General features: G+C 41.9%; 5 protein-coding genes and 1 long non-coding RNA gene across 7 annotated transcripts; 1 reads left to right on the top strand and 5 right to left on the bottom strand.

The window, feature by feature from the left end:
* Positions 1-13,383: 13,383 nt before the first annotated feature.
* On the bottom strand, positions 13,384-56,358 carry LOC135519513 (obg-like ATPase 1). Its single transcript, XM_064944743.1, has 11 exons — positions 55,642-56,358; positions 55,437-55,528; positions 53,915-54,058; positions 52,871-52,998; positions 34,361-34,536; positions 31,211-31,291; positions 30,645-30,742; positions 19,567-19,707; positions 18,900-18,996; positions 16,659-16,781; positions 13,384-13,879 (listed from the first exon to the last, which is right to left on the bottom strand). The coding sequence occupies exons 1-11, from the start codon at positions 55,654-55,656 to the stop codon at positions 13,775-13,777; spliced, it is 1,200 nt and encodes a 399-aa protein (XP_064800815.1). The 5' UTR covers positions 55,657-56,358; the 3' UTR covers positions 13,384-13,774.
* Positions 56,359-59,690: 3,332 nt separating this feature from the next.
* LOC135519511 (transcription factor Sp9-like) lies at positions 59,691-63,446 on the top strand. Its single transcript, XM_064944742.1, has 2 exons — positions 59,691-59,864; positions 60,425-63,446. Exons 1-2 carry the CDS (start codon positions 59,844-59,846, stop codon positions 61,709-61,711), a joined length of 1,308 nt encoding a protein of 435 aa, XP_064800814.1. The 5' UTR covers positions 59,691-59,843; the 3' UTR covers positions 61,712-63,446.
* Positions 63,447-63,983: 537 nt separating this feature from the next.
* On the bottom strand, positions 63,984-69,882 carry LOC135519514 (uncharacterized). The gene is made up of 6 exons (XR_010452302.1): positions 69,715-69,882; positions 68,942-69,015; positions 68,659-68,711; positions 67,315-67,421; positions 66,839-66,924; positions 63,984-66,703 (listed from the first exon to the last, which is right to left on the bottom strand). It is a non-coding gene; the product is annotated as an uncharacterized LOC135519514 (long non-coding RNA).
* Positions 69,883-75,919: 6,037 nt separating this feature from the next.
* LOC135519510 (lysosomal cholesterol signaling protein-like) lies at positions 75,920-92,320 on the bottom strand. Of its 2 annotated transcripts, none has more exons than XM_064944740.1 (15): positions 92,262-92,320; positions 90,959-91,484; positions 90,372-90,771; positions 89,418-89,589; positions 89,168-89,323; positions 88,392-88,475; positions 88,070-88,190; positions 87,815-87,899; positions 87,631-87,721; positions 87,342-87,546; positions 85,558-85,682; positions 83,412-83,507; positions 83,249-83,313; positions 83,021-83,158; positions 75,920-80,292 (listed from the first exon to the last, which is right to left on the bottom strand). In XM_064944740.1, exons 2-15 carry the CDS (start codon positions 91,383-91,385, stop codon positions 80,097-80,099), a joined length of 2,361 nt encoding a protein of 786 aa, XP_064800812.1. In that variant the 5' UTR covers positions 91,386-91,484; positions 92,262-92,320; the 3' UTR covers positions 75,920-80,096. The 2 variants fall into 2 exon arrangements, with proteins under 2 accessions (XP_064800812.1, XP_064800813.1); XM_064944741.1 differs by having other exon boundaries at positions 80,251-80,344.
* A 963-nt stretch (positions 92,321-93,283) lies between these two features.
* On the bottom strand, positions 93,284-98,654 carry LOC135521173 (acetylcholine receptor subunit alpha-like). Its single transcript, XM_064947105.1, has 9 exons — positions 98,609-98,654; positions 97,682-97,824; positions 97,532-97,576; positions 97,072-97,181; positions 96,490-96,685; positions 96,024-96,261; positions 94,324-94,547; positions 93,508-93,747; positions 93,284-93,415 (listed from the first exon to the last, which is right to left on the bottom strand). The coding sequence occupies exons 1-9, from the start codon at positions 98,652-98,654 to the stop codon at positions 93,284-93,286; spliced, it is 1,374 nt and encodes a 457-aa protein (XP_064803177.1).
* A 4,037-nt stretch (positions 98,655-102,691) lies between these two features.
* Positions 102,692-117,860, bottom strand: LOC135519509 (N-chimaerin-like). The gene is made up of 7 exons (XM_064944739.1): positions 117,166-117,860; positions 115,271-115,355; positions 107,314-107,487; positions 106,589-106,666; positions 105,602-105,739; positions 103,750-103,855; positions 102,692-103,603 (listed from the first exon to the last, which is right to left on the bottom strand). The coding sequence occupies exons 1-7, from the start codon at positions 117,418-117,420 to the stop codon at positions 103,432-103,434; spliced, it is 1,008 nt and encodes a 335-aa protein (XP_064800811.1). The 5' UTR covers positions 117,421-117,860; the 3' UTR covers positions 102,692-103,431.
* Positions 117,861-123,185: the final 5,325 nt, after the last annotated feature.

Here is a 123,185-nt window from a genome sequence, read left to right as displayed (position 1 = left end):
AATCTGTTAATTAAGATTTCAGTGCAGGTCGACCCTTGGTTTTTCAAAATAAGATGTGATGGCTGCATTTGTAGCTAGATGCTTTCCTTGTGTTGGCAGCTGAATAAAATAGATTGGCCCAATTTAGATTTCAATTTTCACTAAACATAGTATCGATTGTCAACTGTTCATCACAGTGATTTTGACAGTCTGTCAATAGTTGAGATTATGGGTGCATTCGTAAATTCGCGCAGAATAGCTGATTAATTTACGAACGCTCAACACCTATTGAATATGGCCGGTGTCAGTAAACGCCGGCAAAGCAGTGTAAATAAATTGTCCGCAGCACAGTTACCAACGCTCTGGATAACAGCTCTGCTAGAGCGAGTACAATGGTCAGAGTGATGTGTTCTCTCATTTGTGTCTGGAAGTAGCTAGCAAGTTAGCCAATATTAGCCAGTTAGCTTGGGTGCTTGACTAACGTTGTGAGGTCAGAACGCTCGGATAAACCCTATCCCTCTGCCAGAGCGTTCAGTGAACCCTCCGAGAGCGAAACTCTAAATTTACGACCTCCTAGAGCGCACTCTGGCACAGAGCAGACCCTATGCTCAAAAGCTAGGAACACCAAAAGTAGTCAAACATCATTGTACACTGTTATACTCTATGTACATTTAATATTTGTCTTTCTCTAATAAGTAAACTGTTCATTTATATAATGAAGTATGGCTGTGGTATTTTATGTTCATATTGAATGTTGATTTTGGAATTCTCACTAGGGTTAGCTCAAGCACTAAAGGTGACCTTTCTTACAGTAAGAATAATACATTCTACCATACTTGTCATCATTCCTAAGGAAATGTCATTTCCACCTTGTTTATATCATGGAAGGTAGCACAGAGGTCCTTCAAAAATACTGGTAGTGCATTAGGCAAGGGTACAATAAATAAACAGCTGCTATCCAGTTCACTACTAGTGCTTTCCTGTAAAGTGAGTTATAGCATGTATCTATTTTCTTAATTAACTATCTTGTACATATAATGCAATATTGGCAAGATTGCATTGAAATTTAATATAATTGTGTTGTATTGCCTTTCCTCTGTCTGTGATGCAAGGCCCTCACTTCTTCTCCAGAACATTATTTGCGGTATGTCAGTTCCTCACAGAGTGCGACCAGAGTGGGGCCATTTCTCTCAACCTTCAATTCAAACTTGGCCCATTACAAGCAGACTACAAAAGCACTTTTCTGGCACTCAGGAGCTCACGCCAGTGAATGGTGGATATTTCCAATCACTCTGCTGTCAATCCAAGTGTCAGGTAAACATAGGCCTACGGAAACAGCCTTTAGAAATTCTTGGAGCTATGTCTGTCTGTCTTACTCCAGTCCAAGGAAAGTTATCAGCAATTTCAACAAAGAAATCCAAGTTAAAAGGGAAAGTCAAATATAGATCCTAATAAGAGCAGACATCTAATCCAATATCGTAGAAGACATGAGAATGCCATGAGCAGACTAACTTTTCATAGCAATTACCCAGTGGGAGTTTTGATGCAACAAGGAGCAAGCTGTTCAATACAATGGTCTGTATAGCTCTGTACAGTTCCATCAATATTCAGTTTATCTTGTAAATATATTACAGTATATTTACACCAAATGTAACTTGAATTAAATGGCATCACATCTTTCACTACTACTGTATTTTAGCACTGCAATTGATTGCATATTCAGTAACAACAATAGCTTACAGTGGGTTAAAGAGGAAAATGAGATAAGCACAAGGTTAAATGATGCTGGATAAGATTAATCATATTAACTAAAGCAGACAACCCCTGTAATATCTGTCATTGTCCAGAATTAAGCATTGAGGCAGAGCGTGTTCTTGGTCAGCCAGAATGAAAAGAACAGGATCAAAACTCATATTAGCATATTGACAGTTGTGTCATGAGGGCCAGACCAAGAGAGAAGTGACCCCATGGGGAGAAACTGCTCTGCTGGAGACACCTTGTGGGACACTGTAAATGGCGCCTCAGAGGGAAAATGTAAAATGGTGAAAGGAGGGGGAATTGTGGGTGGAATACCAAATGGATCTCGATTACAACTTTGAGAAAGGCATGAATACGGACACAGAACCATTATTCTGCTTTTCTAGGAGTCACTCACTCGGGTTCAGCTGTGGAGCAGGAGGTCCAAAGTCTAGGTACCCACTGATCTCCTGTATTGTAGCAGGTTGGACGTATTCAGTGAAAGTCACTCACTGATAGTCATTTACGCCCAATGTCATTTATTCATTTACGCCCAGTTTACTATATCAAGGGCAAATAACACAGGCCTGCAATGTACACAACAGCCTCCTCTCAGAACTTTATAAAATGTTCCTTCATACTTTCTGGGGGAGAATCATATTCAAATGAATTCCAATCCATCTGTCAGATCAGCCTGTGACCTTTGGGGTCTATCAATAAACAAACTGATTTGGTAAATGTAAAGGAATGCTAGATCGGTCACCATCTTGCAGCAAGCCATAGACACTCCCCCACATGATTTCTTAAAATGAGTTTAAAAAATGGCATTAACTTTATTGTAGGTTTGTTCAGCCTGAAGGTGACAGTAATAAATCAACTTTAAGTTATGCTCTTCCTGTTGTAACAACTTCCAAATGGAAAGCTACTGTGCACCGGCTTTGACAACAGCATCATCCCGGATAACCTAGAGCCACTCCAATTCACATACCGCCCCAATAGATCCATAGATGACGCAATCTCAATCGCACTCCACACTGTCCTTTCCCACCGTGACAAAAGAAAAACCTATGTGTGAATGCTGTTCATTGGCTACAGCTCAGCGTTCAACACCATAGCACCCACAAAGCTCATCACTAAGCTAAGGATTCTGAGACTAAACATCTCCCTCTGCAGCTGGATCCTGGACTTCCTGATGGAACAGGTGGTAAGGGTAGTCAAGAACACATCTGCCACACTGATCCTCAACACTGGGGCCCCTGGTTAGTCCACTCCTGTACTCCCTGTTCACCCACGACTGCGTGGCCAAACACGACTCCAACACCATCATTAAGTTTGCAGATGACACAACAGTGGTAGGCCTGATTACCGACAATGATGAAACGGCCTATAGGGAGGAGGTCAGAGACGTGGCAGTGTGGTGCCAGGACAACAACCTGTCCCTCATTGTGAGCAAGACAAAGGAGCTGATTGTGGACTACAGGAAAAGGGGACAAACAGGCTCCCATTAACATCGACGAGGCTGTAGTGGAGCGGGTCGAGAGTTTCAAGTTCCTCTGTGTCCACATCACCAACGAACTATCATGGTCCAAACACACCAAGACACTTTTTTCCCCTCAGGAGACTGATAAGATTTGGCATGGGTCCCCAGATCCTAAAAAATTGCTACAGCTGCACCATCGAGAGCATCTTGACCAGTTGCATCACTGCCTGGTATGACAACTGCTCAGCATCTGACTGTAAGGTGCTACAGAGGGTAGTGCATATGGCCCAGTACATCACTGGGGCCAAGCTTCCTGCAATCCAGGACCTATATACTAGACGGTGTCAGAGGAAAGCCCAAAATATTGTCAAAGACTCCAGTAACCCAAGTCATAGACTGTTCTCTTTGCTACCGCACGGCAAGCGGTATCGGAGCGCCAAGTCTAGGACCAAAAGGCTCCTTAACAGCTTCTACCCCCAAGCCAAAAAGAGTGCTGAATCAAATGGCCACCCGGACTATTTACATTTACAGTCTCCATGGAATTTCCAAACACATATCCCTTGTGTGTGCATTGTTTGTACTCAACATGTCAAGGTTATTTATGTTTATTTATCATCCCATAAATTCTTTGTAAATTCTCATTCTTTTGGGGTTAAAGCTGAACTATTATAACTATTGTGGCTGCAACCTGGACTCAGGGGTAGATGTAACATAGTAGATACAAATCTGGACACCCAAATTAGCATGATATATTATGTTTGGTATGGTTTGTATGAATTTGTGAATGTCCATCATCCATGTCATATGATATGTTACAAATTACAATTAATAATATGTTATTGCAATTCCAATTAGTTGTTACTAACATTAGCTAAGTGGCTAATGCTAACATTAGCTAGGCTAGGGGTTAAACACCCACATCAGTAGAAATCCACTTTTTTGAGCTGAATGACGGTAGCCAGAGCTTACCCATGATGTTGCACTACGATTTAAGTCAATAAGTCATTGTTTTAATCAAAGTAGAATATATTTGGGCTTGAATGCCAAATCCAAACTGCCCACTTCGTGTAAATCCTTGTGAATGCCGTATCTTTCCCTATGATATGACATACAAATAGTTTTCAGCCTACATTTAGTTTCAGGTCTGGGTTTTATTTGAATGTTACCACCCACCAGCATGGCGTTGTTTATTAATCAGAAACAGCTGCAAAGTTCTTCCTCTTTGTGACTGAGATGAGCAAAACAGCCTTGTGTCCAATTAGCTGCATGAGCCAGGGAGCAAATATAAAATAAGGTGTGGTTTTGACCCTCCTGTTTTTAACCAGAAAATTACAATAATTAATTGGATAATTTGTTGAGGTAGTCTGTAAACAGAACATATATATATATATATATATACGCAATATCAGTCAAAAGTTTGGACACACCTACTCATTAAAGTTATTTTTTAAATGTTTCAAATGTATTTATTTTACCTTTATTTAACTAGGCAAGTCAGTTAAGAAACAAATCTTATTTACAATGACGGCCTACCCAGGCCAAACCCGGACAATGCTAGGCCAATTGTGCGCCGCCCTATAGGACTCCCAATCACGGCTGGATGTGATTCAGCCTGGATTCAAACCAGGGACTGTAGTGACGCCTCTTGCACTGAGATGTAGTGCCTTAGACCGCTGTGCTACTCTGGAGCCAGCTAGACAGACATACATTGTAGAATAATGGTGAATCTAGAGGGGAAAGAAACACACACCTATTTAGGCGAGGTGCTGGCTAGCGGAGTAGAACACTTTAAAAAATATTATAATAGTGAAGACATCAAAACTATGAAATAACACATGGAATCATGTAGTAACCAAAAAAGTGTTAAACAAATCCAAATATATTTTGTATTTGAGATTCTTCAAAGTAGCCACCCTTTGCCTTGATGACAGCTTTGCACACTCATAGCTTTCTCTCAACCAGCTTCACCTGGAATGCTTTTCCAACAGTCTTGAAGGAGTTCCCACATATGCTGAGCACTTTTTGGCTGCTTTTCCTTCACTCTGCGGGCCAACTCATCCCAAACCATCTCAATTGGGTTGAGGTTGGGTGATTCTGGAGGCCAGGTCATCTGATGCAGCACTCCATCACTCTCCTCCTTGGTCAAATAGCCCTTACACAGACTGGAGGTGTGTTGCGTCATTGTCCTTTTGAAAAACAAATGGTAGTCCCACTAAGCGCAAACCAGATGAGATGGTGTATCGCTGCAGAATGCTCAAGTGTGCCTTGAATTCTATAAAGATCACACAGTGTCACCAGGAAAGCACCCCCACACCATCACACCTCCTCCTTCATGCTTCACAGTGGGAACCACACATAAGGAGATCATCCGTTCACCTCCTCAGGGTCTCACAAAGACACGGCGGTTGTAACCAAAAATCTCAAATTTGGACTCATCAGACCAAAGGACAGACTTCCCACCGGTCTAATGTCCATTACTCATGTTTCTTGGCCCAAGCAAGTCTCTTCTTAATATTGGTGTCCTTTTGTAGTGGTTTCTTTGTAGCAATTCGAACATGAAGGCCTGATTTACGCGGTCTCCTCTGAACAGTTGATGTGTCTTTTACTTGAACTCTGTTAAGCATTTATTTAGGCTGCAATTTCTGAGGCTGGTAATTCTACTGAACTCATGCTCTGCAGCAAAGGTAACTCTGGTTCTTCCTTTTCTGTGGCAGTCCTCATGAGAGCCAGATTCATCATGGCGCTTGATGATTTTTGCAACTGCACTTGATTCTTGAAAATTTTACGGATTGATTGACCTTTATGTCTTAAAGTCATGATGGACTGTCATTTATCTTTGCTTATTTGAGCTATTCTTGCCATAATATAGACTTGGTCTTTTACCAAATAGGGCTATCTTCTCTATACCAACATTAAGAAGGAAAGAAATTGCACAAATTAACTTTTAACAATCCACACCTGTTAATTGAAATGCATTCCACGTGACTACCTCATGAAGCTGGTTGGGAGAATGCCGAGAGTGTGCAAAACTGTCATCAAAGCAAAGGGTGGCTACTTTGAAGAATATAAAATATATTTAGATTTGTTTCACTTTCTTGGTTACTAAATGATTCCATGTGTGTTATTTCATAGTTTTGATGTCTTCACTATTATTCTACAATGTAGAAAATAGCAAAGATTTAAAAAAAACTTGAATGAGTAGGTGTGTCCAAACTTTTGACTGGTTCTATATCTATATATATATATATATATATATATATATATCACACACACACACCCACTACCATTCAAAAGTTTGGGGTCACTTAGAAATGTCCTGGTTATTGAAAGAAAATTATTCTTTTTGTCAATTAAAATAACATGAAATTGATCAGAAATACAATGTAGATGTTGTTAGTGTTGTAAATGACTTGTAGCTGGAAACAGCAGATTTTTTAATGGAATATCTACATAGGAGTACAGAGGCTCATTATCAGCAACCATCACTCCTGTGTTCCAATTGCATGTTGTTAGCTTATCTAAGTTTATCATTTTAAATGGATAATTGATCATTAGAAAACCCTTTTGCAATTATGTTAGCACATCTGAAAATTGTCGTGGTGATTAAATAAGCATTAAAACTTCTTTAGACTAGTTGACTATCTGGAGCATCAGCATTTGTGGGTTCGATTACAGGTTCAAAATGGCTAGAAACAAATAACTTTCTTCTGAAACTCGTCAGTCTATTCTTGTTCTGAGAAATGAAGGTTATTTAATGCAAGAAATTGCCAAGAAACTGAAGATCTCGTACAACGCTGTGTACTACTCCCTTCACAGAACAGCACAAACTGGCCCTAACCAGAATAGAAAGAGGAGTGGGAGGTCCCGGTGCACAACTGAGCAAGAGGACAAGTACATTAGAGTGTCTAGTTTGAGAAACAGACGCCTCACAAGTCCTCAACTGGCAGCTTTATTAAATAGTACCTGCAAAACACCAGTCTCAACGTCAACAGTGAAGAGACGACTCCAGGATGCTGGCCTTCTAGGCAGAGCTGCAAAGAAAAAGCCACATCTCAGACTGGCCAATAAAAATAAAATATTAAGATGGCAAAAGAACGCAGACACTGGACAGAGGAACTCTGCCTAGAAGGCCAGCATCCTGGAGTCGCCTCTCCACTGTTGACGTTGAGACTGGTGTTTTGCGGGTAAAATGGTATAATTGCATGATATGATAGCATTGCAAAACCACTCCCCCCGTCACCCCAAGATGAATGGTTTTGGCCACTAAAGTATTTCTTCGTTACGTGCTTCACTGCTTTGTTTGGTGTAACGTTAGCTAGAAACCACAAGTGTCTATCTAGATAATGAAAAGGCACCCACAAAAGAAAATTCAAGGAACTTATCAAGTCATTTGCGGCGTGCTTGATCGTGAGCAAAGTCATTGTAGACTATCATTTTACTTCCCATGTGAAAACCATGAGCACAGGCTGGCTTGGCTTTGATGTACCAAAGCCTGCCAGCAGCCTAGCTACCAAAGATTACACTGTGTCCATTACAGTGTAGAAAACGCATATCAGCTATCTTTCAATAGTTATCCATATTAACGGAGCATCATCTCATAGAAATAGATCGTCATCATCTATTTTTATGGCAGATTTGTGGCCGCAATTAATGGAAGATATCAAAACTTTGGAGATAATAGATGTTGACATCTAAAATAGGCCAGTGGCTTCCGTCTGTTTAAGTCCAGCTCCAGAACCAGCCATAGAGCCAGCTGTCTAATCTTTGAATACGGTGTAGTTAAAAAAAAAAAGATAGGTTAGCAAGATAGCTAGCTAGATAAGGTTAGCATGCTAGCTAGCTACACTGACAGCTGTCAGTGGCCTATTTGTTGATGTTAATCAATTCCACGTGGAAATTCTCACACCCGATTTGTGAATATGTATAAGTAGCCTTCGTCAGTCTTTGGAGGGGGAACCTAAACGTGCGTTTCCTCACTATGACAGGAAATTACATCAAAATAGAGGTGGCAACTTCCTCTGCGGGGAGTCCTTTAAGGTTAGGGTTAGGAGTAGGTTAAATGGTTAGGGCTAGGGGAAGGGTTAGCTAACATGCTAAATTAGTTGCAAAGTAGCTCAAAAGTAGTTTCAAAGTTTCAAACTAATTAGCTCAAATGCCAAAGTTGTCCTTGATGAGATTCAAACACGCAACCTTTGGTTTGCTAGACATTCACGTTATTTGTCATAAGTAACCTTCTGTCTTATGTAACCGTACCAAACGTAACATATCATACTAATTTGAGTGTCCCAGATTTTCATTTACTATGTTATGTCTAGTCTATGAGACCAGGCTGGTGATTTACAATAGCAGGCTTTGGTCTTTCATGAGTGCACTTTTTAGAACTGGCTTTTTACTCTCTGCCATTCTTGATTTGGTGCCATTGTGGTTAGCCTCTGGGCGGAGTGGCACCACTTGATTGATGATGCTGACAGAACGTTTGTACCAATAGACAGAGAGGGCCCAAACAGCTACTAATCGTTGTTGATGTCCCTACATCCAACTACTGTCCTTCATTCTGCAAATTCATTGTAATTTATCTAGACTTAAAAATATAACTACTTTCAACACATTAAATCATTTCAATGTCAGATATGATACCACAAACTGTTATTAAACCAAGTGTGAAATGTGAGAATCATTTTACAGTAAAGCAAGCAGAGAGATCACTGTAACATCAAAGCTGTTCTCCAATAAAGTCTAAAAACATTTATTTACTTTTTTTTAAATTAAAAATAATAATTATTGAACCTTTATTTTATTTAACTAGGCAAGTCAGTTAAGAACAAATTCTTATTTACAATGACGGCCTACATCGGCCAAACCCGGACAACGCTGGGCCAATTGTGCGCCACCCTATGGGACTCCCAATCACGGCTGGTTGTGATACAGCCTGTATTAGACAGCTAAATTAGACAGCTTGAATGATTTGCCTTCTACTAATGGAAACTATTTAACAAGACATGATATACAGGCAGATGTGGAGTTCCCTTACAGAAAAGAGACCAAATTAGCCCTGCGATAGCAAGCTTGTTGGTATTAAACACCAAAATGGCCTACTTATGACTTGATTAAAGACCAGAATCCTTTTATGGTGTTTTTTCTTAAGGGGTACATCTGTACGATTCTAAATAACATTATTACCTTTCCTAAGAAATGTACTGTCACTCCATTATATGAAAAACAAAACACTGATGGCAGACCACAGAGAACAATTTGTCAATCCTAGGCCCTTAAAACTACACTAGATGAATGGGCCTCAAAGTAGACAACACCACTCAACAACAACACCACTCTTGCCTAAAAAGAATGTGAAGGAATGTCTTTAGCCCCCGCTGTAGTCCCTGGAGTAACTTCATGGTTTCACTCACACAATAATTAACCTAAAATACCCCCAGTAGTTTAATTTACACAAGATTATAGAACATACAGTGGGGCAAAAAAAGTATTTAGTCAGCCATCAATTGTGCAAGTTCTCCCACTTAAAAAGATGAGAGGCCTGTAATTTTCATCATAGGTACACTTCAACTATGACAGACAAAATGAGGAAAAAAATCCAGAAAATCACATTGTAGGATTTTAATGAATTTATTTGCAAATTATGGTGGAAAATAAGTATTTGGTCACCTACAAACAAGCAAGATTTCTGGCTCTCACAGACCTGTAACTTCTTCTTTAAGAGGCTCCTTTGTCCTCCACTCATTACCTGTATTAATGGCACCTGTTTGAACTTGTTATCAGTATAAAAGACACCTGTCCACAACCTCAAACAGTCACACTCCAAACTCCACTATGGCCAAGACCAAAGAGCTGTCAAAGGACACCAGAAACAAAATTGTAGACCTGCACCAGGCTGGGAAGACTGAATCTGCAATAGGTAAGCAGCTTGGTTTGAAGAAATCAACTGTGGGAGCAATTGTTAGGAAATGGAAGACATACAAGACCACTGATAATCTCCCTCGATCTGGGGCTCCACGCAAGATCTTACCTCGTGGGGTCAAAATGATCACAACAACGGTGAGCAAAAATCCCAGAACCACACGGGGGGACCTAGTGAATAGCCTGCAGAGAACTGGGACCAAAGTAACAAAGCCTACCATCAGTAACACACTACGCCGCCAGGGACTCAAATCCTGCAGTGCCAGACGTGTCCCCCAGCTTAAGCCAGTACATGTCCAGGCCCGTCTGAAGTTTGCTAGAGAGCATTTGGATGATCCAGAAGAAGATTGGGAGAATGTCATATGGTCAGATGAAACCAAAATAGAACTTTTTGGTAAAAACTCAACTCGTCGTGTTTGGAGGACAAAGAATGCTGAGTTGCATCTAAAGAACACCATACCTGCTGTGAAGCATGGGGGTGGAAACATCATGCTTTGGGGCTGTTTTTCTGCAAAGGGACCAGGACGACTGATCCGTGTAAAGGAAAGAATGAATGGGGCCATGTATCGTCAGATTTGGTGTGAAAACCTCCTTCCATCAGCAAGGGCATTGAAGATGAAACGTGGCTGGGTCTTTCAGCATGACAATGATCCCAAACACACCGCCCGGGCAACGAAGGAGTGGCTTCGTAAGAAGCATTTCAAGGTCCTGGATTGGCCTAGTCAGTCTCCAGATCTCAACCACATAGAAAATCTTTGGAGGGAGTTGAAAGTCGGTGTTGCCCAGCAACAGCCCCAAAACATCACTGCTTTAGAGGAGATCTGCATGGAGGAATGGGCCAAAATACCTGCAAGTGTGTGAAAACCTTGTGAAGACTTACAGAAAACATTTGACATCTGTCATTGCCAACAAAAGGTATATAACAAAGTATTGAGATAAACTTTTGTTAATGACCAAATACTTATTTTCCACCATAATTTGCAAATAAATTCATTAAAAATCCTACAATGTGATTTTCTGGGGTTTTTTTCTTCATTTTGTCTGTCATAGTTGAAGTGTACCTATGATCAAAATTACAGGACTCTCTCATCTTTTTCAGTGGGAGAACTTGCACAACTGCTGGCTGACTAAATACTTTTTTGCCCCACTGTACATGGCAACTATGATGGCCAGTGAAAGTTGTTGAGTGTTCTTAAATGGGGCTACTGTAGGAGGAAGATTTGTAAAGCCGCAAGACCTACAATGCCGTGATAAAATATTTGTCCCCTTTCTGATTTTCTCTATTTTTGATACTGAATGTTATCAGATCTTCAACCAAAACCTAATATTAGATAAAGGGAACCTGAGTTTACAAAGAACAAAAACAAAGTATCCTTATTTGATTTATTTTATTAACAAAGTTATGCAACACCCAATTCCCCTGTGTGAAAAAGTAATTGCCCCCTTACACTCAATAAGTGGTTGTTATTCCTGTAGTTGTTGATCAGTCTCTCACATCGCTGTGGGGGGGGTTCAGCCCACTCTAGCATGCAGAACTGCTTTAACTCAGTGACATTTATGGATTTTCAAGCATGAACTTCTCGTGTCATGTCCTGCCAAAACATCCTGGGATTAGGTCTGGACTTTGACTAGGCCATTCCAAAAATTCTAAATTGTTTTTTTGTTTTTTTGCCATTTTCATGTAGACTTGATTGTGTGTTTTGGATCATTGTCTTGCTGATGACCCAGCTCCGCTTCAGCTCACAGATGAATAGCCTGACATTCTCCTGTAGAATTATCTGATTCAGAGCAGAATTCATGGTTCCTTCTTATTAAGGCAAGTTGTCCAGGTCCTGAGGCAGCAAAGCATCCCCAAACCATCACACTACCACCACCATGCTTGACCGTTGGTATAAGGTTCTTACTGTGGAAATGAAGTGATTGGTTTTCCACGGGAAAAATGGGACCCATGTCATCCAAAAAGTTAGACTTTTGACTCATCTGTCCACAGCACATTCTTCCAAGAGTATTGGTGATCTTCCAGGTGCTTTTTTTAGATATATTTAGTCAACTTTTTGGACGAGATGGGTCCCATTATGCCTGGTGATAACCAAACACTGCATTCCACGGTATAAACCTCATACCAACAGTCACGCATGGTGGAGGTAGTGTGATGGTTTGGGGATGCTTTGCTGCCTCAGGACCTGGACGACTTGCCTTAATAGAAGGAACCATGAATTATGCACTATATGAGAGAATTCTACAGGAGTATGTCAGGCCATCCATTTTCTTCCACCCTCAACATCCCCTATCAAACATGATCCTAGTTTTTGGTCATGATTCTATTTTTGATTATATCTTGAAGACAGTAATACAACTTTATTTCAATGCCAAACACTATGCTTTGCAGGGTTTGTGCAGTCTTTGTTTGGTCAACACACAATTTCTTTAAGCTAGTGCATGCAATGCACTTCCAGAGAAATGACAATTTTTATTCAATCTTTGTGCCTCTACGAGAAGGCCATTTTGTTCTCTGCAGAGAGGGGTATTTATAGAGGCAAGATATTCAGCGAAGGAGCTTGATCCGCTCTGTGTTCTCACTCCTGTGGAGCAGACAATTTCACTTTGCAACAGCGTCCGCAGCTCCAGCCATACCATTCCATCAGCATAAATGCCTCAAAAACACTTACACACAAAGTATACAGGTGAGAAAAACACTACTTCAGTTGGACTAGGAATGTTTTTTTTGTGTTTTTCTTTTTTAGTTGTGCTCCCGAATTGTGACTTCTATTTTCTTTTCAGAATTTAATATAAAGACTTCTGTGAAGACTATTCGAATGGAAATTGTTTTGGTTGAGTTGTTGCGTTTTCCCGGTCATTCAGTAGAATGGCGACACAGAGGAATTATTACAAAAACTGCCTTCAGGCATACCTAAGTCTAATGATAATGGCACTCTCAATAATAATGGGGTGCACATTTATAAGCAGTCTCTTTAAATACAGAACATCTCAGAATATCAGAACTAACCATGGAGAGGAAAGGTTCATTCAAACACAATTTCACCTGACCAATTCTCTTGTATGAAATAATCAATATCCCACACTTAGGCCTCTACAATAAGAATCGCTTTACAGATACAATTATGGTTGTCCTCTCTCTGCCAGAGCCACTGTCAACTGTGTCTTTTAATTCTGTAATCAGTTGCCAGCAGGACCCACTATCGCCGTCTGCAACCCGCGCGCCAGTCAATACAGACATCCCCAAACACACACAGGCTGGTTTTGTCAAATGTTTTATTGAGTATAGACATCTGGGCTACTGTAAAACATGCATTATCTCCGGGAGGAGGAGAGGAGCAGGTCGCATTGTCCCTGCTGTCAGCTGTGTCAGGCCTGGCACCAGTGATGGAGATTAATGAAGTATCAAGAGAGTAATACGCTTCTTCAAATGCTCCTACCAAAAGCTGTCAACGTTTAGTGGACCTGTTCTTTGGCAAGGCGGACTGTATGGAATTCTCCTGAACCAAAAACAAACAGGGATAATGTGGCAGAGTGGGCAGTAGGTAGGACTGAGCCGACCTGGCAGGTATCAATCACAATCTCCAGCTTCATTCTGTCTAAAACAAAGAAGACGAATTATCTAACGACACAGTCCATTCTGGTAGCCAACAGACTGTGACGGAGTCACTTCTTAGTCTTGGGCTGGTTCGGCGTGTTGAATTTAAAAAAGATGACGTCTCCGTCCTCCACAATATAGGTTTTCCCCTGTTGTCTGTATTTCCCCGCTGCCTGTAAAACAGAGAAACACAACACCTAATTAATGACAGTAATGAAAAACAAGAAATGGCTATAAATAGTAAATTAGCAATGAACACACGTGATCATCTCACTCTTTCCTGAAAACAGCATATACACACAGTCATGTTTTATTCATGGGGTGACTAGATTCCCACTGAGTGAATAACCCTCTTCTCTGTCAATTTCCATTCATATGTACAAGTAAAATGTTAATAACGCTCTTCATTATAGCAACCTCATACTTCTCAAGGAAACAAAATAAGTTCTAACATTTCTTTTGTATACATTAGATGTGTTTGTTCCCCTTCCCGGGCAAACTCAAAATAATTGACTTGAAGTGCTAATACGGATGGGTTTATGCATTCTGGTTCTGCACAGAGCACAATTAATTAGAAGAATCAATGTCCCTTTAAAGGCTCAGGAGACCATTTAATCCAGACTCTATAGCACCAGAAACACTGCTTGGGGGGGGGAATCAATGGCTATTTGTGATTCCAGAGTATGTATTAAACCAGACACGTCTAACTGGTTCATTTGCACTTGAAAGCAGCCATCTGGAGGAGCAAGCTTGGCTTAAGCAGATATGATTACTAATAATGTGATATCCCTGTACACTGGCCTATTCAAACAGCCCATTCCCACAACTGACATGAACTAGCATTGGCCTTAATGCTGCAGTCAAAAATGCTCCATGTCCACATATACACGAGGGAACGGGGATTGGAAGGAGAGCATGCAACAGGACCTGAGGCTCTGACGTCAGGCTTCTATAACAATCATGTTCAAACCCCTAGAGCCCTGCACATTTCACCCTCTCCTGACACTTTAGGAACTAGTAACCAGCAATACATTAGAGGATTTATACACATTTGAGGTGAAATATTATTGAATTATTCAAATGTTTTGGTAATTTCCAGATCCCTACGGGGCTAGTAATGTAGTGCATGGATATCTGCCAGACAGAGGATTTGGAGATCTACTGGGTGACATTAGGAGTCAGTATGCCAAGCTTGCACTCCTTGCCAGTGCTAATCACACATCTCCTGCACAGGATTTAGGAGGGATTACTGTCTGATACTCATCTAGAAACTCTGTGATCTCCACTTTGTCCACATCCCTAATTGTTTAATCCATATATTCCATTGGTGAAACAACTACTCACTGTTACTTTTAGACCTGCTTCATTTTAAAACAGAAGCCACAGGCCAATTTCAGGTTAAAAAGTATCCAATTACCACATGGTTTGATGTCATCAACAGCTATTGGCTGGTGGTCAAGTTGAATCGTGTTTGAAGCTTAAGTACCACGACTATCTACATAATAGGACTGTGAAGGGCTTTGTACCCACTAATAACAGATGCCAGTCAAGGTTCTGGAGGTAAACCAATAGAGGCACTTCCTCCAGACACGTGCGAACCACTGACACGGACAGATTCATGTCCTGCTGTGTCAAGGGCAGGACCATACAAGACAAACCAACAGCATCAGACACACTAGTCACGGTGGGTGTCGGGAAATTGCTACAGTCCATTGTGTGACATGGAACACTTTGGAATGTTGTTCCTTGCCCCGAGCTTTCTTCTGAAAAAAGAAAACGCAAGACCCAATAGCATTAACTCGACCAGGCCGGCGAGAGGTGTTGTAGTTGAAGCCAATGTCTTACAGTTACCCTGAGCATTTCCATGCACTCATAGACTGAGAATAAAAATGTTTAATGATCCAATGCAGCCGTTTTTATCTCAATATCAAATCATTTCTGGGTAAAAATTAAGTACCTTACTGTGATTGTTTTAAATTATAATGGACAAAAAGAAACAAAACTGGCTGGGACTGTTGGGGAGTGGTCTGAGTGGGGAGGGGCAAACTCAAAACTAGCTGTTATTGGCAGAGAGATTTGGAACTATTTCTTATTGGTCTATTAACCAATTTACCACCTGGTGATGTTACCAGGCAGGCCAAAACTCAATCCTAACAAAACTGGCTGAGATTTCAGGCAGTCTTTTCAAACAGCTCTTACACTAAAAGGGCATTATCATAATTTTCACAGTATTATTCCAACCTCATAGTGTGGAAGTATGTACAACCACAGGCAAATCACGTTTTTGACTGCACTGGGCCTTTAAGCGCTCAGCGACATAACCTGCTGTATTTATCGTAGAGCTATTGTCTTCACAAATTCACCATGAAGTACAGTGATTATATTTGACAGAGCAGAGCCCATTTAAAAGCCACATCCCAGTAAAAAGGTCAAAACAAACATTGGCAGTTACATTGGCAGTTGTAAAAGAAGATATGCAGGCCACACTTATGTGCTGTTCATCTGTGAAACAGTCCATATGTAAAAAAAAAAAAAAAAAAAGTCACACTTTATTTAACTTGCCCCTTTATATATCGCTGTAACAGTGCTGCTACAGTTGCTTGGGGATTTGGCGGCAGAGAGTGTAAAGCTAACGGTCTGCTCTATAGATGTGGCTGGTTAACGCCTGGTGGGGTACCGAGAGTTCCTCTGAGCGGCTGGTCTGAGGTATAAGAAAGGCCTACCATGAGCCTGTTAGAGCAGATTGGGATAAAGATATGTGCAGCAGGAGTAGAATTGCAGTGTTTAGAGACGGAATCAGTTGGCTTGTCAGGTGCGCTGGCGGAGTGTGTGCAGTAATTTCTTCCCCTGAGTAAAGGTGAAGAGCATTTGCAGTGCGAGCAGTGTGGTGACTGTCAGCTCCACTGATCACAGGAGACTTCCCTCATCTCCTGGCGCACCCCGACGGCTCACCTTGACAGCGTTCTCACTGCCTCCCTCTTTAAAATCCTCAAATTTCATTACTTCAGCCATAATGAAGCCCTTCTCAAAGTCCGTGTGGATCTTGCCGGCTGCCTGTGGAGCCTTGGTTCCTTTCTGTCAGGAGGAGGAAAGAGAAAGGACACACAAGGTAAATTAATTGTTTTGGAGAAGATGGATTACAGCACAGGACTGACATGCTGTTTGATAGGGGGATGGTGAAGTGAGCATGGCTAGGGGGTGTGTTGGGGGTTATTCTTACCTCGCTCCTGATTTCTGGATAGCACTACACACCGTTGTGCATTGGTAGAGCAGCCTTGAGGCCGATAAGGAGTCAGAGCTGCTATCAATGCCCACCAGCAATTTCTGATTCCCATTCCAGGGTGCTATTGATTTCTGTCCAAGCAATCTTGCCTCATTGTGGGTTGTGACTCTGGCCTCAGGTCGTCAGAGAGCGAGAGGGGCAGTGTTGCAGTGGGAGAGACACTATATTGACCTGGCTGTATCATACCTGACCATTTTGAAATAGAAACGTTCACTATATTTTATATACAGTGTATACTGTCTGCATATGTATTTGCAGAATATTATACCGTCCTCCCCTTTGTTGTGTTTGAACTTCCTCAAAAGGATTTCATAGCACAGCAGATGATTGAAAGGAAATGGAAAAGTTCCCTTTATGGAATATACATTTGAATTTAAACGGAACATACATTATAATGGAATAACCATCAAACTGATTGTTTTAGATGTCCATTCCGAGTACCAAAAACAACTGTTTTCCCTAACTGTTTTATAAATTCTTTCTACATTAAATCCCATTTAGCACTAGAAGTCACAACTGTCTAAAATAAAATACGCAATTTATATGCATTGAAATAATGCTGGGGGAAATTGACAAATGACCCAAATAAGTGACATTCCTGCTCTGCATCATTATGACTTGTGCCTGTCGACCTGCTCTCCCTCTCTCCCTCTCCCTGCTCTGTAGCACTGTGCCTCGAAACTGTTGAGCACCTTTAATTATGTATATAATCAGGTTGGGGTCAACATATTTCATGCCAAAAGAATGATGTGTATTTAATGACTCCAATACATTACCATCCCTATGCAATCTCATTGACGGAGTGCTTGTAAGTTTAACTACCATTAATCAGCATCAAGGTTTGTCTAGGTGGAGAAAAATAGATTAGGGGATGATTTTGTCCTATGCCACACTACAAGAGGTACACATCATAGTAGTTAACAGCTATGCAGAGCAGCCTGATAGATAATGGTCACCTCGAGGCTGCCTAATAAAGCATGCTAAAGGGCTTAGCAGCACCACGTTACAGAGTGCAGTTTTTACAATGTAAGATGTATTGGGTTAATATAGTTACTCACTGATGCTTACCAGACTAAATGCCTCTCACGCACAATCAAGGCTAGCCGTAATCAGTTATGTCAAAGGAGACAAGCCCACAGGAGAGAAAGGCTTGGAGGACTTCTGTTACTTTCCTAAACACACCGAGGACATCACTCATGGCTGGGAGGAGGTGGCTGATATATTATTGTCAATCAAAAACTTTAAGCTCAAAGTCGTCTTTTTTCTTAAGAACGTACTGTACATACTTTCAGTTTAGCTAGTTGTCTTAAACACTGCTCACGTTACTTACATGTGTTAGGATGAACCAATGCATCGGTATGCTACTCCTGACAGGTAGAACACATTATTAGGACGGCCCTTAATCCCTTTATTCCCTCTAAAACATTTGCACAATACCAGTGTGCCGAGCCAACATCTGTATCGATGTCAATCCTCCTGTGATTCAGTGTCACCCAGGCTCTCGGCGGGCTCAGTAAACTGAGACACAGGGAGGAGGAGCCCCCAGCAGGGCCCACAAATGGTCAAATGAAAAGCCACATCAATTTCAGCACAGACAACCCCCGTCACACAGATTAGGCAGGCACAATGCTAGGGCCCCTTATCTCCCGCGGCAGGAGGAGGGCAGGCAGATCTGCGCTGGATGGAAACATTCTCAGGACGTAATGGGCAAAATCAATTGTTGCCCTCCTCAATCAATGTAGCCCCCCACTTTCACTGTTCAGCAGCTCACCAGTAATTGAAGTTATCCTTGGCCTGTAATGACTAGCTAAAGCAGGACCATGACAAAGTTGAAAGTGGCTGATATCAGGCTGGATGCCAGCAGGGTGGAACGGCTCGCGGCGCGGACAGCCGCTGGGACAGGGTCTTACCCGGATGGTCCACGCACGGACCTCGTCTGGTCCAGCTGTGAAGAAGTACTCCAACTGTAGGGCTCCATAGCCAGCCTTGATGATCCTTGTCAGAACGCTGTCAGAATAAGCAGGGTGAAAGCAATATCAATTTTCATGTTGTTCACGGTGCTGTAAATGCTAGGTCATTTAGGGTATTTTAGTATTGCTTTGATTCGTAGCCACCTCTCTGGCAAGACCACATCAATCCCGGCATATAAACTCATTAAATAAATAAAATAGGATCACTTCGTTTAACATAGAGCATTTAATTCTCCAGTGATTTTTTTTGATTAATTGGCATGCTTGCCGTCTCATTTAGCACCTTTAAGAATTCATCCCAACGTCTCTCAGAGCTCGGGAAAAAAAAATCTGCTGTCACAATTTCTCTTCCTCCATAGAGGTTTTCACATACGAACAATACACCCAAAATGCCCAAGTTATAATTATACCTGTAGATGACAGATGACAGTTAAAAACTTAATTTAGAAGAAAACCCTTTGACTGAGTTGTTCCCGTTAAGAGAGGGATCCTTGCTTTATAATGGTAATTACTCTCCCATTTATTATTCTATCAGCGCATGTAATTAAAGGAGTGCGTGGAGGGCACAGTTGATAATAAAGTGTGGGGAGACTGAATGCTAATTAACCTCTGAGCCTTGTGCTCGGTGCAGTACTTCTGAATCTCCTCTTCACTCATGTCCTGCAGGACACTCTCCACTCCTCCGCTGAAGGGGATGACCAGTGCCCCGGGGTCGTGACTGTCCACCCACTCCTTGATTTTCACCAACCTGGACAGTAGACACAACAACACAGGCAGGATGGAGCTTCGTGGTTTTGGTGTTGACTGACAGAACAGAACAGAGTAGCGTTTGTTATCCGTCGGCTGGCCTATGCATATTCATGAGAGAACAGCCCGGCCTGTTTACCATGCCGTTTCGGAACATTGCCCTGCCAAGGTCGCCCTGCGATTGCACAGTTTCACTTTGTTGCTAAGTTTTGGTTATTAACAAGTTCCCAGTTCAGGACTACGGTTATGTGACATGTCATGTGTAGGTATGAAAGAATACATGCAATAACATCCTATTAAGAAAAAGCAGATTGTTAACAATTATATAGTTAAAATTGCAATGTTTTACCCCAAATCCATCCTTACTGTTGGTTGAATCTTTACTGTAAAGGACAAGTAGATTTATTTCAAACCGTTAGCACCCAGTCCAATAATTGCTCTAAGGCCTGCAGGATGGATGTAAGTATAGTGTTCCCACTTATGAACGTCTTAGTTATTCACTTCCCTTAAAGCCGTTTTAAGAGGTTTTTCTGCCCTGTGACTCAGCGGGACACCTGACATTGCAGGACAAAGATATCCTCACAGTTAATGGTAACTCTCTGCCAGAACAATGTGTGAGGGGGTGGGTGGGGGGGGTCAGATAATTATGAGATTAGCCCCACACGCTTTCAGCCTGGCCTGGGATTGGACGAAACCCAACGAGTAGCATCACACAGACCCATTTTAACACTTTGGGCCCGACAGAGAGAGCTCCCAGACTTCTAGATTGATTCTAAAGGCCCCTGTCATTATCTGTAATCCTACTTTCCTGTTTAAAAACCTATAAATCAAAAGGCAGGGAGTGACCGCACAACCTCAATGCCACAGCTATTCCAATAACAATGTCAACCGTTTATCATCTCGCTATTGGATCACTGGTGCAGTCAATCAACTCTAGTGTATTTCTACCGCTTACAGCTTACAACAATACAATCAATGCTAAATATGGGAAAAGAATGACAACTTCAGGGAAATGTCATAGCAGCGGTTTGCTTGGATGCTTTTTTTGATCATTTAAATTTATCTTATTGAGTGATGCCAAAATCGCTTCTTACACCATCAATGGATTCCCTCTGCAGTAAACATAACTATCTATCTAGAACCATCGCCTAATATTTCCCTTCCTGCTAAGAGTGAGGCTGTGATGCGCTTAAACGAGAGTTGAGGATTTGACAGCCGCCACTATGAGCTGGCCACCACTTCCCATGAAGGGAAAGAAACAACATTTAGTGGAAACCTCCAGCTTGAAAGCCAAGGAGATGACTGCCTCTCCAAGAGGGGAAAAGAATCTAATCTGGGATAATAACAGCTGTAGCCTGTCACTTTCCGGAGCCCAGCCATCTATTGGCTGGCAGATTATTTGCATTCCTCAGGTATCGCATTCTCTACAGGCAGCCGAATAATGATTCACAAATCACTCTCCCCACACCAGTCAAGGGCTGTGATCCTGTGAATAGACCATTGTACCTGCGACTGTAATTGGTGAAGACTTGACAGAAGCGAGCTTCGCCAGCCAAGTAACAAAGAGGCTCTTGGTGGAGCGCTGAGGGATGATTTTAATAATGCGGACGCCGAGATGGAGAATGTGAGCGCCAAATGAGCACGAGGGTCCCTGGGTCCTCGCATCGAGTGACACAGGAGCAGACAAACACCTTGCCACGGGAACAAGGTACACCCCCTTCTCCCAACAGAGGCAACGCAGCACTGTCAATTAAGAGATTTGATGTTCTGTCAACATGACTCTTCTCCGACCAATTTCAGGAACTTCACCACTGTCTAGTCACGCCACTTTACAGTAGTTACATCCTCTCCAATTATTTGTGTGAGAACGCGTCTTGACAAATGAATAGGGTAAATGTTCATGCCAAAACATCAAAAATATTGCTCCTCTCCAAGAGGCTATTCCATCACGCATACATTGGTGAATAATGGCGTACAAAGTGTCATGTGATGTCAGTCCGTCATGTCAAAGTCAGACCGTGCAGTTAATAAGTGAAAAGTTGTCTGCACTCAGATGGGTCTATGTCCTGTATCTTTAATGCACTGACAACTTGGTACCGAGTCTGGGCCATCTGTCTCAACTATGAACTCTACAATCTAAGCAATGCCGAGCTTAATTCATCAGAAACTGGCAAATAAAATGTATATTCTATTGTCGAAATGTTTCACTTTCAGTATACAGTTTACACAGTGTTGACTCAATCCAAGAATGCTTCAAAGTACCCGTACTATTTGAGAAAAAAACACGTTCCTTAACATGCTGTGCAATTGAGTTCAGATATGTTGTTTGTAAAAGCAGGGTGACCACTGTCAAAGATGCCAAAATATCAAAGTAGATACAATACATTACTGGGGGAAGAGAGCAAAAGACTGTGAAAGAAAAGACACTGTGTGTGTGTGTGTGTGTGTGTGTGTGTGTCTTGTCACTGTCCCATTATGCCTCAGTATAGAGTGCCATCTCTCACAGCTCTGCTAATAGAAAGATTCAGCACTTTCAAATCTAGATCTCCTTCTCTGAACAAATGACGCCTGAAATTTTTATTATTTTTATAATGGAATTTCAATGGCCCTCGCTGCAAATCTAGTGGAAATTTTTGCATATCAAGTAGGAAAAATTAAATGTTAACCACGTTTTAATGTGATTAAGGGTGACAGGGACATTATTTCTGCTAATCACTCACCGGCCTAAAAGCCTCAAACAAGACTGGGGAACGAGCCAGGTTTCTGCTGCTTTTCCTGCTCGTCTCCTAAAAAAAGTATGTATATATATTCCGTATATAATCATTTAAAAGCAAATATAATACATCAATATTTTCTTTAAAACCGGCCTCCAACGATTTCTATTTCTAAATGTATTTATTTTAATCTCTATTCAACCTAATATATATTCATCAAATTATGCATATTTCTGGTATGTCTTCATAATACTCTAACGGTATTTTCTTGCGGTCATGTTATTTAGATTATTCAAAACAGCCACATCCTAAACATGCTGTTATTCGATACCCTAATAGCCTACATATTTTATTCCACAATAAACTGACAATAACTACACCTAAATTAACACAGGTTATTAGCTCTACAATACACGCCTGCAGCAATTACAATACGTCTGTCTATTCAACGGAACAACCCTATGGTAAAGTAATGACAACCTACTAAACACAAAAGAGCTTCCAACACACAGTAGGCTGGAATGAACACTTCCCACAGGGGTGCCTTGTCTATTTGTCTTGTTCTGTGAGAGAATCCTGAAGAGGGAATCATTCCTGTGTTTCCGCCTGCCTGGGGCTGCCCTGGGCTTTGTCACAGCTTTGATCTGCTTAAACGACTCAGGAGGTAGGACACAATGGGAGCTCCTAAAGTACAGGTGCAGTTACCTGAGCCTGTGACCTGGGCCTGTGTCGGCCGTGCATTCATACGGACCGGCTTCATTATCACTGCTTAGTCAGGTAAGCCTGTAAAAAGGTGAGGACAAAGGGACCCAGCACCTAGGCCCAGAGTGGCCTCCTTTCAGATGCAATTGAATGCTGACAGGACTGAGAAGTAATCCTCTAACAATCTCTCCCTCTCCACTACTTCATTACTGACCCACCCACAGGTGGACAGACACACAGCCAAACAAAGCTCCTCAGCACTTGAACCTGGAAAGTACGCACGCACGCACACACACACACACACACACACACACACACACACACACACACACACACACACACACACACACACACACACACACACACACACACAGCTGAACGATTCCCCATCTGTCTGCTGTTGCTGCTGCTGGCTTGCATGCCATGCACCAACTAATACAATAACAACCCAGAGGCTTTACCCCCCCCCCCCCTCTCCTCTGTTTCTCAGTTCCCGCTGAATGCTCTGGAGCACGCAGCATCTCGACCAGCTCTCCACCCCTCCTCCCTCAGTGGAGGGAGGAAATGAGATGTATGAGCTCACGGTGCCGTTTGAGGCTGGGAAGTCAGGGGCTCTGTGGGACGCTTTTCATCCTCCCAGTGGTGCACTCCTGTGAGGACACGGGTGCAGAAGCTCTCTGCTCCTCGTGGCCACGGCTGGATGGAGAGGCGAAGAGAGGCAATACATACAGCCCTGAGAGGCAAGCAACCAGCACACAACCTCAGCCTCTCTCACATCACAACCAATATTGTGAACTTGTTTCCCTCTTCACGGCTGAGGGGAGCAGAGCGGTACCGGCACAATGGGAAGAGGCTTAATTAAGAGCATCCTCTTGCTCTCTTTTCTCAAGCTGCACAACAAGGCCATGCTAACAACAGGCTTTTTCAATTGTTTTTTTTCGCTAACAACTTTCTTTCATGAAGTACAAATACTTGAAAACAAACATAGATCAAATCCATAGTGAATTTGGCTTTATTGAATGAACAAACACTCCATAAAAAAAACAAAAACGAATATCACGATCAGAAATACAAACAGTAACTCCCAGGAGTACATACTACATCACCCTAAATAATTCTCTATACGGGGCAGCAGGGCTGTCATTCATTGCAATTGACTGCGAGCAAGAACACGAGGGGGGAGAAAGTCATCAAGATGTGACAATTGTGACAAGAGCAGGCAAAGTGTAGCGCAAGCAGCAGAATGTAAAGTGGTGGATTTCTCCATCTCTCCCTCTCTCTTCCTGGATGACAGCTTAATGTGTACCACATGCAATATTTATTCTCATCTTGTGTCAGACTGTCTACCCGTCCAAGGGAGTACAAAGAATGCCACTTATTAGAATAAAAGCAGGGGGAAGGTAATCAAGGACATATGGAACATCAGCCAATCATGCCCCCCCCATCCTTCCCCCCCCCCCCTCCGTTTCCTTTTTCCATTCATAACAGTTCAACAATCACTCTGATAACAAGCTTTCAGGAGCTGTATGTGGCAACACTAAATTCATTAATTTATCTCATTAAAGCTGCCAGGCTGCAGGACACTTGCTGTGACATGTGTGTTTTGTTTTAACCCTTATCACAAAAGATAATAAACAGCACAACTTGCCAAAGCTATCAAAATATATCATTAGCCTGACTTAAAACACACAGAGATTCTTATGCTCTCAATAGCACAAATAATGCTTCCGAGGGCTTCTCCCCCCCCCCCCCACCCCCAGAGCTGCTTCTGAATGCTTTGGAAGAGGTTAGCATACTGTGTTACAACAGAAATGGTTATTCTTATCAAAAGAACACGGACTGAACGGAATGAGGCTGTGATCATGTATTATATGCTGACACACGTGCTTTAAGCAGCGGATTCAAACCAAATCCAGTGTTGTCACGGCAGTTGACCTAGGTAGTAACACAGAAAGTATGGCCAAAAAAAGTAGTGACACAATAATCCTTGTGTGTCCTACGAGCGGGTCAAGAGCAAGAGGTAAGTGAGCTTTACTCAGTTAAAAATGGGACTTCTGATCAGTATCTAACCTGAAGCTATGCCCTCTGGTCAAGTATGTAGCCCGGGTTCACCCACTTGGCATTGTCCCAATCTTTATTACACAAGGGGACCGTTTCGGGGAACACGTCGCTGTCTTGTGAGGTCAACAGAGAACAAACGAGTGTCTGCTTTGTTCCTATGGCCAGGAAGGAAGGCTGTGACACTCACCGTTAGGATCTCATTAGTGATAACAACAACCGAACAGAGCCGTCCCTGCCTGCGTGTCTTCCCCAACAAACCCCATCAGACCTCACCAGACCAGACCACAACAAAAGGCAGCCAGGCTACCCAATGTCTTCTACTCATCCAACATGGTGAACAACAACAGTGTGATAGACCAGGCAGACAGACCAGGGACGGTCAATAACAAAGCCAAGTGAACTGATGCTCCGGGACTTTTATTAGAGACCATGTAGATATGGTTTACTCCTCTCCACTAGGAGTGTGTGTTTTCAGCAGGGTACATGTCTTCCATCCACGGGAACGTGTTTTTTCTCTCCAGGATTCCACAGTACATAAGGGGAGAGGGGACGGCTGTGGACAGAGTGAAAGGGGACCCACTGATCATATATGTCCCACATTGCTTTGAAAGGCAAACCGTGACTCCCTAGTCAGCAGTTCCTTAAAACTTGGATGGAGCCAGCGGTTTTGCACTCAATAAACGTTCAATTCTGTTTACGGGAATTATGGTTTGGAGTAGCAAAAGTGGGCTGCTGCCACCGCTTTCCTGTAACGGTTCTCAGCAGACCACAACAATGCCTTCCCTCGGTGACAGTCTGCCTCAATCTGTTGGGGACCAAGATGCGGGCGCTTGCCAGTTCGTTAACAAATCCTCTAACATTAAAGAAAATGTATAGTTATCATTACTCTGCACCAAAATAAAAGTTAAAAACATAAAGTCAATCCTGAAATCAAATGAATAGAAGACCTGAACAAAACATAGATGAGTAGGTTGTAGAGAGAAGCCGAGGGACAAACAGAGCACATCCTCTCAGACAGTGGGATCTTTTAAAACTAAACGTGGCTCGACCATCACCCTGCTGCGATTCACTGCAGAGGTACCTTTACTTTAGTTGTCAAAGCACCACCTACAGGGCAGCTGGGGTAGTTCAATAAGCAAACATACCTGCTGGTTCACTTTCCATATCAAGAGAGAAATGAAGAGACAGCCAGTAAGAACAAAGTAACATGTCTGGAGACACACAACATAAGCAGGAAGAAAGCAATAAACATACGACCAATCCGCAGACAGACACGTGCCAGACACACACACACGCAGACAGAGACAGACAGACAGATACAGCCCTTGCATGTAAAAGCCCCCTGTGAAGAGCCGTCCTACCCTGACATTCCTCTCCCCACTCACGGTACAAACTCTGCACACTCAGAGAGGTCACGCTTTCCGGTTTTCTTAAAGGTCAACACACCTACTTAAGAGGCTCCAATTTACTTTAAAGCACATTATGAGGAGAAAAAAAAACTCTTCAGCAAAACAGGCTGACTCTCAAGTGGAGCTTTGCGTTTACTAAATGCGATGACAGTTGTCTGTCTGCTAAGGACATTGGATTAAATATCGGATAATATCGAGGCTAATGAAAATATTAAAAAGGTTGAAAACTCCACCGACCAGAAGCTTTTAAATTACCAGCTTGTGCCTTGACAAGTGAAAACATACAAACAGCAGACAAACACCCACATTATAAACTGAGGAGTAATGACCCTCTCTAATACACAAACTATGTGACACAGACAAAAGTGTTCCAGGCAGCCTACTGACGCCGAGGGAAGAGAAAGCCTCTTGGTAGACTCTTGTAGATGCCATTCCCTATCACGCAATGCCTCTCAGTCATAAACACATGACAAATGCGGCCTTAATCATTTTTTACGAGCGGGGATGTGCAGGAGGCAACGCATGGCTGGAGGGGAGAGGGGAGCGGGCGCGAGCAGCAGGCAGCCCCCGCTCCATAGAGGAGAGGGCCGGAGTGGTAAAGGCTCCTCTGGAACATCACTCGGCCAGCCGGCCTTTGATCTCCACACCGCAATTACGCCAACATCCAAATGAGCATGGAGTCGCCTCGGCAACAGACTTCAAACATGCACATGGACACATTCTCATACACACGCACTGTACTGTACTGTATGGAATTATACCCACGTGCTCCTCTCTACAGTAAATGATGTACCGTCTCCAGCAGAGAACCTGGGGATGAAAGGAGGCCCTGTTCCCTCTCTGATCCCACCATTAATGATGGCTGCTTGCTAACGCTAATACAGTTTACTCTTGTTGAAATGAGGTCAGCTTGGTATGTAGTGGTTACAACACTGCACTCCAAACAGGGATATGATGGTCTAGCAAATGGATGCGTTTTCCTCTGGTAGAATTCTTTCCCTACGTTATATAACATGGAAGTATTTCGCTGATGTAAAGACACACCATCATAATAGTAGGCCTATATCTGTCAGGGCCGTGCACAGACCTTTCGGGGGGGGCAGGTCCAAAACGCTTACTTTCCTAATTCATTACTCGAAATTCATAAAATGCAAATGATCTCTGTATCAGAACATTTGTATTATGGCCTATTTATTTTCTGCAATATCACATTCGTCCCTCATTGTAAGCAAGCTAGAGCCAATGACTCCTAGTAGGCTACTAACTCCAGATGAGATGAGTGACATCAGAAAAGTGTCTACCAGCTGACCATAGCAGATGATGATGTAAATCTCCTAGTTAGCTAGTTTGCGATGCTGTCAAAACAAACCATTTTACTTAATGTCAGTTTGTTCTGCTGATGACATTTGCTTATTACCACCAAACACTTGAATTCGCCCCTTCTCTGTCCATAACAGTGAGAGACACACATAACAGGTCCAACTCAAAAACTAGCCTACCAGTAGGCCTATTCAAACTATCCACCTTGCTACGGGCAAGCACAAGCACAATGCAAATGTCAGGCAAGTACACGCTTGATGCGGGAGCGCGGGGGAGGATTTATGAGCTAGTTTGATTTGCAATTCGTTACATACATTTTTTTTTAAATATATAATTCAAATTAAAATAATTCCACTTAGCTGCGAAAGCACTTTCTCATAGGAGGGCAAAAGGGCAGGTGCTCGAGCACTGGTTGAGCCCTATCTGTGCACGTGCCTGTCTGTCACGCAACAAAAGGCCTTTCCATTTGCAACAAAAATATGAGAACACACCATCAACAATAACAACTGAAAAGTCTGTCTGAAAGTGAATATGTGATTAACAGACATTGCAAACACTGTACTATGTAAATGAACACAGTGCCGTGGGCCTGGAAAATGGCACCCCGAGTGTCCCGAACCAAGAAAAGACAAGACTGGCCTGTTTACCTTTTATGGTGCTCCTCTTTATTCTCTACTCACATTAAAAGCTGATATTACAATTTGTCTTGCTGTTTGCTTTGAATAGTCTTTAACCGTATCATCATCTCAACTGTTCTGGGGGAAAACACGGGAGCATGGCGACAGCCAAATGGCAGTCTGGCGTCGCCACAGCAGACTGCCTGCTATTAGGGCTGAGAGCAGCATTTAGTGTACATTTAGGGGCAGCTAAATCTACCTGTAATCATCTCCGTACAGGTGTGGGCTCCACTCTGGACAAGGGAAGTGGCCCATCACTTGTCAATCAGAAACACTTTGATGTCTGCATTGTTCCACGCTGAGCCCTCAGGTCACAACGGCACTACTGTTTGCCCATTTGAAAACGCCCCGAGATGTATTGCATTTCTCACAGTAAAAGAACAAAAAACACAGAGGTAACATAAGAAAAAACTCAATCCTGCCCATGACTGACGCTCCGCAACGTCATGATTCATCAGATTTATGTGTTTCTGTTGCAGCGTTCCCTCCTCCCGCTGTCAGACAGACAGACAGACAGACAGACAAGACTGTCATGTCAGGAACATTTTTGAACAGACAGTCATCAGTTGAACAACTTCCCTCCGAATCTAACGAATCTGCCAAGCGAAGCAGAGACAAACAAAAGCAGAAACAAACTGTTTGACACCGAAACCTAGAGGGCAATTGAAAAAGTGCGATACCAATCCACAGGTGAGTGGTTATGGACAGTATGTGACTGTTGCGTAGATAAGACAAGTATCCCTTTCACCTGTAATGGCCATCTCCCAGTCTGCTCTCCCTGTGGCCAGGGAAGCTCCACTCTCCTCAAGGTGCTCAAGTGAAAAAGCCCGCTCTCATCACCCCTATGGCCAGACTAGCACTCTGCAACAGGCCATGGCAAAACCATAGGGCCCATATATCAGGTACTGCATGAATGGGACATGGAGAACACTGTTTACCAGACCAGAACTAAACAGATAGATTTGTAAACATTCTGACACAATCTCATTTAGTCGGAGTTCACCTGTAGAGTTTATGAGACAGAGATAAGTCAGGCAGGGCTTGAGATGGCAAGTCAAATAGAACCGCTGATTACACTAAGAACCCCTCTGACCTGTTTACTAGGAAACACATACAGTAGTTGAAAGCACATGTTTGTGAGTCACTGTGAACATCTAAGTTGCAGATGTCATTCTGATCTCACTTGTATTCCATGCAAAATATGTATTTGGAGATGGCGAGTCAACCCAGTAAGACAAAGTATTCATATTTTCAAAGAAGAGCAAACAACACATGTAAACAGTGAACTCTTCAGACAAAACCAAACATTTTGGGGGAAAACAATTGTAGACATCATAATATTTAAAGAGAACCATCCTTATGATTTATTGGCCCTCTCCATACGACATTCATTCCTATTTTGGCTTTGAGTCACTGAATGTTAATTTTTGTTGTCATTTAAAGCATTTCCCCCTTTGATATCGTATGGAAATGTGCCATTTTTCATGGAAAATGGAAGCCAGATGGTCTTAATACTTAATGAAGTGCAGAGTTTGGGGGCTGCTTTGGTTTTGCAGGGTTGAGTGTGACTGGAGTGTCAGAGCGGGCTGAGTGCCACCCCCAGGCAAGTCCTGTCACAGAGAGACTATCTTATTGGTCTGGAGTCAGTAGAGCAGCGTGGGTACGGTAGTAGTAGACAAACCAACTCCACAGTGGCTGAGGGATCACTTTAGCATGGGGAGAATAAAGAAGCTTCACAATGGGACTTTACTCTGAGCACTGTAAGCCTATGGTATCGAAACATCACTCATAACTATCTGCAGTTACTGGTTAGAAGGGGGACACGCTTTAAAACCGTTATTGAACATTGGGAATTGACCATGGAAGTTATTTGGAAAACATTGGTTCAATGTCTCGCAGTTTGAGCTGATATAACATAAACTGATGGATGGGTGAGGTGTAAGGGAGTCGACAATTAATAAGAAAATACACATTTTGTAAAAGGGAAGGTCCGTGGTTGTCCATGCTGTATGTAAAGTCAATGGGGTTCCTCCCTATTTCTGAGCACTGACTTACCATTTGTTCTTTCTTCTGATGTAGTCTTTCTCTGAGAGGTTAATGAGGTAAATCATTGGCTTGGATGTCAAAAACAAGTATTTGTTCAACACTTCGATCTGTGTGAGAGAGAGAGAGAGAGAGAGAGAGAGAGAGAGAGAGAGAGAGAGAGAGAGAGAGAGAGAGAGAGAGAGAGAGAGAGAGAGAGAGAGAGAGAGAGAGAGAGAGACAGAGAGAGAGAGAGAGAGAGAGAGAGAGGACAAGAACTGAGGATCCAAACTTTCCAAAGTAGTCTTTGAGGAGGATGCAGAATAAAAAGTGAAGCCAAATCAAATTAGGATCTTGTCTGGACTCTGCAGGGAGCCTCTATAAAGCGTTTAGATCAATATCAGGCCGGACTGATGTCATTAGTTTGTTAACAAAAAGTCATATAGAAATACCCCCCAAAAAGACAGCATGCGCATTCAATTGTGATTTGCATATCAGACCCATTTGTCTCAAAAGCAGGAGTCTGACTTTCAGGCCAGATGAAACGATAAAGCTGATAAATGGCAGTAATACATTTGAGTGTGACATCAAAGTCTTACCTCCTTCTCAGTCCAGTCGCGACAGTAGCGGACATGTTTCTTTTCATCCGCGACCCAGTTCTTGATTTTGAGCATTACGTCCTGTTCGGGATTAAAAAAGAATGAACAAGAAGCCATTAAAGGAGATGAAAAAGAATACAAACCCAGCAGGGTACAGTGTAATTATTTCCTAAATGCACGGCATCCTGATGACCAAATGAACAATGCCTGCTCGTATTGAAACAGGAGAGGCCGGGCTTTGACAGGGATGGCACGCACAAGGCCCCCCCTCGCTCTCTTAAAACAGAATAAAATGCCTTTTAGTGAGTCGCACTAAGTTCACCTGTTTGGCACTCGCCATATTCAATAAGGACCATCCAATAATAAAAGTATGAAGAGAGAAAGAAAGGGGAAGAAAGAGAGAAAAGGTAAGGCTAGTTGGTTAGTAATGTGTGTGTTATTTTAAATCCCTCAGGCTCTCTGCAGTGAGCAGTCATTGAACATGCACTAGTCAGGTACTAATTACACACTGTTCCTCCTGGAGAAAATATTAGGCTTTTCCAGCCATGTTTGCCATATTCATTACTGAAGCAGTTGTGGGTTGAGAACCCACAGGCAAGACTGGGCCATGACAGGATCTGGGAGCGGGAATGGGTGGGAACATGGGAGGGAGGCAGTTATAAAAATTTGTAATAAAGAAATTGAGCCTATTATTGTTGATCCGACCCCCACAGAAATTAGCGGAACACATTCTTTTTGTTCCTTTCAACTTAACCTCCCCCTTCATATAAAAACTCCTCCACCCCCTGCAACACTCCCCCTACCTCCTCTTTCCTCCCCAAACCCTCACAGCACTTCACAATCACACAACCCTTTAAAGAACAGAGGAAAAGAGCCTGCCAGAGCCTCAATTACACAATGGCAGAAAAAGCTCCACACACTGACCCCCAGGCAGCTGCATTCCCTCTCTGCACATCTCTCTCTCCGCAGGAATTCTAAAGGCCTTTTAGTCAGGCAGCCAGAGTGCGGCCAGCAGGAGAGAGAGCAGGAAGAGCGCCGCACAGTCCGCCCGCGTCAGCCCAAGTCTTCACAGAGAGATTAATCATGTGTGAAATGGAAACAGCAAACGGCCAGTGACATAGGCTGAACCCGCTCCAGGTTTCCCTCATCAGCTCTGGGCCTCCGTGCAGCGCTCCTCTAACAGGCAGGTGTTAATAAAAGGCATAAGGTCCCACAGGGGTCAAACACATACGCCTGCCACCAGGAAACACTGCTGGGGGTCCTAGCTGCTGAATATTATTGTTTGTTACGGACAGGGAATTCTGGGATGAAACATTGTCCTTGTTCAATGTACATTATGATCTCAAAATGGATTTAAGTGATCGTAACAACAGTCTTTTAATAGGAGTTCGAATAGCACATTATGTTGCAACATTAGGCCTATACAGTGATTCACAATATGCAAAGACATATTTGCTTGTGAACCCACAATCAGCCAGTTGAATTCATGCTGAATAAATACATGCATGGTTCAATTGGCCGAGTATTCTCAGAAAAAGGCAGATGGCATGGTTTCAATCACTATTGAACAAGTGCAGATATCATGTCTATGTTATAACAGGAATAATCAGCTTCAGTTATAAAACACCCCATGTTTGTCTCAGTCCTATCAATACCCAACACATGTAGGTAGCTATAGAATATTGAGTAACATCATTATTTGTATAGAAATGTGTCAAATATGTCACACTACAGAAATGTAAATATCTGTACTTAAATGCGTGTTAATTCAGTATTCAGGCGTATTTTTGAAAGAGAGAGGACTAAGTGAGGAGCTCTGGGAAAACAAGCTGCAGCTACAGAAATCAGTGCTTCATTCTACGTTCTCGTTAATTACTCAGTAAGTGCTAATTATTACCGTTTAAATTCAAATACATGGTATTTACCTGGTTATTTTATGGTACTCAAGGCACTATAAAAGGACGTGCTGCTAAACCATTTATTTATTTACATTAAGGAGAATCATGGTATACGGTGGCAGAGGTACTGCCTACCCTAAACCTGGACATAAACAGAAGGACGAAGGATGCTCTCAGTAAAACAAAATAAAACTCAGCTGAACGTGTCAAAAACCAAATTCAGCCTGTAAGAAATGCAGCATTTGATAAGGACCATTCTCTCACTTCTAAAGGAACCGTCTATAGATTTCACTTGGCAAGGCATACACAACCTTTGACAAGTAATGTAAATTATTTTTATTCATTGCCTAAAATTGTCAGCAATTATGTGCGTCAGCGGCCACCTGCCTGGCCTGAATGGCTGCCCGTGTGCCGGGCTGCTAAGGGGGATTACTCTGAGGGGGACCGACCGGCCGGGGCCCCTGCAGCAGGTGAAATGGCCCCGCTCGTTAGTGTAATGAGCGGTCAGAGGCTCCATGTGCAGGGGTTCTGAAATTGAGCACGTTGCTCCCTCTGAAAGGCCAGATTACCTCGCTTACTCGCCCATTCTACATTGGGTCACACTCCCTCTGCCCTGCACAGAGCACATCATACAATCACGACAGAAGCAGAACTACCGCAGTGAATACGGCAAAGCTTCGTTATATATATATCAATATTATTACTTAGGTTTGGGCCCCGCATGCATTTCGACATGATATACAGTATATTTCGACGCCCTCTAATCTTACACAGTCTATTCTGTGTCTCACTGCGGAGAACCGAAGAATGTTCTGTCAAAGCACATTTATTGTATTCATATCTGGATGTGGGATTGTGGGTCACCCATTGTATGGCCTCACCCAATTTCCAGAAACTGCTGTGGGTGCGAGAGCGAGCTATAGCGAGAGCTGTGCTGTGATTTGAGTATTACTTCAGATGAAAAGAGGCTTGTGAAAACACTTTCATTAGCCCAGCACCGTGACCCAGGGTTAGCAGCTGAATACCTAACTCTCTATTCATGATTTCAACAGCAGAAAACCCCTGACCCCCGATCACTTTCAATCTCAGAAAAAGAGAGAGAATGGCGCAAAGAGAGGAAGGAGACCCTATGGGGGGTGGGGGTAGAAAGAAAAATAAATCCTCATTGACACTGTGTGTGGAACGCAGGGTTATTATTTGTGCTCAGGTGCTGTGTGGGAGCTGCATTGGACATGCTGAGACATTGACTCACGTATTCAGGTTTGAGTTTCTTGTCACTACCCCTCACGGCCACCTTCTCCAGCTTCTCCATTATGGGCCCGATCATCTCCTCATCCTTCAGCCTCAGCTCCTCATGGATGATCTCAATGTCCCTCACTGGGTCCACGTTCCCCTCCACATGGACAATGTCCTCATCCTCAAACGCACCTAGAATACAGCAAGAGGATCACATCACTATAACACACTACCACATGCACAAGTACTTGAACCTTCGCTGTAGCTACAGAAATACACACAAGCACACACCACAGGAGGTTGGTGACACCTTAATTGGGGAGGACTGGCTCGTGGTAATGACTGCAGAGGAATGGGTGGAATGTTATCAAATGCATCAAACATATGGTTTCCATGTGTTTGATGCCATTTGCTCCGTTCTGGACATTATTATGAGCCGTTCTTCCCTCAGCAGCCTCCACTGATACATGCGCGCGCGCGCACACACACACACACACACACACACACACACACACACACACACACACACACACACACACACACACACACACACACACACACACACACACACAGCATAATCAGGATCAATGGCATCGATCTTGTACTATGAGTACTGAGATCACCAACAATGATTATATTCTCAGGGGAAAATTGGGCGAATAAATACATCCACTTCAAAAAGCACAGTGGGAGAAAACCATGGTAAATGTAATAGCCAAATCACAATAAATTTGACTATTCTACAAAATACATACCATAAGCAAGCACACGTTTTGTAAGCACCACTATGAATCTTCAACTTGCAGTGTCATGGTAAATTCCTCTGACAGTTGTGGGCTCCCGCTTTTACTTACATGGAAAACTTTAACTCTTTGCCAACTTTAGTACCCCAATGTGTGAGTTTAGCCAAAGGCGTTTCTGTTTTTATTGTGCTGAGAAACAAGACAACTTTCTGTACCTGTGCCTGTGCCAGAATGTACATCTGTATGGTGTGGAGCTAGTTAATTTCTAAGAGGCTGTCTGGCACAGCCTCTTAAAATGGTGAGGTATAAACCAAACACAAACAGTTAAATAATGCCCACCTGGAAATAAAAATGTATTCATACCTAAAATGTTACTGTAAATATGAATACATAAAAACAGGGCCTTCCCTCTGCTAATCAATGGCCTAGTTGCAATGGTCTTGATGGTGATTAGATAATGAAGCACTTAACCACACAATTTAGCCAGCCACTGATGATGTTCTCCTCCTGATTCTGGAGAAGAGCTCAGGGTTCTGGCCACGGGGCAGAAATAGAAAGGTAGTGGGAGGCATCTGTCAAACTGGGACTGACATCCTTTAACACCAGTCATGGCCATCTCTCTGGCCCACTATCTACTATGTCATTAACTAGTGTCAGCACAGTGATCGTTACCATTCACCCAACTGGCAAGTGACAAGAATCATTTATGGCTTTAACTTGTTTTCTGAAACTTTTACTTGTATAAAGCCACGAGTAAAACACCATGTAACTAAACACAAATATGTTGTTTCTGTGTATGGTTGAGCTCATTAGCAGCATACCCTTACACATCTTCTTCTACCTGACAAGCATTAACAATGAGTTTTTTGAAAATCATTAAAACTGTTTTAGTAAAAACACTGATCTTCAGTTGCACTTAAACCTTACATGTTCACGATAAATTAGGCTTTATCATCCACCTGTGTAGCAGGGTTGTGCTAACTTCAAAATCGAATTGAGAGAGCCTCGGAAAGTCCAATTAAATTCTAGACGTTGAATTAAATTTGTCGTGAACAGGACATAGAATTGCAATTTGAATTTGAATTAAAAGGAAATAGAATTTAATTTAGTGAAATTAAATCAAATTCAAATGCCTCTCCTATTCTGTATTAGGTGTAATCTATAACAATATACATATTGTACATAAAACATGTCATTATATACATGCATCGCTCATCCATATATTTATATGTACATATTCTTATTCATTCCTTTACACTTGTATGTTTAAGGTCGTTGTTGCGAAATTGTTAGATTACTTGTTAGATATTACTGCATGGTCAGAACTAGAAGCACAAGCATTTAGCTACACTCACATTAACATCTGCTAACCATATGTATGTGACCAATAACATTTGATTTAATTTGTTGAAACAATAGATTTTCAGGGCAAAATCTTAAAATGAATGATTAATGAAAACAAAACCTATATGCGAATATTCAAAGTCATTATTTTTTATTAATCACAACAACAAACCATATGGGGGAAATACTACATTTCCCAGGATCCACTACTTTAATCCTCAAGTTGGCCCTAAAGCTTTAGAAAAAAAGCCAAACAAATGAAATGATTTGTTGCCATAAATTTGCTTATTCTAAGCACTAACATTAAAAGAGTACAGGAAATGAACATTGTTTCCAGAGAAAAGTGATATACTATTTGTTATCTAGTGACCTGTCAGATTCAATGAAACTCATGTTCTATGACTGAGTGGAATTTATTTGAATTGCACTGAATTAAATTCTACTTCCTGTCACTCAAATTCAAATTCAAAATCCTGTGGGGTTTGGCCAATTCAATTTCAGTTTTAAATCGTGAGTTGAATGGGAGTCAATTCCAAAATTCTGAATTGAGCACAACCCTGCTGTGTAGTGTCTGTCAGGACATTGAAGCTCAGGTTAAAGCATTGCTGTGTTAATGGAAGATGCATGATATGTTTGGCATCTGCGTGTTTTGGCGAAGAGTTACTTTATATTCGAACAGCACTCCCGCTTGAAGTGTTGACACCTCAGTGGAGAGGAGTGTTGACAGTTGAGGCCCAGTGAGGAAAGTACATCATTTGATTGATTCATGCCACTTATCATGGCTGTCATACTTCTGATTTAGAACAAGTTTCAACCATGATTCATGTTGGAAATGTTGATGATTCATGGCATGGATGGGTGTTTTAACAGGTATTACAACAACACTGCAATTTCCTGAGACTTCCTCTCCCCTGTTTAACTAATTGAGTTATGTGCTGTGTTATATTTCAGCAATAAGGCCCAAGGGTGGCCAATATATCACGGCTAAGGGCTGTTCTTAGGCACGATGCAACACGGAGTGCCTGGATACAGCCGTTAGCCGTGGTACTGTATATTGGCCATATAACACAAACCCCAGAGGTGCCTTATTGCTATTATAAACTGGCTACCAAAGTAATTACAAAAGTAAAAAGTTTTTTGGGTCATACCCGTGGTATACTGTCTGATATACACTACCGTTCAAAGAATTTGGGTTCACTTAGAAATGTCCTTGCTTTTGAAAGAAAAGTACGTCTTTTGTCCATTAAAATAACATCAAATTGATCAGAAATAGAATATAGACATTGTTAATGTTGTAAATGACTATTGTAGCTGGAAACGGCAGATTTTTTATGGAATATCTACATAAGAGTACAGATGCCCATTATCAGCAACCATCACTCCTGTGTTCCAATGGCACGTTGTGTTAGCTAATCCAAGTTTATCATTTTAAAAGGCTAATTGATCATTAGAAAACCATTTTGCAATTATGTTAGCACAGCTGAAAACTGTTGTGCTGATTAAAGAAGCAATACAACTGGCCTTCTTTAGACTAGTTGAGTATCTGGAGCATCAGCATTTGTGGGTTTGATTACAGGCTCGAAATGCCCAGAAACAAATAACTTTCTTTTGAAACTCCTCAGTCTATTCTTGTTCTGAGAAATGAAGGCTATTACAAGCAAGAAATTGCCAAGAAACTGAAGATCTTGTACAACGCTGTGTACTACTCCCTTCACAGAACAGAGCAAACTGACACTAACCAGAATAGAAAGAGGAGTGGGAGGCCCCGGTGCACAACTGAGCAAGAGGACAAGTACATTAGAGTGTCTAGTATGAGAAACAGACGCTTCACAAGTCCTCAACTGGCAGCTTCATTCAATAGTACCTGCAAAACACCAGTCTCAACGTCAACAGTGATGAGGCAACGCCGGGATGCTGGCCTTCTAGGCAGAGTTGCAAAGAAAAAGCCACATCTCAGACTGGCCAATAGAAATAAAATATTAAAGTGGGCAAAAGAACACAGACACTAGAGGAACACAGTCAGCAGGAAGGCCAGCATCCTAGAGTCGCCTCTTCACTTTTGACGTTGAGACTGGTGTTTTCCGGGTACTATTTAATGAAGCTACCATTTGAGAACTTGTGAGGCGTCTGTTTCTCAAACTAGACACGTGTTCCCTTTCTCAGCGGTGCACTGGGGCCTCCCACTCCTCTTTCTATTCTGGTTAGAGTCAGTTTGCATTGTTCTGTGAAGGGAGTAGTACACAGCGTTGTACGAGATCTTCAGTTTCTTGGCAATTTCTCACATGGAATAGCCTGCATTTCTCAGAACAAGAATAGACTGACTAGTTTCAGAAGAAAGTTTTTGTTTCTGGACATTTTATGCCTGTAATTGAACTCACAAATGCTGATGCTCCAGATACTCAACTAGTCTAAAGAAGACCAGTTGTATTGCTTTTTTGTTGTTGTATCGTTTTCTAATGATCAATTAGCCAACACAACGTCCCATTGGAACACAGGAGTGATGGTTGCTGATAATGGTCCTCTGTACACCTATGTAGATATTCCATAAAAAAATCTGCCGTTTCCAGCTACAATAGTCATTTACAACATTAACAATGTCTACACTGTATTTCTGATCAATTTGATGTTATTTTAATGGACAAAAAAATGTGCTTTCTTTTAAAAAACAAGGACATTTCTAAGTGACCCCAAACTTTTGAATGGTAGTACATATATACATGCTTTATGTGCATGCTACACTGGCTTCTTCTTCTTCTGACATTACACAAACAAGCAATCAATCTATGGAAATGCAACTGCTTACGTCACCATTCAATCATTTTGAACACTGATAGCGTGATGAGATCAACAACAAAATGACAGATTAACATGAAATCAAATTTGCCAGTCTCATTCGAGTCAACAGAAGCTCTACACCTTGGTGCAAGCTATCATGATCATGCGTGTCGTTGTCATACTCATGGTAAAATGAACTTATCCAATTACACTTTGCCTAATCAGGCTGTTTTGGTTCCTCTCCTCTTCCAGAGGTACTCCACAGTATAAACAGTTCACTTACGCCACACAGAAAGAGGCCAATCAGTGGAATTATTGTTTTGCTGCTCCAATTTGCCAGCTCCCAGTTCTACACTGATTGGAATGAAAATGTGCTATTGTGTGCACGGTCCCTTCATGAACTTAAAGTGAAAATAACGCAATGTGAATCATCTGTGAGAGGCATAAATGTATATACGGACAAAGGATTGTCATTCTTTTTTGGGATAGATCAAACAAGAATGTGTGTGAGGGATAATTGTTCTATGGGCTGTATCTCTAATATATATATTTGTTGGAAAGGCTGGACATAACAATAATAGTCATATGTTGACAAGGTTAATCTTCTAAATAACAGCCCTCCCAACAAACGGATAACTCACTATTACACACACGGAATTCACAAGTGGATTGTGAGGAAGAAGCTGTGCCGTCTAGGTTGAGGAGAAGATGATCAACCTACCCCTTCAGTGATCTACCAACAGCCTTTACTGAACACTACATTCCAAAGTCATTTACTTTCATTTCCTCTAATTTCACATTTACATCACACCAGGCCCATTCAGGCCTTAGTAACTGGGCTACTATCTATGCATGAGGAGAAAGAGGGAAGAAGAACAAAAAAAACGGAGGAGGTAAATCTCCACAATTAGGCCTTTAACGACTGGGTCTGGGTAGGCCTCTGTGAAGACGGCACTTATGAGACTGCGGCGCCACACAAAGCCACAAGGAAGACAGTTAAAAAAAAAAAAAATTAAAAAAAAGAGGGAAGGGGGGGAGAGAGAGCCTGGTTTCAGGAGTCAAGTCTATCTTCCAATTAACATTTTACTGCTTTGTTTCAAATACTGTATGTTTTGAAGAGACCATTAGCAGGTGTTCCTTTATTGACAGAACAAAGGGCTTTATCTTTTAAGGGCCCGAGCGGCACAACAATGCTCTGACCAGAGAATGGCCGTAAGGAGTGGAGTCTGGGGACGCCTTGCCTCAGCAAAGTCATGGGATAGGACTCTTACGTTAGAGCACCAGTGAGAGCACCAGTAGCAGCACCAGTGGGAGCACCAGCGGGAGCTAGGGACTAGGGAAACAGAGCAACAGTGCCTATCTCTCTAACATGCACTGCCTTCTCTTTTGTTAGCATGTCTCAATAGATTGACTTTGCCTTTTACAGCATCTGCGATGTAGAATTCCATTCCCATAGTGAAAATAATACAATTCACAGACATAAGAAATTACAAATAGGTATTGAACAAGGTCTGTTACGTCTCTAGTTCAAATCATTTGGCACAATCATGGGCTCATTGATTGTTTTTGGTTTTACAGCTTGTTACTCCTCTGGGTTGCTGACATGTGAGCTTTCAATGAACCAGGGTGACAACTGTTTCAAGAGGCCGTATATTTTCAGTTTGTAGAGGTGAAACACTTGAAAACATGCAGCTAGTTTAAGGGACTGATGTCATTACTTTTCCATCAAGTACAAAGACAAGGAGAGACAGGAGAAACATGTCACAAGTAAATACTGATCAAATTGACAAGTAGGCTGTCAATGTAAATAAAAATCTGACTTGCCTAGCTAAATAAAGGTTAAATAAAAAATGTATAAATCATGTTGCTACCTGGAGAGGCTATGTGGTCAACATAATTCAGTCAAATTACAGTCATCGCTGGGGCCGAGCTCCTGCCATCCAGGACCTGTACACCAGGCAGTGTCAGAGGAAGGTCCATAAAATTGTATGGCTGACGTTTTACGTGCTCTTAACCAAATGTGTTATTTTGTAATAAAAAAATTGCGTTGTTTGTAACTATTTTTTTTATCAGTCCCTCATTTTGTACTTAATGATGCTGCTACCATCTCTTATAACCGAAAATAACTTCTGGACATCAGAACAGCGATTACTTACCACGAACTGGTAGATGCTTTTCCTTTAACGAGTCCGACGTGAAGGATATACTGCATTCCCGGGAACAGGCCCAAATCCACGTCATTTGCGTGAAGAGAAGACAGAGAAAAAGGGAGTGGAGGTCGGGCTGCCTTCTGTGAAATCGTAGGCGAGCGAGTAAAACCCCACTGCCATCCGTTCTATTGACAAACATCCAGTCATTGGAAAATAAAATCGATGACCTAAAAGCAAGACTAAACTGCCAACGGGACATTAAAAACGAATATCTTATGTTTCACCTAGTCGTGGCTGAACGACGACATGAACATCATACAGCTGGCGGTTTCTACACTGTATCGGCAGGATAGAACAGCAGCCCCTGGTAAGACAAGGGGTGGCGGTCTGAGTTTATTTGTAAACAACAGCTGGTGCACGATATCTACGGAAATCTCAGGGTTTTGCTCACCTGAGGTAGAGTATCTCATGATAAGCTGTAGACCACACTATCTACCAAGAGAGTTTTCATCTGAATTTTTCGTAGCTGAATACATACCACCACAGACCGATGCTGGCACTAAAACTGCCCTCAATGAGCTGTATACCCCCACAGGAAAACAGGAAAATGTTTATCCAGAGGCGGCGCTCCTAGTGGCCGGGGACTTTAATGCAGGGAAACTTAAATCTGTTTTACCAAATTTCCACCAGCATGTTAAATGTGCAACCAGAGGGGAAAAGAACTCTAGACCACCTTTACCCCACACGCAACACATACAAAAGCTCTCCCTCGCTCTCCATTAGGCAAATCTGACCATAATTCTATCCTCCTCATCAAACAGGCAAAGCGTCAATACAGGACGAAGATCGTACTACACCGGCTCCGATGCTCGTCGGACGTGGCAGGGCTTGCAAACTATTACAGACTACAAAGGGAAGCACAGCCGAGAGCTGCCCAGTGACATGAGCCTACCAGACGAGCTAAATTACTTCTATGCAAGTAACACTGAAACATGTATGAGAGCATCAGCTGTTCTTGACGACAGTGTGATCACGCTCTCTGCAGCCGATGTGAGTAAGACCTTTAAACAGGTCAACATTCACAAGGTCGCAAGGCCAACGGATTACCAGGACGTGTACTCCGAGCATAAGCTGACAAGTGTCTTCACTGACATTTTCAACCTCTCCCTGTCTGAGTCTGTAATACCAACATGTTTCATAGTCCCTGTGCCCAAGAACACTAAAGTAACCTGCCTAAATGACTACTGACCCGTAGCACTCACGTCTGTAGTCATGAAGTGCTTTGAAAGGCTGGTCATGACTGACAACACCATTATCCCAGAAACCCTAGACCGACTCCAATTTGCATACCGCCCTAACAGATCCACAGATGATGCAATCTCTATTGCACTCCACACTGCCCTTTCCCACCTGGACTAAAGGAACACCTATGTGTGAATGTTATTCATTGACTAGAGCTCAGCGTTCAACACCATAGTACCCTCAAAGCTCATCACTAAGCTAAGGACCCTGGGACTAAACACCTCCCTCTGAAACTGCATCCTGGACTTTCTGACGGGCCACCCCCCAGATGGTAAGGGTAGGCCAGAGCACATCCGCCACGCTGACCCTCAACACGGGGGCCCCTCAGGGGTGCATGCTTAGACCCCTCCTGTACTCCCTGTTCACTCATGACTGCACGGCCAGACACGACTCCAATACCATCATTAAGTTTGCCGATGACACAACAGTGGTAGCTAAATAGCTAATCAAATAGCTACCGGCATTGACCCTTTATTGTGCTAACTGTCTTGCATTGACTCTATACACACACACACTGGACTCTACCCACAAACTCACACATACGTACACTGACATCCTAACACACACATAGGATGTGTAGGATCATAATTTGAGCCAGTTGGTACAGCAGGAGAATTACCCTGCAGCAACAGGAAATGTGAATTATTATGTGGATTATAATTAAATGGACATTTTTCATTTGGTCAAATCGAGTCTGATATTTTAAAACTGAAATACACTAAAAGTTTGCATTTCTCAGCAACAAAAGAGCGATCAAATTATCCTACATCTGTACACACACTACATATGCCCACACATACATAGCAGGTGCACACATGCATACTGACTCCACACACACTCATTTACACGTACCACATACGCTGCTGCTACTGTCAATTATCTATCCGGTTGCCTAATCACTTTACCCCTACCTACATGTATATAGCTACTTCAATTACCTCGTACCCCTGCACATCGACTTCGCTACTGGTACTTCCTGTATATAGCTACGTTACTTTAAGTCGTTATAGTTATTCACTACGTATTTGTTCCTCTTGACACTATTTCTACATATTTTTTTTTATCTTTATCGTTGACTCTGCATTGTTGGAAAGGGACCCGTAAGTAAGCATTTCACTATTAGTCTATCACGGTTGTTTAAGAAGCATGTGACAAATAACAGTTTATTGATTTTATTTGACTCACTGGCTGCTAACTTCCTGTGCATGTTTTCACATGCAAGAGGGGGAAAAGCAGATCTGAAGCGCTTGCATTCCTGGCCCCGCTTTTAAGATGTTCTATACAAATCTAATACCGCAATTCTCCTGGTATTCAAAGCAGTAAAACTACTTTATGAGTTTGTCAGGAAAAGCCCATTATAGCTGTCTTCCCTGCATCAAAACACTGGCAATGTAGACAGGGTTATTTATGTTGATTTCTTTTTATATATATATCATGGAAAAAAAATGTTGATAGCAGACTTAAATGTAGGACTCATCTCACTTGTTTTGGGTTATTTAGTTTCTTAACGGATTGCAAACATGGAAAATACATCTGTATCGAAAAAGAAATGTTTAAAGACATCAGAAATTGTATGTTTGTATATCTAAAAGGACATCCACATGTTTCCGGCAAGAAACCATATTTCCAAATTGATTGTAAAGAAATGACAGTGTTTCATCCTATGAATATCAGTCGGCTACCTCAAGGTATCTCCCATTCCAATATAATCTCAAGCCAATTGCAGTACTTCCAAACAAACCGATGTATCAAATGTGTATCCTTTCAGCAATATTTTTGTCACTGAAAATAGGTGCCAAAGTGAAGAGCTGACATCTGACTGGGAAGATAACCTCTCAGTCTAGTTGGATATTTATGCAGTTGAAGAATGAATGTACTGGGGAGGCTACCGTTTTCATTAACTCTGATAGGCAATAATGGTGTTCATTCGCTTTTCATTTAAGTCTCCTCTGTCATTTTTTTAAAAGCCAGTGGGTCCGAGAGCGCCTTGATTGAAAGGAACCATCATATGCACATCACTGTTGTCCCACATCATTCAGAGAACAAACCTTTTTAGATTCTTAACTACCATAGCGGTGCTGATTGCACAGGCACCAGCAATTTCCTAACCAACCGCAACCTGAACAATGATGTGTTCGGCTTTCAGACCCTCCAGCCTTTCAAAAGGTGAATCATTTTACAGTTTGGAAAGGGATCACCATAGCAACTCCTCTTTGAGGGGTTTAGAATCACCGTCCAATAATTCTATGATCATCGGGCCCAGCCATTCCCAATGGTTCTTTTCACAGCAGACAGGGAAGGGGGGGCAGGAGGAGGAAGCAGAAAAATTCTACAGTCTATTTCAGGCAATTCATCCGCCAAGCCCCATTAGAATTCAAAATATTTCGACCTTCAATCACCAAGTATGTTATCTGGAGCTGCTGTGATCTCCAGTCAAGATGGGTAGACGTTTTAGTCTAATCACCCACGATGAGTGGAGGCTGACAAAAACTCTTCATTCTGCCAGAATCCCAAATGCTCATTTAAACGGTGAGACAGTATATATCAACACAGGCCACAAACACGCTGGAGGAGGATTCATGGTTTCCACCGGTAAATAGAGCAAAATGCCGTGGATCCGCTCTGTGTCTCTAGGAAATCACATCACTCTGTAAGTCAGCAGATGATATAATTGCAGGAGCACACACACACACACACACAGAACAGCACATAGGCTGTGCATTTCTAAAAAAATAAATGATTGCGCTCTTACAGAACATAAATAGGAAGTAACTTATCCCATCGTTTCTTTGCTCTGGCGATTAAATTAAACTATGGAAATGCTGTAATAATTGAATATACATACATGGAATACTTGGAAATGGGTCTGGGGTCACTTCAGATACTATTTCTCTGAATACTGGAAATAGTTTGGAGTATGTTGTAATGACTACTGAGGACAAATTACACTGTGATCAAACTGCTCAACAAAGCAGTGACAAATGCTCCCACATACAAAATATGAGTTTAGACTAGTTAAACATGAAGTGTCTCTCTAGTAACGGAAACAAAGGTAAAACACAACCATTTGTGCATTGTGTGGATATCCAACTGAACACTAATTTCTGTGAATGCAGTGTGACTATAAGCATTTCACTACACCCGCAATAACATCTGCCAAATATGTCTTTGTGACCAACACATTTTGATTTGATTTACTAGGAAGCAACAGAGTGCTACATTATGCTTTCATCACAGTCATTTCCTTTCCATCACAAACAGTATTTTACAATGTTACCAGTGGATGATTCTGTCAGTCATGTTTTTACCCAGGGGACACAGACACTAGAAGTGCCTAAAGGTCAGAAGTGGGGAACAGGGTGAGTTGTCATCACCAGAGGTTCCTGTCTACAACTTCTCTGCGAGTCACATGATCATCCTCCACACCAACACCACACAGGAAGGCCAGCATTCAGTCTCATTCCCCAGACTCCCTTTGACATCATTTGGCAGATACATCAATGCAATAGATAAATACTACCAGTATCTGGGTTGTTGACTGGCAATTTCTTAAGTTCAGATGTTCAAGTTCAACATTTTTATTTATCAAATTACAGACAGCAAGCACTCCCTGAAACACTTGATATTACTGTTAAAGATTCAATACTCTGGCAATATGTCCACATGTAAGATATAGTATCGTAATGCTTTGCTCTGTCTTTGTCCGCTGGTTTAAGTAGAATCTTGGTTAAACGTAGTAGTATGCAGGTGCTCAAGGCATTAGAGTGAGAAGACAAGAACAACTGATGTTTTCCAATTGGTTAACCACATCCAGTCTTGGTGGATGAATGTACTACATTGTATGCTACTTCTTTGGCTTCGCACATTGAGCAATTAATACACATGGATGAGAGTGACTTACAACTATGTACAGTATCAGGCTATGGTGAACTGATTCATAAGCATAAGATTTCTGATACTGCCTTTGGCCTGCTCATACAGCTACTAGGGTGTAGTCTGTGAGCATCCTGTTCCGTCAATAAATAGTTGGAGATCAAACCAGTGTGAATTAGGCCATGTGGGGAAGCATATGGTTACTGGTGAGGGACACAGAACAGTCGAGCTAGAACGTGTCCGTGTCTGAGGAAGAGGATCCAACGGTGTTACAGTCACTGTAGAAGCACTGGGAGCACATACCCTTCAAACCATTCCCTTGTGAAATATGGGGAACTAAGGCATTCAAAAGAATCAGCTTTCAGGATGCCAAAATGCTTAATAGTTTTTGGAAGGTTACGTTAAAAGCAAATCCACTGTTTATACCATTTTGTTTTTTAAACCATAGGGGTTGAAAAATGTTCAGAACATGCACACTACTGGAAGAATTGAGCAACTTGGTCTGACTTGACTTCAAAGTTCCAACTCCAGGCTGAAAAGCCTGTTTGACAACTGTCTGGCTTCAATAAGGCTCCAGCTGAGGTACGTCAAGTCGGAGAACGCACTGTTTAGAACATAATCACGCACTTCATCAATATGCCAACCTGTTAATGATACAAATATACATAAACAGGAGAGTGTTGTTTTGACTATAGAACAAATCATAATAGGAACCTATCGCCCTTGACAATAATCGAATTGAAACGCGGAGGGGAAAGTAGTGTCTAGTGTCATTCAAGGGAAATGAAACGATAGCAGATAGGCCTACATTTACAAAGGGCTTCCATAATGGTCATTCTGAATAAAGTAAAAGGGTTCCGTTTTACTGCTGATCTAGTGTACAGTATGGCTGAGGTTTCACAAACCTCCACCTCATTGGATAAGAATCAGGTCAACCAGTCTTCCAGTTTGGCACAGGTACATGCACTAAAAAGCACTTCACTGACACTCGGCTAGTGCTCTGCTCTGTAAGATGTTTGGAGTAACCACGTTTCTAATTTTCAGACAAACATACTGTTCCAGACAAGAAAAAGTGTGCTCACCCCAACCGTATAATCAAGCAATATAAAAGAAGTGCCTGGAATATTGTAGCCTGTACTGTAATTGCAAAACAAAACCAGCAATGTTTAATGGGTAACTTGTGGAACATACCGCTTAGTCTCTAAGGAGTCCACAGAGGGACAACAATGGTGTGTCAAAACAGATAGTCGTTAAGTCCCAGTAAAAGCATCCACATAATTTCATCCCTATTTAGAAAGACTGTTTTCTACACACAGAAAAAAACAGAGCTGGTTTTGGTTTGAGGATCTGCTTCATTCTTTGTGTCAACAAAAAAAGCAAGCACATACAGTGTCTAGTGAAAGCCTACACAACACTGGCAAAGCTTTCGCATTTTCCTGCCATAAAATTAAATAAACATTTATTTGATAAATTGGGGAGTTTCCGAGGGATCTGCATAACCTACTCCACACTTTCAGAGTGAAAGAAAATTGATAAAAATGGGTCCAAATTAATACAAATTTAAAAAATGAAGAAGTCTTGATCGTGCGTGTCCTCACACCCCAGAGGTACTTCTTGTTGGTAGAAGCGCTTTTGGCAGACATTACAGTTGTGAATAATTTGGAATATGATTTTTCAATCTCCTCAACACCTCTTGGAAAGCCATTCTGGTATGTCTTTTTCATTCACATGTGTGTAATTGTCCTGCTAAAAAATATAACTCCATCCCAGGGTTAGGTATTCAGAAGACAGAGGCAGGGTTTCCTCTAACTTTTTACTAGGGCTTTCATTTTTATTTTGATCCTGACAAACTCCCCAGTCCCTTGTCGATGACAAGCATGCTCATAACATGATGCTGTCACCACAATAATTGAAAATACAGAGGATCAACATTGCATTCACTCCACATTACTGGCCTGTATGGCAAAGTGAAAAGAAGCCGGTGTTAAAAAATCCATTATGTTTGCAACAAGCCCGTTAAGTAATACTGCAAAACAACACAGCAAAGAAATGCACTTTTTGACCTTAATTAAAAACAAAAAGGTTTGGTTAAAATCCAATACAACACAACAGAGTGAAACCCTCTGTATTTCCAAGTATTGTGGTGGCAGCATCATGTTATGGATATGTTTGTCACTGGCAGGGACTGGGGAGTTTGTCAAGATCAAAGAAAATATAGAAGGAGCAAAGCCTAGGTAAAAAGTTAGAGGAAAACCTGCCTCAGTCTTCTGAAAACTCAACCCTGGAATAGTTATATTTTTTCTGCAGGACAATTACACACATTTTAATGGCAAAGACACACCCGAATGGCTTTCCAAGAGGTGTTGAGCGTTCCTGAGTGGTCCAGTCTCAGTCCTGGCTTACATTTGTTGAAATCTGAGAAAATGTTTGAATATTGCTGTCCATCAATGATTATCGACCAAATTGACTGAGCTTTGAAAAACTTTGACAAAAACAGTGGATGGACCTATATGTTGCTACGCAATGCTCCTCAGCTCGGCGGTCAGTGGCGCTGTTACCCCCTACTGCGGATTCCATCTCTGAGGCAGCAAAATGTGAAGACTGTTGAAAGTGTGGTGAGACTTTCACTAGCGGCTGTACGTAAGCACGTATCATTTGACGCAAAACCCGAATAACAACATCTTGGAAATACATTTCAATGCATCCATAAGTACAATGTCAAAACAAAGTCATTCAGGTAGATAGAAATATAAGCCTCTAAATGTAAGCCCCTGGGAAGCCTCTAAACGGTGTTTAGAAACAATATTAACATGGCTGCTTCTCCCTGAGGCCACTGCAGACAGAAGACAACACAGTATCACAGGAAACACACTGTACCTGTATCTTTAGTCAGAATACGAAAGGGAGAGGGGGATACCTAGTCAGTTGTACAACTGAATGCCTTCAACTGAAATGTGTCTTCCACATTTAAACCAAACCCCTCTGAATCAGAGAAGTGCGGTGGGCTGCCTTAATCGACATCCACGTCTTCGGTGCCCGGGGACACATTCATCTAGTGATGTAACGTCTATATAGTACATGTTATACCTGTTAAAAACAGTACAACCTCACTAGAACAGGGATTTCCCAGAGACAGTCGACAAAAGTAATGGTCACAACGTGTCCTCCGTAGGCAAATCTCACCTAACATGACTTTGTCCTAGTGAGTAAATCATTGCTATAGCTTAGTTACAGTGGGTGGTCCTCAATTGCATCAACAAAAGCAGACAACCTCCTCTCAGACCAGTTGTCTAAGAGAACTAAATCCTTCCATACACAACACACCCCTTCATGAAAGTCATTTAGTGTACACTGGTGCAACCTCCACTTGATATTGTACTATATTTCAATAGTTTGTTATAATAGCTCGGAAAGGAGGCTGCATTGTGATGCGTTTCTGTGTATTTGAAGAGAATATAACCGAATGCCTTCTTCATACCTTCTTAATCACAGGACAAATAGTAACCATGTAGAAAGCAAGCGGCAGCGGGACATCCGTTCCACGGCTGTGAAGAAATATGAAAAGGTCACAAGCTACACATTTGAGATATTCATCAAAGTCCTGAGGTAGTTCACGACGTACAGTCTGTCACACAAAGTCAGTTGAAAGGCTATTGGAAAATGGCCTCGGATCTGAAACGACACACTTATACTGTCCACCAAGTAATCCCTTGTAGAGATGACCTGGGAACAATATGAGAAAATGGTCTGTACTTTAACCCTGTCCATTTGACTGCTCTCTGCCTGCCACAGCCTAGTCACTAATCAGAGCTCTTTTCATATAATGGCAAAGTCAATAGCTGCATACAATCAGTAAACAAATTCAGCAATTTTTAAAATAGCCTCCATCCACATTTTTTGTAGCAGCAATTTAAATTATTCTAGCGTGTAACACGTTAATTATGTAAGACAAAGACGATGTCGAAGGCACAAAAGAACTTCAGGCGTTGACCTAGACAAGTGAGAAGTATTTTGTGGGGGTTGTTTTGCGAATGCACTCACATCTGTGTATTTACTGAGAATACAAAAGGCTGTTAGTGGGCATGATAAACCGAAAGCAACAATGCTGAATTGTACCTGTATTACAGAATGACCTTTCAGCTTTCACTGAACAGCGCCAACTAACCCTAAAAAGCCATTTATCTGCACAAAAATGAGGGAAAACTCAGCAATGTTTCAATATATTTAGTGTGATGCAGGCTGGTATTGCATTGATTTCATGTCATTTATAGGATATGTCATATAAAACACTGAAATAAAATATTAAAGGCCCAGTGCAATCAAAAATGTGATTTTACTGTGTTTTATATACACTGGAGTAAACAAAACATTAAGAACACCTCTTTCCCTTACATACTGTCTATTGACCAGGTGAATTCAGGTGAGCTATGATCCCTTATTGATGTCCCTTGTTAAATCCACTTCAATCAATGTAGAGGACGGGGAGGAGACAGGTTAAAGAAGGATTTTTAAGCCTTGAGACAATTGAGACATGGATTGGGTACGTGTGCCATTCAGAGGGTGAATGGGCAAGACAAAAGATTTAAATGCCTTTGAACAGGGTATGCCAGGCGCACCGGTTTGTGTCTAGAACTGCACCGCTGCTGGGTTTTTCAAGCTCAACAGTTGTTTCTAATGTTTGGTAAAGTCAGTGTATATTTCCACACTATGAAGTTAGAATAATACTGTGAAAATGTGAAAATGATGATAATGCCCTTTTAGTGTAAGAGCTGTTTGAAAAGACAGGCAGGCCAAAACAGACTGAAATGTCAGGCTAAGGGGTATCCTACATACCTGGTTCGAGGAGTTAGCGAGGTAACTTTGGTCAACTCTGAGTTCAACTCGGGATAACCAGTCATACGAAAGTGGCGCTCACCTTTTCGGCAGCTAAATTTCTATGGCAATGAATCCTTCAGAACTAACCTGCTCCGGGGGAGGCTAACTCACAGCTAACTCCCCTTACCCTAAATGAAATGACTGAGCCGCGAGTTGAGGACCAATGAATTCAGATTCCCTCCCTCTTGCAAAGATTGCGTCATCATCCCCTTCCTTTGAGGAAGACGGCTGATTCAATATTTTATTAATCAAATGTTTTTTTGTGTGTTAGAAAATAGTAAAATACCTATCACATTATTTAGTAATGACAAAAAGCATTTGAAATGTAAAACTTTTGTATGACTTAACATTATTTTATCAATAGGAGTGGGATGAAAGTAGCTCATGTATTGATAAGCACATCAAAGATGGCATTTACTATAAGTAATAAAATAAAGACGCCACCTCTAAAAGCCTATTTCACACCACAGCCTGCTGAATTTGCAAGATACATTTTCCTTCATTTTGATTTTGGCACAAGTGAAAATGTGGCACTGACATGCCCATGGGCTGACGGTTTCAACAATTTCTCAATGAAGAGTTCGGTGACATGCACCACAGCTACAAGCCTCCCAGAGTTAGCGGCAGGCGGACAAGCAATATCCACCATTGTAGTTTGGATGAATCCTGAGCTGGAATGTGATGCTAACTGAAGCTGGTTAGCATTAGAAAATGTTTGCTTCGCAGGATACCCCTCTGGTGACATCTCCAGGCGGTAAATTAGTTAATCGACCAATAAGAAATAGAGTTACAAACCTCTCTGCCAATAACAGCTAGTTTTTATTTTACAATCCTAGCAAAATTCTTGCTTGAGAAATTGCTCTTTGCTGAAAAGCTATTTTTGTTTCTTTTTGACCATTTTAGTTGAAAACAATCACAGTAAGTTAATTAATTGTTACCCAGAAATGATTTGATAAAGAGATGAAAACGGCTGCATTGTACCTTTAACCTTACTGTATTTTTGCCATATAGGCTACTTACAGTTCTTGTGCTCAACCATAATCAACTGTGACATTTCGGGATCAAGTTACAATAATCTGTGGTCACAGGAAGCCACTAAAGACATCCCTCTGAGTCAAGTTTTATTTCCCAACCTCAGAGCATGGTACCGATTGTGTGCAGTGAGTCTCCCAAACCAGACACGGCTCCTTTCATTCCCCTTCCTCCGGTTCCAATTCAGGGGAAAACTCTGGATAGGAATGTGAGTTTTGGGTCTGGCTTCACCTGCACTATCCCTGAATTTTGTGTTTATCTTGGAACCCAGCAGACAGAACAATATAGGCCTCGGTAGAAAAGCTCTGTCAACAACATACTACAGGGAGGTATGAAATACATTTTCAGTAATTCTTCTCTTTAACCAGATGAAAAGCGGGTCATTTTACAGAGTGATATGCAGTGTGCTATAGTCTGACAGGTGGGACTCACGTGTCATGTGGAAGATGCCATCGCAGGCACTGATGTGGGACAGGAAGGCGTTGCCCAGACCCTGGCCAGCGTGAGCTCCCTTCACCAGTCCTGCTATGTCTACCACGTTCAGGAAGGCCGGCACCTTGCTGCAGAACAGGCAGTGGGGTTAAGGCAGTGGAAAGGAAACAGGGGTTATATATGTCAGCTAATGTCTAAAGTCTAATATAATAAAATACAGAGACAAGCCCACAGCTTTCTTACGTTTTTGGATATGGATCAACACTACCAGGGTAGATTCTTGGTGGTCAAACAGTTTCTAAGATTTCTATGAAAAATACACAACATACATAAAAATAATGTTTTTTTCCCCTCTCTCTGGCTACTGGGTATTAGCTATCTGTCAGAGTAAGTGGTCGCCCTTAAGCCTCATGGCTATATGAGCCTTCCCACTCAATGTGAATAAATGAGAATAAAATCCAGCATAACCCTGTACACTAAGACTGGTTCTACACCTCGCAATTATACTTCTACTACAACAACAGAGGTAGTGGTGCCATACCTTGATTTCATCATCAGGCACCTATACTCTGGAATGTATGGTTTGAGACACAAGAGCTATGACTAAAGGGTGATGGTGTGTGTGTCATACTGCTTATGGAAATGTCGTAGCAGAGTCATAATGAAACGTTTCACATTGCTCAGTGCTGAACATGTTATATTGCACTACAGTCAACCCCGGAGACAGAGAGACATTGGTTCAGTGCTGTGATTTATGACTTTCTCACATTAAACCAATAGGCTGGTCTAACCTCGCTCATAATGACATATGATAGCCAGCTACTGACACATAAATGCTATGGCCTCTTACTTATAAAAAATATAAAAAAATAACATGAAAAACTGCAGTTATCATATGTATAGTAAAGGACTGGCAACTCAATGTCAACAACATTTCTGTATCTTCTCACGTCGTTGTAGTGTATACTTGCAGTGGCCTATACATATTTGGCAGAGATCCCAAGTCTGAAGTGTGAATAATACGTGAACAGTGAGACCCCATACCTGACAGGCTTGTGGAATTGGCACAGGAAATCGTAGCGTTCATCTGGAATGGGCACTCTGCTTTCATTTGGGTCAATGGTGCAGAAGGGGAAATTCTCAGCTGCAGCTTGACTCTTTGTCAGTACGTTGAAAAAGGTTGACTTCCTAGAAATAAAAACAGCACAGAGGTCAACGCATCCCAGAAACTGTTGGTGGATCCTGATGGGTTGAGAGTATGATGTTGGTTTATTCAAAGACCTCAGCAAAGCCTGCAAGGCAGAAAGACCATTTCATTCTCCACTATGACAAAGAAGTCAATCTAATATATTGAACATTTGATCTTCAGAATCATAAATGGCCTGATTGTGAAACACTAAGCCCAATTACAAGGTCAGATAATCCCATAATAGATCAATTGTGCTTGGAATCCAGGGGACAATTACGTTCCTGACAGATCTGAGCTGTTGAACGGGTACAGCCAAACATAGCCCCATGTCGTGCTCACTGAGCGATTTCTGTTCCACAGCACAAGCACCTCAAGAGTGCTTCAGGTTGCACTGACTACTCAATGAATGCAAGTGTAATAATGGCAAGGCAGTTAAATATAATCCTGGACGTTTCTATCTTTATCCCCTCACCTGGTGCGCTCCACATTTTAAGGATTGGTTGGTTTAGACTCCAAAACCGACAGGACAGGAATTGCCCGGATATTGCTGTGATACAGCATGGATTCATCTTATAATCGCAGGATTGTTCCATTATCATATATTCCAAGGATGTTTTAGATCACCCTCAGAAATACACAATCTGCTTTAGATTTACATTTGTTATTCTGCCTACAGTGGTGGACAAAAAAGATGTCACTTCAATCAGCTCTCATGTCGCTATTCATCAGCCCGTCACAGTGCATGAGGCCAGGTCAACAGCAGTGGGGGCTAGGCAGGGTGGGGAGCAGGGTGAGGACAGTGATCATGTTGAAGCCACATGCCTGCTATTATTTCATACGGGAGAAATGATCTCTAAAGAACACTCATGCTACCATCCTGATCCCTGTACAGTGTAAATGACAGGAAATAGCAGAAGACCATAGTGTGAGAGCTGTTGCTGCTTGGTAGGCTTTCGGATTATACACCATGGTATCGTTTGTTGTATGTCTTTATCGGAGTTGGATCTTATACTTCCCATGTATCAATCCAAAGCATTTTGTGTCTGTTTGTTCTAATCTTTTACATTTAAGAGTGAGTCAATATTCTGAATTATTGAATGACATTAGGCAAATGAAATTACTGGTGCAGGGTTTGCGACCTTTAGGTTCACGTGTACAGTGAAATGAATGCACTCCATGACCTGTGTCCACTAGTCTAGTGAAAGCCTAATGGCATGTGGCCTGTAATGAACTAGTCAATGAATGACCAGAATACCTTTACACTGGCTCATGGGAGCCATATGAATACATTTAATACTGTACTTAAAAATGCATAGGCCATGTTGTTAAGCAGTCAAATGTATATTTCCAGTTTACATGTAACGACTATAGACATACCCTACATTGGGCAATCCGACGATTCCTATTTTCAAAGAAGTCCCAAACCGTCCAATCAGTGGTGGTGGCTGCTGTCCATCACCTCCCTTCTGCTAATAAAAACAATGTGTCAATGTCCATAGCGAGTCAGACCTCGTGGCGTTATGTAAATCGAGGCTACACATTCAGCTTTGGCCTGAGCTACTATAGTATACACAAAACACACCTTCTTGGGAGCCATGTCCTTTTCTTCAGTTTTCACTGCCTACTAAATCTACTCACAACTTAGAGTGAAAAAAACCCATATATTGCTGGTAATGTAAGCTCTGGAGAAGAAGCTAATAGCGGTCTAGCTAACAGCAAGTTCAGTCGACCTCACTCACACTGGCTAACGCCTCACCCTTAAACTAGGACATGCGTCTGGCTGAAATGAAAGATGACACTGGTAGCTGACCCATGTTTCTAAATTTAGCAGACACTTGTTAATGTTAGGCCTACTGTACTTGTGAGCTGAGCCAAGCTTCACCACAGAACATAGACAACATATGTACAAACCAATATTGGTAACTGTAGGAGTTATTACAGGAGCCTATCCAAGTGTCAGGCATGTAACCAAAATGACAGTCCCTCACGTACAATATGACAGTGGCAGGGAGTGCTGGTTAGTCTGCACCTCTTATCAGGGAGGGTTAAATCAGTGCAAGTAAGCAGCTGTGGGACTATAGTGCCTTTAACAAGGCGAACAGGGGCAGAGCGGCCATCTGGCATTTCGGGCAAATACCAGATGTGCTAGTCCATTTTGTGGGGACCTCAAGGAAAAAAATGGGCTGGTGTGTTTGACATGTCAGGGCCGATTTCTGGTTCCATTCCGCCCCTGAAGGTGAATCTTCTAGGCTACTCCTTGCAACAGACTGGTTTGTCGCTCTGGTTTATCTCCCTCCCCAATAAAATGATATTTCATACTGAACAGGAATATGATTATATATCTTCATGTTATGCACCATTATATAGTTTGTTTTTTTACTCCCTTGACAACCAGAAAAATTACAAACATCGGATGCAAAATGTAAAAGGTGTCCAACAATACTTACTGTGCAAGAGCCGGGCAGACACGGCTGAGAAACAGGTTGAATACTGTACATTGACAATTAATGGAAAACAGCATGGCATGCAAGTCTTTGCACACGCAAAATAGACTCACGTCGATGATCTCGTGCGTTAGTCTACAAATCGTATAGAAAGAGATGTGTTATAGATTTTACAATATACAAAAAACGCGAGTTTATGATAAAATATTGCTTTCTATCTTAGAGGCTACCAATCACCATGACCCAAACAAGCATGTAGGCTAGGCCGAGTTGATTTAACATTTCTGTCGGATTTAGTAGACTATCATACACCTGTTTTCAGATAATGACATCAATTAACATATAAAACTACTTAGAATTGAAGCATGGCATCATTGCCCCTAAATTGTTTCCCCTCTTGGACAGAAACAGGTGTAGGCCTGTGGACCTCCGCCACTCTCGACCATGAGATTACACCGATTAGTTAATTGTCCACAAATAAACTTTCCTCAAAACCAAAGCAAATTAATCACTGCAGGGACCAACCAGAAAACGTGGTCTAATCCAGCACCCTGAGTCGTTTAACATGCAGGAAACGAGCCCCTAATAATCTAGATTTGAAGCAAGTCAAAAGCCTTTTGTATCAAGAGTTTAAATGAATAGGTTTGTATTAATCATTTATCTTTTGTCGTTGAACGCCTTGATGGATGCACCGTCACTTAGCCTCACCACAATAGATGCACAGCGTTTTGTTCTACCAAATAAATCATTCTCATTGTTTAAGGTACATTGATCAATCTAATGACTTGTAATAGGCTCCTAATTGCCACAGAAAAAGTGCTCTCGGGTGGAGTCCTGCATGCGAGATTCAACTCCAAATTCCCACTTGAATGACACTGTTCAAATATTTTTAATGACAAGATTTCGTCAAGGACGCTGGCATTGGGGAGGCCTACTACCAACTATTACGCAGGCTATCACATTGTTATTATGGTAGGCCTACATGATGAAATTCCAATTTACAATGGCATTCAAAAAGACTAAAAAGTCAACACAATTGAAAATGAGTATTGGCAATCATATGTGAACCAACACCTGTAATTTTAAAAGATAATCTAATCCTAATTGTTTTCGTGTTCTTTTGTTACTAAAGTTTTTGTTCGTTATACATTTCCTTACTTATTTTATTTTCAGAAGTGTTTCAATAATCAGTTAGATGTTGAATAATGTGGGATAAACACTCTAATTAAAAACGAGCACTCCACCTTGGGCCTTATCTTCGCCTTGTTCATTGATAAATCCTTTATCTTTATTTTCGAACCAATAAATATAAATAAAACACGAAGAGACAGATAATACCAGAATACCATTATACATAGCAAAATAAAAACAATAAAAACAATGAATGACACGGTCCTCATTTTAACCAAAGGTGCATTACACCACAAAACATTTAGAACTGTACTTAAAAAATATATATATATATATATAAAATAATAATTACACGCTCACACACTCACGCTGTTCGAGACACTTTGGCATTGCAATCAAATTTGTTAATGCATAATCGACATTTAATAGTGCTAATAGCACACCACTAAAATTGCAATGATTGCAAAAATGAAGCACTTTTCTCGGCTCCGTTCGTTGGATTTGATGAAATTGTTTTATATTCGCCGCTCAAAAGGTGGGGATTTAAAGCAGAGGAAGCCTTTGAACAAATTGCGCTTGGTTGACTGGCAGCATTCAAGCTCAATAATGGTGCATTATTCGCTCGTTTTGAATACTGTAATACACAGCTTTTGGCGAAGCCTTTCTATGGAAAATTGCTTTACCTTTTTAAGGGATGAAGAGTCACACCAAAGCAGGCCATTGTTACATTATGTCATTACCCCTAAATGTTTTAGCAAGCTGTGAAACACGTTGACATATATTGCATTGTGATCTTTATAAATTCCAGGGAAAGAAAAAAATATATAGTAATTTGGCGAAAGAAAAAGTTAATGTTGATGCACTCCACATGTTTTTTCAATGGTTCAATTGTATCTCCAAACGTTATAATTCAGTTGGCCTAAATCTTTAGTGTGGAATGTTCTATGGTTTCATTGTGCCATATTAAATCAGCCTGCGTCGTTGAATGAAATGCATTCGCCAGGCTGACATGAGGGAAACAACATCTCGTGATTATTATGACTGCAGTATTTTTCAAATATTTTTAGTTTCCAGGCTGTAGCACTTAGAACACCAACCACTCATCGAGTTAATTGTCACTTTTTAATTAACCGAAAAGCCCCCACTGTACAGCCTCAACACACGCGCGTAAATTGGCACAGGCAGGCAGGGCAGACGGACGCGAGCGCACTCCACGCACACACGCGCACACACACAGATTAAAAACAAGTCCCCAATAGCCTTTTAAACGCACACATGGCAACACCGCTTGAGCCTATGGAAACTTTTAAGATAATTCACCTGTTGTATGACATACCTTGTATTGTAAGCGTCTTCACTTTAGTCAGCCATTGTTTATTGATAATGGGTCCGTTTATTGCACTTCTGGCCCCCTGGTGAGTGCATGGGAACTTCTGCTTAACTTCATGGATGGTGTAAGCAAGCACATGCCCTGCGCCTACGAAGACTTTCCATTCCCGAAAGTGCATGACATCTTTAGTTAAAAAAAATATGAAGGCACCGCAATTCGTAAATATATATATTTTTTTAAATAATCACCAATCCCCTCATGTTATGACATGAAACATAAAACAATTTGGGACTCCACGAGGGATAAAAGCAGAGGCAGCTATACATCAGAACATCATATTTTACAATTATGTCTATATAGGCCTAGAGAAACAAAGAACCTGCAGTTGAAAAAAATAACAAATGGTCAGAAAGCTTTATGAAATGCAACAGAAAGAAAATAACTCTAAATAAATCATATCAAATTCTTACCTCTTGCAGAGAACTAGCTTAAACCAAAATGATCTCGATTCTACAATAAAGAGCACATTGAGCGTTGATGGGAGAATACATAACATGTATAAAAATACCAAATCGTACCTTGCTTGACAGTCAAATCCGCACAAGAGTTATTGATTGACATGAAGCTTTAGCGTTTCTGTCCTTGGTCGAATCTCTCATTGGCTGACGTCGTCCTCTTGCCAAGAATCCAGCGCTTAGATTGGCTGCTTGCTCTTGCCAGCTGTACTTCAAAGAACGCGCTCTCTACAACTAGGTAGTGTAGGAGCTCCGAGCCAAGAGAGAAATCGTGTGACTACGGAAAAGCAAAGTGTCTGAGTCGAATTGGAAAAGTACACTATTGCAGAATTGTGACCAATTCAACATAGCAAAGACCCTGGATATGGCTACGTCTATACTTGGGGTAAGCCGACAAAAAATATATTGGTTTTCATGTGTGAAGTAGGCTTTATACTTTCACACTTACTAAATTGTATAGGCTACTTTTCGGTCATTGTTCTCTTATGGTTGAGCTTTGTTGTTACTGTAGGTATTGAAAGTGCTTGTGTAGATGTTGTAATTTTCCTCAATCAAAATCATTTTTGTTTTTGCCAACTTTCATAATAGGCTACCCACATGCGCAAACTTTCGAGACCTGCAGTAAACTCTCTACTGAGTGACATTACTGTATTTCCTCCATGATTGTGTCTGTTTATTAGGTTCAGTGGATATTTAGTTCAATTTTCGATACATTCTTTATGAATTAACATTTTCACTAAATGTATGTTTGAATCCAATACGGTAAATAATTGTGTAGCCTATGCACGAATTGCTATCCAAACAAGCACAACAACCGAACGGTTGGACGACCACATAGGCAGACGCAAATTATACTTCTAGCAAATGCATGCATCTTATTTACAGAAAGAACATGGTAAATGTTGCTTGCAATGTTCTAAAGTACAGTGATTTATCTCTCTGCAGGAAGAACCACGATTTGGAACTACACCTCTAGCTATGCTGGCTGCTACTTGTAACAAAATTGGCAATACCAGTCCCCTTACCACTCTACCTGATTCCAGTGCTTTTTCAAAAGGCGGATTTCATCCTTGGAAAAGATCATCCTCTAGTTGCAACTTGGGATCCAGTCTCCCTGGATTCACTGTAGCAACAAGCCGCGGATCGACCGGACTAACATCAACTACTGGCACAGGCAACAGCGCGTTCTGCTTAGCCTCCACCTCCCCGACCACATCTGCGTTTTCCACAGAGTACAGCAGTCTGTTTTCCAACTCTGCGAGCATTTCCTCTCAAGAGTCTGGCCAATCAGCCTTCATTTCCAAAGTCCACACATCAGCAGAAACCTTGTACCCGAGGGTAGGGATGGCACATCCGTATGAGTCGTGGTACAAGTCTGGGTTCCATTCAACCATCTCGGGCGATGTTACTAATGGGGCGTCCGCGTGGTGGGACGTTCATACCAACCCTGGCTCATGGCTCGAGGTCCAGAACCCTGCAAGCTCGCTGCAGACCTCCCTGCATTCCGGGACCCCCCAAGCCATACACTCTCAGCTCAGTGGCTATAACCCTGACTTCTCCACTTTGACACACTCGGCATTCAGCTCAACCGGTATAAGTCCCACGGCATCGCATCTTCTATCAACCAGCCAACACCTGTTAACACAAGAGGGATTCAAAACAGTCATTCCAACATACACGGACGCCTCTGCCGCCAACGCTATGATTTCAGGTTCCAGTTCTGGTTCCTCAAGGTCATCCAGGAGGTACTCTGGCAGAGCCACGTGCGACTGTCCAAACTGTCAGGAGGCTGAGCGGCTGGGGCCTGCAGGGGCCAGCCTCCGGAGGAAAGGACTTCACAGCTGTCACATTCCAGGCTGCGGTAAGGTGTATGGCAAAACCTCTCACCTTAAAGCCCATTTGAGATGGCATACTGGCGAGCGGCCATTTGTCTGCAATTGGCTTTTTTGTGGCAAAAGATTTACAAGATCAGATGAACTTCAGAGACACCTCCGTACCCACACCGGCGAGAAAAGGTTTGCTTGCCCAGTATGCAACAAGCGCTTTATGAGGAGCGACCATTTGAGCAAGCACATTAAAACCCACACTGCCGGTGGTGGTGAAGGCAAAAAGGGAAGCGACAGTGACACCGACACCAGTAACCTGGAGACCCCCAGGTCCGAGTCCCCAGAACTCATTTTAGACGGGGTAAACCCCAGAATCAAGGATCCATCTCCTCATGACGAGCACTGAATGGCTGTTATTTGAATGACCTTGAAACTAACTTTATAAAGCAAATGACCAGTAGGTTATCAAAACTGGTACATGTATTAAAACGGGTCTGGGTTTGAGAGATAGTATTGGAGGAAAATACGATTTTACGCAAAGCATTTGAAAACACAAAATAATTCAAACTTAACACCATATTGATTATGTTCAACTCGTTATTCACCATCAAACGAAAAGCAGAATTATTCTATATTATGTGAAAATGACATAACTATAAAGCTGTCAACTTAAAATGCACCGCGGGGTACTTTTTACGATCAGTGCTTAAAAGGGGCGAGCTAACCCAAATGAACTTGGTTGGCCCAAGTGAGTCGCCATCATATTGTACATATTGACAACAAACAATGTGTTATTTTCATGTAAATGTGAATTATGATTGTTTTATTCGTGTTTGGGATCCTGAAATTCAGGGAGTTTACTTTCAACGCACTTTGTGGATATGTATGTACACAGCTTTTTAAATTCAGTTAACCATTTCATTTCTTTGCTAAAAAAATATATAAATGTTTACTTGTATAAAGTCACACGTATAAGACTTTCATTTTGTCATAATTAAAACGATCTAAAATCTGAGGCAGCAGTCGTGTGATGGGAATGTTTCACTGTATTGGGTCAAATACTTGTTTTCATTATGCGAAATGAAAATAAATTATGAACCAAGGTATTTTATGTGATGGTATATAAATGGTAAAAATGAACGATTGCCAAACGTAAAATGTAGATAGGCAAGAGTGTTCCTTTACATAAAATCAATCATACATTGCTGATATAGGCAATCGCACATTGACGTGCATTCTCTCTGAGGAATAAATCAATAGTTAATGCCCCGGAAAAGACATTTCATGCCCAAATGAAAATCTTGTTAAATGGTATTAATTATGACTTGGAGCACATCGCAACCCCATGTGTCTTGTATTTGCGATTAGGGATTCGTGTCTTATCAAATATCTAATTAATCTCCGAGACATCATTTGTTCAGCTTTACTTTATCTGGGGGCTTCCAGGGGGTTTTGATGACAAAGGCTCCCTGAATATTTATTTTAATTGTCCAAATTAACTGCTTTAATTTGCATGTCAAACGGAAAGATGGCAGTCCAAGAATAAGGATAAAGCATCTCTAAGCTTTCCTTGAAACTCTACACTTGATTTGATGTTATGGGAACTGTTTCTAAACTTTTGAAAAGGAAAAGGGGTAAAAAGCAATATGCAAATGATGAAATTGAAATGCTCTTGTCGCGGCGCAGTCAAATGGTTCCTGCATGTTATTTGAATATCAGTGGCCCCGTATTGAAAGGGTTCAAGGATGCTCTCTGACTTCTTTGTGCTTACCCAGTGCAGCGTCCGATCTCAAAGAAAAACCCGGGGAATAATTACAGCGTGAGCCCGGGCCTGGGAATATGTTAGGGACAGGCATCTCATCTAGATAACCTCTTTCTGAAGAGGAAGTTCAATTGACTAGAAGGCAATAGAGAAATTATTTTCATTTTCTTTTGTGTGGCTGGCTTTGAGATCACGAAAATAACGATAAAAAAATCAAATGTAAATGTATCTATAATCACGAATTCGAGTTTAAAAATAAACTGCTTAGAAAAGACAACGTATTATAGCCTATATTTGGCATTTAATATAAATGTGAACTAATCAATAGGCTATTATTATATAACCGAACATTCATGATAAATTAATACAACCTTCAGTTAAGTGTATGTTTATTTAAAATAAAAAAAATGGTGGTTTATTTGCAGTGATTTTATGTTCTTTTTTTCTTCAGAAAAAATGTTTGTTATTTTGCCGCATGGGCACACTGAGTAAATTACAGTTTTCTTGTGGGCAAATATATTTTCATTACACTTTAGTGAATTTGAAATTCGATCCATTTTCATTACCACGGAAATAAGTATTAATCTGTAATTCATGAGCATAGTTTGCTATTTTATGGCTACAAAAGGGCGTTAAATTCAACTAGTTAAGGTGCGCCAAAATGCTTCGGGAAGAGAGACCCTTGGGGTTGCAGACAGTAAAGTGCTGCCATTTATCGCTTTGTTACTTTTCCATGAAATGCCCTCTCGCTGAGCATTAGGCAGAAGTCATCTTTGTTTTCAAGCCACAATAAAAGAGAGATCAAAGAGAACCAGTGCGACTTTACGGGACACGGGAAAACATCTCACTGCTCAAGGCCTCGGGCGACTCTCCTCTTGTCTCCAGGATTTAAAAAAAATGTTCATCGCTCACTATGGAAGGTCACAAAAAATACTTGTATTGTGATAATGATAAAATAACAATTAATCAAACAAATTGGCATAGGTCTACAGTATTTAGGTGCACACCTCGGAGTATCATTGCAAAAGGTTACATGGTCTGTCTATACAGAACATACACATTTGAAGCGACTGAAATAAAATAAAACATGTAAGAAATTCATTTTCCTGATCAGGAATTCTTAACAAATCATATCGACGCAGGAGTTATTTCTTTGCCATAAAATATATGTCTCCAAAACAAATAGGCACTCGACCTCATCGTTCCTTCTGTTTTGTCCATCATGATGATGTCATGCAAGTAATGCAACAAGTAATCTCTAAAGGCCGATAGGCGCGCAATGTTGAGTAAATCATACACTGGGTTTTGCAGAAAGAGGAAAGTTTCATGTATTGATCTCGAGTCAGAATTAAGTATTCAGTATTAAATATTTGAAACAAACTTGATGTCTCCACACTAATCACTTACGCAGGCCTAATCTTATGCATCGCATAATGAACAATCATAGATTGATTGTCATTAGTCAACCACGCTCCCGTTTAGGCCACTTCCAGAAGACCACTTTGAAACAAGCCTACATTATTAAGGTAGACTTGTAACACATGTAATGAAGAACGGTCACAACCATGTGAGCACAGTTCACTATTTTTAAAATTCGAGTTGCAATAATATTTTTTATTAGAATTCTGAAGAGGGTTTTCTGGACTAAACTGACAACCATCTATAATAGTGCATGCAAGGCATGCATTTGTTCAATAATCTGACAAATGCAAATTATTTCTGTGGTTCAAGTTATTTTAGGTCTACTGCTGCCCTCTAGTGGATGAAAATAAGAACTATTTGAGGAGCAGGGGTGCAATCACTCGTCCTAACAGTAGCAAAATGGAACATTTTGAACAGTTTCTATTGGTCAAATTCAGGTAGGCCCCTCCCGGTTTCATTCAGTTTGCTTCTGTTCAACATTTTGCAACAGAATCGTCATAATGAATACGCCCCTGCACTCATTTGACCGTAGCAGCCAACTAGCATGCAACACCAAAACATGGTGTTACTAAAACTTTGGTTTCTATGTGTTTGTTTAATAATTGGGCCCACCAAGAAAAATGTACATATTAACAATAGCATCGTAAAATCATCAAAACGTGTCAAAAATGTTTACATCAGCAAAATAAAATGGTATCACTAACCCACTTTGTAAGATTGTCTACTCTCACAGTTCAGTGCTTTCTCTCAGCTCTCCCTCTGGCTCTTTTCTCATTCTCCATCCCTCTGCTCCGGCTCCTCCCTTTGCCTCCCCCCTCTCTCCCTCCCTCCATCTAGGATCCTACTCCTCCCTTTGCGGCTGCTTTATTCTTTGCTCCATCTCTGCTCCTACTTCTATCCATCTCTCTTCTACTGTTTGCCTCATCTCTACTGTGAACCTTGTCTTTATATCTCTCTCCTTCTGCTTCTGTCTGGGCCAGGCTGGGAGCTGCTGCTGGTTCTCTGCCTCTCCCTGCTGTCGTGTCTCATCTCTACTGTTTCTTTCTCCTCTCTGGTATCATCTTTGTGCTGTTTCTGTCTGGAGGTTGGGCTTGGTCTTACTCTAGACTCATCCATCACTCAGTGTTGTCATCACGACAGGAGTCCTTTCTCTTGCCTTTCTTTCTTTCTCTTCAGACTCTTAGTCACTGCTGCTACTTTCACTGGAGCTGTCAGTCAGTCACTGCTGCTACTTTCACTGGAGCTGTCAGTCAGTCACTGCTGCTACTTTCACTGGAGCTGTCAGTCAGTCACTGCTACTACTTTCACTGGAGCTGTCAGTCAGTCACTGCTACTACTTTCACTGGAGCTGTCAGTCAGTCACTCACTGGAGCTGTCAGTCAGTCACAGCTGCTACTTTCACTGGAGCCGTCAGTCAGACACTGCTACTACTTTCACTGGAGCCGTCAGTCAGTCACTGCTGCTACTTTCACTGGAGCTGTCAGTCAGTCACTGCTACTACTTTCACTGGAGCTGTCAGTCAGTCACAGCTGCTACTTTCACTGGAGCCGTCAGTCAGACACTGCTACTACTTTCACTGGAGCTGTCAGTCAGTCACTGCTACTACTTTCACTGGAGCTGTCAGTCAGTCACTGCTACTACTTTCACTGGAGCTGTCAGTCAGTCACTGCTACTACTTTCACTGGAGCTGTCAGTCAGTCACAGCTGCTACTTTCACTGGAGCCGTCAGTCAGACACTGCTACTACTTTCACTGGAGCTGTCAGTCAGTCACTGCTGCTACTACTTTCACTGGAGCTGTCAGTCAGTCACAGCTGCTACTTTCACTGGAGCCGTCAGTCAGACACTGCTACTACTTTCACTGGAGCTGTCAGTCAGTCACAGCTGCTACTACTTTCACTGGAGCCGTCAGTCAGATACTGCTACTACTTTCACTGGAGCTGTCAGTCAGTCACTGCTACTACTTTCACTGGAGCTGTCAGTCAGTCACTGCTACTACTTTCACTGGAGCTGTCAGTCAGTCACTGCTACTACTTTCACTGGAGCTGTCAGTCAGTCACAGCTGCTACTTTCACTGGAGCCGTCAGTCAGATACTGCTACTACTTTCACTGGAGCTGTCAGTCAGTCACTGCTACTACTTTCACTGGAGCTGTCACTACTATCACGGTCCTTCTTCTGATTTCCTTCACTCTTCTTTTGTAGACGATCAAGTTTCCTTTAAAATTAAAACAATTTGTCATATTAGTAGATCATGTTTATTTTTTTTTGCAAGAATCATCTTTTGTCTTATTTTACAATAAGCATATTATATTCAAAACAACTAAACGTATGAATGGTGGTGCTCTCCTACTTGAGGAGCTTCTCTTGCTGTTTAGTGGTCAACGACTTCAGGAATTCAACCTCAGGATCCTCCTCTTCTTCATTGACAACGTACTCCTACAGCATAAAAACAATTCGTAATAAATCAAACAATGAACATTTTAAAAAGCATGCATCAAACGCTAACAAAACATGAATAAAGACGTCACAAATGGTTAGACGTGAAGCAAGTAAGAGCAGAATAACCTCTGTTGATTTCTGTTTGAGGGGAGATTATTGGGGGGGGGGGTTAAACTATATACTGCTACATCTGGTGTTGCAACACTCCTATAATTTTAGCAGTTAGTATCATCACATCTGCCCAATTGACTAAACTTGCAGCGACTGGAAGAGCTCTGTGGTTTACTCTGATAATTGGCCATTTTGCAGCAATCACATTTAGACCGGGGATCTGCCATGGATATTGTTGACTTTTTCTTCATGCGGGGAAGAAGAACAGAAGATTACCTGCGATGGATCACAAACAGTAGAATTTCTTCCAAGGACACATTTCTTCAGGGCAAACCCACTGTTTCGCATCTCTGCCATTAACTCGGAGGGGTGCATCGACGGACCTGTTAACACAAATCACAGCCTCAAAGTCCCATTGACGCCTGTCCACATCCGCCACTGCTTCCACAGTGGGGAATTCAGGGCGGCTTTGTTAACAGAAAGGGACACCAAATCAACTCACTCATCTTCAGGCTGAGCAAATCATACAATATCATTCTCCCAAAGCAGTGGTTAGGGGAATCAGAATACACAATAAATGCATTTTTCTCCCAGCACAGGAGGGGCTCCATTATCGCCCTCCACCATCAACTCCATGTGCAGGACTCTCCCTCTGTAAACATTACTTTACTACTTCACTTCCTGATTGTAGGAGTCAGAACCAGCTCCACTCTGGAAGTTCTACAGGACACCAGGAGTGATGGCAACTACTGCTACAAGTATAGAGTTACCACAAATATCCAATGTAATACTGAATGCCCATTGGGACACATTATTATTGCAATTTGTCTGCAATAGCTGCATCATAAGTTCTTTGTTCAAATGATTTCAAAGTCAGTGCAAAAATAAAAATGAGGATTTTATTGTTGAGAATGAAAATATGAAGAAAAAAACTTGATAACATTTAGTTTAAAATAAACCATTAGCTACATCTGTGAACTATTATTTGGAATTACCAGTCAACTCTTTTCCTCTATTCATCCAGGTAGGTCAGATTGTTATTTGTACCTACACTCTCTGTGGGCGCAGCGCTGGCATTGATCCCAGACAGGCCAAAGAGAGGGTACACTGTCTGTATTCACATGGCCCTATTTGTGACACATGATGCAGTTCACATTGCGCACCGGAGAATCACAGGTCATTAGACTGGACTTAAATCCATTCATTCCATCACTTATAACACCTTCCATACAACCCAATTGTGACGACGACAAGCAAAGCACATATACTACACCTGCCATAATGTAAATAAACACATCGTTATCCCGAGTTAGATATCATCCTTTGACTTTAGCACCACCAAGTGTCAAATGCCAACACATTTATTTGTTAATAGGACAATATTTAGCCTAGCAATGAGGGTAATCACATGTAACAGTAGATTGTCATAAATAGGTGTCATAAGTTAATTCAACACAAATGGGAAAACTGCACAATATTAATTTACGCAAACGTGTACGAGCCATGACATCCTTGGCATACCTAAAAAGATGAAAGTATCCCCAAATGCAAAGGTAACCTCTAATAGTAGGCTTCAAGTCATCTGAATATTTATGTTGATCAACACAATTAGCTACTTACTTCCCTCGAGGGGACGTCTTTTGCCACTCAAACTTGTATTCTGATTCTCCTTCCTGTAAAATAATATCAAAATGTAACATTTTGAACAATAATAAGCTAACACATGCCTTTCAGTCTACAACATTTACCAAACTAGCGACGCTTGCTTTGAGAAACAAGTATGCATCTGTGATCAAGAGAGGGACTCTTGACTGCAGAGTGTGGGTGGAAGGAGTGCAGTCATATGGTTTGATTTGTATTATTCAGTATGGTAAAGATGCAGAACCAAGATGGATATAGTTACCCTTGTCTGCCCCAGGTGGAGCTTCATACATGAAGTTGAGACCATTCTTCACACGATCATCTCCCACCAACAGCCTATGAGAAAGGTTTTAACAACACAAAAGTCAGCCAATGGCTTATATCTGTTATATGATACATTAAAGCTGTGATTGTACACAAGACAAAATATATGGTTGAAGCACGGGACATGCGGTCGCGTTCGGAGGAGGCAGTGTAGCAATCCTAGTTAATTATATTTAAGCAATAAGGCCCGAAGTGGTGTGGTATATGGCCAATATACCACGGCTAAGGGCTGTTCTTATGCAACACGCAAAGCGGAGTACCTGGACACAACCGTGGTATATTGGCCATATACCACAAACCCCAGAGGTGCCTTATTGCTATTATAAAACTGTTTACCAACATAATTAGAGCAGTAAAAGTAAGTGTTTTGTCATACCCGTGGTATACGGTCTGATATACCACGGCTGTCAAGCAATCAGCATTCAGGGCTCAAACCACCCAGTTTATAATATACATTATTATACCCAACAAGTGGGTTAACCCAGTTTAAATGGCGCGATGCGTTGGGTGTTTGCCTCCGTTCGCTACAATATCTTTCAGTGGGGAAATAATGAGAGACGAATAAAAAGTCCTATGTAAAGGCACAAATGGAACAATGGAGATAAAATGTATCTGGAACATCTGCAACCAACTGTTAGCTAGCTAAACTAGCTACTATAGATTACTTACTAGTGAGGAAGGCTGGGCGAGAACAACTATTTAGCCACCCACCTTTTTATATATTTGACTTCGATGCAGGATGGAAAATCTTTATTGCACTTACAATTAGCAAATTACTTCCCAATGGCTGAAGAATAATTATTTAGGGGATTAAAAGCGAAATACTAGCTCGCGCTGACAAAAACAAAACAACGTGGTTAATATCTTCTTCCGGATCAGCTCTGTGCGTGACCTCTGACGTCCTACCGACAACACTGAAGCGTTCAAAACATTGAATTTTGGTAAATAACAAAATAAATTGCAAGTAAAAACGAACGGGGGGACGTAAAAATTATATTATCGTCTACAATTTGTGATCAGGTACTTGGCTGCAGCGACAGGTAACAAGCACCAAACTGAAATCAACAGATTATTTCGAATTGGAATCTGAGTTAAGCAATGTCCAGTGTATGGTCAAGTGTTTGTTTGTGTGGGGCAGAGAGTATGGGAAGAGAGTGCCGAGGACGAGGATGCCCTTGGCATGGATTTTGTCAAGTGAATATCTGCCACCTGAGCTCCAAAAGTATTGGGATAGTGATTTTTGTTGTTGTTTTGGCTCTGTATTTCAGCACTTTTGAAATTATACAATGATAAAGGACAGACTGTTAGATTTAATTTGAGGATATTTTCTTAAATATCGGGTGAACCGTTTAGAAGTTACAAACACTTTTTGTGCATAGTCCCCCCCCCCCCATATTAGGGGACCAAAAGTATTGGGGCAAATTTACTTACATGTGTATTAAAGTAGTCAAAAGTTTAGTATTTGGTCCCATATTCGTAGCACCCAAAAACTACATCAAGCTTGTGACAACAAATTTGTTGGATGCATTTGCTGTTTGTTTTGGTTGTGTTTCCGTTTATTCTGTTCCCAATAGAAAGTAATGGTAAATAATGTATTGTCACTTTTATTTTAAAATAAAAATAGAATATGTTTCTGAATACCTCTACATTTATGTGGATTCTGCCAGGATTATGAATGTATTGTGAATAATGATGAGTGAGAGAGTTACAGACGAATATCATACCCTCAGGACACGGTAACCTCTTTACCATTACAATATATTTTTATTTCACCTTTATTTAACCAGGTAAGTTCTCATTTACAACTGCGACCTGGCCAAGATAAAGCAAAGCAGTGCAACACAAACAACAACAACAGAGTTACACATGAAACAATAACAGGGGATGTTAGCATTTTTCTGGTGGGGTGGGGGGGGGGGTATGGCATTTCTGCATCTGTAACTTTCTCACTCATCATCATTCACGATTCATTCAGGATGATCAGTGTTTAGAAACATATTCCATTCGTATTTAGAATAAAAGCGACTTCAAAATGCCACAATACATTATTAACCATTCATTTCTATTGGGCACAAAATAATCTGAAACACAACCAAAAGAAACAGCAAATGCATCCAACAAATTAGTAGACACAAGCTTGATGTAGTTATTGCGTGCTATGAAATGAGACCAAATATTAACATTTTGACTACTGTAATACACATTTAAGTGAATTTGTGAGTGTTGGAGTACAAAGCCGAAGCAACAACAAAAATACTGTGCAGTGTATGTTCCTGTCTGTAGTTTGTCATTCTTCAACTAAGTATTGCTCCGGTATTTGAGAAATTGCATGGAGGAAACCGCATGGAGGACCAGTCTGGCTTTGCCTACCACAATAGCTTCCTCATCTAAGGCAAGACTGAGACCTGGATGATTGAGACGTCTGGGAAGTACTGGGCAGCAGAGAGAGTGGAAGGTTATTAGCTATCAGGGTTTGAGTTTGCTCAACTTGAAAACTTGCAGACTGAGCAATAAGAGTTTTTTTTGTTGATAATATGTTGTATCCTTTATATCGTAATATCTCCAATCAGTACTCAATAACAACCAAGATAGACAAGGAACACCCTGGGAGTATGCCAAGAGCCCAGGCTGGTGGGATGGGAAGGCCCCGTTCAGTTTCACCGAGACGTACTCTTTCATGACTACAGCCAGAATAGAGACCTCTGGCAGCCGTTACTGCGGAGTGCAGAACCTACTGGAGAGAAGCAAAGGTTAGTTGGTTAAATATGAAGATTATGTACGTCTTTAGGTTTCGTTGTTTGAGTCAAGCGTAGAAGAATTGAGTTTGAGGAGATCATTTGAAACAGCATTGAATCCATATAGCTTGCGAACTATTGACAATGAATATGAGTATTTAGGACATAACACTGCTGAGACATTGATGGATATCCTAAGGGACAGGGAGAATGGCATAAACATGGAGGGGATTTTCATGGCAACAGGAAGCATGGTGTCTGTCGTACTAACAGACCCCAACCTGCCGGGGGTTGCACAGCATCACTGGAACTCCTGACCCTGAGAGGTACAGCATGGAGCTGGCCACCGCTCACACACCCTACCTAGTCATGTTATTGTACCATCTCAAGTTTATGCAAATGTATGTAAATTAAGGATCCTTTCTCACCCAACAGGTCGGTTTTCAAACCTTTTGTCTTTGTGAAAGACATTAAACAGTTGAAGCAGAATAGCTCTCTAGGTTATGGTCCGGATGACACTGTGAAGAAGATACCCTGCTTCCAGAGCAAGCCACATCGCAAACATCAACTGTTTGTCAAACATCAGGTGGTGGTGGTGGCTGCATCATTGATATCACCAAGGTACAAAACCTTTCCAAATCTGTACAGTACATCTTAACTCTTTAAAGTTTAAGCAAATATTGGATTTGTATTATTTTTAGGATAAAGTAAAGAAGATCATGCAGAATATGAGAGAGTTAGGAAAAGATGATGGCTGAGATGTAGAAACTGATAAACAACTGGTACTGAAGACCCTACTTTGGTTGACCCTACACCTGTTTTCCAACTCAATCCAGGAGGAAATGAGTGTTTACAGCAGTGGAGGCTCCTCTGATGAGGAAGGGGAGGACCAATCTCCACAGTGAATGTCATAAAAATAGTGAAACACTAAGAAAAAACTATTCTAAATATATTCATGTCACCAAATAATTGATTAAAACACTGTTTTGCAAAGGTCTACAGTAGTTTCAACAGCACTCAGTGTGGTAGCACCATGGTGTAGCCGGGGGATAGCTAGTTTCTGTTCTCCTTTGGGTACATTGACTTCAATAAAAAACCTAGCAGACTCATGGTTCTCACCCCCTACCATGGATTTACACAGTAATTATGAAAACCTCTGGAGGACGTCCTCCAACCTATCAGAGCTCTTATAGCATAAACTGACATGTCACCCCATCAAAGGATCAGAGAATCAATCTAGTACCGAACACATAAACTACAGATAGATAGCACTGCAGTGCATAACATCTGGTGAATAGTTGATTCAAAGAGAGAGAAAGACAATAGTTGAACAGTTTTGAACAAATTCATTTCTTAATAAATGAAGATGCAAGCAAGAGAGAGCGAGAGATAGATACCTATATTTTGTTGTATTTATTTCCACTTTCATTTACTTAACCAGCGAATGCAGCTAGCTAGTTTAGCCTACTCAAACAGAGAGTGATGCCATGTTAGCTAGCTGGCTATGGCTATACAACACTGGAACTTTTCCAACTCAAGGTAAGTGTAAGTGGTGTAACTGCTAAACTGCTTGCTGACAGTACACTGTATGTACTGCATGATTGTAGTGGGTTGACTTAACGCATTAGTTCTAGTAGCAATGTTGACTATGACATTAGCTAACATGGTGACTAAAATGTTGGCTGTGTGTAGTGGTTATGAAGGTTTGTCTTGGATTTTTTTTCTGCCTGGTCACAGACAGCTGATATGTTGTGTTTGGAAGTCCACAAGCAAGGGAAAAGGTGGGAGGGAGAGAGCGCATAGACGCGCATGGCTGCTATAACAGTGAACTGTGTTTGCATGTGATCAGGGGTGTATTCATTCCACTGACAAACGTTTCTTAAATGGAAGCAAACGGAATGGGATAAACATAACTGTATATAGTTGAAGTTGGAAGTTTACATACACTTAGGTTGGAATCATTAAAACTTGTTTTTCAACCACTCCACAAATTTCTTGCTAACAAACTATAGTTTTGGCAAGTCGGTTAGGACATCTACTTTGTGCATGACACAAGTCATTTTTTCCAACAATTGTTGAGACAGATTATTTCACTTAACTCACTGAATCACAATTCCAGTGGGTCAGACATTTACATACACTAAGTTGACTGTGCCTTTAAACATCTTGGAAAATTCCAGAAAATGTCATGATTTTAGAAGCTTCTGATAGGCTAATTGACATCATTTGAGTCAATCGGAAGTGTACCTGTGGATGTATTTCAAGGCCTACCTTCAAACTCAGTGTATCTTTGCTTGACATCATGGGAAAATCAAAAGAAATCAGCCAACCTTCACATGTCTGGTTCATCCTTGGGAGCAATTTCCAAACGCCTGAAGGTACCACGTTCATCTGTACAAACAATAGTGCGCAAGTACAAACACCATGGGACCATGCAGCCGTCATACCGCTCAGGAAGGAGATGCCTTCTGTCTCCTAGAGATAAACGTACTTTGGTGCGAAAAGTCCAAATCAATCCCAGAACAACAGCAAAGGACCTTGTGAAGATGCTGGAGGAAACAGGTACAAAAGTATCTATATCCACAGTAAAACAAGTCCTATATTGACATAACCTGAAAGGCCAATCAGCAAGGAAGAAGCCACTGCTCCAAAACCACCATAAAAAAAGCCAGACTACAGTTTCTAACTGCACATTGGGACAAAGATTGTACTTTTTGGAGAAATGTCCTCTGGTCTGATTAAACAAAAATAGAATTGTTTGGCCATAATGACCATTGTTATGTTTGGAGGAAAAAGGGGGAGGCTTGCAAGTTGAAGAACACCATCCCAACAGTGGAGCACGGGGGTGGCAGCATCATGTTGTGGGGGTGTTTTGCTGCAGGAGGGACTGGTGCACTTCACAAAATAGATGGTATCATGAGGATGGAAAATTATGTGGATATATTGAAGCAACATCTCAAGACATCAGTCAGGAAGTTAAAGCTTGGTCACAAATGGGTCTTCCAAATGGACAATGACCCCAAAATGGCTTAAGGACAAAGTCAAGGTATTGGAGTGGCCATCAGAAAGCTCTGACCTCAAACCTATAGAAAATTTGTGGGCAGAACTGAAAAAGTGTGTGCGAGCAAGGAGGCCTACAAACCTGACTCAGTTACACCAGCTCTGTCAGGAGGAATGGGCCAAAATTCACCCAACTTATTGTGGGAAGCTTGTGGAAGGCTACCCAAAATGTTTGACCAAAGTTAAACAATTTAAAGGCAATGCTACCAAATACTAATTGAGTGTATGTAAACTTCTGACCCACTGGGAATCTGATGAAAGAAATAAAAGCTGAAATAAATCACTACTATTATTCTGACATTTCACATCAAAATAACGTGGTGATCCTAACTGACCTAAGACAGGGAATTTTTACTAGGATTAAATGTCAGGAATTGTGAAAAACTGAGTTCAATGTTTTTGGCTAAGGTGTATGTAAACTTCCGACTTCAACTGTATGTCCAATATAAACTCTAATTTGCAACTGTTGGACTAACGATTAAACCCTAGATCAGCGAGATGCAGGCAATAGTGGGCAAGGCTATATTGAATGTGTCATTGTCACCTTGATTACTCATATTTTTTGTCTCAACCTGTGCACTTACGTTGTAAACTTTCATTCATAAGCTAGGTTGTAGCAACCTCATGATGGGTATTGGGAAAATGAGTGTCATGTCGTAACCTAATCCAATCAATGTTACATTTAGCTGGGCGAATGGAATATGAATGAGTCATCCAATATGCTGTGATAGAAATAAGGCCATGATCATAAAAAAATAATAATTGTCATCTCTGGTTTACAGTAAAATTAAGATCGGTCTTTCATATCTAAAATGGCCAATGGTTGTTTCAAGACCAACTCCTGCATGTCCCACTATGCAAAATAATACACTTAGTATACGAAACATTAGTAGTGGAGGCAAGAGGTTGGCCTTGTTTTACCACTGAGCAGTTTACTGAGTGATTTGTATAGGTTTATTTGAAGTAAAAAGACAGGACATCTTTTCATTGTCATATTGTCTTCAGGCATCCTGTTCCACCCTGTAAGGCCCTGCAGGAAGAGCCACACCCGCACTTTACCACAACATGTATCCATCAGTTCTGTTTAAACCCAGTATAAAAGGAATCGCATAAGCCAGAGGTACAATACAGCAGTTTATTTTGTTTAAAACAACAGTCTGGGAATCATAGAAGAACATGCAGCATTAGTTAGCTTCAAAGTGCATGATACCGTACATTCTCTTTTAGTCAAGTGACATGAAAAACATTCAAACATTCATAATGCCAAACAAGGTGAATACATGGCTCAATTACCTTATTAGCAACAGTAATAAGCACAATCCCATTAAGGAAAAAGTAAAATGACTCCAAAATAACTCCAATAATAAAGAATATTGCATTTCATCTGGCACAGTCTGTATTGTACGCTCTTTCCACAAACCTAAAACCAAAACAAATGGGAATTATAGTTGTGTATTTAAAAAAAATATATATTTTTTAGCCACGAATCATTAAAATAAGTTAACAAGGCATCAGTAAACATGTTGTCCCCCATGAATGATGCAGAAATTTAAAAAAATATTGAATGGGCGGAGCTTATAAACTCAGCAAAAAAATAAAATGTCCCTTTTTCAGGCCCGGTCTTTCAAAGATAATTCGTAAAAATCCAAATAACTTCACAGATGTTCATTGTAAAGGGTTTAAACACTGTTTCCCATGCTTGTTCAATGAACCATAAACAATTAATGAACATGCACCTGTGGAACGGTCATTAAGACACTAACAGCTTACAGACGGTAGGCAATTAAGGTCACAGTTATGAACACTTAGGACACTAAAGAGGCCTTTCTACTGACTCTGAAAAACACCAAAATAAAGATGCCCAGGGTCCCTGCACATCTGCGCGAATGTGCCTTAGGCATGCTGCAAGGAGGCATGAGGACTGCAGATGTGGCCAGGGCAATAAATTGCAATGTCTGTACTGTGAGACACCTAAGACAGCTCTACATGGAAACAGAACAGACAGCTGATCATCCTCGAGGTGGCAGACCCTGTGTAACAACACATGCACAGGATCGTTACAGTCGAACATCACACCTGCAAGACACGTACAGGATGGCAGCAACTGCCCGAGTTACACCAGGAATGCACAATCGCTCCATCAGTGCTCAGACTGTCCGCAATAGGCTGAATTGAGGGCTTGTAGGCCTGTTGTAAGGCAGGTCCTCACCAGACATCGCCAGCAACAACGTAGCTGGACCAGACAGGACTGGCAAAAAGTGCTCTTCACTGACGAGTCGCGGTTTTGTCTCACCAGGGGTGATGGTCGGATTCGCGTTTATCATCGAAGGAATGAGCGTTACAGCGAGGCCTGCACTCTGGAGCGGGATCGATTTGGAGGTGGAGGGTCCGTCATAGCATCATGTTGTCATTGCAGGCAATCAATCCCATTGAGCACATTATTCCATTTCTGTTAGTCAAATGTCTGGAACCTTTTCATTTTATGTCTCAGTTTTTGAATCTTGTTATGTTCATACAAATATTTACACGTTAAGTTTGCTGAAAATAAAACACAGTTGACAGTGAGAGGACGTTTCTTTTTTTGCTGAGTTTAGGTCCTTATGGGAAACATGTTGCTCATGAGGGGCTGCATATACAACAGTGCTTTCAGAAAGTATTCAGACCCCTTGACTTTATCCACATTTTGTTATGTTACAGCCTTATTCTAAAATTTATGAAATAGTTATTTCCACCTCAAATCAATCTACAGTCAATACCCCACGACAAAGAAAAAGCTGTTTAGAAATGTTTGCTAACTTATTAAAAATAAAAAACCTTAAATATAATTTACATAAGTATTTAGACCCTTTACTCAATACTTTGTTGAAGCACCTATGGCAGCGATGACAGCCTAAAGTATTTTTGGGTATGACACTACAAGCTTGGCACACCTGTATTTGGAGAGTTTCTCCCATTCTTCTCTGCAGTTCCTCTCAAGCTCTGTCAGGTTGGATGGGGAGCGTTGCAGTACAGCTATTTTCAGGTCTCTCCAGAGATGTTCGATCTGGTTCAAGTTGGAGCTCTGGCTGGGCCACTCAAGGACATTCAGAGACTTGTCCCAAAGCCACTCCTGCATTGTCTTGGCTGTGTGCTTAGGGTCTTTGTCCTGTTGGAAGGTGAACCTTCACCCCAGTCTGTGGTCCTGGAGCAGGTTTTCATCAAGGATCTCTGTACTTTGCTCCGTTCATCTTTGCCTCAATCCTGACTAGTCTCCCAGTCCCTGCCACTGAAAACATCCCCACAGCATGATGCTGCCACCACCATGCTTCACAGTAGGGATGATGGCAGGTTTCTTCCAGATGTGACGCTTGGCATTCAGGCTAAATAGTTCAATCATGGTTTCATCAGACCAGAGAATCTTGTTTCTCATGGTCTGAGAGTCCTTCCGGTGCCTTTTGGCAAACTCCAAGCGGTCTGTCATGTGCCTTTTACTGAGGAGTGGCTTCCGTCTGGCCACTCTACCATTAAGGCCTGATTGGAGTGCTGCAGAGACGGTTGTCCTTCTGGAAGGTTCTCCCATCTCTACAGAGGAACTCTGGAGCTCTGTCAGAGTGACCATCGAGTTCTTGGTCACCTCCCTGACCAAGGCCCTTTTCCCCCATCGCTCAGTTTGGCCGGACGGCCAGCTATAGGAAGTGCCTTTGTAGTTCCAAACTTTTCCATTTAAGAATGGAGGTGTTCTTAGGGACCTTCAATGCTGCATACATTTTTTGGTACTCTTCCCCAGATCTGTGCCTCGACACAATCCTGCCTTGGAGCTCTATGGACAATTCCTTCAATCTCATGACTTGGTTTTGGCTCTGACATGCACTGTCAACTGTGGGACCTTATATAGACAGGTGTGTATTTCCAAATCATGTCCAATCAATTGAATTTACCACAGGTGGACTCCGATCAAGTTGTAGAAGCATCTCAAGGATGAACAATGGAAACAGGATGCATCTGAGCTCAATTTCGAATCTGATAGCAGAGGGTCTAAATACTTATGTAAATAAGGTATTTATGTTTAATTTTAATACATAAAATAAAAAATAAATAAAACTGTTTTCGCTTCGTCATTATGGGGTACTGTGTGTAGATTGCTGAGGAAATTGTTTTATTTAATTCATTTTAGAATAAGGCTGTAACTTAACAAAATGTGGGGAGGAAAAAAATCAAGGGGTCTGAATACTTTCTGAAGGCACTGCATGTACAAAATTATGGGACAGGAGATATGCTTGTTCAAAGTTCTCAGTTGATCATTACAGCGCCCCCTTTGGGCCAATTAGTGTAATTTTTTAAATGTCAGGTCTCTATAGCAAGATACATCATCCATCCAAGTTTCGTCAAAATCACCCAATGGTGTCCGAGATATCGCGTGTGACTAACAATGTACTAACGGACAGAGAATTCAAACAATAAAATTCTGCATCCATAAAATGACACCATTCTGTCTACATTATTCAAATATATTAAAAATAGATCTATCTGCCATATCTATTTTAAGTTATAAATTATGGCCAAATGAAGTGTATTTAGAATACACAGCAACATGCATTTTATTTTTTTATTTAACTAGACAAGTCAGTGAAGAACAAATTATTTATAATGACGGCCTACTTGTAAAGCCCCCCCGGCCAAACCCTCCCCTAACCCGGACAACGCTGGGCCAATTGTGCGCCACCCTATGGGACTCCCGATCACAGCCGGTTATGATAGAGCCCGGGATCGAACCCGGGTCTGTAGTGACGCCTCTAGCACTGTGATGCAGTGCATTGGAACTCTGCACCACTCGAGATGCCCATTGCAGACTTGCATTTTCAATACCTGACAAATACCATTCTTGTCATCCAAACTAAATATATAAAAATCTGAGCCTTATGGTATAGGAGTGTCATCAAGGGGATACAAGCTGGTCTGTATAACTTGAGACGATAATGCAAGATATTTGACATCAGTAATTTGAGCTGATCATTATTACCCCTGCCTCTTTGACAACTTAAATCTCATTATGCATACAGTACCATACAAAACCCCCACAAAAAAATAGGCAGTTTAAAAGAAAACTAACAAGTGCTCAGTGCTTGTTATGATGCATATTTCAATGTGCAAAACAAAAGTATTAAAAAAAATAAAAATAAAAATCTACAGACTCTTCAAGTCAACCAATACTGCTAGTGCTATGTAGGTAGCGACCTAGATTCAGGTCTGGTAGATAGCTGATCTCTTTTTCATCTTGTGCCTCTCGAAAACAGAGACTGGGCCTAACCAGGGCCCACCTTATGCTGTGAAGCAGTAGTGCAGGTTGTCATCTTTGAAGCCATACTCCTGGGTGATGTGCTGGAGCACCCCACCCTGCTGCAGCCGGATCCCATAGAGCAGCGCCTCTCCTCGGTCCTGTGACAGACCCACCTGCAACAGCCACTCTACCAGCTCACTGCCAAGAAAAGTGTCCGCCACTGTCCTCTCCCCACACCTGTGTGTCAGAGGAAGGATTCACCAACGGGCCAGTTAGGCACTCCCCACAGCTGACAGGTCCAAGAGGAATGAGAGAGAGAGAGATAGAGTGCCTTCAGAAAGTATTCACACACCCGTTTTCACACTTTGTTGTATTAAAATGGGATTCAAATTGATTGTTATTTTCTGTCAAGATCGACACAAAATACTAAAATGTCAAAGTGGAATTTGTAAAACAAAACACTATCTTGATTAGATAAGTATTAAACCCCCTAGACAACCATTTGCATGTCTTGCCATTTATTTTCAAGCAAATTTATGTAAAAACTGCCACATTCACCGTCTTCTTGGTAAGTAACTCCAGCATAGATTTGGCCTTGTGTTTTGGGCTATTGTCCTGCTGAAAGATTAATTCATGTCCCAGTGTCTGGTGGAAAGCAGACAAACAGTTTTTCCTCTAGGATTTTGCCTGTGCTTAGTGCCATTCAGTTTGTTTTTTTATCCTGAAAAAAATACAGAGTCCCTAATGATTGATTACAAGCAAATTCCTAACATGATGCAGCCACCACTATGCTTGAAAATATGGAGAATGGTACTAAGCAATCTGTTGTATTGCACTTTGACATAACACTTTGTATTCAGGACAAAAAGTGAATTGCTTTGCCACATTTTTTTGCAGTATTACTTTAGTGCCTTGTTGCAAACAGGATGCATGTTTTTGAATATTTTTTATTCTGTACAGGCTTCCTTCTTTTCACTCTGTCAATTAGGTTAATATTGTTGAGTAACTACAATGTTGTTAATCCATCCTCAGTTCTCCTGTCAAAGCCATTAACCTGTTGATGCTCTGGGGGAGCTATTTCATTTTTGGATGAAAAACGTTCCCGTTTTAAACAAGATATTTTGTCACAAAAAGATGCTCGACTATGCATATAATTGATAGCTTTCGAAAGAAAACACTCTGACGTGTCCAGAACTACCAAGATATTTTCTGTGCGTGCCCTAGAACGTGAGCTTCAGGCAAAACCAAGATGAGACGGCATCCAGGAAATGAGCAGGATTTTTGAGGTTCTGTTTTCCATTGTCTCCTTATATGGCTGTGAATGCGAGAGGAATGAGCCTGCCCTTTCTGTCGTTTCCCCAAGGTGTCTGCAGCATTGTGACGTATTTGTAGGCAGATCATTGGAAGATTGACCATAAGAGACCACATTTACCAGGTGTCCGCCCGGTGTCCTGCGCCGAAATTGGTGCGCAAAAGACAGCTGCCAGTATTTTTCCATGGGATACAGAGAGGAAAGCAAGCTTCCACGAACTGCATATCAATGAAGAGATATGTGAAAAAAAACCTTGAGGATTGATTCCAAACAACGTTTGCCATGTTTCGGTCGATATTATGTAGTTAATCCGGAAAAAGTTTTACGTTGTAGGTGACTGAATTTTCGGTTCGTTTCGGTAGCCAGACGCAATGTAGAAAACGGAACGATTTCTCCTACACACAGACGCTTTCAGGAAAAACTGCGCATTTGGTATGTAACTGAGAGTCTCCTCATTGAAAACATCAGAAGCTCTTCAAAGGTAAATGATTTTATTTATTTGGTTATCTGGTTTTTGTGAAAATGTTGCGTGCTAAATGCTACTCAAAATGCTATGCTAGCTTTGCATACTCTTACACAAATTAGTCAATTTCTATGGTTCAAAAGCATATTTTGAAAATCTGAGATGACAGTGTTGTTAAGAAAAGGCTAAGCTTGAGAGCAGACGCATTATTTTCATTTTATTTGCGATTTTCAGAAATCGTTAACGTTGCGTTATGCTAATGAGCCTGAGGCTTTAGTCACGATCCCGGATCCGGGATGGGGAGTTCCAAGAGGTTTTAAACTAACTGTTTTAAAGTCAACATTGGCCTCATGGTAAAATTGCTTAGCGGTTTTCTTCCTCTCCGGCAACTGAGTTAGGAAGGACGCCTGTATCTTTGTAGTTGACCATGCTCAAAGGGATATTCAATGTCTGCTTTAAAAATAAATATAAACATTTACCAATAGGTGCCCATCTTTGCAGGGCATTGGAAAACCTTCCTGGTCTTTGTGTTTGAAATTCACTGCTCGACAGGGACCTTAATAATTGTATGTATGTGTGGGGTACAGCGATGAGGTAGTCATTTAAAAATCATGTTAAACACTTATTGCACACAGAGTTAGTCCATGCAACTTATGTAACTTGTTAAGCAGATGTTCACTGCTGAACTTATTTAGGCTTTTCATAAAAAGGGTTGAATACTTATTGACTCAAGACATTAAAAAAAAAGTAATACTAAAATTCAACCTTGACATTAATGGGGTCTTGGTTGTAGGCCAGTGACAAAAAAACCAACACTCAATATAATCCATTTTACATTCAGGCTGTAACAAAACAAAATGTGGGAAAAGTAAAGGGGTGTGAATACTTTCTATCGGAACTATAGCTAGGATGGCATACTGAAACAAACGCAAGAGAGAAGTGCTCAACACAACCCATGCAAAAAAATGTATTCATATTAGGGATGATCAATGGGTATAATGCAGTTGTTACACAAACTGTGTCAGACAGTCCAATCGTAAGCAAAGTTGCGAATTACTGCATAATAAAGGGAGGTTTCATATATACTGTGAGCCGTTTTAGGAAATACACAGCGGGTGCACAGTAAAAGCAGAGGGTCTATTGAATCCCTGAGCAGAGCAGCCCTGTAAGTTGACTAATTGACCCCTCACCTCTTCTGCTGGACAATGTCCCGGACACACTGCTCTTTGTGGTATCTGATGAACTGAGTGCAGGTCATCATGATGTCATCAGATATAACCAGTTGAGGCTGCTCCTCTGGCTTCCTTCTATGCCACAGACAGGATATCCTGGGCACAGGTCCAAAAAAAGCAAGGCTTCTTATTCAATACACAGCTCACTACTCGATCATATGAAATGCATGTCAGTGAGCCTCTTACTTCTTTTTAAATGGCAGTATTATCAAATGTTTGTCCAGCCCAAAAAGCCCGAACGAGATGAAGCCCTGAGAACAGCAAAACACATATGTAAACACCACCACCGTTGAGTAAATCCGGTTGCTCCAAATCCCAATGTGTCTATGGAGACCTATATGTATGGTACCTGTCCATAGTTGACCACAGCACAGAAGAACTGCAGCTCTAAGTAAAGTCTCCCAGGAACTCGACTAAAGAGCCACCACAGACAGCTGGACAGGTTCTAGAACAGGGGAGAGAGATTGAAACAGGGATTGTCACACTTGCCCAAAATTGAAGGACAGGACGGACAGCCGTAAAAAAAACTCAACATACAGGCTCTGTCGCACAAGGCCATTTCCATGTAAAAGGACCCATGAGCGCCAACATGTGAAGTTCATAGGAGCACCACAAATTTGGTGTCAAAATGAAAGCTAAGAGGATATTCTTGAGAAATGAAGGCATATACATTTTCCAATCATTCATCCTAAAATTAGGAATAAGCGAAGGCTTTGATTTCTGGTCAAACCTTAAAAAAGGTATTAGAAAAACATCAAAACAATGTTGAAGTGAACAGGAAAGTTTACCCAAATGTACACATTAGTTTCCTTACCCTGTAAGCAGTCTATGGACAAGGTATGAAAGCAATCCATGCTTTGGTTAAGTTGCCCTGGTACTGTTTCCACGTGGCACTAATCACATACAAGTCATGGTACCGATATTACATTTTTCACGCATTATGTGCAAATCACCCGAAAGTATCTAAAAATTGTGAACCTTAACAGTCACTTATTGATGTTCTGAACATGTGCAAAAAAATGCTAATATCGGTCCCATGACTTGAATGGATTTGTGCCACAAATGCTAAAACGTTAGAATGTGGAAACAGTGCCAGGGAAACTAAACCAATGCAGGGATTGATGTCATAGCTTGCCCATAGACTGCTTAGTGCGTACAGGGTAAGGAAACCAATATGTTATTTTGGAATTTGGGTGAACTATCCCTTTAAGACCCTTACCAACTAATATCAACATTTAATTTTGTGAAATATTGCCTAGTGTCTTCTCATTTTGCATTAAAAAACAACAACATATCTTTAAGATATATTCAAATCTCTCTCTCATATGAGGGAGGATAATGAAAATTCACTGAAGTAATAAGTAAAAGGTAAACCTACCAATTATAGTGTTTTTACTGATAACAATTTTGTGAATGATTTATGGGATTTAAACATGTGATTCTGTTATGAAATCCAAAATAGAATGACTGAAAAAAACAAATCAGTAACAGAGTGACTGCAATTAAATGAGCTAAAATGGGAAATGATAGTAGTCACAAACCACAGTTGGGGATCCTGTTGCTGCCCTCCCTTCCACTGGCATACTGTTCAGCTGATAATTATGAAAACAGTCTGAACAACCCTTCCCTCTCTCCCACCCAGCGTATCATATGGCGGAGCACAATTGGCCCAGCGTTGTCCAGGTTAGGCCGTCATTGTAAATAAGAATTTGTTAACCGACTTGCCTAGTTAAATAAAGGTTAAAAAAAAGTTACATTAAAAGGTCCGGCAAAGCAAAAACCTGATAAAAAATGAATTTATTGTTTGTTTGTTTAGTGGGAAATGAATATCAAACTAGTCAGTGACAACTGTGTGGAGATTGGAGTTTGTGACAGCAACTATGTGAACTTATTACAGTATTACAGACACTGTCCTTGGATTTTCTATGATCTTCTAGAAGAACCCCATACCTTCTGACAACTCTTGTGTAGCTTGAGTGTTATAGAGTAAAATATGTGTGTGTGTGTGTGTGAGAGCCTCAGCTTTTCATAGATACACATTTCTTAAAAGCTATCTGAAACCATTCGGAATCTACATTATTTTTTTTTAAGTCACAGATTAATGGATGAATCCAAATTGTACAACCAAGAAGTTGGTAGTTCAAACCCCCAATGTTTAAAAAGGGGTTAGAAGTCCAAATCGTGTCGGCATGGAGGTGGGACTCATTGGGTTAATGTCACCTCTCCCGGCTCTTACTGACAACCATCCACGAGGCCCCTCGCTTTCCATTTACTGTAACCAGCGTCCTCAACCACTGAGCACAGACGGACACCGGATGTCCATGGACGTCAAAAAGTAGTTGACATTTTGTCAGTCCAAATCTAAACCAATCAAAGACCTCTGTTTCACAAAATTGGACAGCACATTACAGTAAAGAAAATTAGAGGTCAGTAAATTACAATAGGGTTTAGTAACAGTCTCAGCGTCATTCTGTAATAGTGAGTCAGTCACTCACAGCTAGTAGGCTGACGATCAGTAGCAGGCATAAGAGCACATGGCGGGCCACCTGTCTGTCAGCCACCTGCTGCTCCTCCTGGGCCAGTAGACAGCCTGGCGACTCACAGCCAGTCTCACATGGACCTGAAGGAGACCACAGAGCAGACACACTGTTAGTGACCCACAGGGTGATGACTGATACACTGCATTACCAAAAGTATGTGGACACCTGCTCGTCAAACAACTCATTCCAAAATCATGGAGTTGGTGCCCCCTTTGCTGCTGTAACAGCCTCCACTCTTCGGAGAAGGCTTTCCACTAGATGTTGGAACATTTTTTAAATTATTTAACCTTTATTTAACTAGGCAAGTCAGTTAAGAATTTGTTCTTATTTACAGTGACGGCCTACCGGGTAACTGCCTTGTTCAGGGGCAGAACGACAGATTTGTACCTTGTCAGCTCGAGGATTCGATTCAGCAACCTTTCGGTTACTGGCCCAACGCTCTAACCACTATGCTACCTGCCGCCCCACAAGCCGCCACATTGCTGCGGGGACTTGCTTCCATTCAGCCACAAGAGCATTAGTGAGGTCAGGCACTGCTGTTGGGCGATTAGGCCTGGCTCTCAATCGTTGTTCCAATTCATCCCAAAGGTGTTCGATGGGGTTGAGGTCAGGGCTCTGTGCAGGCCATTCAAGTTCTTCCACACCAATCACAACAAATAATTTCTGTATGGACCTCGCTCTGTGCACACGGAAGCATTGTCATACTGAAACAGGAAAGGGCCATCCCCAAACTGTTGCCACAAAGTTGGAAGCACAGAATCGTCTAGAATGTCATTGTATGCTGTAGCGTTAAGATTTCCCTTCACTGGAACTAAGGGGCCTTGCCCGAACCATGAATAACAGCCCCAGACCATTATTCCTCCACCAAACTTTCAAGCTGGCACTATTGTAGTGTTCTCCTGGCATCCGCAAACCCAGATTCATCTGTCGGACTGCCAGATGGCGAAGTGTGATTAATCACTCCAGAGAAAGTATTTCCACTGATCCAGAGTCCAATGGTGGCGAGATTTACATCACTCCAGCCGACACTTGGCATTGCGCATGGTGATCATAGACTTGTGTGCAGCAGCTTGGCCACGGAAACCCATTTCATGAAGCTCCCGACGAACAGTTCTTGTGCTGACGTTACTTCCAGAGGCAGTTTGGAACTCGGTAGTGAGTGTTGCAACCGAGGACAGACGATTTTTATGCGCCAAGCGCTTCAGCACTCGGCGGTCCCGATCTGTGAGCTTGTGTGGCCTACCCCTTCGCTGCTGAGCCGTTGTTGCTCCTAGACGTTTCCACTTCATAATAACAGCACTTACAGTTGACCGGAGCAGCTCTAGCAGGGCAGAAATTTGACTAACAGACTTGTTGGAAAGGTGGCATCCTATAACAATGCCACGTTGAAAGTCACCGAGCTCTTCAGTAAGGCCATTCTACTGCCAATGTTTGTCTATGGAGATTGCATGGCGGTGTGCTCGATTTTATACACCTGTCAGCAACAGGTGTGGATGAAATAGCCAAATCTTCTAATTTGAAGGGGTGTCCACATACTTTTGTATTTACAGTGCATTCGGAAAGTATTCAGACCCCTTCCTTTTCCCACATTTTGTTACGTTACAACCTCACTCTAAAATTGATTAAATAAAAATGTTCCTCCTCAATCTACACACAATACCCCATAAGAAAAAATGTCATCCGTATCATATACTTAACTAGTATTATATACACATGACATAAATCCAGCTAACATATACCTATGTTGATGCTTCCAGTTCCGGCTGGCTCAAACATGTCACGGATATCTGGGCCAGTCGGGAGCCTCAGATCCTCAATAGTGCCTAGCATAGAGTCTCTCTCCAGGACATGGTACATTGAGTCCCACGTGCCTCGACGGAGGCCTACCAAAGAGCACCCGCCCAGCACTATGCTGAAGGCAAGCACAACGGAGGTGCAGATGATCTGCAGAAGACACAAAGAGAAGGTCAGGATGATGAGGTCATGGTTCTATGAGAGGTGCCGTCTTCTTTCCACAGTCGGTCTCACCTGCGGTCTTCCATAAAAGAAAGCCGAATCTATGGTGTCGGGCATCCTCTCCCCAGTTACGAGGAGCACTGCTGCCACAAGGGCTGGGACTCTGTTGACATCACATACGAACTGTGTTTGAGCAGCAGATTCAACAAAAAAGGTCCTTGGTTTCCAATAATTCAATGGAAAGCTCATGACTTACCCCCAGCCTGCAATCACCAGGAAGCCTGGTGCAACCTTCAGCTCACCACCTCTCTTCATCAACACAAGGGAAAGTGCTATCAGACCTAAAACAAAGCAACATGGACTCTATGGTGAGAGAATCATTGCTAAACACTGCACCATTCACATTAAACAAAAAAAATCACAGTATGTTAACATACCAACACAAAATCATACTATAAGAGAAAAGGGTGGTATTATAAAATGTTGACAGTTGTGTGTGTGACAGACATACCTGGCCATACATAAGTACTGTACAGTGAGCCGTACAACAGTGTGAATGTCAACACATGTCCAATGAAGCAGTCTTGTCTCACGACAAAGTTCCACATGATCATACTAACACAAGCTAGAATCTGGACGCACGGAGAGGCAAAACGTCAATAGACAGCAGCAAGCAATCCTAAAGCGACATTTAGACAGTGATATTGCTAATTCGGCTTGGTACTATGGACAATATGATATGTACAACATTACTCAATGGACATACTGATACAATATGCATATAGGATGGATGTTTTGTGAAAACTAACAGATATTCAAAAGGCAAGCCTTGCCTGTGCCAAGAACAGGTTGACGGTGAACATGTGAGGTAGTCTCTTAAATTTCTTACTCAGGAACATGACAGTAACTGTCCAAGCCTGTAACAAAGAGATCTCAGCATTAGATATGCTTGTCTACACATACCATACAGAAAAGGATAGCATACTTATGTAAACTGCAATGGCAATTTCATCATCTCAGGTCCCAATAAAACACCACATGCATTCGAGAGCAGTAACATTCAGTGAAACTACATCGCAGGTTATAAGAAAGGTCATATGACCAGTCTAGACTGTCAAAAACTGGGCAGCCTAGAGAAAACAAGAGAAAATAAACTGTCCTAAATGAAAAGCTGCCCTGTGTTTTACTAGCGCCGTGTTGCCTTGAAGTTAAACTGGGGCAACATTATAGGAGGAAGTAAGCCTCAAGTATCATATCATTGGCACCAGACAGAGACATCCTGCTGATGACTTTGAACTGCCTGGTTGCAAGTCATGTCTCCACCCCTACTGTTCATAGACTGAATCAACGTAGCCTAGTCTAGACAGTATCATCTAACAGTATCACCTGATAATTACTGTCCCCCCCAACTGCCCCCAAATAACACAATATGAATGAGATAATGTGAAAAGAAGCTTTAGTACAGTCAACACCTGCTTGTAGGTTATAATTTGCTGAAGTCCGACCACCCTGCCTGAAACAAAATAACCAGCACAAAGCCAGTTGAAAAGTAAAGATTACAGTCAATGATAGTTCTTTGATAATGATGGGAGGCAGGGGGAAAACTCACCAGTGCAACTAAGCTGATGATGCTGGCATTAAAGCTGACATTCTGCAGAGAATCCATCAATGGCTTAGGGTCCATCCATGGTATTGTCAGCAACCAAGCAGAAACATACATAATGGGAGCTGAGAGAAACGTGCTTATTACCATCCCTGAGGTAACCTGTTAGAAAACAATTCACAAGAAAAATGTGACACTGTCCATGTCTTCATATGACATACACTTCTATCCATATAGGAGAGAGTAGATGACTTACAACTTGTAGCTCCATGTTATAGTGAGCAGCATAGATGGCCACACTGGGGGCACTAGGGAAGACTCCATAGAGGAAGGCATAGTTGGAGAGACTGGAGTGTTCGAGACTAAAGCTGGTGTTGTCAGCGTCCAGCAGCTCCACAGTCTCTCGACAGATCAACGGCATCACCAGCCTCCAGAAGATCAAACACATTGTTAAGGTTTCATTGTAATGTTGCGGTCTCAAAATGTTACAAGATAAATGCCTGATTCATTCACAAGGAATCATCAGGTAAGAAGGAAGAGACTATATTTTCAAGGGTCTGTCTCGTAGCCTGGTCCCATATCTGTTTGTGCTTTAGCCTACTCCATTGTCATGGACTTGAGGCTTACTTCCTCCTATAATGTTGCCTCAGTTTAACGTCTTCCAAGACATCACGATGCTTGTAAAACACACAGAGAGTAGCTTTTCATTTAGGACGGTTTATTTTCTCTTGTTCTCTGTAGGCTGCCCATTTTGAGACAGTCTAGACAGCCCTCAGCCCTTTACCAAAACAGTGGTGGGGTTTCCGCTTGAAATGCAGATTCCCCCTTCAAGATTGCATGAGAATAAATAAAAGGTTTCAAGGTCAAAAATACTGAAACGTGGATGGGTGCCAGTATTCAAGAATGCTTGTATTACACAAAACAAAAATGGTAGTCATGTGCCAAGGTTGCCTGGTGTGTAGCAGACCAATACGAATCCACAGTTAGCTCTGAGTCAATAACAGTACACAGAACACATAACACTTAATTACAAGGAGATGTGGTCTCATGTCCTGACACTATGTCTACAGCGTGTTTTTAAGTGCAGTATGAATGTGTATGAACTGTAGGCTATTATGAATATTAAATAATAGAAGCCTACATGTGTAATAATCTAACTTAACATTCTTAAACTCAAAACAATCCATCATAAATCCCTGTAAACACTCACAGTTTTGCTGTGATGAGCAGGATAAGGGCTACAACCGTGGACCTGGTGAGCTTCCCCAACTGGCCCACCATGGAGAGGCCCAAGTAGAACAGAGCTGCTCCTCCAAAAGAGTTGGCCAGGCCGTCCACAAACTGCTCCATGAAAGCAGGGATCTTCTGATCCAGGATGAAGTGGAAGATAATGCCAATAACCACCATGAAGACCATGGGGTTCTTCAGAACCTGCAGGATGACCACACCCACTATCTGGAGTTTGCTCTGCTGTCGGGCTCTCTGATCCCTCCACTTCTGGATCTCACAGAAGGCAAACCCAATGGGGTTGAGAAGCATGAGGGACACTGGTGCTACCAGGTAAATGTACTGTAGATACTCTGGGTGTGTGTTCTTGTACAAGGCCTCAACTGTGAAGAAAGGTACAGTTCAGGAAATTCCCTTATAGGGAGGAGAGCAGAGTGAATCAAACTTTTTGTCACAAACCAACAAGATTTTAAAGTATGACATAAAGACATATGTCCTTTGTTCTGAGGTTCTGCCAGGAGACTATCAATTTTAAAAAAGGACTGAAACTGAACGGATGGAAAGACTCACCAATCGGGTATCCCAAAGCAAAGTCATTGCTTTGAGTAGCAAAGATGGAGAATAGGCCAGCTTTGCTGAAGCGAGTGTCAGGACTGGCAACCAGTAGTGTAATCACACACACAATGAAAAACACAGACACCTTGGCGATGAGAATACTCCACAAAAATGGCCAGATGACATTCCCAAAGTCCAAGAGTACCATGTTCTTAAAGAGCAATGCTGGGAGGGCAAACTTGGACACAAAGTTCCCCAATCCTTTGGCCTGTGTGGATGTGATGATGTTCGCTCGACCAGCAATATAGCCACACAAGATGATCCCAAAGCACTCCAGGAGTGCTGGGAAGAGCTTGTCAATGGACATGGTGGGAGGGGTGTCCAAGGGATCCAAGTCCCCATTTGAAAGGTTGAGGTTGTTAATGATGGCAGGGACCTCCATTGTGGCGCTGGTGGTTTAAATCCTCAGATATCAGCTCTCATGCCTGGCCACGCTGATGAGGTTGCTGGTGTCACTACCAGTTACTGAAAATCTAAAATACTTGGAGAACAGTAAAAATACAATTTCAATTTGGTGTCTCTAAAACTGCATCGTTGGAAAAGGGCTCGTAACTTAGTAAGCACTGTTGTATTCGGCACATGTGACAAACAACATTTTATTAGATTTCGATTTGAACCATTTATACATGGTAGTTACATAGGTGAACCTTTCAGCCCACTGAATGTCCCAACAGACTCACGAAGTTGAGTCCTGACGCCAAGGTATAACCACCATTTACCGGGGTTTCTAGATGTAACGTCAACGTTAAGCATAAACTCGTAAACAGTCTATTTCAGTAGCTACTTTGTAGCGATGTATCATTCTCACAACGTAAAATGCTAGATACAACGTATCACTTACACATTTAAAAAAAAAATACATATCAACTGTTCTATAATACACGTTCGTGAAAACATGGATAAACATGCATGCACCCAGCAATCTGAGCTAATGTATGTACGGTAAAAAAAATAAAAAATAAATTAAATGGCTAGCATCGCTACTAGCTTGATGAAAACTAGAGCGCCATTCTTTAAAAAGACAACTTAGCTAGCTATCAGTACCTACAGATAATCAAGGCATGGAGTTCGAGAGGGTTGGCTAACTAAATAACCTAACGTTAGCTAGCTAGCCAATTCATCTAACTCTAGCCAGTTAGTACGTGCGCTATTTATAAATAGGTGAAAACATGACACGCTAGTTTGCCAAATGCAAATATACGGGGTGCTATTTAGACCCGTTGACAAGTGACTGTAAAAAAAATACAAGACAACTTACGGGTATATCTCTCTCTATGTCTCAACACCCCGCAATTTCCTTCTTGTTCTGACAGCAAACTACTTCACCAATCACATTAGACTACATGGGGGAACCGGGGGAAACGATTTAGCCGAATGTTACACATGGGCCTATCACGTGGTCAAAATTCAGTCTTTTGTAGTATTCAGACCTCAACGTTCCACATGCAGCAGTACTGTTGAGATGCTATTGCATTTTCACTAGCGTTGATTGTTCTTTCACTTGTCAATAAGGATGTTTCTTTTATCCAAAGTATGCACAAAATCCAACTTAGTATACAGATATAGAAAATTGACTACCGGGGTCAAGTATGGACTTTATTAAATACTGAATTATAGATTCATGAAATTATTAAAAAATGCATTGAGGAACTAGAACAAATACCTTGATTACAATAAACTTGATTAGAATGTGGCTCAACTGCTCAAAAATTAACACACATTAGTGAAAATATGGATAAACATGCATGCACCCAGCAATCTGAGCTAATTGTATGTTTCAGGTAAGACCCAGACAAAGTAACAACAGTTTATTAATAGAACAGGGGCATGCAAAAGGCAGGTCAAGGGCCGGCAGAGGTGAGTAATCCAGATAGGTGGGGCAAAGATACAGGACAGCAGGCAGGGTCAGGGGCAGACAGAATGGTCAACTAGGAAACAGGAACAATCCAGCGACAGGAGCAGAAGGAAAACTGCTGGTGAGCTTGACAAAAGAAAACAAACTGGCAACAGACAAACGGAGAACAGGGGATAATGGGGAAGATGGACGACACCTGGAGGGGGTGGAGACAATCACAAAGACAGGTGAAATAGATCAGGGTGTGACAAATTGCAAACCACCCAATAATAATTCATGTTTATACTGTTAACAGGAGGGGCAAAAACAGCAGCAAGCAAGTCTTCACACAGCAATATTTGACTTTTAGAGTCACTTAGGCCCAGAGTTTTTCCTGGTCAGGTCAATTAAAACGTCTGGCACTATACATGACACACCGCAGACCTCTAGGGCGTCATGCTCAGCTCAATGAGACGGCCTGCAAACACCCCCAGTGTGCCAATGATACACACCCCCATGAACACACACAGCAGAATGTGATCCAGCACCATGGCCACAAACTTCCACTCTTCAGCGGCCTGGGGAAAAGAGGAGAGCAATTAGAAACATGTAAACGGATACTTTAAGGAGAAATCTGTGGGAAGGATGGAAATTAACTCCAGAGTCTTACACTGTTAGACTCCTCATCAGATTTCATGGTCTCAGCGATGTACTTCACCCCCTCAATAGCACTGCGTACGTCGGGGTTCTTGGTGATGGGGGACTGGTAGGTGATTGCAGTAGGGGTGGGCTTGCCTGAGATGTCTGAGATGTCAAAGTCAGCACCATAGATGTTTTTATCCTGTTTCTCCTTTGCAGGACGTTTCATTGTTGAGAAAAACATGAGGTTGGGAATGGTGTCAATGAAAATCTGCGAAGAAAAAATAAGAACAGAAGTTATACTGAGACAGGTAAAATACCTCAAATGTGCCAAATTCAGACACTTCTCTGGCTCCTCAATTTAACAATATCATGGTCAAATCAGAAAATACAGTCAACTATACAGTTATACAGTAAACAACTTCAGTCATCTATATTCTGTCACTAGATGGCAGTACTGGGGAGGGCACTTTTTTTGTTGGTACTATTATGAAGACTTGATACCAATGTATCTACCATGTTGTTTCATGAACAATTTGTGAATACTGTATGCTTAAAAATAGATACATTTCTAAACTCTCATACACTCATAAGATTCACAAATCGGAATGCACAAGTCATCCTTTGGCTGTGTCATGTCATTTAAATTGCAAATGAACCCAAATGTTATTGTTAACAAAGCACCATGCTATTCAAACTTAACATTTACATTTGAGTCATTTAGCAGACGCTCTGATCCAGGGCGACTTACAGTAGCGAGTGCAGACATTTAACTTAACTCTAAGACCCTTCATATGTTTTTTAGATTTCAAAAACGAATAGTTAGAAATGTACCAGCTGTTCCCACCTTGCGAACCCAGGGGGACATGGTGTGAGTGCTGGGGGAACGGTGGTGGGTGTTGATGACGATGACAGTGATGATGATGGAGGCAATGACGAAAACCATGGTGAAGAGCATGTACTTCCCGATGAGCGGCACAGCACTGGATGTGGAGGGGATGAGCTCAACGATGACCAGCAGGAACACAGTCAGAGACAGCAGGACAGAGATACTCAGAGTCATCTTCTCACCTGAGGACACACATGTTCACAAAACTCAGGTCTGCAAAAGCAAACGCATACAGAAGCATTCATCTATGAAGAAAGGCACAATTGGAGCTTGCAATGAATGCAAACTATGTTCCGTTGGGACATAAGGTTATCATTTTCACAATTATAATTGTTGCATACTAAATCAGTCATTCATACAGCACGCAGACAGCTTTTAACAGCTCAGTGGAGAACCCAGGCTCATGACAGACTGAACACATGCTCATCGGGAGACAACTGAGCTTCATAACATCTAACTGTTGTTGAACACTGTGAGAGCAGTTAATAACGAGGTAAGAATGGGTAAAGCAAATTCTACAGTCACAGCATTGCTCCAGTGCAACTCAACTGTGACACCCGTTACAATTTAATTGAAAAATGAAAAAAAAAAAATCAATAAATAGTCATTTGGTCTCAGGACTTGGGGAGCTAATCCCCCCTCTGGTTGGTCCCCTTCTCTCAGATTAATTACAAGAGGGTGTGAAGTGAGTGAAGTGATCATTATGATAATTGATCTTCTGCATCGCTGCACACTGCAGCTTCAGAGAGAGACTGATAGTGAGAGACTGTCAGTGGCATCACACCCTTTAGGGCACTAACTCATTCTGACCACAGGGAGGAGTAGCCTCTGTCACAACTCTTATAGGCTTGGTCCAATTGAACTCCTCCAACCTCTCTTTCAGTCCTCCACTAGATGGGTAGGAATTCTGCTTTTAACAAATGAACTGTGAGTTGGAGCCTGAACAATATTGCCTATACCATAGCTACAAGCAGGAGGAAAGAAATTAGTTGTTTAATTTGTCCCATCCCATGTAGCCTTCCTTACACATAGGCTTACACACAAACAACCTCAGGTAAGCAAACAGACACAATATAATTCCTAGTATGTGTTATTTTTAGTTGAACACCTTTACAGCCAGAAGCCAATTTCCTGCTATTCCTCACACGTCTGCTGGGGTGTGTGTCCAAAACGTATTTACAGAGATTCTACAGTAGAATGTGAACTATGTGTTGTTTTTGCTGTTCAGTCAAATCAGTAAACCAAGAGGACTTCCATTTTGCATCTCAGCCCCTCCACAGTATCATACTGTAGCAGCAGCCCTATCAGAGTTAGGCAGCCAGAGATGTAATTAAACATTAAAGGAAAGGCCTGCTCACAGACATGGCAGCACACAGGGTCTCTGGGTAATGAGGCAGGCCTCAACACTGGGAACAGGGCCAGATGCTAGCCGAGACACATCACTGTTACAGCTAATGTAGCTACTAGAACTTCTGAAGCCAAGAGACAGTTAGGAGGACAAGGGTGTAGTTGTACCAGCTGATACAGGTACTGCACGACCACAACATAAACGATCAATGTCGCTGCTATGATGACAACATATATTTCAGTTAATCTTCAGCCACTTGAAAAATAAAAGGGATTTAGAACTGAAATGATTGAAGTGATGCAATACCAACCAGAGTCAGTGGGCAGATAGAAGACGAGGCCAGTGAGGAATGAGAAGAGCATGCAAGGGATGATGACGTTGACGATGAAGTAGAGGGGCAGCCGCAGCATCAGGAAGTGGTAGGTGATGTCCAAGTAGGGCGTGTCTGGGCAGCAGGCATAGTACACCCAGTGTTTCCAGCTGCGGTAGTCCTTCATCACCCACTCTCCACTCTCCATGAAGTTACTCAGGTCAGGACGGTCGCTGTCCTGGTGGAGACAGGTAATAAAAATGTAATAAGGAAGCAACTGACCAGAAACGGCACAACCTTATTGGAAGGTTTTAGGACGTGGGGTGTTTTGTAATGGGACTTAGAACAATATGTCAAATCGGCACTGGGCTGTATGTGTATACACAGCTGTATCACAGGAGATACGCAGTTTATCAATTAGAGAAATATCTCTAATAGTCTCTAAAATAGTGAAGATGATTATTACGGGATTGACGACAACCAAGTTGCCATCATAGGTCCAGGTACCCAGCTTCATGCTGCAGTTCTGCAGGTCGAAGGGGAAGTGCAGCACAATGATCTCACAGTAGCTCTTGAAGATGGCAGGGGGGTTCCACGTGATCATGCCAGTGTGCTCCAGCAGCACTTTGGTCTCGTGAACGATGGCAAAGTCACCATCAGCACTGTGGGCACACACAAACACGGGCATCAGCACGGGAGATAATGTTAACACAGAGGGACGTCCCTGCCTGGGGCTTGGCATGGCCCTGCCATCACAGCATCCACACAGGCCAACCAACCAGAGCTGAGACTGGTACAGGTTGCTGTAGCATAGGAGCTGGTTGTCAGGGAGAAACAGCAGTGTGTCAGACGTAGGCATATGGTGTGGGGGGAACCTGTGATATAGAAGCCAGATTTAGCCCGATGCTATGTGAGCTCTTACCCACTATGCACAGGGAAAGATGGGAAGCATCATGACATCCAGTCTGTCTGTCTGGTGACATTTTATCACAGTGAGAGAATGGTAAAAAAAAGAAGACATTTGATGCAAATATGGCCTGAATCTTACTTGTTATAGAGAACGAGGTCAGGGCGCCAAATGTCAGTGGAGGGCACTCTTATCTTTTTGATTCCACCATAATCCTCAGGATTCCATTGTAAGTTCACATCCTTCCATTGCTGTAAAATGACAGTACAAGGTACAAAGAGCATACAAAGAACATTTCAGATAGACTATTTGAAGTTCCTGAAATGAAGTCTGATTCAGATGAAATTGACAAAGATGGGATCATTTCAACATGGCCTTTTTCCAGATAATGTTTTGTTACAGTTTCTTTAAAATGTATATAAATCAACGGTTTACAGGGATTGTTTACTGTATCTTCAGAAATAATTCTGGAATTCCTTCTATTAATTATCCATACTTACACCGTCCTTATCATTACTCTCTTACAAAATAGCCAGACAGAAAAATACTTTAATCTCATATTTATATTGCCATGTTGATACAGGAAATGGCAGAAACAAACCTGTTTCAGTCGAACATTGCTGTTAACAATCTGGTTGACCTCATCCTGCAGAGAAAGAGAATTGATTTTAGTTTCTACATAGTGTTTGACAGTGATGTGAATTGCATGATAAATATTGATTGATATGGGATGGTGTGATATCTTTCTTACCACACTGATGAGTTGAATGAGCTGCAGGCCAACTGTAACCACCACTGGGTCCTTGAAGTGAGCGACAGGACGCACCACCTTGTTGTAGCCAGTGAACAGGGTTTTCACCAGACGGGTCTCATCATCAGAGCCCCAGGCAGAACCTGCAAGGAACACAGAGACAGCTTGGTGTATGGCTCGCATGGTACAGTTTGGGGTTTACAGCATCAGAAGACAATGGTTCATGTAAGTGCAAATAGTATATTTATTATTAAAGGGCTTCCCTCATTCCTTCCTTCCTTAATTACTTTGAATCATACATTGTTACAGACCAGTGGTATACTATCATCGTGGGATGCTGGAGGTGATGGAGATGAGAGCTCTGTCAATACAGATAGTGTTTCAAGACGTGACACCCGCTATTTCCGCTACATATTTGACCCATGCCGGAGCAGTATCCCATTTCATTTTCCTACCTGCCCTTGAAATGAAACCTATTTTGCGCAAGAACATACCCCGAGAGCTTGAAAGACATTTTGAGACATTCAAAATGGTAAATCTATGAAAATTGGCTACAAATATACAGTGTATTTCACGAAACAATCGACTTGTGGAGTCAAACACAGATAGAGCACACATGCCCCTGTCAATCATCAGAGCCTAATGCGGGATGCCTTTTAAACTATTCCAGCATATCCAGCAGACACTAGTTTAGCTAAGATATACATCAAGTAAGATTTGAAATCTTATAGTTAACTAAAGGAAAAGCATGACCAAGAATCAATGAGAAATTATCTGATGTACATATCCCATGAATGAATTAGATTTGTAAGATATTCAAATATTGGTTTAGGATAGATTACCACCTAAAATATCCTGGCAAAGGTATGTTACAGTCGACAGAAGAACAGTCAGTAAGCCAACAGGCATGGTTAGAATATGCTTTACCTGCCAGAATGATAAGAAGATGAGAAACAACAAGCAGCCAATTCATTTTTGTGTTATTTTCCCATCAAATCTGGGGTATCCAATGTCCTGAGTCTTCGAATAGAGGGTGAGCAGCTAGCAAGGTGACAACATTGATTTCTGTACTACTTCAAAACGTGGTCAGAATAATGTCAACGCTGACTTGCTGCTTCATGTTCTGTAATGGGGAACAGTATTGTTGTTCGCTGACACCACATGTTATGAGCCACCACCAATAGCTGTCATTTGAGAGGGTCACATTCTTTGTCATCCCTCACATGTTATAAGCTCTACATGGCTGTCTAATCTGGCACTGAAATATCTTACAGTGCAAAACTTCCCATATTATTAGACAGTAATAGCATATGGCTGCTTTCCCAAAACATGCCATTTGTTGTGATATATTGACAATCAGGCTATCAGGATATTTGATACGGGTCCCATTGGTTAACTTGTGTTACATTATAATGTCCTTTCCAGAATATTTATTTGGGAATACTTTACGAGTAGTTTGAGAAAAACACAATGATTTTACATGTCAAATACAGTAATCAAACTGTCACTAAAGTTGTCCTGTTTGATCTCTAATAAATATGTTTTGTCTCCCTATGAGGGTAATTTTGGACCAACATATCCACAACATCTATCCCATCTAGCTACTGCAATGAGTTTCCAGATGGCCAGGCATCACACCCCAACACCCCATCTCCACTGTACACCTGCCCCTTCCCACTAAGGCAATGATGGGACCAGGCAAATCCATTTCCCTACAGCCTCCACCTGTTCAATCAGCCAGTCACTCAACCAGCCGCATCATTCATCTTATTTAGTGGCAAATTGCAATTTTGTCAATGTCTGAATCAAGAGAGATCTGTCTCTCTACCCCCTCCACCCTCCCCATACCAATCATAGACCACCTGAATCCTATAACCTCTAAGTACCTCCTGCCTGGACCCAACCCATGTGACCCTGGAGAAACCCATTGAATCTGCTCATTCAACCTCACCGTGGTCAGGCAGTGGGACTGTGTCATCCTATCATTGCGGTTGAGAACCAGTTCATTCTTTCAGCAGGAGTCGGCCCTTATATAGCCCGGCGGGAGTTTCTCTCAGTCAGACCTATTTTAGTCTATTTTCTACATGTGATTATAACGCTCTCTTAATCTGAATAATAGTAATGTGGTGTCTGTGGAGCATCTGCTCGGCATGGCAGTGCATTGAGCATCTCCCACTGCCTGTTTCTGCTCCCTACCAGATTATGTGGATTATATTTTGACACAATATTTAACCCCAAAAATAGCATTTTAGTTTTGTTTAATGTTCTGAAGATAAATTATATTTACTATCAACATATTCTGTAATTTAACATGAATTACAATTAAAGCTATTCTAAGAGCTCTTTGATGTTGTAAGGGTATTTTACAGTAGGTCAATTGTTTCATGTACATTTTGTTTTATGGGTATGTTGGATGGGGGAAGGGTTGCAATGGCTGTATAGTACGGGATATTTGTATTTGGTGATGCAATTTTATTTAATGTAGGCCTATGCTATTTAAAAATGTCCCCAAATTCCTACAATATGATAGTGACATAGGCTATAGAAAAATATAGTAAATGTCCACATTGAGAACTCAGTATACGACTACCGTATCTGGGACAAGCATTACATACATTTTCCACTTCACATGGCTGAACTGAATATTTCAGCATATTTTAGCAGTTGGAAATGTAGGTCAGCCTATGCAGGACAAAATGTCACACAGCTTCATCCAATCAACAGAGAGAAGACAGTTATCTCATGGATCAGAAGCACTAAAACATTTAGATTCATTAATGTGCATATGAATCAGCCATCTCATGGTATATTTAGCAAATTCTATTTGATTTGCATGAAGATAGGTCTGTCATAACATTGTCACAGCAGTAGTCTGAACATTTACATGGGTTTCTTGGTTTGGTCGACTACTGGCTGCAGCTAATAGAGATGCATAATAAAAACGCTGAAATTAAATAGAATAACAAGAAATGACAATTTTGTTGACCAATCAACCGAAACTCGAGCTGCATTATTTCACCATTAATTCAAACCGAATGTAAATGATAAACCCCAGCGATAAAGATGTCAAGAGTTCCTGAACAGGTTTAAATCATACTGAAGCATGAATACAGTAGCCACAAAGATTTGAGTATAAAATGGGAAAGCATTAAAAAAGCATGAGGTGATTAACACAGAAAAGCTTGGGGCAGGTTCGTTTGGATCGTTTTTAATAATCCAGCCTAAATGCGTAGTGTTTCCACTACGAGAACAATGGCAGAGCATTTAATGGGATTTCACATCATGGGATTTCACATGCTGTCATTCAGGATGGCTGTGGTTCTCCACCAAGAAACCATGGCCAGTGAGATCTCCTAAGGGGTATACTACAAAGCAGGATCAAGGAATTAGCCAGCTAACTTGCCTAAATATTTTTTGAATGAACTTTTACTTTTAAAGAAAGTTAAGCTTAAAATGGGCATGCTCTAATTGACTCAACAACCAAAACACATATATAGTCAGGTCCAAAATTATTGGCACCCTTGATAAAGATGAGCAAAAATTATTTTATAAAATAAATAATATAAATAGTGAGAAATAGTGAATGCAAAAATTGTTTGAGAAATGATATTATTTTATACTGATACAATTGCTCAGTGCAAGAACATTTGTTTAACAAGTAATAAATAATGTGCTAAAAGAGATAGGTGTCAAAATTATTGGCACCCCTGTTTTCAATACTCTAGTACCCTTCCCCTGCGAGGATAACGACACTGAGCCTTTTTCTAAAGCGCGTTATGAGATTGGAGAACATATAGTAAGGGATCTTAGAAAATTGCTCTATACACAATCTTTCCAGATCCTTCATGTCCTTCATCTGTGCTTATGGACGGCCCTCATCAATTCAAACCACAGCTTTTCAATGGGGTTTAAGTCCAGAGACTGAGATGGCCATTGTAAAATGTTGATTTTGTGGTCAATTAACCATTTATTTGTGGATTTTGATTAGTGCTTGGGGTTATTGTCTTGCTGGAAGATCCACTTGCGGCCAAGTGTCAGCCTCCTGGCAGAGGCACTCAGGTTTTTGGCAAGAAATGTCCAGTTACTTGGTAAAGCTGACGTTAACATCAAAGACACCAACACCATATTTTACTGTAGGTATGAGATACTTTTCTTCATATGCTTCTATTTTTGAACGCCAAACCCACCAGTGGTGTGCATGGCCAAAGAGCTCTAATTTCATGTAGGTTTTTTTGCAAACAATATAGCTCAGTATTTGTATTATTTATTTTATACAGTCATTTTTGCTCATCTTTATCAAGGTTGCCAATAATTATGGACCTGACTGTTTAGCCTTCTTAATGAATCAGAAAATCAAAAGTTGTTTATGGTTGCTTATTAAAGTTAGCTGGCTAACTCATTGATCCTATTTTATAGTATACCCCTCAGCGGAAAGTGTTTGAATCAATCAGGAAAAACACATGAACCAAAATAACAACAGCTTTAGTTCACTGGCAGCACAAATGCAAGAGTACACTTTGATTTTATAATGAGCCGCGAGTAAGGAAGATAAGACATCACTGGCTTTTGGAAAATGTGTGGAAAGATATTGCTTGTGGGTTAATTAAACCTAAAAATGCATAAACCCCAAGTGACAATGTTTGCATATGTATCCAGCAATTAAAAATCTGGATGGAGAGAAGGCCGAGCCTAAAGGTATTGTGGGTTTTGTTTTAATCTCAGAGCGAATCATTGTGATTGACACATAGTTTGAGGGGACGCTGCACACGGTCATGTGGGCACTGGGCCGTCTATAGCACTGCCTGTTCATTTCAATATGCAGATTGAGAGGAACAGCCCCCTTTATCAAGGTCATTTTGCAAGTGCACGCAAATGTAGCATGCCATGTATTTCAATGTCTGGTGTCTGGACATATTTTACCATATTCTAAAATTAACATGCACTGCAATAAATGCTTATTCAACAGCTTCATTGTTACTGGAACAATTGCGATGACTCAGGCCATACCAGTGCATTTTCAGAAAGCAAGGTTTAATAAATTAAAATGTACATGAGCAAATTAAGTAAACAAATATTACAATAAAAAAACATTAACTGCACAAATGTAGTAGTTTGAATGCAATAAAGTTTTGACTGTCAGGAAATGTAACAGAACATTTAAAAGTACACTGATTACTTGTTTTCTGATTGAAAGAGGCTTTGAATTTCCCCTAAAGAAGACTTGCATGTAAAACAGCTGAAAAGGCAAAATAGACAGGATCAGTCAAAGATCATTACAAAGGTTCAAAGAAGATAGAGTAGTCTATTTCACATCCAGGTATACAATGTTTCACAAAAACAATTGCCTAATAGGCAACCGGGCGGGAGGTACTGTACATCTACAGGACAAATAATAGCAGAGTAACAATGTTTCACAATCTTTACCACATGCTGGGTTACTTCTACAAAGCTATACAAAATAAAGACGTGGCCTAGTCTGGTCCATCAGTGTTCTACACAAGCCCCGACAAAAATGGGGAGAAAGACATGCAAGTTTAAGGTACATCATCATCCACACCCGTTACAGGGGAAGAAAAAGTGTGGTTCAGCACTAATCCACTCGAAGTGGAAATGGATATATAACAAATGTAATACAAAGATTCCTTAATATTCAAGTCCTCGCACAAAAAAAGTGATTAGGCAGCATCAAGCTGTTTTACAAAACAAAGTGTCTCTTTCCTTCCATGTCTCAGCAGAATGGATGTATGTTTTCAGAAGAGGATGTCTTCATTTTTTATGAGGAACTCCACCACCTGCCGTTGGTAACGGATGTCATTGAGTGCCGTCATGGCATCCAGGTTTGGGGCACGCAGGAGGGTGGGCCCGAAAACAATGCCCAGGTTCTCGGCATTCATCAGGTTGTCCTTCTCATTCAACGTTACCCTGTAGAAGAGGCACATCAAGGAGAGGCAATTAACAATCTGAGCATTCGATAATAACCAGATGTCTCAGATAAACAAGCATGCTCTTACAAATCACCAGGGTAACACGTTGTTTTGTAGAGAAGCTAGAGGGTGTCAATAACTCACCTCTTTAAATGGACCATGAGGTACCTCAGGGTTTCACTGTGTGCTGCAGGCAGAAGTTCCAGAGCCTCACGGAAGGCCTCTTGCTGCTTCTCTGGGTCTTCCAGCTCTGAGAAGCAAACAGAAGCACGGGGTGAAGGCAGAGCAGTCTCTCTGTCTACAGACTCTCACAAGACACTCTCAAAACCTCCCATAGAAATATCCGTGCTCAATGGTTCTCACTGAAATGATTTACTATCATGTGGGTTGTTCCACCTCAAAAAAGCACGATTTTGAAACTCACCATCTCAGATTGTTCTGAAATTGTTTCTGTAGTTAGAAACAGATAAGATAAGCATTCCTGAAATATTATTTTGTTGAAATATAATTTGATCTCTGAGAAATTAAGCTAACTGATTGCACCCAAATTGGCCATTTTAATTTATAGCTGAAGCCCAACGCAACCCAATTCCATTACAATTGCAAAACACTATACAGTGTGTGTTTGGGCCTTTTACCTTTGAAGACCATTAGAGACCTTAAAATTTAAAACATTAGAACTGCTGTAGCCTAATGGTTTGCTTGTTCACCAGGAATGGTCTAACAGTAACTAATCCCTTTTTTGAAGGGGACATTTCCTGGACACAGGTTAAAGCGTAAAATAAGAACAAACTAATTTGCTTTCATGGAGGACTGGCTTGAATTGTGAGGATGACCACACAATTTATTTTAATCATGAGGCAAATCTATTGGTTTTCTACCCAAAGTTGCAAAGGCAATGTTGTGAACTATTGAATAAAACAAATGGGACCAGTATTTGGATAAAAGAGTGTGTTTGTATAGCAGGTACAGTGGCATCTAGTGGTCAAAACCTGGTGTTTCCACACTACTTTCTGGTAAATAATGCGAGTGAATTCAATTACTAATTTCTCTGAACAATGAAAAAAAACACCAGATTCACAGAGAATACATTTCATAGTATGGAGAAGCAATACTCCAAGCCGTGGCGTTATACTACTTGACAAACATAGAGAACTGATACTGTATACTGGTTGTTGGGGTGGGGTTGGCATGGGATGTGGGCGTCAGTGGGTGGCTTTTGACTATTATTTTGGATTCATTGTGTCTTACGCATTGGTAGGAAGAAGTTTGGTCCAAATCGGATGTTGGGTACTATATTTATTGAATATTATCTGAATCATATAAATTAAAATGGACAATTTGGGTGCAATCAATTAGCTTAATTTCTCTGAGATTACACTTAATTTCAACAAAATAATGTTTCAGGAATGTGAATCTTACCTGTTTCTAACTACATAAAGAATTTCAGAACAATCTGAGATGGTGGGTGTCATGGCTTGGCGAAATGACATGGAACAAGGGTTTTCCCCTTCACATCAGAGTGCACTCAAGTCGATATAACTGATTACCACACAAGAGTCATTTTCTAAAACAGAACCATACGAACTTCAAAGGGAGAGAAGCAACTGATGCTCATTTTATGTGGACTGCATGAAAGTACATTACATTCTCCACTGAATGCCCAGGATTGTTAATAACGATACATAAATAGTGGAAATTCAGTAAAGCACAACAATGAAAACTCAAAAACATCATGATCTATTTTGCAGAATCATTTCTGAACACTCACAGAGCAAAAAGGAAGACCTGAATACATTTTCACTGAATGCTTCCATAATGCATCATGGCTTTAATGTTGAGGGATTTACATAATTCAACCACATATATGAAAAGGCACACCAATGGTAGTTCTTCTTGCATGGTACATTTTCCGTGGTGCTGGTGCGTGACTGAAACAATTATACATGGTTTTAACCAGCAGAGAAGAGGAAAAAGCTGCTTTTGTTGAACTCACTTGCAACCTCAATGAACCTGGGGTAGGCATCGTATGAGATGACAGGAATGGGTAAATCCCTGAGGTACAGTTTAAGTGCTCCCGTGATGATGTTGATATCTTCATAAGCGTTTGCAGAGATGTCTGTCTTCTCACCATCTGTGAAGAGATATAACACATTTGTTAGAAAAGAGGGAAGAACTGTCTGGCTGTGCATAAGACATTGCATTACATTCGTCTTGCTGATTGAACTCAAGGAAATTGAGTTCAATCAGCATGGTGTGCTTGTGGTGTAGTGTAAGGTGAGGACTAAAGGGATTGTGTCACCGTGGGGGATGAAATCTAGGCTGGTCCTCTGCTTTGACTCGCCTGGCCTGCTTTCCTCCGACTGTTCCTGAGTCCGACACAGTATCCAGAGCAGGCCATGGCCTAATTCTGAGGGTCTACATATCACAGTGTTGTGAGCTGGAATGACACTCTTGTCATAGGTGATCTCCCATACACTGGTCTAGCTCAGGTTCAGCCCATAGCTCAAGGGTTGCCCTCAATCCATTTCTAAACTCACTCTGCACTGGGCAGAGAACGAGGTAGGCTAACTACCTCTTTAACTGGAGTAGATAAATGAAGTTGGAGGTTTAATACTACGGTGAATTACATTTCGGTCAGCTACAGCCTTTGGACTAGTCCAATAACGGCCTTTGAACTAGTCCAATAATTTGCCATCCCCAGAGCTGGCCCATGGCCCTATCTGTAAATCCTGTGAGTGGACTGTGTCAGGACGAGCCAGATGGAGATGAATCCCTCCACAAATGTGTCACTTTCCCATTAATCACAAATATGCAAACACATGGCATTGCCAACATTTAACTCAAAGATTAGTTCAATGTAAACCATCACATTGAGCACACATGGAGGCGCTAAGAGCTGACAAGCACGCTACTGTGAGAGGCACCCGAGGGGTTTGTTAACACCCGAACAGAAGGATAGGGGTGTCAAAAGAAGACACACCTCTGTCAAATGCCGACTTGACATCTTCGACTGAATCGCTGAATCCAGACATTCTGTAGAGCCCTTCAGACTTCAGACCTATGACAGAGGGATAGAGAGGGATTAATGAACATTTCTGCATTTCCATAACATAACATAGGACTGAAGTGGGCATTCAAGAGCAAAATAAATAGAGGCAAATTCACCTTCAGCGGTCACCTTGGGCAACATAGAGAGTCATTAACAGCTCTTCAATATGCATGAGAAATTAAGAATGTCTACAATAGCATGCAGGGAATAACATGGGCAGATGCAAATAGTTTTCCGCACCATTGGACAAAATAATAAAGACATAAATCAAACATAGCATTAGTTACAGGCGTAGATTACCGGGCTAGACAATGAGGTAGAAATGAGGGTTTTACATCGTTGAGTGATTCAACTGGAATGCAATCAACTGAGGCAGCAGCAGCAACACAGTAAACTATTCTCCATTACACATGTACAATTACCAGGCCTCCCATCAGCTCTCCAAGTCATATTAATGGATAGGACCAACATTACAATCATTAGTCCTTCACCTTCTACTCCCTACACTGAATTGGGTTTGTGTGCAAGTCCATCACATTACATTACAATTCCGTTACAATTCTCAAAATATAACATTTCCTGAAAAGGAAAGAGGGAGTGAATGGTGTAATTTCCAAGTATTTTAATAGAGCCATGGCCATTTATCTTCTGCTCACCTCTTGATTCAATTTCCTGTATGCACATGTCCACTACCATGGGTCGCTTGGTGTTGTGAGCTTTCACCAGAGTTGTTAGCTCACAGCTGTACACTTTCTTTACGTGTTTCAGGTCTGGCACGCAGTTGCGGGGTACCATAGTGGAGCACTGCTTGTGGACGTTCAAACCACAATCTGAAAGAAAAGAGGAAGAGGAGAGTCAGAGTGGACAACCTAGGGATATCTTCCAATGATACGATCTTCCAGGGAAATAATAGACCTGATTGAGCATTGAAGTGTACCAAAATGATTAGCCTGCATCCCCCAAATTGCTCATTTCATTTTAGTTGACGGGCTTGTTTTGTTTTTGCTTGCTAAGGCCTACATCTACTTGATCAATATTTGCCGTCGGCATTTCATTGGACGACTGGAGAATTCTGTCCTAGCTGTTGACTTCACTCACTGGTCAGCTGCCAGGGGTGTTATTGGAGTCACCTTGAGCACCGGAGTGGAACACAGGTCCACAAACAATCCCTCATTCAGACAGTGTGCCATTCATGCATAAAAATAATTCATAACAAATTCCACAAAGTTTGATCTTATAGCTACCAAATGTATAGCTACCAAATGTATTCTTGATTTTCCTATGTAGCATGGTTTGTTTTGTCATTTTTACACACAAAAATAATTTGTAGCTCAACATGCTCCACATTTATGCTCTTCTAAGCAGTGACTATGTAGTTTTAATGAGCATCTCACGCTGCTTTGGTCTTCAGTACTAGAGATTGGGGCCTGAGGTGCAACTGCCTGCCTCAGAATCAGAGCAGATATCAGCTTGTAGGGAGCACAGCACACTGAGCACAGCACAGCAGCCTACAGAGAACAGACGCAGAGCGACTCCTGCTCCGCTTTGTAACAGAGGCTCTTAGAAGGAATTAGAGGCCACTGAAAACAACGTGGCCTGGAGGAGGTAGAGTCAGGCATGCATGCTCCATTCTCCTCCAGAATCTGGGCTCGCACACAATGGCCGGGCAGGAAGAAATTCAGCCGCGGCGGGCAACATCAGACCTAGATTCAGAGGAAATATGTCATACATTTTGCTCCTCAAATATCAATAATTAAAAAATCACAAAAAGACTATGATCTACTGGTATAACTATACATATTTTGATTAATATGGGCCCTCAGAGAAATTTCACCAGGCTTTATTCATGTGCATTGATGCAGAAATGTAATTACGTTTAAGAGATGATTCTCTTAAGGGTATGAGACAGGCAGTGTAATAGAGGGCAGCCTCTCACCAGGCACAGGTCTGCTGAACTGGTGTTGTGCATGTGAGCACGCACACACGCACACACACACAATGATGTGTTGGGAGAGCCCCAAGGGAGCCTAGGAGCCTGCAGAAAGACACTGCTTTACTGCACTGTCAGCTCTGTTGCCATGGCGAGGAGAAGACACTCCAGTGAGGATAAGCTCTGCTCTGATATGGCTAAAAGGGTTTGACACTGGAGGTGGGGAAAGAGGTAAGGGTCCAGTCCCGCTGGTAGCCAATCAACACATTATCATGTAGTTTAACCTTTACCGTGCCTGGGATCCCCAATGGTTCTCTATCTCACCATCTCTAATGCCACAGCATAATACACCATCTCTAACGGCAGCAGCATAATACACCATCTCTAATGGCAAAAGCATAATACACCATCTCTAATGGCAGCAGCATAATACACCATCTCTAATGGCAGCAGCATAATACACCATCTCTAACGGCAGCAGCATAATACACCATCTCTAACGGCAGCAGCATAATACACCATCTCTAACGGCAGCAGCATAATACACCATCTCTAACGGCAGCAGCATAATACACCATCTCTAATGGCAGCAGCATAATACACCATCTCTAATGGCAGAAGCATGATACACCATCTCTAATGGCAGCAGCATAATACACCATCTCTAATAGCAGAAGCATGATACACCATCTCTAATGGCAGCAGCATAATACACCATCTCTAATGGCAGCAGCATGATACACCATCTCTAATGGCAGCAGCATGATACACCATCTCTAATGGCAGCAGCATGATACACCATCTCTAATGGCAGCAGCATGATATACCATCTCTAATGGCAGCAGCATGATACACCATCTCTAATGGCAGCAGCGTATATAATATTATATGTAGTTCTCCATCATAAAATCAAATTGTATGTGTCACATGCGCCGAATACAACAGGTGTTGAATACAACAGGTGTTAGCATTTCACCTTACAGTGACTATGCATAAATAATAACCGAGAGTAGCAGCAGCGTTCTGGGGGCGGGGGGGGCAATGCAAATAGTCTGGGTAACCATTTGATTACCTGTTCAGGAATCTAATGGCTTAGGGGTAGAAGCTATTTAGGAGCCTCTTGGACCTAGACTTGGTGCTTCCGGTACAGCTTGCCATGAGGTATCAGAGAGAACAGTCTATGACTAGGGTGGCTGGAGTCTTTGACAATTTTTAGGGCCTTCCTCTGACACCGCCTGGTATAGAGGTCCTGGATGGCAGGAAGCCTGGCCCCGGTGATGTACTGGGCCGTACACACTAACCTCTGTAGTGCCTTGCGGTCAGAGGCCGAGCAGTTGCCGTACCAGGTAGTAATGCAACCCGTCAGGATGTTCTCGATGGTGCAGCTGTAAAACCTTTTGAGGATCTGAGGACCCATGCCAAATATTTTCAGTCTCCTGAGGGGGAACAGGTTTTGTCGTGCCCTCTTCACGACTGTCTTGGTGTGATTGGACCATGTTAGTTTGTTGGTGATGTGGACGCCAAGCTCTCAACCTGCTCCACTACAGCCCCGTTGGTGAGAATGGGGATGTGCTTGGTCCTCCTTTTCCTGTAGTCCACAGTCATCTCCTTTGTCTTGATCATGTTGAGGGAGAGGTTGTTGTCCTTGCACCACACAGTCAGGTCTCTGACCTCCTCCCTATAGGCTGTCTCATCGTTGTCGGTGATCAGGCCTACCACTGTTGTGTCATCAGAAAACTTAATGATGGTGTTGGAGTCGTGCCTGGCCGTGCAGTCATGAGTGAACAGGGAGTACAGGAAGGGGCTGAGCACGCACCCCTGAGGGGCCCTCGTGTTGAGGATCAGAGTGGCGGATGTTTTGTTACCTACCCTTACCACCTCGGGACAGCCCGTCAGGAAGTCTAGGATCTAGTTGGAGTGAGAGGTGTTTAGTCCTCCGGTCCTTAGCTTAGTGTTGAGCTTTGATAGCACTATGGTGTTGAACACGGAGCTGTAGTCAATGAATAGCATTCTCACATAGGTGTTCCTTTTGTCCATGTGGGAAAGGGCAGTGTGGAGTGCAATAGAGATTGCATCATCTGTGGATCTGTTGGTGCGGTATGCAAATTAGAGTAGGTCTAGGGTTTCTGGGATAATGATGTTGATGCGAGCCATGACCAGCCTTTCAACGCATTTCATGGCTACAGACGTGAGTGCTACAGGTCGGTAGTCATTTAGGCAGGTTACCTTAGTATTCTTGGGCACAAGGACTATGGTGGTCTGCTTGAAACATGTTGGTATTACAGACTCAGACAGGGAGAGGTTGAAACTGTCAGTCAAGACACTTGCCAGTTGGTCAGCGCATGCTCAGAGTACACTTCTTGGTAATCCGTCTAGCCCTGCGACCTTGTGAATGTTGACCTGTTTGAAGGTCTTACTCACATCGGCTGCGGAGAGTGTGATCGTATAGTCGTCCGGGAACAGCTGATGCTCTCATGCATGTTTCAGTCTTACTTGCCTCGAAGCGAGCATAGAAGTAATTTAGCTCGTCTGGTAGGCAGGCTCGTGTCACTGGGCAGCTCTCGGCTGTGCTTCCCTTTGTAGTCTGTAATAGTTTGCAAGCCCTGCCACATCTGACGGGCGTCAGAGCCGGTGTGACTCAATCTTCGTCCTGTATTGATGTTTTGCCTGTTTGATGGTTCGTCGAAGGGCATCGCGTGATTTCTTATATGCTTCCGGGTTAGAGTCCCGCTCCTTGAAAGCGGCAGCTCTCCGATTTAGCTCAGTGCGAATGTTGCCTGTAATCCATGGCTTCTGGTTGGGGTATGTACTGTACGTACAGTCACTGTGTGGACAACGTCATCGATGCACTTATTGATAAAGTCAGTGACTGATGTGGTGTACTCATCAAAGCCATCTGAAGAATCCCGGAACATATTCCTGTCTGTGCTAGCAAAGCAGTCCTGTAGTTTAGCATCTGCTTCATCTGACCACTTTTTTATAGACCAAGTCACTGGTGCTTCCGGCTTGAATTTTTTCTTGTAAGCAGGAATCAGGAGGATAGATTTATGATTTGCCAAATGGAGAGCAAGGGAGAGCTTTGTACGTGTCTCTGTGTGTGGAGTAAAGGTGGTCGAGAATTTGTTTTTCCTCTGGTTGCACATTTAACATGCTGATAGAAATGAGGTAAAACTGATTTAAGTTTCCCTGCATTAAAGTCCTCGGCCACTTGGAGTGCTGCCTCTGGATGAGCGTTTTCCTGTTTGCCTATGGCTGTATACAGCTCATTGAGCGCGGTTTTAGTGCCAGTAGCTGTCTGTGGTGGTATGTAGACAGCTACGAAAAATACAGATGAAGACTCTCTAGGTAGATAGTGTGTCCAACAGCTTATCATGAGATACTCTACCTCAGGCGAGCAAAACCATTGAGACTTCCAGCTGTTGTTCACATATATGCATAGGCCCCAGCCCCGTGTCTTACCAGAGACTGCTGTTCTGTCCTGCCGATGGGGTGTATAACCCGCCAGCTGTTTGTTCTTAATCTCGTCGCTCAGCCACAACTTGGTGAAACATAAGATATTACAGTTTTTAATGTTCCGTTGGTAGGACTTTCAGCTCGTCCCATTTGTTTTCCAGCAATTGAACATTAACTAGCAGGACGGAAGGCAATGGCAGATTAGCCACTCATCGCCTGATCCTCGCAAGACACCCTGATCTCTTTCCGCGAAATCTGCATTTCCTTCTCCAGCGAATAACGGGGATCTGGGCCTGGTCGGGTGTCTGTATTGTATCCCTCCCGTCCGACTCATTGAACTCTTCGTCCAGTTTGAGGTGAGCATTCGCAGTTCTGATTTTTGGTCATAAGAGACGGTAGCAGCAACATTATGTACAAAACAAGTTACGAACAACACGAAAAAAGAAAAAAAAATAGCATGGTTGGTTAAGAGCCGATAAGATGGCAGCCCTCCCTTCCGGCACCATCGCTGTTGAATAGAATGGGGATCAATAGAGAATGGGCTGTGTGACCGAGCTCTCTGGTTTTTAATGCGGGAGGAAATGGAGTTCCTTCTCAGCGCTCAGAGCTCAGAGCCCAGAGCTTTGTTTTCTTCATGGGCATGATGGTATGAGACTGGGGGGCGTCCTCTGATGAGGAAATGTAGCACAACAAGCACTGGCAGGGTCTGGCTTCCTGGCACTTGCCCAAAAACACATACAGAAAGAAAGGGGGAGCACATTTTTGGAATGCTAAATTCAAACATCGCATAAGACTTCACTGTCCTAGATTCTGGTCGCCATGGGTTTTGTCTGAAGGAATGGCAAAAAAAGTCTATAGAGAATCTCCAAAAATAGGCGCTTTTCATTCGATTGTCATCTGCTTTCTAAGGCAGCGCATAAATTATTCATAGCTCAGCTTCCACAGACATATGTGTGGCTCACTGTGACACATCAATAATATATTAAACACACACATCAGTCCACGTTAATACCTCATTATCAACACCTAGGGACTCCTGTTTATCAAAAAACAATGATAAAAACAGTATTATTTTTTAATAATTTTGGATATTTTGTACATGTGAAATCATTCACGTGGTTTTTGGACACATGAATTTCTCACTTGTTTTCTCCCCACATTTCATTATTTTTCACATGATTATGTTCACCACTTCCAGCTACATCTGGTCTCTCATCTAGGGACCAACCAGAACCAACCCTGCTTAGCTTCAGAGGCAAACTAGAAGTGGGATGCAGGGTCATATATTGCTGGAATGAATGTGACAAAACTTCAAAAAGGCAGCGAAAGCAAACAAAAAATTGCAGAAAAGAGGGAGGCGTTATATTTAATTGCGTTCAGAAGTTTTGCTTGATATTAATGCCGCAAAAGTAACTCACTTAATAGAGGATTACACCATATAATAACACTATTACTCTATTGAAGGTGTTTTAAGCCGCAATCTTTAATTTAAACATTAACAAAGTGTATCCCCGCTACAGTTTTGGTAAAAAGCAGAGGGATGGGGCTGGAGAAATGCAACCACTCTTAAATCCATAGATTACGCTAAGAATGCATGGAATAACCATCCATGATATCAACATTTTTGTTTTAAACATGTTTGTTTACATTTACTTTGCATACAAACATTGGAGTAAATATCAAGTTTTCTCACATGTGAAACAATCACGTAAAAGTGTTTCACATATGAAACTGCAAATTCAATTTTTACATGTGGTTGTTTTTCACATGTGAATCTACATATCCAATTTCCACAAATTTCATGCGAAACTGCAATTCACATGTAAGGCGAAAACATGTCATTCTCCTCACATGTTAATATAAGGTGGTGTTAACATGTGAACTCTAAATGTAATCCATATGAAAATATGGTTTCACAAATGAAGGATGTTTAAGCTCAACATGTGAAAACAGATACTGTATTTCATATGTGAAAGTGCGATTTCACATGTGAAAATACGATTTTTCATATGTGAAACTGCAAATTTGACATGTTTTCTTTTTTGTAAGGGTGGTGTGTTCCAAAAGCTTTTGCTCTCAAGCTAATTAGTTCATCCTTTTTAGAGACCTTCACAATGGCAAAGCATGCATTCACCGCAGATATATGATCCCATTTTTGACATACGACATTCATGGGATGCCACAATTATGCCACATTTTTATGTTATCCTAGCATTATAAAATGGCTTGTTACCTAATATCCTGTGATAATAAAAATGATATAAAATCACTATAATACATTCAAAAAACATTTTTAAAACACTTAGATGGGAACAAAGGAATCTCATGACTATACTGTACATCTTGTAAATGGCTCCAAAACATCAGCTACTGGTTATTGTTCAAAAGGCAGCAAAATCACTCAACTAGTAATATCAGCCCTGATTGGATAAATAGGCCTAGACGTACACGTGTTAGAACATTGTGAATCTATTCAGAGACCATCAAGTGAGTATTTCCGCATGAATCCACAGAGGCATTCTCAACCCCCCACTTCCCCTGCAACTGGAGCAGAGAGAGAGAGAGAGAGAGAGAGAGAGAGAGAGAGAGAGAGAGAGAGAGAGAGAGAGAGAGATAGCGAAGAGAGAAGGGAGGGAGGGCGAGAGAGCGAGAGACAGTCTGAGTCCGAACGCCACTGTACATTATGATAATGGACTGATCAATATGACAGGATATAGAGGGCATATAGAGTGCATATAGAGTGCATATAAGTACACTATTAGTCTGACGTTGAGTGGAAAACAACTGCTTTGAACATTACGTGAGAATATGGGAATTTTCATTATAGCTTGTCATTTGAACAGTGGAATAGTAGCCATCAGCAGACTCATCAACTTGACCTCTCATTCATTAGTACAGTAACACACAATCTGCTCTTAGAGCATGACTTTCACATTAGTGGGAGTATGGATTACATCACACTGAGTAAATGCTTGATGTTGAGTTCTTATTTCACTCTATTATACAACTCCTCTAATCTATTTCCAACACATGGTGGGATTTTAGATTAAGGGACGCAATAGGACACATACTTACAAACACTCACATTAAAAACCAGGTTACCCACATACTGGGGTGAGAACATAAAAGTCCATTATGTAAATAGAGAACAGCGTGTTGTTAAGAAAAGAGCAGCCAGGGGCAGCAGCTGTATAGTGGCTGTCTACTGTTGAGTATAGCACAGTACGTACCTGCACACTTGACTCCCTGAGCCTTCAGCCCCCACATGAAGTTGGCACAGTATTCACACCAGTGAGGTCCCCGGAACGTGTGGACCTGGAGGATAGTAAGAGAGAGAGAGAGAGAGAGAGAGAGAGAGAGAGAGAGAGAGAGAAGAGGGAGAGAGAGGGAGAGGGAGAGAGAGAGAGAGAGAAAGAGAGAGAGAGAGAGAGAGAGAGAGAGCTGGCAGTCAGAAGCTGCAGTCATGTAATGCACAGGTACCATACCTTCCCCAGGTTGCCCTGCAGAAAACCACAATGCCGGCGTCTTAAACTAGTTAAGTAAAGGGATTATCTCTGTGTGTGTGTTGTAGATTAGGGGCGTTTAGAGCCCAGTCAAATCAGACAGGAAGTCTAGTCCATGCTAACCATTAATGAGTGGTCAGGCTGAATAGTGGTGGTGGTGATGTGATGGTGATGCAGAACGGGGGAGGATGGGTGGGCACCGTTGACCCTGTGCCAGTGTGAGGGGGCATGTTGTCATGGAAATGTGCTACGGCAACGGTTAAAGGATTCTCACACAGGGAAGGGAGCTCCCACTCCGCCAGGCAACATAACAACAGCTCAGCCAATCAGGAGTGCCTGATCCAGACCTCTGGGCAGGAGGCAGTGCTGCCACCCTCTGAGGTGTTTTCCTACACGACGCAGGCAATAATGGCCCCTTTGATATGAGGTGAGAATACTAGAGCCATCACCAATACGCTGTGTGAACTCACTATGGGAGCAGGGAAAGCATGAGAAGATCAGCAGTAAAACAATCCGCCACGGTATGCAATAGAGAAGATGGCATCAAGTCTGATGAACTGTGAGTTCATCAGACTATACTATTTGCAGGACGGTTAGAATCTCTTTTGTGATTCATGGTTTACAGGGAAAGGAAACCTTACTCTATTTGGTTGGAATACCTGAGCCAACAAGGTGAAAAATCTGTCGATGTGCCCTTGAGCAAGGCACTTAAGCATAATTTGCTCTAGGGGCGCCGTACTACTATGGCAGACCCTGTAAAACAACACATTTCACTGCACCTATCTGGTGTACGTGACAATAAAACATGTTTTTGTGTGTGTGTGGAAAAAACAGAACATTTAATTAACCCATAAAACTTAGCACTGGTTGTTATGTCTGGCCTATCTGGTTAAATTTGTCTCCAATGTTAATTTTTAAAATCATATTTTGTAATCATAACTTCAAAGAGATATCTTGGCTGTACAGAAGGTTTAGGATGATTATTCATTTTAATGCTCTGTCAATAACTATTACACCCTAACCATATCAGCCCAGACTGCTTCCTGTTGTGAAGGGATCTTGAAACAGTTCTATATGTGACAGACCCTTAAAATTATTTAATGGCGCATTCAGCATGGACTGCATGGCAGAGTAATAAATAAATAAGGAAAGAGGGAAGCAGGAGTCCTGTAAGTGTCAGCAGTTCTAGAACCTTTGAGGGAATGTTTCTCCCCCAGCTCCCAACTTCATTAACTAACCCAAACAGTCTGAGCAGAGCAGGGGCTAAGTCTGCTGACTGGAGCCTAATGGGGATACCACTCCTCCACTGCCCCCCCCCCCCTTTCCATCACCTAATCTCCCCATCTGGTGCCCGAACCAACAACAGTGGACTACAGACTGCCCAACAGATTTCCTTTTGAAAAACACTCAGTGGACAGATCCAAAAACAGTCCTGTTTTCTCAGGCTTTCTCTCGCCCCATAACCCCCCAAACAGACCTTCTGGTGGCCAACTGCCACCACAGCAGCATACTACAAAAAAACACCGCCTGTCTACAACATGCTGAAATACAAGCCATATTTTAGAGTGGAACGGCATGAAGAGGTGCAACAAAACTACTGTTCCTGTGGCGATCTGTCTCACCTTGAAGTTGTGGACTTTTTCGTACTTGTGCGGCAGGCTGCTGTCCTTCAGCGTGGCTTTGCGGACCAGCGATGTGAGCTGTGAATAGGCAAACAGTTTGAGAGGCTGCCAGATTGTGGCTGGAGGTTTCTGGGGTCCTGAGATCCTCATCCCCAGAGCAGCTGCCAGTATGTCCTGCTGGTTGGCCTCCTGCTTGGCCTTCTGAACCAGGGACTTCTCTCCCTTCTGGACCTCGTAAGACTCCCTGGATGGCATTCTGACACTCAAGTTGGACAAATCAGATGAACAAGCAGCAAATCTTCTAGCGCAGTCCAAAAAGTTAGAGGGCCCCTGGAAAAAACTGGATGCTTAGAGCTAGTTTAAACTATGTAATATTAATTGCATTGTTCCAATTGGACAATTCTCAAGTAAGTGAACAAAAACAGCACACACAAATCGCAAAATCCAATACGCAAAAGAATGTGTCCTCCTTTAAATCCTCTCACCACAGTAAGAATTGGATGAACAATGCTCCAACGATGAGAGTCTCAAGTCCTGTGATGGTTGGAGTTGGATAGAAAAGATAAGAAGCCTTGGGTGCTCATTTGTTCCCTGAATGTGTACGCAGATGAGCTGATGTTGTGTTAATCCTCTCCTCCCTGTGCAGAACTGATATGTTCTCTCTGGAACAGAGACAGCACAGTGTGTACTGTGAATGGATGCTGCCAGCATTACCAGAGTGAGGGGAAAGAGGAGTAGTCACAACAGATTAGATGGATCGCACTGGCCAATCACAGTGAGGCAGGAGGCTGCTTATGCTTCATCGTTGCAGTTTCCCCGCCCTCTACAACCCCCCTCTCAGATCCAAAGCAGGAGAGCTTGTGTCGGAAGAGTCAGAGTGAGCGTGGGCTGATAATGAGCAATGAATAAGTCACGCATCATCAATGAGCTGCCACTGCTCACAGCTAAAGACAGAGGTGGGCTGTTGGAGAAAGGGTTATTTTCAAAATCTGGTTACCAACCATTTCCTGTTCCAGGGACCACAGAGACCTGTCCCCATACTCCAAAATGATATACAGAAAAACAAATAAACATCTCATATTTTCAGCTAGAATCTTTTTCGATACATGTTTAAACCACATGAATTTAGCACATGAAACATTTAAAACACATGCACTTTCACAAAATAAAATTCACAAAAATATGAATAATTTAGTTGGAAACGCTATGAATAGGGAGAGGTGATGCAAGGCCGTGTTTTTCAACTGCAATAGTCTTCCTGCAAGCCTATATTTCAGTCACCATGCAGACAACCCAGAGAGAATTAACCCAGATGTGCTCATCCCACACAATTACAAGCTCCTTGGGGTACCTTCGAGCTTTGTTTTGTTTCCTGGCTTCAAATACATAAACAGATTAAAGTAATATGTCAATGAAGGAAATCATGAAATACTCTTTCATCGAAATTCTGTTGAGGAGCAGTGTCGTTTATTCTTCCAATATCGGCTATGGAAAAATAATGCGCTGAATATTGAAACGTTAATCACATAATTATACTGAACAAATGTACATTTCTCTAATACCAAAATTCATAGATACTGTAGTCTAGTTTTTCATTTGTTATACAAAAAAAAAAGAATGAATATTGGATGAATATGTATGTATGAATATTTCTTAATTACTATAATGAGAAATGGAAGAGGAAAACATTGAGTCTCTCTGTCAGTAGGATTCTGTCTGAAATTGTGCTAATTTATTCTATTACTGATGCCAACACGGATGGTATGCAAATTCCGCATCACATACAGAGCACAATTAAAGCGCCACGTTGGGAATGATCTGAAGCCTGCTACAATCCACACAGCCAGTCAAATGTGATTATACTCCCCCATCCCAAAGGCTGATTTGGGCTCAGTTGTTAGAAAGCCATCCTTACACCTCTTAAAAGACACTGGAGGTGGAGCAGCCCAGTATGAGTGCACATAGACTCTCTCCTCATGCAATCAATAAAGGAAGAGCGTATTGACGGTGTGTGTATCCCCCAACACAGAGAAATTGGGAAAAATGAGAGCTGCTAGAGACGAGCTGGCTTTGAAGATCACCGCAGGTATGATGGCATCGCATGACTGCTGTGTGCATAACTGAAAGGGACATAGGCTGGACATGAAACAAGAGGCTTCCAATGGAGCGCTCCTCTTCCACACTGTGGAACCCTCTCTCTTCAGGAGGTAGATAGTTACATGTAAGAGGCGGATGAAAGGCATCCCTTTCATATGCAGCCGTCCACACTCACAGACCCCGGGTTCTTTAGGAGGCTGTGCAGAGTAATTATGTAGCCTGCTGTCAAGTATGGAGAGAGCATCTGACACCCAGGATGTGGCCTTACTTTGAACGCTCCTCTAATTGACACTGATTGACGGGACTTGTTTCTCAAACATGTCCCAAGTAGGGCCTGTTGAAGAAAGGATGGATGCAAAAGCAGTTACCTTAATACATTTTGCTTCTCCACCTAGACACGTGTCCATCTGGGCAAGTCTGGGCGTCTGGGTTCATTTGTCTGTCAATGCACCTGCCATGTCTTGGATGATGTCTCTGATGTGGCCTAAACACGATTTCTTTACAACCATCCAACAACAAGCATTTTGTGTGGAGTTTCTAGAAATACATTTCTGTTGCATTGAAACACTTTTTGAATTTCTGTTGCAAGAATACAAATGTACAGACAAACGTGTTTCTTTATATTATCTTTCAAAATATTCTCTTCACAAAATGAGGGCTAAATTATTTGTGAGTTGGGATAGAGGTTAAGTAATAAAAGTAATCTGTGGCGGACAGCAAGATTGTCATATAATGTAATATTTTCTTAATGCATTTCTATGGCCTAGCACCATCACAAATGGGCCATTAGAGTGGACAGGGTTTCTCTCTCATGTTCAGGTCATAAACTCTTACTAAGTACAACTACATAGACTATAAACTGGGAAATAAATGTCTCGCTTTGGGAGCATAGATTACAGGTTAACTCCATTGCTAAAAAATAGCATTTTAGCAGAGTTAATATTCTAGATACTTGTTAAGTATGTTCTTAAAAAGGTATGACTGTATGTAAATGAGGAGAAGGAGTGGTGCTGGCAGTAGAAGGATGGATTCACACTAGAGGAAGGCTGATACAAGGAGGAGGCTGAGGGAACAATTGTACATCTCTTCTCAGCCTTGAACAGATCCAAAGGTCATTTGGAGCGTTACATAACAGATTACTTAGCCTGTGATACATAATCATGTTCTAATCAGAAGAGCAGGATCATTCTAATAATGGATTCGGAAAAGGCTCTTTGTGAGGTCAGTAGATTGATCCCATAATAACTAGGGCAGTCCAGAATTGCCCAAATATCTAAAAAAATAAAAAGGAGAGGCTCAACATTAAAAGCAGGTCCTAACAATGTCTGATAGTCCACAGTTCTCAATACAGTGTTTCAAAAGAGCTGTAAAACTCTCGCCTGGGAACAAAACCTGGTCTTGGAGCATTTCTGTAACGTAGACGCAGGGAGTCATGAAGTAAATGTAGTTAGTGAGTTTAATGACGAAGAACATTGAACGATACAAAACAAGAACAGCGTCTGAACATGGAAACATAAACAATATTGCCTGGTGGGTGATAATGACGGAGTGTTATATGGTGCATTCGGAAAGTATTCAGACCCCTTGACTTTTTCCACATTTTGTTACTTTACAGCCTTTTTTCTACAATCTATTCAATTGTTGTTTTTTTCTCATAAAACTACACAATACCCCATAACGACAAAGCAAAAACAGTTTTTCATAAATTTTTGCTAATTTATTAAAATAAAACTGAAATAACACAGTTACATAAGTATTCAGACCCTTTATTCAGTACTTTGTTGAAGCACCTTTGGCAGCGATTACAGCCTCGAGTCTACTTGGGTATGATGCTACTAGATTGGCACACCTGCATTTGGAGAGTTCCTACCTTTCCTCTCCATAGAGCCTCTCAAGCTCTGTCGGGTTGGATGGTGAGCATTGCTTTCAGGTCTCCCCAGAGATGTTCGATCGACCGGGTTCAAGTCTGAGCTATGGCAGGGACACTCAAGGACTTTCCGAGACTTGTCCCGAAGATACTCCTGCATTGTCTTGGCTGTGTACTTAGGGTCATTGTCAGGTTGGGAGGTGAACCTTCACCCCAGTCAGAGGTCCTGAGAGCTCTGGAGCAGGTTTTCACCAAGGATCTCTCTGTACTTTCTTCTCATAGTCTGTGACTCTTTAGGTGTCTTTTGATAAACTCCAAGCAGGCTGTCATGCACCTTTTTACTGAGGATTGGCTTCTATCTGGCCACTACCATAAAAGCCTGATTGGTGGAGTGCTGCAAAGATGATTGTCCTTCTGAAAGGTTCTCCCATCTCCACAGAGAAACTCTAGAGCTCTGTCAGAATGGCCATCGGGTTCTTGGTCACCTCCATGACCAAGGCCCTTCTCCCCCAACTGCTCAGTTTGGCCAGGCGGCCAAATCTAGGAAGAGTCTTGGTGGTTTCAAACTTCTTCCATTTAAGAATGATGTTCTTGAGGACCTTCAATGCTGCAGACATTTTTTGGTACCCTTTCCCAGATCTGTGCCTCGACACAATCTTGTCTCTGTCTATGGCTTGGTTTTTGCTCTGACATACAGTACATGCACTGTCAACTGTGGGACCTTATATAGACAGGTGTGTGCCTTTCCAAATCATGTCCAATCAATTGAATTTACCACAGGTGTACTCCAATCAAGTTGTAGAAACATCTCAAGGATGATCAATGGAAACAGGATGCACCTGAGCTTAATTTCGAGTCTCATAGCAAAGGTTCTGAATACTTATGTAAATAAGGTATTTCTTTCATTCTTTCTTTTTAAATTTGCAAACATTTCTCAAAACCTGTTTTCACTTTTTCATTATAGGATATTGTGTGTAGATTTCTGAGATGTAATAAAATGTGGAAAAAGTATTTCTAAAGGCAGTGTATAAAGGGGAAGTAATCAGGGAGGTGATGAATTCCTAATGAGGCGCAGGTCTGCATAATGAAGGTTGCCAGGTGTGCATCAGGATGAGTTGCCAGGACCGTGGTTAGTAGACTGGCGACGTCGAGCGCCAGAGAGGGGGAACACCAGCCAGGAGGATGGTCCCGAGGACGAGGAGCGGCCCGGTTCAGACAGCGAAGGGGGAAATCTCGGATGATGTTGGGATTTAGAATGTCGTCCACCAGAACCCAACACCACTCCTCTGGACCGTACCCCTCTCAGTCCACTAGGTACTGGAGCTGACCCACACGACATAAGGAGTTCAAGAGAGACCTAACGGCATAGGCAGGACTACCCTCAATGTCCACGGGAGGCGGAGGGGTGTCGTGGGGGACGGCATCAGCCAGGGGACCAGGAACCACATGCCTGAGGAAGGAAATGTGAAAAGAGGGTGAGATCTGGTAGTCATTGGGAAGCTGTAATCGGTAAGTTACCTAATTGACACTCCAGAGGACTTTAAATGGCCCCACAAACCGGGGACTCAGCTTCCGGCAGGGCAGGCGTAGTGGGAGGTTCTTGGTGGCGAGCCAGACACGATCACCATGATGACAAACAGGTGCCTCACTGTGGTTTCGGTCCGCTTGCTCATTCTGGTGCCTCACGAGGGCAGCGTCCCAAACATTACCTTCGTGCTGGAACCAGTCATCCACCGCAGGGGTTTTGATCTGGCTCGGGGTCCACAGAGCCACAGCCGGCTGGTACAACTGGACACACTAGAAGGGAGACAACCCAGTGGTGGAGTGACAAAGGGAGTTCTGGGCGTACTACGCCCAGGGAAGAAACCAGGCCCACTCCCTCTGCCAGTCCTGACAGTGACTCCTGGTTGGTCCTCTCCATCTGCCTGTTGGACCTAGGGCTGTATCTGTATTTGAGGATGACAGTGACCCCCAGCTTCTCCACAAAGGCTCTCCATACACGTGACGTTAATTGGGGACCACGGTCAGAGACAATATCCTCCAGAAGGCCATAGTG

The sequence above is a fragment of the Oncorhynchus masou genome, chromosome 29, assembly GCF_036934945.1.
Source record: "Oncorhynchus masou masou isolate Uvic2021 chromosome 29, UVic_Omas_1.1, whole genome shotgun sequence".
NCBI lineage: Eukaryota > Metazoa > Chordata > Actinopteri > Salmoniformes > Salmonidae > Oncorhynchus > Oncorhynchus masou.
The sequence above is the reverse complement of the archived record's forward strand: the minus strand, read 5'-3'. Positions and strand labels throughout refer to the sequence as shown.

Coding starts and splice junctions, on each gene's coding strand:
- LOC135519513 (XM_064944743.1), bottom strand. Junction 52,999..53,914: donor CAATTCCACAAGCCTGTCAG/GTATGGGGTCTC, acceptor CCTGTTCTGCAG/CAAGGTGCCGGCCTTCCTGA. Junction 16,782..18,899: donor TCCGTGCGTGGACCATCCGG/GTAAGACCCTGT, acceptor TCCTCCTGACAG/AAAGGAACCAAGGCTCCACA.
- LOC135519511 (XM_064944742.1), top strand. CDS start 59,844: ATGGCTACGTCTATACTTGGG. Junction 59,865..60,424: donor TGGCTACGTCTATACTTGGG/GTAAGCCGACAA, acceptor ATCTCTCTGCAG/GAAGAACCACGATTTGGAAC.
- LOC135519510 (XM_064944740.1), bottom strand. CDS start 91,385: ATGGAGGTCCCTGCCATCATTAACAACCTCAACCTTTCAAATGGGGAC. Junction 90,772..90,958: donor TGCTTTGGGATACCCGATTG/GTGAGTCTTTCC, acceptor CTTTCTTCACAG/TTGAGGCCTTGTACAAGAAC. Junction 89,324..89,417: donor ATAACATGGAGCTACAAGTT/GTAAGTCATCTA, acceptor GTTTTCTAACAG/GTTACCTCAGGGATGGTAAT.
- LOC135521173 (XM_064947105.1), bottom strand. CDS start 98,654: ATGAATTGGCTGCTTGTTGTTTCTCATCTTCTTATCATTCTGGCAG. Junction 97,577..97,681: donor TCATTCAACTCATCAGTGTG/GTAAGAAAGATA, acceptor CTTTCTCTGCAG/GATGAGGTCAACCAGATTGT. Junction 93,416..93,507: donor CTGATGAGGAGTCTAACAGT/GTAAGACTCTGG, acceptor TCTTTTCCCCAG/GCCGCTGAAGAGTGGAAGTT.
- LOC135519509 (XM_064944739.1), bottom strand. CDS start 117,420: ATGCCATCCAGGGAGTCTTACGAGGTCCAGAAGGGAGAGAAGTCCCTG. Junction 107,488..115,270: donor TCAGGGAGTCAAGTGTGCAG/GTACGTACTGTG, acceptor CTTTTCTTTCAG/ATTGTGGTTTGAACGTCCAC. Junction 105,740..106,588: donor CAAGTCGGCATTTGACAGAG/GTGTGTCTTCTT, acceptor ATCTCTTCACAG/ATGGTGAGAAGACAGACATC.